Source organism: Xiphophorus maculatus, chromosome 23 (genome assembly GCF_002775205.1).
Source record: "Xiphophorus maculatus strain JP 163 A chromosome 23, X_maculatus-5.0-male, whole genome shotgun sequence".
NCBI classification, from domain to species: domain Eukaryota; kingdom Metazoa; phylum Chordata; class Actinopteri; order Cyprinodontiformes; family Poeciliidae; genus Xiphophorus; species Xiphophorus maculatus.
Genome location: NC_036465.1, coordinates 31,544,780 through 31,672,627, shown reverse-complemented (window position 1 = coordinate 31,672,627; position 127,848 = coordinate 31,544,780). Strand labels below are relative to the sequence as shown.

Genomic DNA, 127,848 nt, shown 5'->3' with positions numbered 1-127,848 from the left:
ATGTGGTTCCCATTTTTCACATGTGGTTCACATAGTCCACAAAAATAATCACATAAAAATCACATGTCTTCACATGTGATTTCTAACAACAATTCTAAAACAGCACAAAAAAATCTGTGTCAGTTCACAATTTCTCCTTCTTTTCTCTGATTATCCCAGTTGGAATTCAACTAGAGAATGAATTCAAATACTTTATTAATCCTAGAAGGGAAATTCACATGGACATGGTCTACTGGGACCTGTCTATGTGAATTGATTTCTCTTCTCATTGAAGTTGATTTCTGACATGGTGGCAGAAATCAACCTCAATGAGAGAAATCCCAGACAGAGCACTGAACAGAGATGAGAACTGAGTGGATTTAGAATAGAATAGAATTACTTTATTCATCCCAGCAGGGAAATTATTTCGCAGTTACAGCAGCATAGAGACAAGACACACACCAACCACCACTGAGTAGCAATTGTAGACAAGATAAAATAAAAATAAAATATGACATGCTGTCAATATAAAAAGCAGCTTAGAGCAGTCCTTGCAAAGATTAAAAAAATGCAGATACAGTATGTATATGTAAATATATGTACAGCAAGTGTGCCACAGTGTAGCTGTGCGAAATTGGACTGATTAGTGCAGAACAATGATTTAGCTTTTATTGTACAGTGAGATGGCATGTGGCAGGAAGGATTTCCTGTATCTGTCCCTATGACAGCGGAGCTGGAGCAGCCTATGTGAGAAGGTGCTCCGCTGTCTGTCCACTATGTTGTGGAGAGGGTCCTGATTATTGTCCATAATAGACAGAACCTTCTTCAGTGCCCTCCTCTCCACCACAGTTTCCAGGGACTCCAGCCTTAGTCCCAGTAGAGCCAGCTTTCCTGATGATTTTGTCCAGTCTATTAGCATCGCTGGCTCTGATGCTGCTTCCCCAACACACAGCAGCAAAGAAGATGGCACCGGCAACAACACTGTGATTTGCAAATGTAACTGGGTCTATATTGCTAGTTGTATATTTTCACAAAATGTTTTCTTTAATGTATTTGTCCTCTTATACTTCTCTGTCTTTGTGTTCCTCTGTGTCTGCTATGAGGGGTTTGGTCCTCCAGCTCCGCCCTACGTTCTTCTTCTTTTGTTTGGGGTCCTCCAGCACCATTACAAATGTTAAGTTGTGTGGCAACCTGGGGTGGATTTTCTTTATTATGAAACCCAAATGTAAGATGTTAAAGTTTACGATAGGGGAAACCGACAACGCCACCTGGAATAACTCCAGGAAGACAGAATGGTAATTAAAGCTGCAAGCAGCCTCGGGCGGCCCTCGCAGCAAGCGCCGCTCCGGCCTATTGGCCACCACGGGGGTTCCAGCCACCGCAGAAGCTCTCGCACGGTTTCCAGAGCCGCAGCCCGCTTGTCACCGCAGAAGCTCTGCCGCAGTTTCCAGCACCGCCGCCCGCCGCAGAAGCTGTCGCGCATTGTCCCCGTCCATCCACCGGGCGACACGCGTGAATGCGTTCGGCAGCGCTCCCTGACGACTGTCAAAAAATCTGGTGCAGATCGGTCGATGCATCGAGGAGATATAGCTGATGTATCAACTTAGGGGCCGCAGTGGATTCAAATTACATCTCAAACCCGTTGGGCTCTTTAGAGGTGAACAAAGGTCATACATATCCAGTTTGGCGCCAATCGGATGATCCATGTGTGAATTAGAGCCAAACGTATGAATATGGCGAGGGACTGATATTCGCCATTTGGCCACGCCCACACGGTTCAGCCAGCAGCGAGCATTGACAGAGCTCATCATCCGAATCATCTGCATTTGGTCAAGAGAGCCATAAACGGAGCTTTCCAAGGAAAAATATGGCACTTCCTGTTCTGAGGGGGCGGGGCTTAGATTACGTCATAATATGATGACATAGAATTTTCAGGCATCCCACCAGGATCACTCATGCCAAGTTTGGTGCAGAAGCTATCGACCGTTCACAGTAAAATATGAGACTTCCTGTTGTCAGGGGGTGTGGCCCAAGTGATGTCATCATTTGACCATTGGATATTATTGGACACCCGATGATGATCAATAACTGAAAGTTTGGTGTCTCTGTGAGTTTTTGTGTTAGAAATACAAATTTTTAATTTTTTCCTGTGTATTACAAAATTGAAGTATTTCATTTGCAGGGCAATGCTGCCCTCTGGTGTCAAATTACTAAAAACGTTTCATTATTTCAGTAATTCGACACCAGAGGGCAGCATTGCCCTACAAATGACGAACATGGACTGTTTATTCTGTTTAACAGAGAAGATCTCTCTCATTCGTTCTGAGGGGGCGGGGCTTAGATCACGTCATAATATGATGACATAGAATTTTCAGGCATCACACCAGGATCACTCAGGCCAAGTTTGGTGCAGCTCGGTCGAAACATGTGGAATCTAGAAGCAAACGTATGGCATCGGCGTTACAGGTCACTTCGCCATGCCGCCACACCCAGCTGCTTCATTGCAGCCGGTCAGGGCTTGAATCCACAACACACCAACATGTCTTCTGTCTCTGGACACAGTTTCATGTTGATTAGGTCAAAGGGCTACGATAGCGACCGTTCACAGTAAAACATGACACTTCCTGTTCTCAGGGGGCGTGGCCTAAGCGATGTCATAATTTCACCACAGGGTCTTTTAAGACACCTAATGATGATCAATAACTGAAGGTTTGGTGTCTCTGTGAGTTTCTGTGCAGGATATATAAGAGTTTCGTGTTTCATGGCGAGTAGGTGAACTTTGACCCCTGGTAATCCCCCTTCAGCAAGCTCATACAGTCACTGTTTTGATAGCTTTAAATCAAACATGCCTTATGATCAGACTGACCGAGTTTGAAGCCGATCAATCGAAATCCCTAGGAGGAGTTCGATCAAATACGAAGGCTGTAAACGTCAAAATCGCGGTCAAAATCAGAACTTCAATCTAAAATGGCCGACTTCCTGTTGGGTTTCGACCATGGCTCTAAGACACTTTTTTGTACGTCCTGACAAGATACACATGTGTACTAAGTTTGGTAATTCTAGGTTAAAGCATGGCTTGGGGTTGATAATTTAAAATCTCCTAGGGGGTGCTATAGAGAAATTAGGCCACGCCCACCAATTTTTGTTATGAATTCCTGTCGGTGGGTGGATAAGGATCCATCCTAGTGAGTTTGGAGCAGCTGGGCCCGAAATTGTGGAATTCAGAGCCAAATATATGGCAACGGCGTTACAGGTCACTTCGCCACGCCGCCACACCCACCTGCTATGTCAAAGCCGGTCGGGGTTGGAATCCTCAACGCACCAACATGTCTTCTGTCTCTGGACACAGTTTCATGTTGATTAGGTCAAAGGGCTAAGATAGCGACCGTTCACAGTAAAACATGACACTTCCTGTTCTCAGGGGGCGTGGCTTAAGTGATGACATCATTTCACCATAGGGTATTTTAGGACACCCGATGACGATCAATCACTGAAAGTTTGGTCCCTCTATGTGTTTTTGTATAGGAAATATAAGAGTTTCGTGTTTCATGGCGAGTAGGTGAACTTTGACCCCTTATAACCCCCCTTCAACATGCTCCAAAACTCACCAATATGATAACTTTAAATCAAACATGCCTTATGATCAGACTGACCAAGTTTGAAGCCGATCAATCAAAATCCCTAGGAGGAGTTCGATCAAATACGAAGGCTGTAAACGTCAAAATGGGACCTTCAATCCAAAATGGCCGACTTCCTGTGATAGTTGGCTTATAACATTAAATGTAAGTTCTGAGTCTTTTGGTGAGCTCTACAAGTGTACCAAATTTCATGTCTCTAAGATGAAGTACGTTCATACCATTGTGTCAACAGAAAATTGCTAGTTGACGCCGTTGAGCAATTTTTTTTGCGATTTTTGCGACAACCTTAAAATTCAAAATTTTTTAATTTTCTAGTCGCGACCGCCAAGCTTGGTGAGTTTTTGAATATGATAAAGCCCCCAAAAAGGCACACGAAGAGGGTGGAAGAATCGTAATAATAAACAGTACAGATACAATAGGCCTTCGCAGCGCTTTGCTGCTCGGGCCTAATAAGGACACAGGTACGTTCTACTGGAAATGAGACAAGATTCAGACAGTTCTACAAAAAATTTATTAAACTTCAATATGTTGTTTAAATTAACATGAAATTGAATAGTTAAAACAGTGAATGCCTTTTTAATGAAGTTGATTATAAAATGTTTAAATTTCAAAGGAAACTGAGGCTTACCGGTGGGGGGAAGTAGTGAGGAAAGGGGCAACATCCAGTGAAGAAAAAGGGATCACCCTAGACCAGTGTTGTATAAAGTACTGAAATCTCAGAGTCAAGTAAAAGTATAAGTACCTCTCCAAAATATGACTTTGGTAAAAGTCGAAGTCACTGACTGAAATGTTACTTGAGTTAAAGTCTTAAAGTATCTGAAACTTCTTGTACTCAAGTATGGAAATTACTTTAAAAATGGATGTACTCAAGTAATGTAATGAAAAGTACAAGTAAAACAAAGCAAATGCAGTTTGAATGACATTTTTTATATTTTGGTAAACTTGTCAAATACACTTAAAATAATGTACACAACCAAGTGCAGGCAAAATTAAACCTGCTAATAGATATACCTGCAGGCATCATTTAGTTAAGAAAATTAGGTGCTTTACCTATAGCACAAGGTTAACTTAACCTGCTTTACAACTGAACCAGCTTCTTAGTATACCCTCCAGGACAGAAAATACAAAGTTTTTGTAAGCCTTAAGTTTTCCCTTCAAGTAAGGTCAGTGCTGAAAATGAGAAAAATAAATAGTACAGAAAATGCGGCCAACATGAAGAAAAAGAGCTGTTACGATTACTCTACTTCACAAATCAGTGAATCAGTCAATGCTACAGTCAGTAGGTGGTGCACACAACTGGTCATTATGCAAAAGAAAAAAAGAATTGGGAGGGAAATGCAGCTTATTGGCATCTGTAAACCTGGTTTTGAACTTGCATGCCTTTCCTATATTTGTTAAATTGAGTCTAAATTGCTATCGCTATGGCTTCTGCCCCCCCTTGAACAGAGGAGTCTAGGTAGCCTGATACAGTCAACATTAAGCCTAAGCTAAAAACACCACGTGTGGAACTGAAACAATGCCAAACAAAGTTCATTTATACAGGTAACGTTATGGTCAAGATTTCTCAATAGTGCCTAGTGACCAAGCTATAGTTACTGAAACAGGAGGATTATAACCATTTCATAAGACGTTACCTCGATGTGTTTCTTCAAGTTGGACGGGGAGTTTTTGTAAGATAGAATTTCCACATCTTCGGGCAGGAATAACATAAACTGCATGCGGTACGACGAATCTTTAACACCCACGAAAGAGTATATTGTGTTTAAATAAGGCCATGGGCTCTCATCACCAGCTGGTGGTTCCCCTGGAGCCGTGTCTGACGTAGTTGCAGTCGTTGTGGTCTCCGTCTCCTCCTCCATGTGACTGCTGCTGATTGCAAGACTTGCTTTGTGTTTAATGGGAGAAGCGAAACAGGTGTATCCTATTGGTGGTGATGAACAAGCCCAGGCAAGCAGGCTACCAACTTTGTTGCAGTCAATCAGTAGGTGGGGTCAAAACACTTGCGTTTCTCTCTCTCGCTTTTTTGTAACGAGTAACTAAACCACACATTGAAAATGTATCGGAGTAAAAGTATGCAATTAAGTTCGGAAATATAGTGAAGTAAAAGTCATCAAAAATTTTCATACTCGAGGAAAGTATGAAGTACTCCAAAATATACTTAAGTAAAGTAGTGAAGTATTTTTACTTCGTTACTATACAACACTGCCCTAGACACTACAAAAAAAGGTGCTCCAACAAAACACACAAGACAAGACACCGCCACCTGGGATCACCACCGCCACCACAGAAGCCTCAGTCCCTAAAAGAAAGACAAAAAATGAAACAATATGAGTAAAACAGTGATATAATAGCACTACAACATTGCTCCTCATCCCGGTCGTAGTGCCATCAATGCTCCCGGCAGTGGGGGAAAGTTCATACAAGTCTTTTAAAATATTTCATCGTAGGCAAAACAGCAGCAAGTGTATATCCAAATATAATAGTCGTCAGGGATTCAGCAGGAGGCTAAAAAATAGAGTAGATTAATAATTCAACTGCTGATAAAAACTATAACTTACGGTAGCTGCTTACCTGTAAATTACCACACGGCCAGTTAAACAGATCCACAAGTTCGCCTATGCAGCGCAGCTGTAACAAAATGCTAAGTAAAGGCTTCGTTTACATGAGATGGATGTTACCTAGCCATGCTAGCGCTTACCTTCCCGGCAGCAAACAAACAACCGAACAAATTGGTCCAGGAGTTGGAGGCGCAGCAAGGGAGGCTAAACAGATCAGACCAGCTTGCATTAATTGCTATGATAAAAGCTGACAAACAAAGAAACAGCCACGCTTACCCAGCACAGCTCAGCAAACAAAGGAAGCAGAATGAGTTGACGTCATGACGCAAGTAGTCTTGTGACAGATAGAGACCTGCTTATATGCAGCAGCTGAAATTGGCCTTAAAGTGGCAGCGTACCATTTGTGCTGCTACAATCGTTAATTTCCTCTTCCCTTTTGTTACTCGTTCCACTGGGAAGAGGCAAGTTTTATAATCTATTGTAATCCTTTCATTTATATTGTCCAAATGTTTATTTTTTTTCTTCTGTATTAATGTTAGGTGTTTTAATATTTTCATTTGAGTTGCTATTACGCATTTATAAGATTTGATGCATGCTAGCATTATTATTTTGTATAGATCGGGTTGGAGAACTGGAGCACATGCTACGTGCTAATGCTAATATCTCCCGATTGACAGGCTGAATAAACGGACACCGCCTCCAAACCCAGACTCCGTGTTTTATGGTTTGTCCTATCAACACACAACGCAGAAGTCCACAGGTCACACAAAGGCAGGTGATGCCTAGGAGAAACAGTGTTTACAGCGACTTATCAGTTTTAGGGATTAGGCAGATGAGTGGATTTTGTCTTTGCAGCTTCTAGTATATGAACTCTTCTTCTTTTGTTTGAAAATGAAGAATGGCTATGCATAGTCAATATTTACTATCACCAGTGTGAACTAGTCATTGCAGCAGTATGGTTGGAGCATGATGTGCAGCTAACCTGCTTGTTTTCACAACCAGCCACAATACATGTAGGAGCTGTGCAGCCAAGGGAATTTCAATAACTTACTGGATAGCCAGAGACAACTGTATTGTAAATTCCATAAATTTTGTATTGTTTTAATGTATATTAAAATGGTATTACATAGGAAACACCATAGATGCTTGCTGTTCGTTTGATAATAAAGTAAATTCAATTCAGATAATAAATAGAGTTGCACTCTAGATCATTTGTATTCTTGTCTTCCTCCTTTTACTTTCCTGAGACCTTCAACCACAACTCCCTTCCCCACACTCCCAGTCTGCTCTGTCCCTCAGTCCATGTAAATTCTTGCTTTTCTCATCCTTCTCTTTTCTTACTTGCAAAGGGGAGAAAGGGTAACATTTGGACTAGTTCAAACTGTGTGTCTGAGAAAAGGCCAGCCTGACATTTTACACAGCTGCTACATTTTATTACAGACTATTTTCAATGTGTGTGTGTGGGCGTGTGTGTTAGATTTGAACGGAAAATAAAGCTTAGTGAAATATGATATGAAGGGGGAATAAAAAGGAAGAATTAAATTTATAAATTGGAGAATTCTAACACCCTCCATCTGCATTCTCTCATTCCTTCAATTTCTGTCTCTTCAGTCAGATTTCTTAGTGTAAGTCTTGATTCTTTGGCTTTATTGATCTTTTCATAGTCATATTTTCCTAATAAGTAATAATTCACATAAAAACATGCAGATTATTTGCAGTGAATGAAACAGAAACATCCACAGAAGTATGTAATGTTAAATATTACATACTTTGTTTTTATAAACAAACTTGAATATGTTTGGTTATAAAAACATATCTCAATACATGCTGCAGCCTGACAAACATCTGCTATGATCATGGAGAAGTATTTTTGTCTAATTTATAGAATTACTATGAATATTAACTTCTTTAAATATATTATTTGTCATGATTTCAGTTCTGCCTTGATGGTGCTGCTTACTTTCTCTCCCTCCTGTTGATTGCTCATTGTCTTCAGCTGTGCTGTGCTGCTTCTTATTAAACAGCTGCTCTTCTACTAAGGCCCCGTCCCAATAATTTCACCCTCGCTCCACCCTTTCGTCCTTCAAATGGGCCTTCATGTTGAAGGGTTTGAGTGCCGAGTGTATCCCACATTCTCTACATCCGGCCTTTGCTCTGTCCATTTTGGGTCCTATTTCCACCCTTATGCAAAGTCTGCATTGATGCTGACTTCAATGAAGTGTATTACTCACAATTCATTGCTGCGTGTGATGTTTTGAGTTAATAGGGGTATTATGGCAATGTTTTGTTATTTTTTTGTTGTCTTCATAGAAACTTCAAGTATGGCAAGGCACACATTATTAACAAAAAATCTTGATATGATAAACTGAGCAGAAAAAAGAAGAAATAAAAAAGAATAGTCATAAACTAACTGTGAGCAAAGTAAAACAAAATATTACAAATGCCAGACAAATTTCAAGTCATAAATTAAGCTATTAACATATTGGTAGAAAGATTGGGCTTTTGTGATGTTGCAACAATTAAGGTAAGGTAAGGTCATTTTATTTATATAACACATTTTCAGCAGCAAAGTAATTCTAAATGTTTTACATGATTTACATAAAAATACAAGCAAAACAACAAACCAAAACAAAGACAAGGTAAAAGTATAGAACTACATATTGGTTCCCCATGTTTTATAAGAATAAGTAGTCCATAATTTATAAACTAGTAGGGTTCTCCATGTTTGATTATATAACGTAGATGGTACTTTTTAAGTTTGTTCTAAATTTGTAATCTAACAGGAGTTTCTCTAGATGTTGCTCCAATATTAAAAGTGTAATCCTAAATGTTGATCTAAGGTAATGAGTAGTTCCTCTAATATTAATGAACATTCTTTGATGTAGAATCAAACCTTCTTATACTACTTCTCACTGTTCCTGAGTGTCTTCAACTCATCCTGTAGATGACACTTATTTCCATGCATGTTAACTCTTGTCCACTTCAGCTCTGCTCGCTGATGTCCTACATATCATCCATTTTGGAGCTGCAGCTGGTTTTCACACCAACCCAGGATGTATCAAGTCACTTCCTTTGTGAAAGATTGTGCCAAGATGATCACTAATGGAAGTCCACATGAACCTAAATTATAGTAGTCAATCACAGTCAAAGAAGATCCCACAACAGAAGAATGAGGAGGAAAGACCTTATTCTGAATTTGACAACTTTCTAACATTGGGAATTGAAGACACCATTAGGAAGAAGAAATGTAGTGATTTCTCTAGGCAGAAAAGGCATTGAGCAGATTTTCTTTGTGTGTGAATTGGGAAGTGGGGCAGTGCAGAATGAGAGTCTTCTGAGAAGTTTTTAATTACGAATAGATAATGAGGAAGACAGACCAGAGGGGAACTTAATCTATTTATTTAGTTTTCTCTTACGTGACAATAATGCAAGGACAAGATTTGATTAATGAATGAATTTACTATGGTACATTGATTCTAGGCTATGTGAGGAATCCACAGTGCCAGATAAAAACTGCACATGCTCCACATGCTCAGGGAGAACATGCAAACTCCATATAGGATGTCCCATATTTGGTAACAACCACACCTCCCTCCTAACCATGGAACACTTTGTAAAAAAAAAAAAGCTTTATGCCAGGCTGTAAATACAGAGAGCAAGCAGAGTGTTTGGGGCAAGGGAACTATGAAGAAACGTCAGAAAAAATAAGTCTGTTAGATATGAAGAACAACTGTAGTCATTCCATACGTTACAACTAACTTTGCTCTTCCAAAACAGATGTGATGGAGTGCAACATCATGCTTTAAAATTGTGCCTGTTACTCTGTCTTCCTAATTTGCTGTCATGTATGAGACAGAATGGAAAGTTGAAGGTAAAGAGAACGAATAAATAAGCAACAATGAACATCTTTCTATCTACAGCTCAACACAGCAAGAAGCTGATTCTAAAACAGGTAAAGGCATAGACATCTTTATTTTTGCTGATAGGATGCAGCTAATGTGAGGAAAGGGTTTCTGTCACCTTAAGATTGGCAAATATATAAGTGAAATATGATTTAATTCTACTGAAGTCAGGAAACCTCTTTCATTTTAGATTTTCTCTAAAAGGCAGGTCTTCTTTCTCCAGTGTCATATGGTGAGAGGCAGAGCTCACCTTCCATCACAGGCAATGGTTTGAGCTACTGGGAGGAATATATCGAGTACCTGGACAAAACTCATGTATGTGCATAAAGAACATGAATACTCCACACAGACTGGCTTTGTTTTCTTCTGTTTGTCTTCATGAACAAGAAATGCCTGCAAATAAATAAACTCAGTAATTCTAGTTTCGAGTTAACTAATTCCTGGGCTATAAAATGTTGATACCCACAGATGTGTTTGCAGCAAAAACCATATGTGCACAATAATGCTTTTGAGAGGAACATTATCGATTTTGGTCAATTTAATTTTAATTTGTACCATATTAAAATGAAAGTGGAAAAAAGAGAATACTTTGTGCTGTACATATAGTAACATTTTTCATTTAATAAGATGTAAAGCCTAACCCTAGAAAATATAAACACTGTTAACCTGCATTGGCTCCATATGTTGAGGGGCCAAATTTGTACCATTCCTGAACTGCAGTGTAAGAACTATTCCTTGACCTGTGGAGGTGGGAGGTCCAGTGGAGTTAGTGATCTGTGAGGGATGGGTCACTCTACTCCAGAGTCTGATCTAGTGATGTGACTTTCACAAGAGAACCGATTCTTTTGATTCTGCTCTTCACCGTAAATGACAGGTCTCAGTCAGTTCTTTTTTGTTTTTTACAACATTGCTTGTTTACAGAGCTCTGCAGTAACTGTTATTATTCTATTTAAGTTCAAACATATTCATTTAATTTGCGAATAAATAAAATAGATGGAAGGGCTACTTGTATGATCACAAATCTCATCCTCATTGCTCACCGTTTGTTTTCATCTCATCTCATGGCAGAGATGTGCTACACTGACTTCCTGCAGGAGCATAGAGGGTGAGGACCGTCATGATGCGCTTGCTTCTCTTTGGTTCTTCTTGCTTGTTTCTCTTTACTTAATGTTTATAGGTAAGCGTTGTTCATCATTAGTGTGTTGCCTTAATTGTAATGATTGTGCAGACGAGGATTTTTGTTACTGCCACAGCAACTCGAGTCTACTTCTTTCCTCTATTGCTTGTTAAATTTAGATTTATTTTGTTTCTATCTTACAAATAGCACTAAAATGTTATTAATACACATAACTCTTATGAAAAGTAAATTTGTATTTTTAAACGGGTGGAAATATATATATATATATATATATATATATATATATATATATATATATATATATATATATATATATATATATATATATATATATTTTTTTTTTTTTATCAGCCACTCAGACATTTCACCAGCCAGGTTTTTTCTTTTGATTATAAACCCCACCAGTACAAGCAAATTATATAAAATATATGATTTATTCTTAACTCTATGAAAACCAATTTACTGACAATACGTTATACCAACACGTTCTCACTCCAGACTAATTTAACATAACAAACGATGGATACCTTAACAGAGGTGTAATGCAATAAGTTCACTTGAAGTAATTACTAACAGCAAATTTAACTACACAACCCTAACATTCTTGCAATTATTTCTAATGTTGAATATTTCCATATTTTGGCTACAACTCCCCCAGATAGTATTTAGAGAAGACGTGTCTAGTGATTTTACAATTTTTTAAAAAAATGGAATCAATAGCTGTTTTCTAACTGTTCTATTTGTTTTCCCTTACATGTTAAGGTTTCTATTGAAATTAACAATTCTTTATTCTTATAAAGTGTTCTCTGCTCCCTACCGGGCAGCAGCTAAAATGAACTCTTCCTCAATCTGTCACTGGTCATCTCTCTCTCTCTCTCTCTTTCTCATCTCTCTCTCTCATTATCCTCCTCCGATAATAATAAATCCCCTGAATTACTAATTCCCCTTCCTTCTCCGCTACTGTTTGTGTCATAACATATCAGTTGGTTTGACACATTTTTCTGAATGGGCTTATGCGCTTTTTAGCTTTTGTTGTCGTCGTTTTTCTGACCCTCCCCGTCTCGTATCCGCTCACTTTTCTTGGCTGAAATGGCGCAATTTCTAACCTCGACGGGAAGGGCGTTCTAAGGAAGACTGAGGGACTTCATTGGATAAGCTCAATGTCCGGCAATAAAATCAACCAATGGGCTCTTGCGATCGATAAAGATTATATGTAATATACTGTTTTTGGTTAAATGTTGACAGCCTAGGGCCGCCAGATATGGACAATATGTGAATCAGTCTGGACTCCAGACGGTCAGTCCTCCCCTGGGCAGAAGTTCAAACTGGATGCAGCTTTTTTCCCCTTCATCTGTTCAAATTATCAAGCCGCCACAGTGGCGGTGCGTTGCTCCAATTTACACGACGATTCATACTTTTACCCACATTTGGCCACGGCGGATGATAATTAGCCTATTCTTAGAAAAATCTGCATTAAAAAAATGAATAATTTGAATGGCTCTTTGAAATCTTCATGATACGTTCACTTCAATGAGCCATAAGTCTGAGTCAATAGTCTGATGCTGCCGTGGTACACAAGATTCTAGCAGGCAAAATTCACTGATGGTGGCAGTCACACATAAACATGGTTATGTAAATTGCAGCGTGTGCGTGTAAGCAGATAGAAGAGGATAAAAGAGAGGCAAACACAGAATCCATAACAGCTTGGATTTGAATAGATTTGTTTTTCATCCAGTGAAAACAAGGATGTTGACCAATAAACTGGACAACATGCTGGCAATTTAGTGACATTTCCACAGTTACGGTCTTGAAATAAAATCCCAAGTCCTCAATGTCCGAGACAAGACCGAGATCCGACCCTCACGCCCTCTTGTGGAGGAAAACAGCGGGGCCTGCAGGAAAACGTTATCACGTCGTCGCGAACTCGGAGTCTGGGCTGGTCTGGGCTGGCTGAGTTAAAGCCCGTCACGCATGAACACATTCCTCTAGGGGGAGGAGAGGGTGTTTTTAAAACGCGATCCAAAACAGTGCAACGAACCCAGACCAGCCCAGACCCCGAGCTCAAGAGGGGTCCAGTCGCAGAATCGTCCCTTTATTCTGGAGAAGGACGTGGAGGGGAAATTTACCTTTATTAAGGGCTCAATCCATGGACAACATATAACTGCTCCTATACGCTCCTAATGATGATTCGTCTCAATTTATGTCACAAATGATTTTGTTGTTTAATCACCATTGCAAAAGAAATTGGCTTTTTGGCATGTGATTTTAATTGCACAACTAACACATAAATGTCCTCCTCTGCAAAATTGTCAAACCCAAAAGCTTCAGCTGCCCTTTATAATGTAAGTTCAGACACTGGTCTGATAGACATTTAAATCCTAAAGTAAGGGACTATACATTTTATCCACATCCCCATAACCTTCTGCAGGTTAGATTATTTTTTTCTCTCCAAGTAATTTTTGCATTTTGTTTGGCGCTGTAACACAGAGCTTATTGTTTTATCGGACCATACACCAGGGTTTTTAGGTGTAAATTCATTATTTTGTGTGTGTCAATGTGCTATTTACTCTGCTGTCCTTCGACAGTTTGACACTCTACCTTAAGTCATATGTGGGATTGTCTATATTTTGTGTATGCAGGCTGTGCAGACACTGCAGTCCTCTGTGTTGATTTGGGACAGGTTGTTTTTGTTTGCTTTTGTAATTTGTTTACATAAAGTTCTGGAAATCAATAAAATGAAATTGAAAAAAAAGAAAATTAACAAAACTGCTGGTGAGTGATATGATTTTAGAACAGAATTGAATTACTACATATGTGGTACTCCGGCTCTGAATTGGATAAAATTATTCTGACAGTTAAGGACTGCAAAGAAGACTTATAAAATAACAATAATTAAACAAATTGTGTTTTGACATAAGACTTTACTGTTAACAGAATTATCTGCCAGTGCAGTAAAAGGAATTTACTTAGAATTTTGTAAAAATAAAAGCAAATACAAAATAGAAATAAAAATGGAGTAACACTTGCAGTTTTGTGCTCCTAGAAATGTCACTTCATTGGTAAATGTTTAAAATTCTATCTTTCATAATGAAACTAAAAAACTACATTTTGATACACTTTTTCTTTTTATGGAGTTATTTGTTATAATGGGGATAAAAAATCTTATAAATGAATACAATTTTAAATTTGGAAGAAATAATTTTCAAAACTCAAAAAGTGGGAAGATAGCACTAGTGGGATGAACCTTTATTACAACTGTGGCTTGCTTTATTACCAGATATACTTAAAATTGGGACATATACGTGGAAAAATCAATATGGAATATTTGAGAAAATGTCAAAAGTCTAAAAAGGTTTTAGTAGATAAAATCCTAAACATGATGTGTCAAAATAAAATTCTTAATTCACATCTGTTTAACAAATACAGAGACTCTTATTTGGAATGTGTCTTCAAGTAAAATAAACTGGTTTTCTTTTAAAAGAAGAAAACACAGAGGGAGATATTATACAGATAAAACTTAAAATTTAAAACATTTAATATTCTGTATTGAACCTTGGACTGCTGATTTGGAAAACTTCTGAAACACCTCAAAATATATTTAGTCTTTCAACAATTATCCTATAAATAATAACATAGACTCTAGTGATTCCAAATTGATCATCTGACCATATCTTCAGGGGGAAAAGGAATATGTCCTCATGCCATGCCAAATTCTATACAAAAAATGGGTTACTGCATTTGACAAAGGAATTGGAATTAAAATTCTGGTATTTCCAGAAACTTGTTTGGAAAATGGAGAAACAAAATGATAAATGGAGTCATAAAAATCAAAGACCTGAGTCCACCACCAGAAGACCAGATGGATGTAAAACACACAATGTTATAACAACTAACTATTTGTGTGCAGGTGGCCTGGGAGGTGTCTGAGAAACGGTTTGGTGGATCCAACCTGGACCAACTGGGCCTGAGTTCTCCCCTAGAATACCAACTTCTTAGCACTGTTGATAGAGATTATGATTTCAATCTAGTAGTTTTGGGTCAGATCAACACACCTCACCAGGTTGATTGTCATGGATAAACGATTCTGTGTTTTTCCTCCATCTCTTTTAGATGCTTGTACACATGTGTGGTTAAGGAAATGACTTCATAAGAGAATAGCGTAGCTTTGAAGAGGCCTAGAAAATGAATCAGAAACTGTTGTTTGGGGACATTTTCTGAGTTTTCCATAAGTAAGCATGGCGATGTACCAGAGCGGTAACAGTAAACTATTTCTCTGTTGTCCTAAAACAATGCTATCACTTATTTGGGTTTAATAAACTAGACTGATGATTTTAACCCAGTTTTCATATTTATTCAAGACGATTCCTCCCCCAAAAAGAGTCCAGGGCAACAAAAAGGAAAACTCTCCTGTTACAGAAACTAACATTCAGAAAACCCAAATAAAAAAAAAACCAACAAAAAAAACAAAACAATAAATAGCAGTCGTCTAGTGAATCATGAAAGGTAAAAAAGTGAATGGCAGTTGTGTTTCTCTACTAGTAGTTTCTCTACTACTAGAAAAACTACTGTTTTTCATTCTTTCATTCTTCCTCTGTGTATAAATTTAAAATAAAAAAAAACAGCAGAGAAAGATAGCACATGTATATGTATAAAAGGGTAAATACCACATTTGATTAGTTTCCAAAATAATATAAAGTGACCTTTATCAGATGCTTGGATGGTGAAATAAATGTGAAAAGGTTAAAAGATAGCTGCTAGTAAATATTAAACTAGCACAGGTTTGGAATGCTAATAGAGCGATGCAGAGTTAGAGGTGACTACTTAAAATCTTTTAGGAACTCATTCCATTAGCTTGCTTTTTATTTTCACCGTACATTTTCTCTTGGAATGAGAGCCAGGTGGCTGAAACATGAAAACTATGTCACTCTAAAATAAATACATACAAAAGTCACAGTGCTGATTGGTGTTTTCCTTCTTTTTAACGATGGTGTCAGTTTTTAGTACTACACATATAAAGTATCAGTCTACGTGTTAAAATAACCAGAATCACAATAAACATAATTTGTCAGGTGGGTTTTTAAATCACTGCCTGGTTAAAGTGTTCGCCGCAAGGGGTCGCATGCGTTCCGCGAATAAGAGCGTCTGCTTGCCTCTCTGTGCTGCTGCTGTGTGGCTGGTTGAGAAATAATAACGTCAAGACTGCTGGGTGTAATTATAGAGCACAGCCTTGAGAGCAGCACATGAATGGCGAATGATTCACTGCATGCATATCACAACATTTGCATGCATTAACCCGGATCGCCCAGCATATCCTTGGGCTCACAAAGGCCCTGCCACCGTGTCAACAAGTGCTGAACTCACTCTGATCACACTCTGCTCCATTAGTAGTGTCAGGAGGAGGGCCTCAATTTGTCAACTTATCACTTGATTTCTGTAAATGTTAACTTCAGCTTCAAGATGTCTATTTTTTATGCGTCTTAAGGGAAACATTCCGAGGTAAAGAGAGACAGAGAAGCAGTGAGTGAGAGGCTGGCCAAACGGACTCTGACAGGCAGGCCCAGAGACCAATCAGGAGAGAGCCTTCAGTGTAAATTCCAGCCGCGGGGACGCGGGGGGAGGCGCGATGCGGAGGAAAAAGCAAATAGTTGAGTGAACAGCATCAGTACAGAGTGAAGAAGACTACACAGAGGCAGCGAGGCATCATCAGCAGAGACCGAGTAAAAACAGTGTGATTAGTTTTTCTGTCTGGGTCCATGGATGTGAAGAGGGCACACTCCTGTCTGCTCCGTGGATTACAGGCTGAGTGAAGATGCGCACAGCTTTGCTGGAAGCTTCAGGACGCCTATGAACAACCAGACAGTGGAGCTCCGAAATAACTGAGTTTATACAGCATTAGAACTTCTCCAAAAGACCCAAATGTCTCTTTTTTAAAGGGACTGCATATTCCAGACGCCTTCCTTGTTTTTGGACTTTGACGCGCTGTGGAGAGTTTCACTTGCTGGCTGAAGTGGCCGGAGAATGTTGAGATTTTTTGTCTTCATCAGAAGACAGTGAGATTAATGCTTTTTGCTGATGTATTTATTTCTTTTTTACCCAAGTGCACTTGTTTTTCCGGTCATGATTGTGGTTTTGATAGCGCTGTGTTTTACGGATGGAGCGCTCTCTCAGATCCGCTACTCTGTCCCGGAGGAGGCAGAGCATGGCACGCTGGTGGGGAACATCGCTGAAGACCTGGGGCTGGACCTTACCAAACTGGCCTCCCGGCGATTCCAGGTAGTGCCTAGTTCCAGAACGCCATATCTGGAAGTGAACCTCGAGAACGGCGTCCTGTTCGTTAATGAGAAAATCGATAGGGAGCAAATCTGCAAGCAGAGTGCCAGCTGCCAGCTCAACATGGAGGTGTTCTTGGAGAACCCACTGGAGCTGTTCAGAGTCGAAATTGAAGTGGTGGACATTAACGACAACCCACCGAGCTTCCCGGAGACAGACATCACGGTGGAAATCTCAGAGAGCGCAACCCCTGGCACCCGGTTCCCTTTGGAGAGTGCGTTCGACCCGGACGTGGGCTCCAACGCGTTGCGCACATATGATATCACAACCAACAATTACTTTTACCTGGACGTGCAGACCCAAACCGACGGAAATAAATTTGCAGAACTTGTCCTGGAGAAGCCTCTGGACAGGGAGCAGCAGGCAGCGCACAGGTACGTGCTCACTGCGGTGGACGGCGGACAGCCTCCTCGGACCGGCACCGCGCTGCTGGTAGTCAAAGTGTTGGACTCTAACGATAATGTGCCCGTGTTTGAGCAGCCCGTCTACACGGTGAGTCTCTCGGAGAACGTACCGGTGGGCACGCTGGTCATCCAGCTGAACGCCACCGACCTAGATGAGGGACTGAACGGGGAAATAGTTTACTCCTTCAGCAACCACATCTCCAGTCGCGTTAAGGAGCTGTTCGGCATAGACCCGCGGACCGGGCGCATCGAAGTCCGTGGGGAGGTGGATTTCGAAGAGAGCAGCCTCTATCAGATCTTTGTCCAGGCTAAGGACCTCGGGCCAAACGCCGTACCCGCGCATTGTAAAGTGTTGGTCAAAGTGGCGGACGTGAACGACAACGCACCGGAAATCACCTTCAGCACTGTCACGGAGTCCGTGAGTGAAAAAGCCGCTCCCGGTACCGTCATTGCCCTGTTAAGTGTGACGGACCGTGACGCAGAGGAGAACGGACAGATCCACGTGGAAATCCTGGGTGATGTACCGTTCAAATTAAAGTCCTCTTTCAGGAATTACTTCACCATAGTGACTGATGGGCTCCTGAACCGGGAGCAGGCAGACTCCTACTCCGTGACCGTGGTGGCGCGGGATAAAGGAACTCCTTCGCTGGCTTCTAGTAAGTCCATCCGCGTCCAGGTGTCAGATGAAAACGACAATGCGCCCACTTTCACTCAATCCGTTTATGATGTGTATGTGACAGAGAACAACGTACCAGGAGCGTACATTCACGCTGTAACGGCCCTGGACCCTGATATAGGGCAAAACGCTCTCATTACTTACTCCATCTTAGAGTGTGACATTCAGGGCATGTCAGTTAAAACCTATGTGTCTATCAACGAGGAGACAGGATACCTTTACGCACTCAGGTCTTTTGATTATGAGCAGCTAAAAGATTTCACCTTTATGGTCAAGGCCAAGGATTCTGGTGCCCCTGAGCTTTCCTCTAATGCAACTGTCAAAGTCATAATTGTTGATCAGAATGATAATGCGCCCCTGGTACTTGCGCCCCTGGGGAAAAATGGGACTGCGAAGGAGCCCCTTCCTCGCTCCGCTGAGCCAGGCTACCTGGTGACTCGTGTTGTGGCCATGGATGCAGATGATGGTGAGAATGCCCGCCTGTCCTACAGCATTCAGAGGGGTAACGACAACGGGATGTTTAGGATGGACTGGAGGACTGGTGAACTCAGGACCGCAAGGCGGGTGTCAGCTAAGCGAGACCCCCACCAGCAGTATGACCTGGTGATTGAGGTGAGAGACCATGGCCAGCCTCCATTGTCCTCCAGTGCCAGCATACTGGTGATGCTGGTAGACAGCATGGCTGAAGGCCGGGGTGTGGGAGACAAAGTGGGCACCAGCAAGGCCAAAGATGGTGCTTTGGACCTCACCCTCATCCTAATCATTGCCCTCGGTTCTGTGTCCTTCATCTTCCTCCTTGTGATGATTGTGCTGGCCGTGCGCTGCCAGAAGGACAAAAAGCTCAACATTTATACCTGCCTAACTAGTGACTGCTGTCTTGGATGCAGCTCCTGCTGCTCACGGCAGGGTAGATCCCGCAAGAAAAAGCTCAGCAAGGCGGACATCATGCTTGTGCAAAGCACTGTCAATGTCAGCGGGCCTGGAACGGCTCAAGTCCCTGTGGAGGAGTCTGGGAGCTTCGGTTCCCACCATCAAAACCAGAACTATTGCTATCAGGTATGTCTGACTCCAGAGTCTGCCAAAACTGACCTCATGTTCCTAAAGCCGTGTAGTCCATCTAGGAGCACAGACACCGATCACAACCCGTGTGGTGCCATAGGGTCAGGGTACACAGACCAGCAGCCTGACATCATATCAAACGGCAGCATTTTATCAAACGAGGTAAGAGTCCCTCTCATTCCTATGACTGAATTTCCCCTTCCATTAAGAGAGCATTAACATGCTGAAAACCCGTTGCAGAAACTGGACTTCTTGTTTTCGGATGTGATTCTTTATATTAATCACATGCAGGAGCCAGTAAGTTGCTGGAGTTACAGTTTGTTGATAAGGCGTAATACAGCAGTACATCATAGGATGGTGTCTTCTGGCAGATTTTAGGGCAGGACAGAAAAACAGTGTTTGTCTGTTGCAGGGGAGGTCTGCACCGAACATTTAATGTGTGCTTGTTTTTTACTCCTCATCTTTAAAACTATATTGTCCGTGCATGGGGGTCTCTTACATCCATAAAACATACAGCTCTGCAGAAAACTCTGAGGCCACTGCAAGCCGTCCCTAATCAGTACCTCTACACAGCTGATCCCAGTAATGATGTGAAAGACTGAAAATCAGGGTTATTCCACCAAGCATTATTTTATGAACACTTCCAAAGTTAGAACGTTAGTGCTATGTGATATAAAAATGAATTTGAATGTGTTTGTGTTATTTCAGGTCTGAAAGTGCAGCATTTTTATTATTGTTAATTTGTCCTTTGTAGACAAAAAAGTTCATAATGTTTATTTGGAGTTTGGGAGAAATGTCTGTAAAATAAAACAAGTTCATTTTATTCAAACACAGAGCTATAAGTAAAATAAAATCAAAGAAACAACATAATTTTGCTATTGCCTCCTATGTTTTCAGCTGTATTTGCTCAGAGGCTGCTGTTAACTGCATATAGAGCTGCGTGTGTGTGACACACATAACACACATGCTACTCTGCTACTTTGATGTAGAGTAGCATTTGCATTCTGCTAATATATCGGAATGTTGTTGAGTGGCAGCCTTGTTCTACGCTGAAGCATAGAGTCCGAACCGTGCACACACTCCACATCATATGTAAGAGAAAAGCTCTAGTTTTTACTGCCCTGATCAGTGTGACACAGTGTGTGTTGTATTGTTGCTGAAACGCATCCTTTTTTGCCTTTTTAAAACTTTTCTATATTTTTGGAGAGCTGGTGATTTCTATTTTTGATTGCTGCATTTTTCTTTAACTGTGTTACATGTAATGCTTGAGCAACAGACTGAACGCCATTCCTTCTTGTTTCAGACCAAACACCAGCGAACCGAACTCAGCTACCTGGTGGAGAGGCCGAGGCGTGTCAACAGGTAAATACAGAAAGGGCTTCCCGCTGCAGCCTGGTGCTGCTCAGGCCTTTTTCCACACCTGTTTCATCTACTAAATGCCTCATCATCATGAGACTGTACCAGAAAAGTCAGTGTTTAGATTTTGATTTGATGTTCTTTGATTTTAGCTCAGCATTCCAGGAGGCAGATCTGGTCAGCTCTAAAGACAGTGGCCATGGAGATAGCGAGCAAGGAGACAGTGACCACGATGCCACAAATCGAGGACATTCCTCTGGTAAGATCAGTGTGCCTCACCTTTTTCTTCAGCCATTTTATTTGAATGTTTTGTGCTGGAAGTTAAAGGAGCAAATGAGTTGCTCTCAGGTTTGAGTAAGACAGAGTAGGGTTTGCTGATTTGCATGTGGTTGCTATGCAGTGTGTCTCCAGAAGCAGACTGCTGCCTGCCTCTCCAGCCTGAAACTGAGCGAGGCTTGTCAAATTAAAACTTGTTTTAATTACATCTGCAATTATGTCAGAGTCAAAATCATCTGACATGATTTACTGTTTCTGTCAGTCAGTGTTTAAGAATCAAGTTATGTTAATTCTTTTCTAAAGTCTTATAAAAGTTTCTTAGAAGAGCTTGGCTTTCATCTATATGAATAGCACTTGTACTTATGTTTTTTGTCACATGATGATAAAATGTGAGTGGGTACTCTGTTGTTTGTAAATATATAGTAGCTTGCTCCTGGTGAGCGCGCTCAGTTCGTCTTGTGACTACTTGACAAGATGTGACGAGCTTTTTAATGAGGCTGTGCTCACACCAAAGAACTGGGAAGCCGACCAAATAGGTTGTGCCTGTGGTGAACAAAACAGGCAATTCATTTGTTCATAAGATGAATTAATGAATTCCTTCACGCTGTTACTGTCCAAAAACAGTCCTTTGCCACTTTCCTTTTTTCGGCTCCCTTCCTTGACTGCTTGGCTTTTTTTCTTTTTTCCGAAATGAGCCTACCAGAGCTCATATAATACAGGCCCACTGAGTTTCATATGCCACTGTCGTGTGTTTATTCAGAGCTGAGCTCTCGATAGTTGGACCTTCTGTGGACGGAGCTCCACAGCAGGGATCCTAGCAGTAGGCCTCAGTAAACAGAACTAAACTGTTATGCTAAGCTGGACAAATTTCCTCAAATAATATTATAGAATACAAGAGAAGGAATAGAACAGAAATCTCTCACTCATTACACTGAAGAAATTTAGGTGTACCTACAGCAAGGTGAAAGGCAAATAAAATTTTAATTTGAAGTGATGAAAGAAAACTGAAGTGTGTAATTACGGTTTAATGTAGTCAGCCCAATTAGTTTGTTCATTTACCAACTAGTTTTTATTTTGTTTGTTTACCTTGGTCATTATATTTATTGAATATTCTCATGGAACATTAGATCTTGTGGAAATATGTAGAACAGAAAAAGTTAAAGGTCAAAAACTTCTTAAAAGCACGCACACACACATGAATGCGTGCACACACATGCTCACCCCTACAGACCGCACACGCACGCACCCCCGCACACCTCCACACACACACAAAGAAAGAAGGAAAGAAAGAAAGTGAAAGTGCAATAAATCTTCTAAATTGAAGAAGATTAGACTATAGGGTTGTAAAATCCAAGAGGAAAAATAAACATGACATAACTGAACATTGAAATTCATATAATTTTTGTATTTTTGATCATTATCAGTCTTTTGATCAGACAGCTGCTCTTTGTCTCAGACAAGTGTATTAATGATAAATGTAGTGTATAAACTTTTACCTATCTATTGTTAGAGCAGGCTATGTCAGACTTCATGGCCCTTTAGCTTGAGTGTAATGTCAGTAAATGTGTATTTCTTCAACCATTAGTTTCTGCAGCAGATATAATTACAAAGCACCAGGACCTTTTTATTTATTAGAGAAACGGAGAGTTCACTGGCAGACCTTATTGTTCATTCTCTTCCACTTTCAGTAACAAGCATTTCATGTTGTACGCTGATGTCTTGGACTGTCAGGGAAGCAAAAAGGGCCCAGTGTTTTGCGTCAGAACTGGCAGCTAGTGGAATCATTTTAAACAGGTTATTTCCTGTGGATTATGTCATATACATACATTGTACAAAATACTGTGCAAATATTATAACATAAAAAGTCTGTACAGTTGTCATAAATAGCATACTCCAATCCAATAGCTGTGCATAAAAAACAAACTATTTAAAATTTTAATAAAAACGTGCAGAAAAACAGATGTTAAAAACCAGCCGCCTGACATTCTGACAACATTAGACTGAAATGATTAAATACTTCTGAATTTGAATTTACATGTTTGTCTTGTTATTTGCAACTTGATGCTATAAAAAACTGATCTGAACTAAATAGGTTTCCATAGAATACATATTATTGTTGTCCATTATATGCCACGCTAACTGAATCTCTTTATCTTTTGGACATATGGATTCCTTTAGATTTTTACTCACTAAATAAAGAACTGAATCATTCTTGAGAAAAAAATGAAACTCAAAGTCATACATTCTGGCAAATAGAACCTCCTCTTTGATTTGTTTGAAGTGGAGGTGGGGCTTGTTACCTTTATGAACATTTCATTTCTTCTGCAGTCTTTTTATTTTTTGTTGATGTGGCTTCTTTTATGCCTTTGGTCCTCTGACTGCGTGTTTTATGCGGTTAATATTTTTTGCTGCCTCAGGCAGTCTGTTGTGTTGCTCCCTAACCAATCATTACTTAGTTTTGTCTCACTGAAGAGGCAGTTAAGGAGTCCTAATGAGTCCAGAAGACACCTGTAACACACACAGAAACATCATGAACTTTGGTTTTGATGCCCCATAGCACTTTGGGTCACAGTGCTGCTGCTCAGATCAGAGCAGGTATTTTCTCAGGCTGCACCTTGCACAGTCACAGCACATTAAAATCATGGTAACAATGAGGTGATATTCTACAACTCGTGCTATTACTGACCGCAAAGACTGGATATGGCTAGAGTCCAGCCACATAATTTCCGTAAAAAAGTTCATAGTAATCTACTTTTGATCATACAGGTTCATCTTTTTCTGTACATTCCACATAATAATTTGGAACTTTGTCACTGGCAAGAATAGAGAAGTAGAGGAACATGTAACATAATGCATACAAAACAGAAAATATCCAGTGGAGATATTTATTGACCAGAAACAGGCATTTGATGCTATAGATTATAAAATGCTAATATATAAAATGGAAAGTGAGAGAGGTAACATATATCTGGTAAAAGTTATCTTGATAGTGGAAAACAATATGTACAAACACGTCAACCTAAATATTAATGTTTTATATTATTCTTGTGGTGTTCCAAGACGCAGTGCTGGTCCCAGTTTATTTATTTTGTATATTAACGATAGATGTAGCATGACAAATATATTGAAATTTGTTGTATTTGCAGATGATAGAACTATTTTTTGTTCTGTAGAGGATATAAAACAGTTTTTGAAGGTTGTTATAAAGGAAATTGATAGACTTAAATTTTAGTTTGATAGTACTAAATTATTTTTAAATCTTGCCATCTTAGTAACCAATCTTATCTTTAAGAAGAAATGCTGCAAACCACTCTTAAAAGTATGTGTATATCAGTTTGCAAAATAATTTTGCAAGCTTAGATGATGAAATAAAGCAAAGTCTAAACATTGCACAATTCCTGATTCCTGAAATGTTATTTCTAAGCTATGTGTATATGTGTAGTAAACCCCTATCTACAGGTGATGGAGTATATATCTATCTATCTATATATAGATATAGATCTATATATACAGTATATATATACAGTAAAAAAAAAAAATATATATATATATATATATTTGGACACACCTTCTAATTCAATGGGTTTTCTTTATTTTCATGACTATTTATAAGGCAAGAAATCCCACTTATTAACCTGACAGGGCACACCTATGAAGTGAAAACCATTTCAGGTGACTACCTCTTGAAGCTCATCAAGAAAATGCAGAGTGTGTGCAAAGCAGTAATCACAGCAAAAAGTTGCTACTTTGAAGAAACTAGAATATAAGGGGTATTTTCAGTTGTTTTACACATTTTTGTTTAGTGCATATTTCCACAAGTGTTATTCATAGTTTTGGTGCCTTCAGTGTGAATCTACAATGTCAATAGTCATGAAAATAAAGGAAACTCATTGAATTAAAAGGTGTGTCCAAACTTTTGGTCTGTACTGTATATATATATATAATTTTAACCACTCTTGTTAAGCCCAGTGGTTGGGGCTCCGAAGTGGTCCAATAATTTTTTTGTACTAAAAGATGTTAAGTTGAGAGGAAATGTAAAATATTGCTGGGTAATTATGTTACTGGAAGACATTGCCAACAATAGTTAAACACACAACCATGGCTTTAAAAATAACAAACAAAAAAATACTATTAAAATAAATATGCAATTTTTCTACTGCTGTTAAATCCAAAGTAAGTAATCGGCCAGTTGATCTTAAGACAGGATGTAATGTTGATCACATTCAGAGCCAAACCAAGGCATAAATGAACTTAGCAGCTGCTTAAGGCCCACAGGCCCTTAGGGGCCCAATAACTTCTAACATTTTAACCAACTGCAGATATAGAATTTTAGCATTTGTTTTTTGAGAATGTCAGTACTATAAAACATAATAGTTTCAGCATAGATAAATTAAAAGATTTAAAATTGCTTAACATTTAAATTAAAGACTTTAAGGAGCTGGTGAATGCCCTGTGGTGGACTGGTAGCCTGTCCAGCGTGACCCCGCCTCTCACCTGTTGACCACTGGAGGTAAGAACCAGCAACCCTGCTGACCCCACTAGGGATAAGAGTTTAAGATAATAGATGGGTAGAAGGATGGATGGAGCTGGCATGTTTACTAGGTAAAAGTGCAAATAACAATCTTCATAATTAGATTGCTTTGTAACCATAGCTAAAATCTGATACTATGAGTTGTTTTTAATCTATGTGTTTGAGCTTGTTTTGTTTACATATATATCTCAGCAAATTACAATGATAACTGATTGCTTTTAAACTCAGCCAATTAAATCAGAGCCCCTCTCCCAGATTTCACCAAGTCTATAGTGAAACACTATAGTGGTGCTAATGTTCTTAGCAGGAATAGGGCCCCTAAGTCAAATTCTGCTCAAGGTTCATACAAGCTTGTCTAGCCCAGCATGATGAGCTAGACCCGCTGCACTGTGCATCTCTCTGCTGGAAACAGAGGGACAAACGTGGAGATTTAATTTATGTCACACTAATAGGGACCAAGCTGTTCCATTTTGTATCTACTGAGTTTATAATCAGGGCCACAGAGACTGTTTTTTTTTGGATAGTCTAGGCATTAGGGAATGAATTTCTCTGGTGGCTGCGCGCAGCAACTCGGCCTGACTGGAGCCATAGTTGATGTGGTGCAGTTTGATGCATTGTGGCACAGCAAAAAACAAAAACAGAAAACAGCGTGCTGACTGTGAGAACTACAGCTCCGCCATGGGCTGAATCCCTGTTCCACTAATGCACTGTTCCACCGAGGAACACACACATACATTTTATCAGCTCAGTGGCTGGGCCAGCATTTGTGAAATGTAAACACACACACCACACATAATTCTTTGTTCACAAAGATGTGAACAAAGTATGCACAATCTGCACCTCTGAAACACGACTTTTGCTTTTATATTTATAAGAGCAAGCAGCTTAGTGGCTTTTAAACTTGGCTCCTTTCTTACTGAAGCATTTTCCAGAGAAACATGATTCCTTACATGTGGTTGATATAAATGCAGCTAAAGCCTCTCTAAAAGAACATATGCCAAATCATCTTGTTTGAGTGAAAGATGGAGCTTGCGCTCCATGACAAGGTGAACTGGAGAAATGCAGCGGCAGCGCGCTAGGCGGCCAACACTCAGAGGCTTCAGGGATGTGATTGGTGCGCTCCCGGCTGTGTGCTCTGTTCAATTCATCAACTATAAACCCGTCTTTAAATAGTGATTCTGCTCTGTCGGAGAAATGCTCAGTGCAGGAGTGCAAACTGACGCATGCAGTTTGGGGTCACTGGTATATACAAAAAATATTTTAAACAATTTAATAAAAAAAATAAATAAAAACAAGCAAGGCTTAGTCCGGTGAGGGGGCAAGTCAAGCCTGGGGCCTGCCAGGCTTATAATACACTCGGAGAAACGCTGTAGTTGAGATCTACAATCTGTTTTCTGAGAGGGACCTGGTAAGATTGCAGATCCAAATATCAACATTTACATGTACATCTCTGGAAAAAATTAAGAGACCACTTAAAATGATCATTTTCTCTGATTTTACTTTTTATAGATATATGTTTGAGTAAAATGAACATTGTTCTTTTTTTCTATGAACTATTGACAACATGTCTCCGAAGTACGAAGCAAAAATTTTGTATTTAATTTGCATTAAATGAGAAATGGTTAAAATAATGAAAAAGAAGCAGTGCATTCAGACCTCAAAGAAAACAAGTTCATATTAATTTCAACAACACTAATGTTTTTCACTCAGGAAGAATTCAGGAATCAATATTTGGTGGAATAACCATGAGGACATATATATACAGTATATATATATATATATATATATATACAGTATATACTGTGTTGTTGTGCAACACCCCCCCCCCCCCCCTCCTTTCTGTCTCTACTCTCTCACTCTCGTACTTCCTCTTCTGAGAGGGGAGATGTGCTACCAGCTCTCCTTCTAACGGGTTAATTGAGTTTCCTAAATCTGCTGGGATTTACCCTGTCCAGAACTGAAGTAAACTCTATTTAAGCTGGTTTCGAGAAACGATTCGCCTGGTTTTCTGACGGCCTACATCCAGGTGTCCCACCCTTCTTCCCCCTGTGAATTAGCCAGACTGAGCAGCCTACAGCCAACTAGTTTCACAGAGCACACCTGTTAACGGTCGCTCGTTCTCTATTTTACAACTTGCATTTGTTATTGAACCAGGTAGGTTTTAGTGACTCGGGCGAGTCCCAAGGATGACGTTTTACATTTGGGCTACCAGCAACCTAAAAACATTTTCCACTTCTTCCTCTTCAGAATCAAACATCATAGCTATTTTACAACCATCAAAGAACTTTAAGGTGACTCATTAACTGAATGTCCACAACATCTTTTAGATTTTCTTTATGCTAAATATTTTATTAGTAAGGCAATTTTGCAAGGGTCAGTACAGCTTAATTCAGTAGCAGAAATAATCAAATAAGTAAAATCAATCATCTAGTCTATCTTTCCCTACTGCTGATACTGAGAACTAAAAAAGGGAACCTTTGAGAGAGACGGACGGAGTTTGATGTTTCGAACCCCAGACCTGGCCTGATGATGAAGAAGGTGTTGCAGCAGGAGGAAGATGTTGATCGGCGAAGGCCGGGATCTCTGTAGGTCTGATGAGCTTCTTCTCCGCATGGATGGTGAGGTCACACAGGATTTGGTGCTGGCAGGAAAAAAGGCACCAGTTCTTCTTTGTCTTTGCCTTTGTCTTTGTCTTCATCTTTGTCTTTGGGGTCTGAACCCAGCCGATGAGAGAAGTGCGATTCGAAGCCACAGGTTGCGGGGCTGACGGGTTGGTCTCCATGAGCAGGACAGTCTTCAGCTCTGTGGCCCCGGCTCTTCTTCAGCTGCAGAGTTCTTTGTCCATCTTGATCTTGGCTCAAAGCTGCCCGGAGGATCCAACCAAAGGTTCCTCTTTTGCACCCACCTTTTATAGGGTTTATCCACCCATTTGGTGCGTTTGCATTGGCTGACTGCTCAGACAGATGATCTCATATCCATCACTGTCTTACAGACATTATGTCCTAATGTCTGTGCTAATGTCTCGGGGTTGCTCAACCTCCTGTGTCTGTTGCCTGCACGACATTTTCTCTGAAACATTTCACCTTTCACCTACCATCTACCTCCAACATATCAGTGATGTTTAATTGCAGTTACACCTTTTTACACCATTTCAAGTTCAATGTCAAAATCACATTTATATCACATTTATTTTCTTTAGCTTCTCTGATTTAGCATTCATTTATGATTTTATAACCATAACTTATTAATTATACTTATTATAATCCTAATGTGAGTTATTACATATGTTTTTCTGAAAAGAAACCAAGAATAATCCATGATTCTAATTATTTGATACCAAAGTTACAGTTACTTGTTTTTCTTGTAAGTGTTCCCACAAATATAAGTGTAAGTATTATTACAAGTAAACCAATATTAATATAAGTATTTTACTTTGAATCTTATCAAATTACTCAAATGTTTAGATTTCATTCTTTAAAACTTTCATGATTTAAAATAAGGAATAGTCTCAGCTATTTTTATAAATCTGCAGGCTGGAAACTTACTTCCTCTTTTTCCAGGAAACCTGCTTTTCCTGTTTAATGACTCTCTCTGACTGACTATGATTTCTTATGATTAGATAGAAAAAAGTAGAATTAAAGCAAAGTTTGCATGAGACAAAAACAACACACACAACCAGATTTATTTTATTGACACTTAAGTCTACTGTTGGGCCTTGATGTCACTTGAGTGATTCATTTTAAAGATAACTTTATTTATTATTACTATTAAATTAAAATCTCCAGCATGGGGAAGTGGGATGAGCTCGGATTTTCTTGACAACTGTATGTGTGTGTGTGTTGGGGTGTGTGTGGGCGTGTGCGTTTGTGTGTGTGCGTGTGCAGAGGCATATTATTTAATTCCCATGATTCAATATGATCCACGGTGTATGTAGAATACTAATTGACAGTATACACACACCTGTTTTGTGATTTGAGGTGAATTCAAGACATAAACCTAAATGGAGTTAATGCATTTAGTTACAAGTTATTTAGTCATTAATATTCCGTGTTCTTTATTGATTGATGTCAGACTAATTTCATTGTACTTGTCTATAAAAATCCCTTATAAATGAAGCACTCATCTGCTGACACTGCTGGTTTTTAAAAATGACACCTGGGCTGAGTTCATTCCTCACATAAATCTCACCTCATTTACTGCTCTTCCCACCTTAAGATGCCCCCCAGGGACCTGCTTCCCCTCCTGCCACATGTTTTAAAGAACATTTTATTAATATAGCCAGTGTGACATACTTGGAGTAGATTGAGTTGCGGTCCTTATCCACTTTTCAATCCCTCCTCTAGACTCTCTGCTTCTTTCTCTCCCTGCTGCATGATGAATTCCTTATTATGCCTGTGGTTCATATTGTCACTGCAGTAACAGCTCAGTGATCAGTAATTTATTTTTCAGACCTCTGCATAGCAATTACCAAATGAAGGTTATTATCAGAACTCTGTGTTTGCCCTGTGTGAGTTCCTTGCAGAATACTAAGCTGAGATGAGGTGTTCTGACACTGGAAAGGAACCCGTTTCCCCTGTACCTCTCAAAACCCTCTCCTTTAAGGGTAGTTTAGTGTGGGTGTTTGGGCAGCAGATTATAGCTGCATAGCTGCATTGCTTTGTTGCTCCTTACTGGCTGACAGAGAGAAGTTGAGGGAACATCTAATCTTGCTAAAACTAGCAAGACTTGGTCTGGCTTTGTGGCTTGATTTCTTTCTCAGTGTGTCTCAGCTCTTGCTCAGTCCATATACCACTGACTCTCCTGATTCCTTTCTGAAATGGAAATCGATCTTAATGTAACATTTCTCTGTGCATCTTTTTTTGCTTACATTTTTTAATGCAGCCCGTCTGTTGGCTGCCATGTATGCAATGTATCTGCCATGTATGGAAGTGTGTTTGATGGTGACATGGTACTGTATTTATGCCATGTGGGTTAATATTTAATATGAAACCCTCTCGTTAGGAGACAGGAAACTTTTCCAAGCTGTTAGCGACAGCAAGCCAAATTAATCCGCTTTGTAACAAAGCAAATTCCCCCATTGCTGACCCCTACAGACACACACACACTCGCACACACACACCATACATACACACACATTGGTTACTAAGATGGCAACAGTCTTACAGTCTTAGACTAATCACAGTCTGTATTCAAAGGGATTAGAGGCAGATAGCCCTAGCTGGACAGTGCAGATTTTAGCCCTTAGACACACATACACAACAAGAGGATTAAGGTTTTAAAAAACATGCATTTGCTGAATAGAGCCCTTACAACCATAAAAAAACACAAAACAAAACAAAAAAAAAACATATGGAGCTGAGAAAAAATAATGGGTTGAAAGCTTACATTGGGGCGGAGTAGCTGCACTGTACTCTAATGTTTCTGCTAACTGCGTTCTTCTTTTCTTCCTGACAAAAGGTAATTTTCACCAAGAATTCAGGGAGTAAAAAGCCTCACATATAATTACTTGACATGAAAGAGCCAAAATCAGGTTTCCAGTTCTCCCTATACCCAGCTTTTCACACAGCACAAAAGGCTTGAAGAATGGGTGAGAAGGCCCAGTGGCCGGGCAGGTTGGTAATCCAACACTGCTTGGTTTCTCGTTGAATTTAAAGGTTGAAGAGAGGGAGGTTTTCTTCAATAATGCCTGGAGCATCAGCTAACCTGAGGATAACCTGAGGTGATAGTTGAGTTCTCCTCGCTATACAAAGTCCCAGCAAAACCTAGATAATACCAGAAGTGATAGCGCTATAATCTGCAATCTGCAATCATGTCCGCTCTTATAGTTGCCTCACTTTGTTTTTAAAGAATCCAATCTTGGTTAGAATTACGTTACAATCGTTTGAGCTATTTTAAATGACCAGGGACCTCATGTGTCTACTAATGGTGCCTTTAAACAATTTATTAATATTATTTTTATTTTAATTATCTTCTTCTTATTATTAGTAGTAGCAAAGTTGGAAACAAAATTCAAGCAGGGGCCATTGGCTTGGTTATCTGGACATAAGATGATTTAAGTAACTAAAGCAAAATTTAGCTCCAAGATATAAAGCAAACTTCATTTGGATAAACATGAAGGTGATGTAACTTCAATCTGTGCAGCACCACAAGATAGGATAGATGAATGGATGAATGGATCGGTAGGTTGTTTCATTAGAACATTAGTTTGGGAAACAGTAATATGAAAATTCAGTCCTCAGGTAAATTTAAATTCTGACAGCCAGTTTATCTGAAATTAGGCCCATAGGCTCCTGTTAATTCCAAACTCAATGTCAGGTAATGTAAAGCTTTTTTTTCGTTGCTGACAATCCTTTTGGATTAAAAAAACCCTGTTCTGTATCTCACTAACACATTGCTTTAATTTAATGTTTATAAAGGTTAAGGTTTTAAAGTTTTTTTTCTTCCAACACAAAGAATTTGCACTGCTGTGCTGAACTAAATGGATGCTCCTTATGTGGCTGTTATGCATAAAACTACTGCATTGGTCTGTTAAATGAAATGTCTAGAAAGACTCAAATGACAATCTAAAAAGATGAACATAGAATTTTATATGTGGGATATTTTAGCACAATCAATGGCTTGTTCTCCGTGTCTGCATATCAGCTGAGTTTTTTTTAATCATTGTGTGGGACGTTTTGACCGTAACTTTTCTGAGATACAAACCTCTGACATGAGGAATCAAGCACAGCAAAAGAGATCAATTATGGTTACACATAGTATGCCTGTGTTTCATCTCTCTATTATATCCTAGTCTTAACTTTACACTCTTTTGTCCTCCTCTCCGTGCTTCAATCTGCAGGTGCTGATCTGTTTTCTAACTGCACAGAAGAGTGTAAGGCCCTGGGGCACTCTGATCGCTGCTGGATGCCCAGCTTTGTGCCCTCTGATGGGCGCCAGGGTCTAGACTACCGCAGCAACCTCCATGTTCCCGGCATGGACTCAGTCCCAGATACAGAGGTATTTGAAAGCCAGGAGCAAATGACAGATAGGTCATTCTCCACATTTGGTAAAGCGACGCCTGTCCATCACCAACACCTTCTCCATCCCCTAAATCACCACCACTTTCTCCAAAACCATCAACTCAGCCCCCACCAAGGCTCACTAGAGCGGGAAATGTTGGAAGTATTTCTGCCTAGCTCCAGACCTCCTTATTATGCAGCTTATTTAAGTAAGTATTCTGTTTTAAAAAAGAGCCATTCTCTGATCTTACAATCAAAGGGAAAAGCTCAAATTGAGTTTTAGACTGATGACAGAAATTCATTTCAGATCTGCACCCTGTCCTCTGAGTGTTCAGCTAACTCTTGCTTTTTTCTCAAGCATTTGCTCTACGTTTGACTGTGATGACCAACTACTTATGTTCTTTGTAATACAATCATGCAAATGATTGCTGTTGAGTGTGTAGATGCACGCTCACTGTTGAAAATGTCTGTTTTTTTGTGATATAAAAATAATTTCCAACATTTCCCCTCTTTAATGTGACTGGTCTCACTTGCAGTTCAAATAATAAACAATTAAATCTTTTAGAAGAGAAAATTAAGAAAAGGATCTGCAGCAATTTGCTTGAAAAATTGTGCAGTTTCATAATCCAATGCAGTATTTCAACACTACTTGATACCACTTTAGCATTCAGTCTTCTTGGGTTCATATGAGCCAGAAATTATAGAAAATCTCACAGAACAGCAGTAAAGGTCAGCTATACAGGTAGGATTTTCTTGACAGTTAATAATTTGCATTCTTTGCCAAATACTTGGTTTGCAAAGAGGTCAGAAAGGATCACAGAAAATCCCCAGAATTACATTTAGTTCAACCTGTAATTATTCATACCCTCAGTAAATGTATTTAACCACAAAGTTTATTTCTGCTTGGAAATGAGGCGATTCATGAGAGATATCATTTTAGAAAATTTATTATTTCCTTTACATTAAAACATGTACAATATTATTTATAGCCCTTCTTAACAATGAATGGAAAAATATTTTTCGGCATTAGTTCAGTTCAACTGCATACATACAGTATAATTTGTATGCAGTTTTTGTGTTTTCTCTCAGGACCCCCTGTTGTTAGGTTGTTTTCTAGTTTTGATACCAGTTTAATTATTATTTTGGTTAAATCTGCCTTATTCCTCTCTCTTTTATTTCAGTTCCTTCTTAGTGATTCTAGTTAGGTTTTTTCATGTGTCAAGTCCATTTTCAGTTATTCTAGTTTGAATACTCTGTGTTCCTCAGTCTTTATTAGATCAGTCTGGATTCTGTCTGTTTCTGTTCAGTTCTTTTTACTATTTATTTTTATGTCTATTTCCTTTTCTCTAGTATATCATGTTTCTTTAGTCTAGTTATTCTTTAGTTCTTTAGTTAATACATTTTTTCTTTAAAATTAATTTTTAATTTTTGTGAGGTGACCTCATGTACCCTGAAAGCACCTTTTAAATAAAATATATGTTATATGTTATAAATACTTATTCTGATAAAAGCAAAGAACCTTTCCATGGTTATTGCTTCACGTGGCGACAGCCTTTCGGGTATTTATATTAATTTACATCTGTAGTATGGGTGGCGACAGGGCGGACCAGTAGCTGCGCTCTACTTCCCGCAAATTGGGATTTATAAAGGAAAGGTAGGTATGTGCGTGCGCACGGCTTTATACATCAGAAGTTTTTTGTACACGGCACTTTTCTAAATTTGTCCATACGCCAAGTGTTAGTGTGAAAACTGCGCACTCCTTTATACATGAGGCCCAGGCCCTTTGTTCAGCTCACAGCCTCCCTTGTATTTAAGCTTCTCTTTCTCACTCAGTATTTGCCAGATCCTTTTGTTTACTCCAATCACTTCCTCATGCTGCCCCGTTTTCTCCTCGTGTCCCCCTTCCTGGTTTTCCTTCCATGGATTTTTGGTTTTTGTGTTTTTTCGTCGCTCCCTTTGATTTTTGTAAGTTTGTTTTTCCATATTCCTTATTAAATCTTCACTAGCCACCTCCGTCACTTGTATTTGGGTCCTAAAACAGCCATCTACACATCGGGACATTTTCCCCACTATTTTGCTAGTGTGAAAAACACTATCGGTGTTCTAGTGTGAAAAACAACACAGCACATCACCAAAAGAATCCCATTCTAACAGGGAAACAGTTGGTGACAGCAGCATCTTAATCTGGGCTTAATTTTCTTCAGATTGAAAAAGCTTCTTATAGATAACATTAGGCGAACAGAACTATCAAAGTTCTAAGAGCCTCAAACCTTCAGGTGAAGATGAAGATTGGTTTTATTTTTCAGGATCTCAATGAGTTGAAACATACATTTAAATTAACAAAAAAATAAGTGTAAAAAGAAAATAAAAATATAAATGAGACTTTGTTCAGAAAGAATAGCTAAGATGTAGGATGCAGATCAATTCCTATTGAAGAAGCCTGAATGCTGAAATAGAATCAAAAGGTGGTTAGAAAAGCATGAGTTTAAGGGTAATCAAACTTATGGAACTTGTTATTGTATTTGTATTTTTACAATGTGTCTATCTAAACCTACTCAAGTGTTTTCCCGTCAGAAGTCTCCCTAGTAATAGCCTCCTGCAGTCTGGCAAATGTCCAGGTCTGGATGGCCTCCCCTCATAATTTTTCACATAATTCTCAAACTTACTCTGTGTTCAGCTTGGTTCCACCCTTACAGATTGCTCTAAACAGAGATTCCCCTCTCAGTCATTTTACAAAGCCTGTATCACTCTTATTGCAAAAAGGGGAAAGATCCAATGGAATGCACCTCATACAGATTTCTTTCTTTTCTGAACACAGGAATATCAAAATTTTAGCCAAAATTCTTAGTGTTTTGGTATTTTTGCCATCACTCATGTTAAGTCCTGACTGGGTGACTATTGAATTACACAGTGACAACAATATATCCTTTCCGGCTGTGCTCTGCTCCCTACTTTCATTCTCTTCATCTAACTCCATTTTAAATCCTGTAGTGAAACATTCACTGAACATATGGGGCCAGTTTAGCGAATACTTTAAATTCCATGATTTTTCCTTAGTTAAGTCCGATTGCACTTAACTGTGTCTTTAAACCATCTGTTCAAGATGGGATGTTCCTCAGTTTGGACAGGAGGGGCTTACTCATTTGAAGGACTTTTTCAAAGAGAAAAAATTATCATCATTTAAACAACTTAGCAATAAATTCGGTTTACCACTTTTTAAATTTATTTTTATTTTTTTTCAGATATTTGCAAACCAAAACCTTTATTCAATCCCATCTTTCAGACTCATTTTCTTTGATACACTGTTGGAAAACATCTGAACCATCATATTATAAAGGACTGATTTAGTGGCTTTACAATAAAGTGTTAAATATGACAGAGATCTCCTCACCTAAAGGGAAAACTTCATGGGAAGACTACAACATGACTATACTAGATGAGACATGGACCTCTACACTTAATCTTATTAATACAACATCTCTGTGTGTGCAGCATTGTCTCATTCAGTTCAAAGTGCTACATAGAGCCCATTTCTCCAAAGCAAGCTGTCTCCTATCTATCTAGAAATCACCTCATACTGTGAAAATGCAAAACTGCTGAAGCCACATGGGTTCATATATACTGGTCCTGTCCCAGTCTTGACCGGTTCTGGACAGATTTTGTTCATACTCTGTCCAGGTTCGTCAGAGTGGCAGTAACACCTGGAACTCTCTTGGCCCTCTTTGGCTTCAGTGGTGAGGATTTGCCTTTACCAGCCTCTAAGACACAGGCGTTGTTTTGCTCTTCGTTAGCAAGGCCCGCAATTCTGACCAGATGGAAGGGTGCTGCTCCTCCTGGCTATATGACCTTATGTCATGTTTGAAATGAGATGTTCTCTTCAGCATAACTGGAAAATTGGTCTTTCTTGACACATTTGAAGATATTCAGTAATATTTCATATGAATTAATTTTTACTAAAACATGCTCTGTTCTTGTCAGGGGTAGGGATGCAGTGTGTAAAGGGCAGTGACCTGGGTAGAAGTGAATGGGATTATTTTGTAGGGAATTTTTTTCTGTATTATTTTACTATTTTTGCTCGGGTTGTTTAAATAGACCATATGTCTGATTCCTTTGTAACCATAGGCTCTCACCTTTATGTATAAAAGAAAAAACTTCAATAAAAAGACAGTGATTAATAAAAAATGTCTATCTGACATATGTGTTTACTTTTCAGTGGGATTGTAAAGTTGAACATAAATTAAAGATTAAAATGCTATATCAAGATACATTTTTAAGTAATATATATTTTATGAAATATCTGCAGCATACACAAACTGTGCTCATAAGCAAATTTGATACTGAGGAGGATGTTAACAATTAAAAAGCTTTGTCTGATTATGAAAAATAGCTTCTGCAGTTTAAAAGCTCTTGTAATTTCAAGAAAATATAAATTTTTAATCAGGGAAGAAAAAAGCAGCAGGCAGTGAGCTGAACATCTTATTCAGAGGATGTAATTGTATCGGAGCTGAGGATTAAAAAAACAACTTTATATAATTAAATAATCGAGAACAAAATGTAGAGAGAGAGAAAGAGCGAGTAAGAGAATGCTAAGAAGTGAGATTGTCTAAACGCAATTCAATGGCCGTGAAGAGATACATTCTCAATCACTGCAATTTGGTGATAATACTTAATAATAATTTTGTCAAGCAGCATCTGAAGAGGGCTTCTTCACTCATCAGCCAAACAACTTGATGGAATTATCATCCAGTCAGAACCCTGCTGCTTCCTGAGCACCATCATCTAACAGCAAAGCATGCTGCTAGGAACAGCGGGCAAACATTTCTCTTTATCTTATTCTTCTATTCTCCCTTTGTGCTGGATTAAAACATTGCGTTAATTAAAAACAGACTGCTCTGAACTTTTTTCCTGTTTCAGTTTTTATTACAGATTACAGATGAAGGGCTTGAAGGGTTTTTTGGACTCTAAAATGCTTTCATAACATTCATTTTGTAGCTTTTGTAGCTTACTTAACACTAATATAAATATTAGTGTTATAATTTACCAGTGAAAACATCTAAATAAAACAACATTCAACAGATGAAAAACTAGCCTCTTTGGCTAACTGGCATATTATGTGATGCACATTGTGTCTTTTGAACTAAATAACAACCATTTCTAAAGACTTTAGAGACGTTAACTGGCAGCTTGAGCTTTCCTGAGAGTTCCTGGTTTTATTTAACAGATGCAGGACATTGATTGACCACTTTTACACTAACAAAACTTCACAGCCACACAAAATGTTACAGAAATGATAAAAGAAAGTACACCCTATGACTCATTAGTGTGTAGAACTGCTTTCAGCAGTTTCAGCAGCAGCGATCATTTTCTGACTTGGTTAGCCGTTTCATTGTTAGGGAGAAATTCTGGCCCACTCTTGTTTCTACAACAAGCCTTATAGGTTGGATGACTTGGCTAAGCTTTAGTTGCCGTACTCCACGTGTACCTTGTTATTTGGAGAAGTTCCTCCCACACTGTGATTGGTTTGGCATGGGATGCTTGTGCTAACATGCTGCACTTAGTGCTTGCCAACTTTGTGAGCCATCCGTCCCCTGTTGTTGTCGAAAGAAGGGACGGCTCTGAACAAGTTCCTTTTTGACAGTCCCCAACATTTACCCTGGTGACTGTGGACTGTACAGTTTGAAACATGTCAGTTATCAGGTAACAGACCTGAGTCTGTTAGGACTTGGGCTGTAGCGATTCCTTGAATGATTCAAGTACCTGAGTGTTAAAATTCCTTGAGACAAATTATCTGCCTGGAAACTTTGTTAAATTATGTTTTATTATTTAGCGCACTGTGTTCTGGCTGGGTAATTGATTATGTTGTGCGACGCTCTCATTTCTGCCTCTGAGTTATTGCTAAGTGCTAGCAGCAAGAGTTCCAAGTTTTAAGTTAATTGAATAATTATAATGTCCCAGTTTTTACCATTTTTCGGGAGATCAATATGCATCCTTGGAGTACGACATGTTGATATCCAATACTGCTATTATTTACCAATATTCTACTTTATCAATTTTTTTATTCAATTACTCGATTAATTATAAGAATAATTGATAAAATACTCGATTTCTAAAATAATCGTTCACAACAGCCGTAGTTAAGACAGATAGGTTCTTGTCTCTCTAAAGGAGCTTTTCCTCTATCCTGCCTCTAACCAGTGCGGTCTCTCTCCGCCTCAGCCAGATTTGCTTTTCGTTAGCAAAGCTGAAGTCGCTCAGCCCGGCTGTACTCAGACTTTAGTACCTACTTCAGGGGAAGTACTAGCAGGACCGATCAGGATACATCACTGAAACCAATTTATTGACAGCTGACCGCATTCATTGATTGGCTTGTGATTTACATCACAACTCCAAAACATACGTTCAGAATTTAACTTTAAATGTGGACCACGGACATGCCCTCTGCTATCAGAGAGCTGTATGGAGGAGTTTAATTATGAGACTAATGGGGAGCAGCGGCAGGAACAGATGCGGTAACTTTTGCAGCAGAATGACCGTGAATTAGCATCGCTGCTAGCAGCTCGCTTCTCTGAAATACGGACAATACTGAAGAAGAGAGAAACAGTGCAGCTGGAGTCAGCTTTCTGACAGAGCTGCTCTTTTGAATCCACAATGTGAAACACCGGAACTACATAATATTAACTTGTGATGTGTATTTTAGTTTTCATTTGGTTTAAAAATAATGATAATAAAGTTTATGCATGGCTATTGGTTTACATCTTTTGACTGCATTGCCTAAATCCAAAAGGTTGTAATTATGTTCATATGCATAGCAAAATAATCAACCGATCTGAGTCTTTATCATTATGTTTGAGCCAGCAATGAATTTCTATAAGACAAAATTAAATATCTGGGCTTACTTTAGTCCATTAGAACCAGAACCTCAAGGTTCTCCAATAGTGGAGAGTCAGCAGGCTCAAATTGTGGTAGCGGCAGTCACCGGCACTTCCGGTGACTGCTGCCATAAGATGCCACAACCTACCAGTGAACTGCCACAACCTAGCACATGCTGCAGGTCGTGGCAACCGTGCCCTGCCACAGCTTGATAACGGCATTTTCTAGCTTCTGTGACGTATGCCACGGCTCTTGTGTCAAACGGAATATGAATTATTTTATTTTGAACAAAAAAAATGAGAAAGAAATACCTATATCCATCACTGATTCTGTGACATATACTGCAGCTTCTGTGTCAGGTTGAATATGAATGTTAAAGAAAACAACAAACAACAACAAAAAAAGTGGATGTGACACAGCCTATTACGGAGCCCCCAAGAGAACATGGAGAAAATTTTTCTTTTGCGTTTCCTCGCAAAAGCATTGCATTTCTTCTTAATAAGTGTTGCGTTCCCTTGTGAATGTGCGCCAAACTTACGGTGGTAGAGGGTCACCTGGGTTAAACTCGGGGAATCTCATCTGTCTGACGCGTGTTTCAATAAACTCAAGGCCACTTCTTTGTTTGGTCAATTATCAGTTTATTCTATTCTAGACTGTCATGCTTCAAACTTTGTAAGGACTGAGACACAGACTGGTCTGGCCAAACAATGCACAAGTGCCAACGATCAACGGCCCCATAACACGGTCAACAGAAATTACGACCTGCACCCAGTGACAGGTTGTGGCAGGTCACTGGCAGGTCGTGGCAGCCATGGCAGCTGTCACCAGAAGTGATGCTATAGCTGCCACTGCCACAATTTGAGCTCGGCCCTGCTGCAATACTGAATGTTTCTGCAAACATCAGCAGAGAGTTGACCACAGCTGCTGCTCTCACGTCCCGCCCACAATAGCGAGGAACAGAGCGTGTAATGGAGAAGCTGACTACCTGGGGTAGAACCGAACCGCACATTAACCGGTTAGTGCGTAAATTATCAGTGGAAAAGCACCGTAAAGCACTGTTTCTCAGACTTTTTCAGTATTTGTTAACCTATTTAACAAACACAGAGCACCTAACTTAAAACTGCCCTGCAACAGCACATCTCACAACCTGAAATTAAAATATCAATCTCTTAATATACTAACTATTGTTTTCTTCGTTCATCCTAGTGACATCAAACACATGGAAATAAAAAAACCCTGTTTTTTACTACCAAGTGTAGTGTGCATTAATAACATTTGGGGCTATTTGTAATAACTGATGTCCTAAGGAACGCTACAGCAAGTCTTTTCTGCCCGAGGCTATCAGACTTTATAATACATACATAGTATCTAGAACTGTGCGTTTTAAATTTTCAATATATATCTAGCAATATATTGAGCAATCTGTGTGTGTCCTTAAGACTATCGCTGCTCATTGTTATTTATTGTTGTATGCTTATTATTATTACTTTATTTATTTCTTATTTATTTACTTATTTGAATTTATATTGTGTGCTTTGTCTGGACAAACAAAATTCAGAATAAAATTCAGAATAAAATAATTATAGACTTGAGTTGCTTTGGCAGATACAAAAATCATCTTCTGTACAGTTAAATATAAAAATTATAAAAAATTTTTGAAGATGCATTCAAAAGAATCACATTGCTCGTGAACGTCACATCAACACTCTCAGCAACAGATATGGCTTGGCTTCCTCTGATCATATAATTAATCCTGTCGTTTTCTTTCCACCGATATCTTCAGTTTTTCTTTTGAGTGACCTGGTTTTAATTCATTTATCCATTATTATTTCTAAACATAATCCTCTGGGAAGCTAGCTATTTGCATCACAGATGAGCTGACATCACTGTAAAAAAGAACCAGTTATTTTCATGCAGTACCGTATTGACTATTAGAAGGCGCCTTCGGACCAACCAGTGCTCTGGGTGCCACTGTGTGAGAAAGACTGCTCTAAGGTTATTGTTGACCTGATTGTCGATTTTCTCATCCTGTCATTTGTAAGCACTCTCTTGTATTTTCCAGAGCAGCAAACTGCTTAAATTCCTTCTGTTTAACAGATTTGTTTTTACTGGTAGTGAGTCATCAGTTGCATTTGACTAGCAGTGCCTGGTTTCTTTGCCTGGCCATTGCCTTCCTATGTAACTTGGCTTGATTCTAATCTGATCTTCACAGCTCAGTCTGGGTGTTCTCTCATTGCCTTTGACCCCTCTGGTAGATTTTCTATCAGGTCAATCAGCGAACAGAAGGAGAGGTTGTGAACTATGACGTTTATTTTCTTTGCTGTTTTAGAATTGTAGTCTGTAGTTCAGAAAAAGTGAACGAAGCCGTTCAGTCCGCTTCCAAATATTGAATTAACATTAACAGCCACCTCGTTCAATTCAGCACTTCTCTCTTCACAGTTGAAGGTTGATTGTTTACAGTGCAGTAAGCTTTTTAGTGTTGTACTGGCGCATTGCATATGCCATGAGAAAACATTTAGCTATTGGGTAAAATGTAAAACCTCAACACAGTCCACGCCTCCAAGAAGCTGTAATTTCTGAATAACCAAGGGTCAATGCTTAGCACAAGGGGTTGGTTTTTACTAGGCTGCAGATTTCTACTTCTCTTCTTGAATTTTGTGGAGGCTACAAGAGTGTAATTCAATTTTTCATCACTAATTACAAAGATGTAACTAGGTTTCCTATCACTGCAGATGCTTAGTGCAGCATCTGCAGTGATGAAGGCCTGCAGATGCCCCCATCAATGCAGGCCCCTCTGCAGCTCTGGTGAAGACAACCAAACTGTTGTCTTCACCAGACAACAGCTCTGGACAACACCTTTGTGGTGGTGAAGACACAGCTGAGCCAAAAGGTGAAGCTCTGAATTTATCAGTCGTTATCTATGTTCCTACCCTCGTCTATGGCCAGGCTAGGAGCTTTGGGTAGTGACGGAAAGAACAAGATGAGGAAATGAATTTCCTCTTCAGGGTGTCTGGGCTCTTTCTTCAAAACTTGGTCACCTGGGAGGGACTCAGAGTAGACCTTCTGCTTCTCCACATCAAGAGGAACTGGTTGAGGTGAGTTGGGCATCTGGTTAGGACGCCTCCCTGGTGAGGTGTTCTGGGCATGTCCAACTGGGAGGAGACCCAGAGGAAGACCAAGGATATGCTTCTTGGCTAGCCTGGGAACGCCTTGGGAGTCCCCTGGAGAAGTTGGTCCAAGTGCTTGGGGAGAGAGAAGTCACGGATCTGGGTCTTCCTGCTTAGGCTGCTGTCTGTGCGAAATGACCCTGGATAAGCAGAAGATAATTATATCACAATCTCTCCATCTTAGCTTAGTTTTAGTAGAATCTGTCATGTGTTTTTGAGAGAGGGATCTGCTTTCTTTTAGCAGACTGGACAAACTGACCAGGCGTGCCGGCTCTGTGGTCGGCATGAAGCTGGACTCTCTGGTGACGGTGGCAGAGGCGAGGACACTGAACAAACTGCTGGACATCATGAACGATAGCAGCCACCCTCTACACGCCGTCATCAGCAGCCAGAGGAGCCTGTTCAGTGACAGACTGCTGCTTCCCAAGTGCCGGACCAATAGATTTAAGAACTCTTTTGTCCCCCATGCCTTCAGACTGTACAATTCCTCATTGGGGAGGGGGAGGTGACACAGGACAGAGGGTGGAAGGAGTAGTGATAGTGTATTTTTCTCCATACTTATCAGGTCAAACCACATAGTGCAATACGATATCACTGGTCAATCTATCCGCCAAATTCTTATATATATATTTTTTTGTGTTGTATTTATATTTACTTATTTTCTTATATTCTTATTCCTTGTTTCTTAAATAATTTAAGGTTTTTCTTGCATAATTTAAGGTTTTGGTTACTCACATTTGGTGTGTACCTTAGTATTTAATTTGTATTTTGTATTTTTTTGCACTTTAAGTACTGTGTGTTATCTTTGTTTTTTGCCTGGGAGCTGCTGGTAACTTCAATTTCCTGAGGGAGTCTTCCCAAAGGATCAATAAAGTACAAGTCTAAGTCTAAGTCTAAGTCTATACTAAATGGGTTAGATATACTGTAGATCAAAGACAATTTTGCTAAAGCATATCCCTGGACAGCTAGCCTGGCAGAGACAATCAGACATACAAGATAAACATTCTAAAGTATTCCAGCCCCTCCTGTGCTAGTTCCTGCTAGAGTCTACAGCTCCATTCTGGTAACAAATTTCACATTATTGTCATTTCCTTTCTCCTCCCTTGTGGTAGTCTGCTTTTATATGATGCCTGCTGCACTTGCTACCTGTCGCTGTGGCTCTAGTTACCATAGATCTGCTTATTATGTACTTGTGATGTACCTCTCCAAGTTAAGAGGTTCCACCATTGGTACGTTTCCCACGGGCATCACCGCTCACTTCTCTCTCAAACTGCATTAGCATTGCTCACATGATAATGAGTGAAGGGTTGGCTGTGCAGAGTGGGAGCGAGCGGCTGGCAGGAGAAAAAACAGTTAGGGAGATAATAGATTTGGAAGGGATGGGGTTTGGGGGCTGATTTGGTATGGAGCAGGATAAAGAGAAGCTACTAAGAGTCTGAAACCCTAATCTGTTTAAGTCAGCCAATGACACAGACGTAGCCTTTTGTCTTTTTAGGCCTGAGTTTGGAAAGAAGTTGGGGTGGGGTAATGAGGAAATCGGATGGGGTGATAGATCACAGGTGGGGAACAGATAAGTGACAGCAATAAGTGTTTAGGTTCTTTGCTGTTGGGCTCAGTGTCCTGTAACTATTGTTCTCTCTTAAACAAAGCACAATTTTCAATAGTTCATTTTTCCAATGCCACTATTGTCTACTGTGGCTCTCCCATATAATCTGTGCTGTTCCACAGGAGTAATGTCAGGATTGTGACACTTCCCACCCCTGTTTGTGTGTGTGATAAACCTCTAATTCTGTGAGAATGAGGCCATTTCATTGCTGTTTTGTTTTGTTTGGCCCATCATCTCACCCCTTTGCATACACCCTCTGAATGTGTGCGCACCCCCCCCCCCCACGCACACACACACTTTCTTGAATATTCATGTCTCACCAGGCCTTTTGTTTTTCTGTCTATACAGCGAGGAAGAGGGTTTGCTAGCTCCTTCCGTGTGGACATACCAGAGACTGCATGACTTTGCACAATCTCTCCCTGACAACTGGCTATACAAATGCATCAAGACTGAACGCATTTTGTCCTCCCCTGCTCTTCTCCTTTGTTACCCAGTGAAAAGGAAGCTTACATTTGCCTGCGACTGCACACAGGGTGAGGAACAAAAAGTTTAATATTTGCTCTCTTCTGGAGCTGCTTTCCCAGGTTTTGGAAGCTTCCAGAATCTTGGTATTTAGTGCCAGTCGGACATGGAGGAGGAGGAAGAAGAGAAGGAGGCGAAATGGGTGCAGGGACACTAATAAATGTATAGCCTTACTGGGTGGACTTATTTTCTCAGCCGGACTGAGAAATCTCCTAAAAAACTAAACACAACAAAAAAAACATGAAAATCACAGAAGACTTGCAGTGATGTAGAGGAAAACTGGATTTTTATTCTTCAAGCTGTGTGCCTGTTTACAGCACTGATGTATACGTTGATGTGGAAAATCACACCAGATGCGGACTCATATAAACAACGTAAATGACAGCCAATGAGAGAAACAGCCCTTTAGGCGTGCTCACACAGTGAAGCACCAAACTGTACAGGAAAATCGTTGTGCATTTCTAAATGCAATACCACTGTTTGAGATTTTCTATTCTGTTGTGTGGTCAGGTGTCTCTGGTACAATCTACTTTTAACTTGGTAAGAAAAGATGTGTGCAGGATATTGGATTTTCTGTTATTTTTATTTCACTTCTTTTACATTTATTTGATATTTGATTTTGATTTTCCTATGGCTTACATATTTCTGATTCTGAGCCATCGGGTACTTTCTATCATGTCTGAGAAGTGTTTATTGTACTCTTTTAAAAACTTTGAAGCTTAATATAAAACTATATAAATTGATCTATATCTACTTGTTCTGAAGGCGTGCTGTTTGTTGCTGAGTTTTTATTTTCAGAGGTGTGACTCTAGTTTAAGTGCCCATGTAGAAAACTTATTTTCTTCCACTGGACACATAAGACACATTCCAGCCTTAGCAGATGGAAAATTTAGCTTCTCATTTTATATTTTTTCCCACTTTGAATAATGATAAAGATCATTTCTATAAATAAAAAGAGTTAATAATTTAGACTGAAAGTTGTGGTAATTTTGTGTCACAGTAACCAACACTTTAAGGATGAGTTCCTAAACGAATGAAATGATCAGATGCAACGTGTTGTACACAATGCTGTTGAAATCTGGCATACATATTTGTTTCTCACACATTACGAACACCAGTAAGCCAACAATAAATGGAACATAATGAAAAGTTATGTCTTGTCTTTATTTATAACAAAGTTTTAAAAACGGATGTTATTCTTTTTACGCTTTGCTGCATAACAAATTCTTTTTTTCTGGTTTTTAAAATAGGTCATGCACTCTTGTGTTAGAGGGGCTGCTGGCCTCTAGAGCTAGTAGTCAGTTGTATTTTGTTTATCATTATGAGTAATATATTTGATTTTGTTACATATTCTCATTGAATAATTGATTGATTGATTTGTATTGTTTATTTAGTATTCTACGGTATTCACAGCTATACAGCACATATCATTCATAGCTTGATGAATGATGATGCCGAAATGTTTTCTCTGCATTTCTTTGGCTTCTGTTTAACGTGAGCATGAAAAAGCCAAAAAATAATAATAATTAAAAAAAACAACTTAAAATGAAATACTTTTATAAACATGAGCAAAGATAAAGGTTTATTTCCATATGTAGAAACTTTCTTCTAGATGTGTGCATTTAAATAATTTATTATTGTAGGATTTTTTAAATCATAAATGAATCTGCCTGGTTTTGTGATAGAAAACCTTTTTAACTATTCTAAATGATAAACTGATCTGGATTAGATGTTTTTATTTATCTGGAAAGATGTGTTCCTGCGGTGAACAAACAAAAAAATTATTTAAGTTTAATATTAAAATATTTGTTCTCTTAAGTGTAGCTTGTATTTTACATACTTCATGTTACTCAGATGTCATCATGCATTCACTTCTTATTAAGATCAGTGCAGCCAAATGAACAGAGTGGCAGGTTTTCTAAATGACAGCTTCGTCCTGCAGCAGTTGTTCTTCAACACATGACCGATGCAGGAGCAGACTTATTTGGTTATTTGGGAGAGGCTCTGAATGTCATTAACCTTATAAACTTGACTGATCATAAAATGGATATAGCTTCGTTACTTCCCCAAACACCTGATAAGATAGTACCATAATGTTGAGGAAGTGAAATTAACCAGTCAAGAGAAAAGTGTTTATCTTCCTGTGTATCCTCTGCTGTGGTGACCTGACACACATTCTGTAATCCGCTCTTTTCTTTTTATGTCGATGAGATTTTATCTATCTGAAGTCGATGTTTCAGTTATAATCCTAAATAGATTATAGCTTTTACAAACTGTTTCACCAAAACTGACGCAGAATTCAGAAATACACACACACATCCTTGTACTTCTGAGAACTTTTATTGACTTCCATTCATTTTAGTGACTGCCTAACCCAGACATTTTCCCTAAACTATCGCTATTATATTCCTAGCCTAACCTTAACCTAAACTCAATTCACACCACAGTCCTAAACTTAAACCCTAGCAGCTAAACACTTGCAAGCTTTGGGGCTCGCAGTCGGTCCCTACAATGTGGCATGTGTTATGGAAAATGGTTCTTACACTGTATTAAATACAAGGCACATGTACACACAAATACACACAATAATCCTCTCTCCTGGTACATAGTTGAAAATCTTTAATCATTTTAAAGCTATTTTAGATACAAAACTGAAAGGTTACATTTAACAGGCAGGAATGCTAAATACCAACAAGATCATTTCTTAGTCTTCATAATTTCTTCAATGTGGATTTAGAATGAAACTCAGAATTTATATAGAGGTCTACAAATAACATGAGGTGGTGGTGCAAAGAGGAGTGCTGGTTCTTTTGTTGCTGTGTAATGAGGGCAGAGCTATCAAAGCTGCACCATTTAGATTGAGGACAAATGTTACACCAAGAGCAAGTGTAGTTTAATCATATCTATTTTCCGTTAAATTGAAGCTATTGTGTTTGACCTCCATTCAATACTAATCTCACACAAACCAAAAACTTTCATTTCCATGTGCATTTATGCACCCAAGCTCCTAATGGGAAAAACCATTAGAGTATAATGAAAGATAAATTAAAAAGGAAAAAAAAGACACTTGTAATTCCCCCAGTGAGTATGTTGGGAAAGAGGCAGATGCTGAAATAAAGAATGTCTTTGCTCTTTCTATTTTCAGTGAGTTGCAGATTGAGAAATGAGGAAGTAATTGTGATAGCAACTTTCAAAGTCATTCATTTTCCAAAGGCAGAGAGGATTATAACAGCAGGCTAAACTTTTTCATGCTAATCCACTCTTCTTCTTCTTTTCTTTTTCTTTTTTTACAGATGACTGGACACATAAGCCAGTGAAGGGGTCAGTAAATGATGTGCTTTGTAGTACTAGAAGTTTATGATGTTTTATATGAAGACTTACCTGTCAAGTTTTGGACTTGAGAATAGGGTAAATAGTTATCCGCCACTGCTGTCATCAGAGTGGGGAGGGAGGAGGCTGGGGTTGTAGGTCTGAAGAAAACTACAGTAAGAGACTTGACAGGTATGTAGAAGGTTGGACATGTTCTCATGTGAGGTGAGCAAAGGTAGATATCTGACAAATCACTGATACAACAAGCAGATTTATGCAGTAAAACAGTTCAAAAGTTGAGCTCCTCATATTTTTATATCGAATAAACATAAACAAGGCTGGGGCTAAACTAAAGGCTAAGCTTGCCAATAACCAGAGGTGTTTTAAATAATCTCTTCCTGCCATGATCTTTGGGAACGTCAGTTCACTTCCCAATAAGACGGACGAGTTGTTCATGTTGGAGAATCAGCTGACTTATTGTAAGTGTTCATCCTGATGAAGACATGGCTAACTGACAGCATGCGGGACGCTATTGTTGCTCTGCGCGGATTTACAACAGTCAGAGCCGATAGGGATGCAAAGATGTGGAAAAAGCTGAGGTGGTAGTTTGGTCATCTACCTTAAGAACTGTTGGTATAACCCTAGCCATGTCAAACAGTTTGTGTTCTGGGTGGATGGGATCAGTGGCAATACAACTGGCCTTCTTTTGCAGTCTGCCATTATATATTAGGTCCAGGTACGGTAACTGACTCCAAACGATCCACTGGACAGATGTCATCCCCTGGGGAAAGTCCTTTTTGTCCTGGACTGTGCAGTTGCTGTACCACACAGTCATACTGAAGAGGATGCTCTCTGTCACGGCTTTATAGATCTTCTTGAGCAGCTGACCAGGGAGTCCAGCCCTTTTTAGTTTCCTGAGGAAGAAAATACTTTGTTGGGCCTTCCTTCATTAGTAAGGAGGTGGTCAGTGACTAGGTTAGGTCAGAGGTGAAGTGGATGCCCAGGCATTTGATGTTGTCCATGCACTCCACCACCTCCCCTTGAGTCGTAATAGGTGGGTGCACTGTCCTTCTGGACCTCCTGTAGTCCAATATGACCTGTTTGGTCATAGTGAACATCAGCAGTACAACCTTGGATCTCTGACCCCAAAGCATACCCAGCACAAAAAATATTTTCTTCCACAAATGCAACTTTTTAAAAATATATATATATATTTGCAAGGTTATAGGAGAAGCAGTTCTGAACATGTAAAAAAATAATTAAATCAATGTCAGTAATGTCCAGGTGTCTCACATGTTTTCACATTTACTGCATCTTCTCAATGTAGACCATCGCTTCCAATTCATTACAATTCTGACAGTAAATGCAGATATTGTTGGTAATGTAATGAATAGAATAGAATTACTTTATTCATCCCAGCAGGGAAATTATTTTGTAATTAATTAATTAATTAATTAATGTGAGACAGCAGCGTTAGCTTGTGCTAAATGACAAATGATGTTCATGCCAATAATGCAGAACACACAATACATTGTTTTGTATGCCATCATCTGCAGAATTGTGATGAACAGCAGGAACAGAACCTTCCTTCAGTCCAAGTCTTCTGGTAAATCCTGCCATGTTGGTAGTTTTCAGAGGACTCTGTCATGAAGTGGTGGTGGAAGATGGTGAGGGAAACGCAGCAGACCCAGGATGAGACGAGTAAGATGGTTTTAATAATGAATATCCAGAAATACACAGTCCAATAATGTCCAGAATACCGGGCAGCACGGCCGTGCGGAAGCCAGGGCTCGACGCTGGTAGCAACCGGTTACATAAAGGATGAGACGGCGGACTGAGGAACATCAGACGACAGAGACTAGACGCCAAATGAGACGAGGACCAACAAAGACACAGGTGATCAGGGAACAAGACACACCTGGAACTAATCAATGGGAGACAGGACAACACAGAGACTCAGAGACACAGGAACTCAAAATAAACACACAGAGAAACTCAAATCACGACAGTATCCCCCCTCAAGGGCGGCTACCCGATGCCCAAAAATAAGTCTGAAAAGAAAAACACAACAAGGGTGGGCGGAGGGGTGCTGGACGGGGGGCCAGAGTCCAAAATACAACAAAAAACAACCCAACAGGGTGGGCGGAGGCACAGGATGGGGCCAAGAGTCCAAAAACAATGAAAAACACCAGCCCAACCAGGGTGGGTGGAGACACAGGAGGCGGAACCGGTGGGGAAGGTCTGGAGGACGTCCGCGGCGCTGAAGGCAGGAACCATGGAGGAGGTCCAGCGGCTGTCTGCGGCGCTGAAGGCGGGAACCATGGAGGAGGTCCGGCGGCTGTCCACGGCGCTGAAGGCGGGAACCACGGGGTCCGGCGGCCGTCCGGCGGCCATCCGTGGCGATGAAGGTGGGTCCGGCAGGCAATGTCAGCGCAGGAGCCAGGCCCGTGGAGGCTGGTCTAGAGGTTGACGTCAGCACAGGGGCCGGGCTGCGGGAGGCGGGTCCGGCAGGCGATGTCGGCGCAGAGGCCGGGCCACAAGAGGCGGCGACAAGGAGTCTCTGGGGGCCTTGGGAGGGACACTAGGAGGCTGGGACTCGGGAGGAACACTAGGGGGTGACGAGGAAACACTAGGAGGAGACAATGAGGAGGGGGCACTAGGAGACTTGGAGGCACTGGGTTACTCAGGAAGAACACTGGGGAAAGGAAACTCGAGGGAGGCACTAAGGCACTAAAAACACAGGGGAAACGCTAGGGAATGACGAGGAAGAGACACTGGAACCACTAGGTTGAGACTTGGGAGGAACACTATGAGAGAACTCGGGAGGAACGCTAGAGGGAGACTCAGGGAGAACACTGGAATTACTAGGTCATGACGGGAACTCACCCAAAGCACCAGGGGAAGAAAACTCAGGAGAAACATGGAACTTCAATAATGTCCAGAATATCGGGCAGCACGGCCGAGCGGAAGCCAGGGCTTGATGCCGGTAGCAACCGGTTACACAAAGGATGAGACTAGACGCCAAATGAGAGGAGAATCTGACAAAGACACAGAGACACAGGTGACACTAAATACACAGGAGGTAATCAGGGAACGAGACACACCTGGGAACTAATCAAGGGGAGACAGGACAACACGGAGACTCAGAGACACAGGAACTCAAAACAAACACACAGAGAAACTCAAATCACGACAGACTCCTTCCTAAACTGATCTGTGCAAATTGCAACTTATATTCCATGGACATTGCAAGCAAAATAAGGTAACGCATCTCTGTTCTCCATTCGTAGGAGTAGATGCATGGACACATGCAGCTGATAACAAAACATTTTCTTTTTCCAGCAGCTATTATGCAGCACAGGGACGCCTGCAGGATACTATTGGAGGGGACGCACAATATTATCACTGCACCTGACCCACAAGAGCACAACCACATCTCTTAACACATCATCACGTATGTATTGCACAAAACAGAACAAATCTAAACCACATAAACACAGGCCATATGCACCTAATGTGCATGGTCAATTTTTACCAAATGTAGAATTTCTTGTATAAGTAAAGGCCATTTACTATTTCGTCCTGCAGATCAGGGTAGAACGTCTTCTCCATCTAGGTCCAGCCCTGAGTCAGAAAACTCTTCTCCTCTAAACCAGATCTCAACTTCCTGATTTCTTCCTGCTTCCACAAAGATTCTTTGTCACTGTTTCAATCCTCATCTTGACACCATCTTTTGACCGCCAGTGAAACATCTTCTAGTTGTGGAATAATCAAAATTTCGTTGGTTCCCATTTGATGAAAACAGCTTCAGAAATCCTTAGCGACAGTTCAATTCAGTGACATTTCCTCTAAGAAGGAAAGAAAAAAATAGATCACCTAGCTTCAGGAAACTTTAGCTGTGATGCTCATAGGCTCAATAGACACAGTCTTTTATCAGCTCTAAGTTAATCATTTTTGCAGCAGAGAATGCTGTCTGGCATCTGTAGCATTTGTGCTGCAGGCGCTGCAACCCTGCAGGCCGTCTGTGATGCATGAACGTCCCAGACTGCAGAGCCAGAGGTAAATTTAGAGAAAGGAGCCAAATTCTCTCCTCTCTGTAACTGAATTACAGTTACACTCAGTTTTTTCCTGAAGTAAGACTGAAGAACATCCAGTAGATGGATTTTAGTTGGGAAGAAACACTGAAGGACCCTCAATGCTGCTACTGTTAAATACATCAGCAGTGTCTGTCTGTGAAATGTGACTGGCCATGACAAAACCATCAACAAGTCGAGGGCGTTTTGAGTTTATAATTTGTGGAATGTAGATTGGAATGCATGGAATTTAAAAAATAAGTTGTTTTTCACTACAAGTGTTGTGTGACATGACATCATTTTAGGGTTATTTGTAATTTAGAAGCACAATAAAAGAAAAAAATAGGTGAGAATGGCTTTTGACAGAAACAAAAATACTCTTCTGCATCATTAAATCTAAAACTTATATGTTTATTTATGTATATCAAACATGATAACAGTATAAAATGACACACATGAACAAGGAATGCAAAAAGACATACTTTTTTGTACCACAAGAATTTTAACATACTCAAAAAGGAGTAGGAAGAAATAAGAAACTTATGAACTCATACAATACTTTCAGACGGACCCTCATTAAATCAAATTAAAAAATAAAATATAAACATAGGTTAATTAATTCATATTAATTACATGTGTCTAAATATACACATCCGTACATCCATACCCACACACATTCAAATGCGTTAGCCTCAATTTACATATACACATTAGTGCTAACTCTCACCCATATTTCTCAGGTAGCAGTTTATTTGATTCCTTTAACATAATTTGAGCAATTTTAAATTCCACCAGATCTTCAAATTTAATCTATCCAAAAACAAATATTTTTTAACTAAATAAAAATTATATCTGTTGATGTGTGAGCAGAGCATTATATAAAAAAACGAACATTTTTTTCGTTTGGAACTTGCCTTGAACAAGTTCCTTGTTCAAGGAACTTGTTCAAGGCATTAAGCCTTGAACAAGGAACTTGGCTTCCTCCTATCATATAAGTAATCCTAATGTTGTTTTCTTTTGAGCAACCTAGTTTTAAACCACTTATCCATTATTATTTTTCACCACAATCCTTTGGTAAGCTAACTGTCCAAAAAAAAAACTGTTGCTTACAGGCAGTACCTTATGGACCATTAGGGGGCGCCCGCGGACACCAGTTTGAGAAAGACAGCCATAATCAATGCATATAAATTTGTTGGTATTGCTTAATCTCTGCTCGCCACTATCTCTAAAACTGTGGGTATGTTTTAGACATCCACAGTTGTGTCTGGCAAGTTTTCTGTCAGGCTTAACAGAAATATGAAACCAGTTGTTAACTATTAAACATCTCTGCCAGTAGCATTTCAGTAGAGATTCAACAGAGCAGATGGTTTGAATAAAGTAGTGCATCTTTGTAGCTGTTCTTTATTTAGTTTTCTTATTAAAAGTTAATGAAGCAGCCTACATTCTAAAGTCATGTCAGATGCCATATGAAAAAGGCATACAGTGTAGTTATGGTGCCTCCAAAAACATGAAATTCACTAACTGACTAGCTTTGCGTTAATAAAAATTCAGCAATGTAAAATCAGAGTCAATAGTACAGTTGAAACCAGAAGTTTACATACATCAACTATAAAGACAAATACATCTATTTGATCACTGTCTGAAATTAAATCTCATATAATTTACATGGAAATTGATCTCTTGTGTTAGGTGAATTAGACTAACAAGAATATTTTTATTTGTCATAATAATGAGAGAAAGAATATGTCAGAAATGTATTTATTAATGTGTTGAAAATTAGAAGTTCACGTACATTTTCTTGGTATTTGGTTGAATTGCCTTTGAAATATTTGACTTGACTGAATGTTTTGGGTTTCCTTCCACAAGCTTCTCACAATAGTTTGCTGGATTTCTGGTCCATTCCTCATATCTACTCCCAAATTCGCAATAGGATTGAAGTCAGGACTTTGTGATGGTCACAACAAACGGTAAATGGTAAATGGCATTGTACTTGCATAGCGCCTTATCAAGTCCAGAGGACCTCACCCTACACTACACTCATTCACCCATTCACATGCTGATGCTGGTATCTTACTGGATAGTAGCCACAGCTGCCCTGGGGCAGTTTGACAATAGCAAGGCTGTCATACACCAGCACCACCGGGCCCTCTGACCCCACAAGCAGGCAAGGTGGGTGAAGTATCTTGTCCAAGGTTGCAGCGACATAGCCAGGTGGAGCGGGGATCGAACCAGCAATTTGCCTTTTGTAAGGCAAACTCCTACCACCACCAACTCCGTCACCATCACCCAAACAAAACATTGACTTTGTTGTCCACAAGTCACTTTGTAACAACTTTAAATGTATGCTGAGGGTTATTGTCCATTTGGAAGATCCATTTGCAACTGAGGTTTTACTCACTGGCTGATGTCCTTAGTTGCTTCAATATTTCCACAAAAGGTTCTTTCTTCATGATGCTATCTATTTAATGAAGTGTACTGGTTCCCCCTGGAGCAAAATAGCCCTACAACATGATGCTGTACAGATGTAATGATGGTTCCACTACTTTCATCAGAATACTGGATATGTCCTCAAAATATAGATCTTTGTCAATGTGTGCAATCTGGCTTTTTCATGTTTCTTGTAGAAACATGAATGACTTCCTCCTCTCTGAGAGTCCTTTCAGCCTACATCAATACAAGACATGTTTTACTGTGGATAATGACCTTCTTAACAGTTTCAGCCAGCATAATCAATGAAGATGTTTTCATGCTGAAACACACTGTATGTTTCAATGGGATTGATTTTCTTGTAGAAAACGTGCTCTATTACTATGGCTTTGCAATGAAACATTTCCAACTGGACAACATAGGCCTGTTCAGAAACATTTGATCTTACCTGACCAGTGATCTCACCTATATGTTTCAACTGTTTTAGGACTTTGAGCAGTTGATAAATGATAATGTTAATAAAAAATAAAATAAAAAATAATTTAGAAAACAAAGAAAACCTCGTATGACAAGCAGAAGACAGAAAACAAAAAGTATTAAAATGGATAATGTTCCTCTTTTAAGCCCATGAAGCAAATATCACAATTTTACAATGTTATAAACAATATCCATCCATCTATCATCATCCTGAAATCTTACAATACTACTGCATTATTCTGTTCTTGAACAATGCTGAAAGATAACTGTCAGAACTGCTTTCCTAACACCGGCTCTAATCCATGCTCAAGCTTTAAAAAACAGTTGGCTTTTTTTTAAAGGAGGCTTAGAAAAAGTGCAAAAATGTAATAGCTTCAAGTAGTGAAATGAAATATGGTAAGAATATGAATGCAGACAATGGTCTTACTCATCACCTATATGCCTTTATTGATTCAGGGGCAGACACTGAATTAATGCCCTGTGAACTCGCCAAGTCTCCTGGCATCCAACTCTTCCCCACCTCTAAGTGTCTTGAAGTTTTGGCAATTATTGGCCACATATTTCACCAGGCCACCCATGAAACAGGTCATATAAAGTTCAGTGTTTCAGGGAATAACCATGAACTTATTTTCTTCTTGATCATAAATCTAAATGGGCCCCCTGTCATTTTGGAAGCCAATTGGCTGAGCAGACACAATCCCTACATTGATTGGGTTAGTAGTGAGGTGATGGGATGGTCACCAACTTGCTATTCCTCTTGCCTCTTAGCATCTTTGGTCCCCTGTTCTGTCCCTACCAGTGGTCAGGAGACCTACCCTGACTTATCCAAGGTACCCGCTGTTTATTATAACCTAAGGGAGGTGTTTAACAAGCATCGAGCCCCTTCACTTCCACCTCATTAGCCCTATGATTGTGCCATCCATCTGGTTCCTGGTACTTTTTCTCCCAGGGGTTGTCTGTTCCCTTTTTCTGGCCCAGAACCTCTGGCCCAGAGGACAAGGGATTATATAAGTGATGCACTCAAGGAAGGTACCATCCGCCATTCTTCCTCCCCAGTGGGAGCAGGCTTCTTCTTTGTGGGCAAAAAGATGGTTCCTTAAGACCCTGTATTGACTACAGAGAGATGAATGGAATTACAGTCAAAAATTGTTACCCACTTGCCTTAATCAACACTGTCTTTGACCTGATGCAGGGATCCACAATTTTTACCAAGCTCGATCTTAGAAATGCCTACTAGTCTGTATCAAGGTGGGGGATGAGTGGAAGATGGTGTTTTACACTCCAACAGGTCATTACGAATACCTCGTAAAGCCTTTGGACCTGACCAATGCTTCAGCGGTGTTCCAGGCACTCGTCAATGATGTCCTCAGGGACATGGTTAGATGTTTTGCTTGTGTTTACCTGGATGACATTTTGATTTTCTCTAAGGATCTCATGGCCCAGCAAGCTCATGTTTGTTCCGTCATTTTCTGTTTGCTGCAGAACAACCTGTTTATTTCTGCAGAGAAGTGTGAGTTTCACAAACCTTATACTTCAGTCTTGGCTTTCATCATCTCTAACAAGATCTCCATGGACCTCAGCAAGATGGACGCTGTCAAGAACTAGCCCCTCCCACAAGACCGTAGACAACTATAAAGATTTCTAGGATTTCCAAACTTTCATTGCCGGATCATCCAAAAAATCAGGTCTGTGGCCTCTCCACTTCATGGCCTTACCTCATCCAAGTACCAGTTCATTTGGGGTAAGACTGATGAGTCCTTTGACTGCCTCAAGAGGGCATTCACCTCAGCTCCTGTCCTCCACTCACCAAACCCTTCCTACGAATTCATCATAGACATTGATGCTTCTGATTCAGCAGTGGGAGCCATACTCAGTCAGAGGTGCACTGATGGAAAGACACACCCATGTGCTTTCTTTTCCAGGAAGTTGTCTTCTGCAGAGAGTAACTATAATGTTGGTGACTGTGAACTGTGGCGGATAAACTGGCACTAGAGAAGTGGAGGCACTGGCTGGAGGGAGCCAGTGCCTCCCATGAAACCATGAAAGGAACCTTTCATGGTTTGGACTGATCATAAAAATCTGCAGTACCTCAAGTCAGTAAGAAGACTCAACCCCAGGCAACCCAAAGAACACAAAGCGTGACACACTTTCCAGGCTTCATGAAACTACACAGGAGATGCAGGAGGCAAGGCAGGTGGACTATGTGCTTCCCAGATTGGTACAGCTAGCAGTTACCAAGCTTGAGCTGGAGCAAAAAATAAGCGAGGCCCATCAGCAAAATCCCATCCCAGAGAGTTGTCCATAAGATCGACTATTTGTCGCTGATCATCTCATACCAGAGGAACTCTCATTTTGTCACGAATCTTGACTTTTTTGTCATCCTGGAGTCACTAAGACCCTATCGGTGATCAAAAGTTGTTTCTGGTGGGGAACTATGCTTGAAGATGTCACAGAGTTCATCAGAGCTTGCCAAGTTTGCAGTCAGGCTAAACCATCCCATCAGAGAACCGCAAGCTAGCTCCGCGTTATCAACACAGTGGTTGTTTGGCTCTGCCTCCCTAGAACCATCAAAGTCTGTCCCACCTTTCACGTGTCCCAAATCACATGGGACATATGAAAGGTGTCCCATATTGGGGTCGTGTCATCCATTACCTGGTGGACTGGGAGAGACGCGGACCAGAGGAGAGCTCCTGGGTGCCAGCCTTTATAAGGGACTTTCTTCACTGTAATCCTGACCAGCCAGGTGGTCCTTCTGTTGTCGGACAATGAGGTGGGGATACTGTCATGATTCATGTTCTGTGTCATGTCCATGCTGTGTTTAGCCGTTCATTCAGCTCACCTGTCATGCCTGATTGCTTACCTGTGTCACCTGGGTCCCGCTCAACTTAAACACCTCTTAGTCTCTGCCTCCTTTCCAGATTATCGACCGTCTTGAACCAGTAGAAATCCAGCGTTTTCTTCCAAGCCTTCAGCATATTAACAACCTTTTCTATCCACGGATTTATCCCTCCTGACAGTCTGGTTACTTGCAGCAAAGAAGAGTATTCTTTGCTGTAACTGTTATTTCAAACATATTTCTATTTTTATTTGCAACAATATTTAACTTTGCTATCATCAATACATTTAAAAATGCAAAATGGGATTAAAACATAAACAACTCCCTGAAAATTTTTTTTTTCACCCCATCTCCCCCTCCCGCAATGGCACTGTGCACCTTCCACACTTTGGGAGCCACTGGTTTAGATGTTGAGGGGGAATTAGCTCAAATGGTAGAGCGTTCGCTGTGCAAAGGCCAAAGCTGACATATGACCGATCCTTGCATTTCCCAAAATGGATCTTGCAGTGGGGTAGAACCAAGAACTGGTCAGCAGCATCCCCTCCATTCTGCTTAACAAATGCTGAGGTTTTGGCCAGGTCCTCCCTGCCACAGCACTTTAATACTTACCTACTGACCTCCTCAGTTGGCCCCATGAGGAGTCGACTCTGAGGGGTTTTATGGAACAAGGCATACGGATACATAATGTGACAGGGAAAAAGCATAAACATAGTGATACATATAAATATTGTATAAATTAATAACACAATCATTACACTGAATTTCTGTTACTTTTATTCACTCAGCATTCAAAGAACTTACAAATGAGCAACATTCACTATTCACTGCTGCGCTGAAGCAATGTCACGTAACAGTATTCATTATCAAATATTTTAAAATCTTATCATTTTTACCTCTGTTATGCTGCCCGCACTGTCTTAACAGCAGAACACACTCAAAACAACGCATTGTTATAGATATAAAATCCACTGTTTTTGATATTAAAAACGCAGCAATTTTATTAACCACAAAAAATAACTGTCAGGATCTGTGTTTTCTGTGTTCATTTAGAGTTTTTTGTGTCCTTGAGTCTCTTCGTTGTCCTGTCCTCCCCTTGATTGTTCCCAGGTGTCTCTCGTTCTGTCATTACCCTCCCATGTATTTAACTCCACCTGTGTTCCTTGTTCCTCGTCGGGTCCTTGTCAATGTCTTGTTGATGCATCTCTGTGCAAGCTGCCTGTTGTTTTGGACTGTGTTTTCACCATTGAATTCCGTTATTCATCTTACCTGGGTCCGCTGCGTCTGCCTCACCAACCCTCACCACACCGTTCCATGACAGAAGGACCCGACCATACCGATCGGTGAGGCTGCTATTATGGACCCAGCTGGAGTGAGGTTCCCTCCTAAAAAGCAGAGCGGACCGAGGCGGAGATCCGGCAGGGAGGAGAGGGAGCTGGCTGAAGCCCTCGCCGACTTGCAGCGGGAGCTTTTCCGGGGGACAAGACTGGTGTTGGCACCCCCCGGATACGGCCCCCGTCGATTCCTCCGTCCGGGAAGTCAGCGACATGAGCCGCCGGTGGACCCGGCCCCTCGTCGCTTTCTGGAGCCGCCACCTCCACGGTCAGCCCGGAGACAGCGACGTGAGCCGCCGGTGGACCCGGCCCCTCGTCGCTTTCCGGAGCCGCCACCTCCTCTGTCTGCCCGGAGACAGCGACGTGAGCCGCCGGTGGACCCGGCCCCTTGTCGCTTTCGGGAAACATCACCTCCGCTGCCGGTCCCAAGGCTTCGCTCCGGCATCCCTCCGCAGCCGGCCCCGAGGCTTCGCTCCGGCATCCCTCCGCAGCCGGCCCCGAGGCTTCACTCCGGCTCACCTCCGCAGCCGGCCCCGAGGCTTCGCTCCGGCTCACCTCCGCAGCCGGCCCTGAGGCTGCGCTCTGGACTTCCTCCCGAGACCCAGACTCCCAGTGTTCCTCCTGAGAACCTGACCCTCTGCGTTCCTCCTGAGACCCTGACCCTCTGTGTTCCTCCTGAGGCCGAGACCCTCTGCGTTCCTCCTGAGACCCTCTCTGTTCCTCCCGAGACCCCGACTCTCTCCGTTCCTCCCAAGACCGAGAACCTCTGCGTTCCACCCAAGACCCTCTGCGCTCCGACCGAGACCCTCTGTGCTCCGACCGAGACCCCGACTCTCTGTGCTCCGACTGAGACTGAGACCCCCTGCGCTCCTCCCGAGACCAAGACCCCCTGCGCTCCACCCGAGACCCTGCCTCTGGGTGCTCGTCCTCGCTGTCTGTGGGCGCCCCACGGGACTCCTCGTCGCCACCTCCAGCGCCGCGGACGGCCGCCGGACTGCCTCCGTGGTTCCCGCTGCCGCGGATGACCGCCAGATCACCTCCGTGGTTCCCGCCTCCAGCGCTGCGCACGGCCGCCGGACCACCTCCGGGGTTCCCGCCTCCGGCGCTGCGGACGGCCGCCAGACCACCTCCGTGGTGCCCACCTCTTTTGCCTCCGCCCACCCTGTGGGTAGTTTTTTGTTTATTTTTGGACTCTTGGCCCTTCCTGTGTTTCCGCCCCACGTTGGTGGGTTGTTTTATGTTTTTCTGGACTCTGGCCCCCCGTCCAGCGCCCCTCTGCCCACCCTTGTTGTGTTTTTTTTTTTGTGGGTGTCTGGTAGCCGCCCTTGAGGGGGGGGTACTGTCAATATCTGTGTTTTCTGTGTTCATTTAGAATTTTTTGTGTCCTTGAGTCTCTTCGTTGTCCTGTCCTCCCCTTGATTGTTCCCAGGTGTGTCTCGTTCTGTCATTACCCTCCCATGTATTTAACTCCACCTGTGTTCCTTGTTCCTCGTCGGGTCCTTGTCAATGTCTTGTTGATGCGTCTCTGTGCGAGCTGCCTGTTGTTTTGGACTGTGTTTTCGCCATTAAATTCCGTTATTCATCTTACCTGGGTCCGCTGCGTCTGCCTCACCAACCCTCACCACACCGTTCCATGACAATAACACATATAGGTGTCATCTTGTTACAATACTAAGTGTAATTATTTTTTTCTTCTTTCATATTGGCAAAGGGTAGACAAAATCAACAAGATAGATCCATTTTTGTAAAATGGAACTAGGTAAATATTACACAACAACCTTTTTTCCTCTTTTTTTATTCCAGCTTTCAGTCGAACCTCTACACAAAACTATAATTCTTGGTCTGACACACTTAGCTGTTGAAAAGGAAAATATATGTAAACTCACCAATTGCCAAAGGACTCCAGAAAGTTATTGATGAAACAATGCTAACACTTTGTCGTTAACAGAGTTTAGAAAGGATCCAGAAGATGGAACATGATTGGTCACTGGCTCCGGATGTGATTGGCCCACTGGGACTTTGGAGTGTGTACTTTAGTCTAAGATTTACTTTATTTTATAGTAAAGGGCTTACTTTAGTCTAAGATTAGTATGCTTCAGGCGAAAGTGAGAGTTAGCAGGATTGATAACAGGATCCAAATAACCTAGCTTTGATCATTACTTGATAGCCAAAGAGTTTGTACAGCATACTTCCAATCATTTAAACAAGCCAGAAGAATGAGGAGTATAAAAATGTGGAAATGTTTTTTACATTGTTTTATTATAAAGCTCAACATCAGAATGTGTCTTTGACCTGTCTCACCCCTAACAAGATGTGCTTGGTAAAATATCCTACATCCTGAACCAGAGGGGCTGATCAAGCCCAGAGAGAACCCAAAATGCCAGTGTTTGCGTATCGGCTCTTGTCAATCATTTTTTGATGCACTTGGATTTCAAATGAATAAAAGGACCAAGAGCAACTTTGAAATGTATTCTGCACCGAAAGATTTAGGGTGACATACACTATCGAGCAGTAAATTCAATACCTGGAAAATCATGAGGGGTATCATGTTTTACAATCTATTTTGAGCAGTCAGTGTAGACCAGACTATTATTCATTCTCCTTTAAAAATCAGCTCCTTTTGTTGTCTTTGGTAGTGTGGGTGAGTGGACTAAGGTGCTGGATTTAGGGTCCAGTCTCTGTGGAGGCATTGGTTCTACTTCCACCACCAGAGTGAGGTCTTTTACCAATCGGTTTCTTTCTGAAGAATTCAAAAAATCAAGAAGCAAAGGTGTAACTCTTGATATTGGGAACTGCGGTGTTCAACTGTTTTTCTGTGCTAGAAAGTGAGTTTTTATCTTTTGAATGAACATTGACTGTGTTCAATTAAACCACTTTTCTGGGGATATGTAAACACATAAGCCTAGAAATTATATGGACATTTTTAATAATAAATGGAACATTTATGTAGTGTCCATATATTTTCATAATTGTACACAAACTTTATTCTTTCAAAGCTATTATTATTCAATGTTAGACACTCCATTAAAAACCCTTTTGATTGTTCAGTAACACCAATGTCAGCCAAATCCCATCAGATTCTTATTATCAACTACTTTTGCATATGTAAATTTTATGAGTGCAAACTACTAACCACAAGGCCCCTCACAAAGCTTAGATTGATTTGCTTCAGAGGAGACTATTATGGAAAGAACAATTGACATGTCAGTTCCTGAGGAGCGCTTCATCCATCACTGTCCAACGGCCTTATTAGTTCTTCACTACAAAGAAATTCCTAATTCACCCCTGAGGTTATTAAGCTCCTGCTAACACCTCTCTTTTATGGAAATTTCTATCAATGCCCTCGTTATTAATTTCTCTCATTCATGCAGGAGATAAATGCAGTGAATCCACATAAATTGATGCAACCACAGAAACACACCTGATTAGAACAACTTTCACAACATCTCTAATAATCATGCGAACTGATGGAAACGTTTAATCAACAGCTTCCTCAGCTGCTCATTACGTGTACATTGTAGAACGAAAACGAATACAAAACACTTTGTGTGTGAGAGAGCTTTTCCATTTCTTCTCACAAACACATTCATGAAAATAAATGGTGGCTGATGGACAGCTATTAAAGCTCAGCTCCTCTCCATCAACAAACCTTCTGTCAACTGCAAAATGCAACTGTTAAAACAAGGTGTGTCCACTAATTAGCATTACAGGTGTCTACAATCTTGTAATCAGTCAGTGGGCCTATAGATGAGGCTACAGGTAGACACTGTGCTGTTTGTTGACATGATGTGTGCCACACTCAACATGGACCAGAGGAAGCGAAGGAAAGAGTTGTCTCAGGAGATTAGTAAGAAAACTATAGACAAGCATGTTAAAGGTAAAGGTTATAAGACCATCTCCAAGCAGCTTGATGTTCCTCTGACTACATTTGCACATATTCAAAAATTTAAGATCCATAGGACTGTAGCCAACCTCCCTGGATGTGGCTGCAGGAGGAAAATTGATGACAAAACAAAGAGACAGATAAGGTCATGGGTCTTGCAACAGGATGATAGCCTAAAACACACAGCTAAAAACAATCAAGAATGGCTAAGAGGAAAATATTGGACTATTCTGAAGTGGCCTTCTATGAGCCCTGATCTGAATCCTATTCAGCATCTTTGGAAGGAGCTGAAACATGCCATCTGGAAAAGACTTCGAACCTGAGACAACTGAAGCAGTTTGCTCATGAGGAGTGGGCCAAAATACCTGCTGAGAGGTGCAGAAGTCTCATGGACAGTTAAAGGAACCATTTGATTGCAGTGATTGACTCAATGGTTGTGTAACAAAATATTAAGTTAAAGGTACCATCACTTTTCCTTTGTCTTTTCCTTTTTCATTAGTTTATTTTTTAAAATAATTCTGTTGAATAATTTTTTCCCCATCATACACTGATTTACGGATAAAAACGTATGTCTGATGTTGAAGTTAGAAGTACCGTTTCTGGATTTTATGTTCTACAATGCACCTTTTATAATGGTGTGATGGACTGAGCAGTCAAAGGAAAGTCAAGCACAGTTTAAATTAAAAAAGAATTGTTTTTTATTTAACCCAAAACAGAAACTTGGGTAAATAATGAAAAGGTGACAAAGTTGTGCCCATAAGAGGCCAAAGTAACAAATTTCAACTCAGACTAACTCAAACAAACAGCCCTACCTAAATGAGACAAAGAGGAAACTTAAATACTGGCTGATCAGGCCACATAAAAGACATGAAGGAAGAACACACAAAAACCTAACTGTAGCTAACATAGGAACATCCCATCCCCCCCTCTTGATGATGAGTAGTGGTATAAACCAATTTGCAGTCTCAGCAGGCTTGTTCCACCCCTTGTCCACCTCTTTGTTCCCCTGAAGGACTGGAGTCTGGCATTGAGGTAACTCAAAAAACAAAGGCTCAATCAAGCAAAACATAACTGTAAACTAAAACGTGTGCACCTATTCTAGAATACAGTGTTATAATGTATTGCCTTCTAAACAAACTATCCATTCTCTAAATTAAATCCTAGACTTAAAGAAACCTAAACATAAGTGTGGTGAGACTGACTAAACTATTGTATGTGGTGTGATTGAATGTTGCCACATTTGTGTGGCTGCAACTGCAGCCATCACAATGGACAGGTACAAAAATTATTAGATTTTCTTTCATTAAAGAAAAATTATACAATCATTCTTTTTAAAACCTTGTTTTAATTGGCTTTGGTTTGTTTTCTTTCCTTTGTAGAAACAAAAGACATAAATCAAGACAGTTTCAATTATGTAGCAAAATGTTTTTACATCAGGCTACAGTTTAGCTACTCTAAGCTGTAGTTGGCGATATGTTGTTTGCTGCTGAGCATGGTTATTTATGTGGCTAAAACAAACATATTACTTTTACATCAACTTCTAAATTATGTGAAACTTCTGTTAAAATTGTTTGGAGGCACAGAATCAGTCCAGTACCGGTCCACATTCTCAGGGGAGAGACTCACCTGGTACAAATGAAATGTTTAGTTATTGGAGTTACGCTTGAGACAAATTAATTTAATCAAAGTATATCATGAATATGTGTGTATGTATTCCATCTTAAATAGAGGTACACTGATTGGGTCCCGGGGCTTTAAAAGATCAGGCTTTCAAAAAGTAAGGCAGACAAGACCTGCCTGGCCAAAAATGATGCATTACTGGCAGTGGTAAATAATAGTTAACAAAAACACTACATTTGCGTGTTTTAAAGCCAAGATTTTTACAGTGTGTAATGCCTTCATTGTATTAGTGTGAAACACTAACCAGGTTAAGTAAAAGTTGGTTATTACTGTTTAAGCTGAAAAGGCCTACAATGAATTGTATTTAAGGAAATGTTATGGTGTGTAGGAGAACGGGGTTATATATGACTTAGGGGTTTACAAAATCTTTAAAGCAATATTTAAAGGTTGTTGAAGGTGGGCACTTGTTTCTCTGCTCTCTCCCTACCCACTGTGTGCCCGCCTTTTGCTCTATGTCCTGTTCTGTCTTTTTTGGAGTCTGTATTTTATAACAATTAATTTGATTTATAAAGCCCTTATTATCTCCAATTGAAATCTCAAAGGGCTCATTTACACGCTGATAATAAAGCTACTGGATTGTAGCTACAGCCTCCCTGGGGCAGGCTGACAGAAACAAGGCTACAAATTTTGCACCATCGGTGCTTCTGACCAACACAACAGGCAAGGCGGGTGAAGCGTCTTGCCCAAGAACACAAATGACAAGAGCGGAAGTGTCCTCCGACTTGCAAATTATGGATCTGGTCAGCTGGTCTCTCAATTCAATTGATCAATTTTTCTCAACGAGAAGACTGGCAAAGGAGAGCCCTCTTGCCCTGACCACACATATGATGGCTACATTATGGATTCCTGGGGGAAGTGGAAGATAATGTGCCTGTCCATATTGTCAGTCAAAGACATGTATGTAATTGGATTTTTTAAAAAGGTTTTATTGGCTCTAGTGGCCTTTATTTGAAAGTGATCAGATAGGAAAGTGAGAGAGGAGGAAGACATGCGGCAATAGTCAACAGGCCAGGACTTGAACCTGTGACAGTCACGTCGGCATCCATACTTGGGTTGTGCTTTACCTCTCGGTGCCACTAAAACAATCCTTTTAATTGGATTTTTGATAATAGGATTTCTGCTGCATCCTCAGGCTCCTGTCTTCCCATATTTCTGTTTGTCTTTCTTTGGACTTGCTGTACTCAAATGAAATTTTGTTGTGCATCTGTACAATGACAATAAAGGTCATTATGTTTTCTTCTCTTCTGTCCAAGTTCCAGAGAGGTGAAATATAACAGCTTTGCCTGTTTGGTTCCTTATCACAACCAATACCAAAAGATTCTGCTAAGAGAACCTTGAACCCAATTTTGAAAGAGTTAAAACCATTTTGATGATTTTTCCAAGGAATTTGACAGTCATTTTAAAGAGTAGGATGTAACTGAAGGTTAGAAAGTTTTAAAGTGAAGACATGACAGTGGACCAGCTGGTCAGCAGTTATCTACAAAACCAAACTAATTCCAATAGCAGTTAGTACATGAAGAAATGTTAATCCAAACCATTCCACTTCATAAATCAAATTTTGAGAAAACATGAAGTTGCCAAAATTTCTCCTTCAATCTATTGTTTGCATCTATTTAGAAGGATAAACCAAATCTTATGTTTCTCCTTGGAGGTTGTTATTCCCTCTTGAGACTTCATGTTAAAAGTGCAAGGAGTAAAGTACATATGGCATGAAACGTAAAACCTTCAGTCTTATGTTTATCACTGAATTTGTTAATGTATAAAATTATATCTTCAAGACATGTTGGATAGTTTTCATAAATGTAATCTAAGAAGCCTAAGGAACAAATATTAACTGTGCATGCATTGCTTGTAATTTGAATTAAGATCAATATTTTAATGTAAAATTGTTTGATTGCATTAAAATCCCACAAACCTTGCTGGTCTGCCAGACCCACGAACATTAACCAAATGATAAAAACATAAAGGTGTTGACTCAGAAGGTGAAGAAAAGGCTGCCACTGTTTGTTGTTACCATGAAAGAAAGGAAGCTCAGGGTTATGATTTCAGCACATGGTCTTTCTGCATTGAGTTTGCATGTTCTCACATGCATGCATGAGTTCTACCTGTCCTTGTGATTGATTAGCAACCTGGCCAGGATGTTCCCCTTTGACCTCTGGAAATAGGCATCCACCTTCCTGTGAACATGCATCAGGTAGATGGTTAAGAAAACTCTCTTTCAGACTGCCTACATGTTTCAACTGCCAACCCTCACTTTGCAATCATAGGATGTTGTTTAGTGCACACACATGCCCTCGTTACCATGAAAACTGTGACATAAGCTGCGGGGGGGAGCGGGGAGGAGGGGACTCACTAAAAGTAATCACTTCTAATACCTGAGTGATGTTTTTCTTTCTTTCACTTCCAGAACTTTTATTACTGTATTAAACACACCAATAACCTATCTTCATTCAAAACAAGTAGCTTTTCAAAGATTCATAAATAGTTGTTTGAAATCTGTGTTGATCCTATCTGGCATTAGAACACAAGTGTGCATCATCTTTTGCAGCATGTTGCATCAGGGCACTTTAACACACACCAAAGCAGGCAGAGAGAAAAGTTGGGCATTGCTGCTTGTCACAAACACGTCTCATGGCCCTGGGAGTCCTTCATCCCTTGGGTTGGGGTTACCTAGACCTGATCGTCATCACACCTGATGCTTGAAACTGCTGCCACTCCCTCAGAGCCTGTTTTCTATTCTCAGACTGTAGCGTTTGACTCAGATGTCAGAGCCAGAAGGAAATCTTGTAGGGATTCTTGAAACAAGATAAGACTTTACTGAGACCAACTAAACAGAGATGAATTAATGCACTTACAGTAAAAAGAAAGCACACAATTTCTCTGGATAAACATTTTATTACACCTGTGTCTAAGAAGCCTAAGGAACAAATATTAACTATGCATGCATTGCTTGTAATTTGAATTAAGATCAATATTTTAATGTAAAATTGTTTGATTGCATTAAAATCCCAAATTATGCAAATTCATATTTTGGAGGTTTTTGTACTCTCAGTTAGGTTTCTACTGATTCTAACAACAACCCAATGGCTTAAAAAAAACAAACTGTTGGATTTTAGAAAAATTTTATGTTTTTTGGTGTATAGAAAACAAGCCATTTCAAAAACCTGTGGAATGCAACGTTATAAATCAGCAGGCACTGCCCCTCACCTACCAACCCCAGCAAAGTCAAGCCCATCACCCAGCAACTCAAGCTCAGCTGGTTTTCCCACTGTCTGCTCTGTACAATGGCCCCTGGAAAAGACATGTTTTGTTATTGACTTATGCTATCCAGAAACCACTTGCAGTCTTCTCTTGTTGGTTGTGCAGGAGGCTCTACTTCTGCTTTTCAAAGATGTACAATTGTATAATTGCATTTCTGTTTGCAGCCAATTTCATGTGTGGGTGTAAACATTGAGTTGGGTGATGTGAATGAACATTGTTATACGATTTTATTCCTCAAATTGACCAGAGTCTTACATTTATTTTTAAAATAGTGGTACTAAGACAGATAGACAAGCCATTCAAGTAGGGCTGGAGACCCACAGTATTAAATTATTATCTGGTGGCCTTTGTTAAGGCTGTAAATGAACAGCCTTAAAAAAGGCTGTTAATTTACATTACTTTGTAATAATCCCATCCCCCAGCATTGATGATGGGACTTATGGCTCTTAGAAGGGAACAGAATCTCATTTTACTTCTAAGAGCCATTAAAAATATCAATTTCTGAACATTTACATTTTAAAGGCATAAAATGACTTAAAAATGTAAACGTTCAGAAATTGAAAATGTAATGTCTTAGAAGGGAACCGAATCCCATCCCCCAGCATTAGTATGCTGGGGGATGGGATTATTACAAAGTAATGTATATGAACAGCCTTTGTTAACACCCCCAGGTTTCTCAGCAGGTTTGGGACAGTTCTTGGGAAGAAACTTTAAGAGATATTTTCTCCAAAATGTAGTTTTCTGAATGGAAACATTCAAATGGCCATATCTTCTTAATTTCTTTTATGATTTCCATGTGTTTGACATCAGTGGAAAGTGTAGAATCCACACTTTCAGTATGTGTAGATAACTGGAAAAGCCCCTCAGGAGTCTTGGTTATTTGTTGGCCAGATGCATATTATTCAAAAGCTTAATGTCCACAGGAATATTGCCAACTTCCCTGACCACAGGAGGAAATTTGATGACAAACTATAGAATGATAATACAAATGGTAAGCAAAAAGCCCCAAAAAATTAAAGATTAACTCTAAAGACAAGGTACATCAATGTCAGATTGCACCATCCATCATCGTTTAAGACAAAGAGGACTTTATGAAAGACGAACAAGGAGGAAAGCAAAATGTAAAAAGCAAGATTGAATTTTGCCACAGTGCATAGTTATGAGCCACAAAGCTATCTGAATGTCCTTTGAAGAGATGAGACAAAATTGGAGCTTTTTCCAACAAAAGAACACTGGTCTTACTGTGAAACATGGAAGAGGCAAAGCTATTCTCTGGGTACCCCCAGAGAATGTGTCCTCTTGCTCTGGGTACCCCCAGAGAATAGCTTTGCTGCATGATTCAAGGCCCCCTGTGCCAGATGCAGTCTGGCACCTGCAGGGTACGACAAAATCTCAAGACTTTCAGAGAAATGTGCTACTTAGTGTAAGAAAGCTTGGTTTCTGTTGCTGGTCAGGGGTCTTCCAACAGGATAACCAGGCCTGTTTTATTAGTTTGTTTTTTAAAATGATTCTGTGAGCCACAATTCAAAAGCAATTTTAATGGTTGATTTTAAGTTATTTTTATTGCTTTAGTCATTTTCAAGATTTTTCAGTGAACATTGTGGGCTGTTTGGTTACTTCCAGAGGGGTACCAACAATTATGTACAGATGTTTATTATCAGGAATTAATATATTTTGTCTTATAAGGACTTTGAGTGAAATAGTCTTAGCTTTTTGGTTTTTAAGCTGATCTAAGCTAAAGAAACAACCTGCCAGCTGGGACATCTGAAGCCAGACTTTGAGGCCTGTACCAAGTGTCAGGTGAAGTCCCTCTTTGATGCTTGTGTCCTCTTGCTGAAAACCACGTGACTGACAACAAACGATGCTTCGCATTACTTGGGACACGTGACTGCTTCATTTTGCTTCTCGGTTTTCAAAACCGAGAAGCTGCTTCCTGGGTTTCTGTAGGTAATTTGGTCGCATCAGATCATCTGATGAGAGTATTTGTCTTCACCAGTGGTCAAAATAAAAGGAACATTGACAAACTTATTGAATAAGTATTGATGATGGCACTCATCAAAATGTAATGTTTGTTACTGGTTTTCTCAATCGTTGATTATGGTGTTTTTTCTGACTTTATATTTTTGTGTAAATTTTATCTGCCATTATTTATCTATAATCCATTCCCTAACATTCTTGTATAATCTGTATAATCTGTGCATATAGCTCCCATATTTATATTTATACACAATATCTATATCTCTTGCTACAACCCCTTATAGTCCATACATACATAGTCTTGTACATCTGTAAATAAATATTTATATCTCGTAGAGCACTTCTGGATAGATGCAAACTACAGTACATCTCGTTGCTTGTACTTGTGACAGTGCAATGACAATAAAGTTGAATTCTATTCTATTCTATTCTATTCTATTTTGATGAAGTGCTACACAAAAGAACTCGGTAGATCGACTGAAATGAAGCCAGCAAGAGGAAAATCTCTGGCATCTGGGAATACTTTGAGATGATTGCTCACAATAAGATTCTCCTTAGATAAAAATAATTAACCCCTCCACCTCCCAAATTCTCACCTTCTGGAAATTTCCACAATTATTTGTAGTTTGATCAGCAAAGATATATCAGTCTTGCACAGCAGAAACAGACTTAAAGCTACTGCAAGAGTAAAATTCTGTGTGTAGCTAAATACAAAGGATCAGAGCCAACTAGAAATCTAAGAAAAATAACTTAGAAAAAGTTTAGGTTTTCAGGAAGCGAGTCAAAACAAAGAATACTGTCAGCAAGTACTGCATTCCCAAGACACTAAAACATCAAATAATTTTATTGTCAAATCAGTCTGTGACCTAAAAGAAAACACAACACAACTACTGGCAGTCAACCACGATTAGTTTGGCTATAAATCATTTTAATGACGGGAAAATATGACAGTTAAATAGGATGTAACTGACTCTCCTGTTACTAAATGCGAGTTTGACAAAAACTTTGTGACAATAATTCATTTGCTAATTTTTTGAAGTATGATCAATATGAGTGACGAGGTTGTTGTAGTTTCAGCAGCAGATGTCACTAATGAGGAATGAATGAACCACAGAGTAATGAACCTTTGGGCAAAGCAAAGGGCTGGGAAGCTTCAGTGCTTCATGAGGCTTCATTTGCCCATCTCAGCAGCTTTAGATGTTTCAGCACAATGGAGTGAGAGTCTGGTATCAAGTGAATTGTCTCCCAGCACAAGCAGTAATTCTGTCCTACTATTCACATAATTGGTTCTGGTCACTGAGGTTTTCAAGCATTTGCTTATGGAAAATTTCCATAACCACATCATGTCAATAGAGTTGAGGTTCAGACATTTGACTGTCAATGTCAGCATCAGGGTCAGCCTATGAAGCCCAAAACTATGTTGAATTAGAAATAAATAATAATCCTAAAATACATTTGTCTGAAGAACAAACTGAAACCCAATATGTTCTTCAGGCAAATGTATTTGACACAACAACAACCTTAAAATGCCACAGCTGAGTGCGCAGCTCTATACATTGATGGTATGGGGCAGAAAGGGCCATTTGAAATTAACTGTACATGTTTGTTTTAAATGACAAAAATTCAACAGTTAGAGACGATCAATTCCACCTATTTTGAAAAAGTAGAAAAAAAACCCACATTACATTTGAACATTTACAGGTGTAAAAAATATCCTCCCCTCCATCTCCCTCTGGCAATTCTGGTGTAAAATGTCACATTGTGGATTCCTTTTACAACAACTGTATGCAACCTTCTTCTGCTGGTTCAACTAACATGTGAGGAGTGCAAATTGTGAGCAGTCCTTTCAAATATAACATACTGGCCGGAGACTTCAGTTTTTCTATGATATTCTTGACCTTTCAGCTACACACAGAGACCTTTTCTAACTGTAAAGCCTCTCTGCAGAGTATAAGAGCTGGATGAAGTGAAAACATCACAGGACATTGAATCACAAATAGTCCTTGGAGACTGTTCTTTGTTTAAATCACAAAGCCTGTAGAGTGTGTTCAGTATGAAGGAACACACATCTCGAAATCTGTCATTACGAGAAATCAGCTACGGTATATGTAATTGAATTTAATTATTGGTAAACTTTGTGAAAAAATGCCTCTAAATATATTATTGGAACAATTCAGTTGAATTCAAATGCAGCAATACTTTATTAATCATAAAGGGAAATTAAATAATTTTGTAATTCATGTTTATTCGGTATTATTCCAAGAGGTACTACAGATGGTGATGGCTGTGGGCAGGATAACACAGAAATGCTGGTACTGCTCTGAAAACTTCAGTCAAAAAATCACCAGTGAGGCCTGTGAATGCCTGGCTGCTCATGTCGAAGCAGCTTTTGGCTGACTTAGTGACACATATGAACCACCCACACAGAAGGTTTGGGTCTAATGCAAATGTGTGCATATTCTGTAGGACATGCTGTCTAAACCCATTGGTTCTGTCCTGCTTTGTGGGAGCTTAGCTCAACATATAACCTACCTAGCAGCTGGTGGTACATCTGTTGCACTTAGTTACATCACATTTTGTGTGTTTATGTCAGAAAAGCAGCAGTGAGCATTGCTTTTACAGTTTAAACAAGTGTCTAGGTTTCTGTGAAAATGTTTTGTTTGGAACATTTAGTCTAATCCACTGGACTGAACAGCACATGCATTAATAAAATACATGTTTACATTTATAAGATTATCATTTATGCATTTAATAATACTCTGATCCACAGAGAGAAAAACAAACTGCCAAACTACCATGTGTTTGTAAAGTGAAATGAACAAACTTACAGAAGAGACAAAAAGGAACAAACCATCAGTGAATGAATAAATGAATAAATGAATGAGTGAATTAATTGCAGAATTAAATTCACAAAATTAACAAGATTTTTTGGAATGAGTTGCAGGCATCAAATCCAAATAAATGAATATTTGTAAAAAAAAAGAAAAAAAAAGAAGTTTATATATAAATATAGATAGTATAGTATCTATTTGAACATGAAATATCTTGTCAGTGCAAGTCCACAAATGTTCTGGAAGTTTCCTGCACAACTTTACTGCACATGCGCTCTGCTGAGCTGAAGCATTCACTCCAGTAACAAAAATATTCAAGTCCAGTTTACTCAAAATAACTTAGTCTTATACTTCTCTGAGGCCAAACATGCATGGAGAGCTATTTCAGCCAAAATTAATTAAATAAATAAATAGGAAAATAAAAAAAAAAAAAGTAATTGGCTTCTTTAGTCCTATTTATATTTATTCATTTATACACTTATTTTATTTATCCATGCATTTATTTCTGACTATCCTTTTTTCATTTCCTTATTTTCCTTCATTTATTTATTTTTCCCTTTTCCTTATTCATTTGCCCTTTTTTAATTTTCCATTTTCCTTATTTGTTTCTGCTTCATTATGATAATGAGGAGGGGCGGTGATATCAGGCTACAACTTCTCCAAATTGGTTGGTTAGCATCACACTGTATTTTGCTTCAAGAGGATGGCGACCTACTACCAACTTATCAGTGAGCTGTAACTTGGCAACTTTATTAGAAAATAATGTTATAACTCCTGACTTTATTATTTTTCGTGTTTCAGTTAGTAGCTCTCATGGACTCAGAGGTTCACCATCGGGTTTTCTATAGATTTTACGAAGCGGCTGCTGAAGTTGGCTTCCGATTGAAGCTTCCTTACAAAAACACAACAAAGGTTTCATAGTAGTCATATTTAATGAATTAGAATGAGTTCCAAAGAGGCTTGTATGTTAGATTAAAAGTACATTTTGAAAGTAACATTTAAACAGGTAATAAACATATTTTTCACTCCTGATGTAATATTCTAATCTTAAATGCCATGTTTTCATTTACTGTAACCAAGAAATCATCATTAAAATAAATAAAAGCTTTAAAATATATGTGTAATTAATATATAATGGGTTTATTTGTGAGCTGACTGTGAATCTTTGAGTCCATAAGAGTCGCTAACTGAAACACGTTCTGTCTGAGAGTCCACACGTAAAATAATCGCTGATAAGCTGGTAGTAGGTCGCCATCCTCTTGAAGCAAAATACAGTGTGATGCTAACCAACCAGTTTGGAGAAGTTGTAGCCTGAAGACTCCGCCCATCCTCATTATCATAATAAAACAGAAACAAATAAGGAAAATGGAAAATTAAAAAGGGCAAATGAATAAGAAAAAGGAAAAAAGGAATAAATGAAGGAAAATAAGGAAATTAAAAAAGGACAGGCAGAAATAAATGTGGGAATAAATAAATAAATAAATAAATGTATAAATGTAAATGGGAATAAAGAAGTCAATTACTTATTTATTTCCCTATTTATTTATTTAGTTTTGGCTGAAATAGCTTTCCACAGGGCAGGGGGATTTAAAATCCTGTATTTAATGTTATCTTGGTAATTTTCTTAGTTTCCTGTTGTCAAGCTGATACATTTGTCATGATTCATGGTTGTCTGTGCTTTGGCTTTTTATTTATGTCTGTTTTCTGATAATTTCTTAGCTTTAAATTTTTTTAATTTGGGTTTTTTTGTTTCAGTTAATTCCTATGTGTTCTTTATTATGGTTAGGTCAAGTATTTTCTTTATTCACGCCCTTGTGTTTAGCTTCTTATTCTTTTTTATGGCAGTAGAGGACTTTAGTTTGATAGTAATCTGACAAGAAGGGGGCAGAGAGAAGTGGGAAAGACAAGGCTACAGAGGATGGGATTCAAACTCAAGACAGTTCCTTCATCCCCAGTTCTATAGCCTCAATGTACAGGGTGCCCACTCTAGGCACTATGCCATGTGTTGCCCATGCTTCTGTGTTCTGATTGTATATCTTAGTTTTTTCTCTGGTGTTATGCTTGTTCCTCTTTGTGCTTAGTTTAGCAGCCATTGTATTTTCAGTCAGAGGTAGTTACCACAGTCCTCCCGTGTCACAGCTGGTGAACATTCCCCTGATCAGACGTAACTGTTTTCCATGTTATTGAGAACATCTCTTTAAACTCCGTGGTTTCCATAGTTCACTCGTTCTTTCTATTGGTTCTTGTCTAGTTCCACATCCTGCTGTCTCTGAGCCTATAGCAATAAGAGTTTGCCATGGTTTCATTATTAAAGCTATGCTTCTGTGTTTGGGACTTGCTTCAAACTCACAAGGAACTCACAATGAACTAAGGCAATCTCTGAAAACTTAGTTTAAATAAACCTTAAGATAAATTTTGGTGTTGCAAGAATTTTCTACAAGGCAGTTGGAATCTAAAGATATGTTAAAGGTGTGAGAACAGACTGGCTAAAACACACATTTCACATCCAGTCTGTGCTGTGATGTCTCTGCTCCCAAGACAACACTCATGAACTGACTCAGTGCCTTAAAGCAACATCATCACTGCAGTTCTGTTTCACACCAATACCCATTTTGTGCTTCACATGCACACACACAGTAATAAAATATTTAATCTGTGTATGTTACACAGACAAAACCTGCAATTCTATACTATGCTGCAACAAAGACAGGAGAGCAGCCACTGTCCTTATTACTCGCAAACTGTTACTATGCTCCTCCTCCCTGCATTATTGCCATAGTTTTGGGAAGCTGTTTAACCCACAAGCAGAACCAAACCAAGATCACAGGATAAAGGTAAAGATTTTATTACTGAATGTACAAGGAAGGGAAATGTGCGATTCAGGAGATTTGAACGGGAGCTGTATTAGAAACTTCGAGAAGAAAGAGTGTTGGATATGAAAGGTCCTCAGGTAAGTTCTTAAATGTAGGTCTGGGTGATCAATCTTACAATTTGCTGATGAAGTACGAGCTTTGGGAGGAGACTTTGGGTTCTGCTGCTAGATTGGATTAATTGTTCGATGAGGTGAGCATGGATCAGACACCGGGGAGGTAATCCAGGAATTAACCACAAAGTAGTAAAATTTTGGAGATCAGGCAGGCAGGTGGGTATGAAGACATAAACAGCTTAGAGCTAATGCTGAGGACATCCACAGAACAAGTTACTGACAGAGTAAGAGGAGCAAGTCAGACCACTTGGATCAAACCCAATGGGTTTTCACAATTTCAATCTTTTATTGTTAAAACTTAAATGATGAAACTGAACCACATCTATCCTCAGACAATAACATAAAACACATACAAAATAAATTCAATAAAAATAAAAGGAAAACATCACTCCAATGCAAATAGTAAATTTTCTCAGTTTTTGTCAGATACAGATTTAACGGCGCATCGGTCTGTGTGACAAAACGCATGAAATGTATGTTATCTGTGGGACACTTTCATTCTCACTGAAACCAGAGTCAGAGCCACAGTTTAACTCCAAATAGACCAGCTTTGATTATTTTAATGTGATCAAGGTGTGTAGACATTTACACATGTATAAGTAGCTGTACAAAGGTGTGCCGCGTAATTGTGGAATGCTTTGGAACCGATTGAGAACATCGCCAATAGAAGTATTCAAAGGAAGCATGTAGAGGCCACATAGATCTACTGGAGCATGTTGATAGTTTATTATCCTTCACATTGCCAGAAGGAGCTGTGCATTACCAGTGCCGGTCTGTGACTATGACTATCTGTGCTACCAATCAACAGGGCCGAACCAAGCCTCTGTGGCCACTAGGGGACCCCCAAGAGAAATTTATTTTTTTCTTTTTGCCTATATAAACAATGATTTCTACATGATGAAATCTGTATTATTGTAAAAGAAAATCACAACTTTGCAATGAAATTGTGTGTTTTTGTTCATATAATCACACAGAGATCATTATTTAAAAAAACTCAGCCCCCTAATGGCCCTGGGGCCCTAAACAGCTACTTACTTTGCTTATGCATTGGCCCTGCCCACCAATCCGATAGAAAAAGCTATATAGATACGCTATGGTAGGAAAATCTGACACAGTAGTACAGATTGTTAAAACATCAGTGCAGCCGGAGCTGCTGACAGGTCAATTCTTCAACTGAGCTTTGTGAATGCGCCTTCATGAAAAGAAAGCATCTCCATATATGAACAAAAGTGCCTAATAAATACAGTGACACGTTGGTTGGTTAAACACACAATTCCTCTATTTAGAATAAACTTCCACATTCCCCACTCACTGCAAAGGACTCTGGCAAGGTATTTCCTTTACCTGATTAGCACTGTCTCACTACTTGTTAGCAGTATCTTAGGACAAATGTTGTTGACAAAGTTCACAGATTTTGTAGTTGCAAATGAAAGTATATAAGCCTTCAGCCATTGGAAACAGAGGGACTTATAGTAGATCTTTCATGAGAAAGCATAACCATGTTGTCTGCCATTTTGACCAAGATTTGTCATTTTTATGGGTTTTTTTTATGAAAGAAAGTCTTTGTGACACCAACAAGGAAAATGCAAGGAAATGGCCATGAATGAACTCTCCTGCTTAAGGCTTCTGTTGTTTACCACCAGGCTGCTCAGCTCCTCTCTCTCACATTAACCTCGGGGTCTAGCTAACGAGCTTCTGCAGCTTTGGTCTCCACCATCATTAAGGGAACACTAACCACAGCGGGACGGCACCGAAGACTGATAATCAGCTCTGCCTGCCTACCTACTGCCATGCATACAGACAGCTTATACACACACGCCATCTCACACACTCAGACATGGAATTTTTTCCAGTTTTTTTCACTTAAGACAGTGTCCAAAGGTAAAAAGCACCTTTGCTGAAGCAGTCTGCTCAGGCACAGTTTTTACATGCCCAGCAGAGCTTGTGATTTGGTAGGCTACCTGGTTAATGCTGTTGTGTTCCACACTGTTATACTCCTAATGAAGCCAGAACATTTCAGAGCCAACAACCTTTTTTTACCTTCAGCTCAAGCAGCTAACTTTTTATATCCTCCTCTTGTTGAGTCTATAGTTTTGATAGCCACACCCATCAACATCTACAACAGCATTTGATGTACTGCTGCAATTAAAAGGGACTTCCGTATTTTCACTAGATTCCTGCTAACAACACTCTTGAGATAAGCTAAGCTATATTGGCTGACCATTAACACTGTGTGCTATGTTAATTCTTCGAGCCTTTTTAACAGACAGAATCAAAGTAAGTGGCCTTGGAGATGTTAAAAATGAGCCTGGTGCTCCTAATGGCATATACTTCAGAGGTAATGTGTTTGGTAGTTAAGTCAGCGACAGTGACTTATTCCCCCTCTGTCTTCAATGAGCTAAGGCATCTTTCCACATAGCAAATGGACCATCTGGACTGCCTTTTATAGCTCCCAAGCAATACAGTCTGACTTTCATGTTGTAGGGCTTATATATTTCTAAATGCAGAGAAAGGAAATTGCTCATTAGGACTGGCTGACACAAATTAAGAAAGAGGATATAAGCAGACATAATGGGCAGATTGTAATGAATCTCGGATTTCAAAAAGATAGAAAACCTATGGCCAGGAAGGTTCAGGAGGACAAGCAATGAAGTGTGCCAGAACGTTGTATCACCCTGTCTAGGGAAATCACACAGAAGTTAGATGTCATATAAATTCTGACAGCCTAGTTGAAAAATATAGATTAGGTAGTTTGGGTCTCTCTCTTTTCTAATATTTCTCTTGACATTTCTTAGTACTGCAGAGAGATATGTGTTCTCCTGCTGCCTGGTTCCAGTTTTGTGCCATCTAAAATTAGTATTTGTATTAATTATCTTAAATTAGCTGTCAGAGTGGTTAATTAGCATTAATAATGTTGTGTGACAAAAGCGTTTAATGGTAGCTGAAAAATGAGACAAAACAGTGTATATTTATTATCTTCCAAATGAAATAATTACACTAATTAATAAAGCTTTGTGGTAAAAACTAATTTAGGATAGATAAAGGGGAAGGCATGAGATTGGGGCTACTATCTAAAATATCTTGCATGTTGGACTGAAAAGATGTCTAATTAGTAATGTTGTTAATTCAAACTTGGATGTAGAGAGGTAGGAACCATCCTGTGACCAACTGCTGTGTAAATGGGGACTGTTACGGTCCGACCAGTAAGGCACAAGGACAAAGGCATATATGAAAAAACATTTTCTAGTTATTTTTCAAAAAAAGACTTAACAAAAGCCTTTCAACAGCAAATCTAAAAAAATATAACAAAATGGGCCCAACAGAAATCAACTAAGGCATACCTAACTCAGGATAACAAACCAAAAACTGACCTCACACAATGAACACACAGGGGAATTTATACACAAAGGCTAGCCTACACAAATGAGGAGGGGTGGGAAATGAGACAAAGACAGACAATGCATAAACATAAATAAGTAATTCAAACCAACATATTTTGACTACAAAACAACTATAAAAACAAAACAACCTCACACCAAAATTGTTTAAGGATTTATGATATTAATAGAGAGAGAGGCAGGTCCTTTAACATCAAGTCCCCTGTCTCCAGCAGCCTGATGGTTTGTTCCACTTCCTGGTTTGCCTTTCAACCAGTCCTCTCAAGTCCTCTCACTCAGCAAGTCCTTCAAACTCAGCAAAACAAAATAGTTAATAATTCAAGTAAACAAAAGGAGTTTACTAAATGTGTGCACCCATAATAGTAAACAACCTAATACAATAAACACAAAAAGAGTGAAATTATAAATGTAGTGTGTGAAAACATTGAAATAAATACTAACACTGGGAAAACTAGGGAGGAACCTCCACAGGGACCATGGAGATGATGCACAACTCTTGAGGTATGAAAGACCCTGTTCCAGTACTCACACTGTATCCTATGCCTCTCTCTGAAATGTGAACTCAAAGTAAACATAAAGGTTTGAGTGTGCCAGACACAAGCATTCAAATATTTGCGTTGTAACTTTGACATCCAGAATTGCAGACCAGCCCCTGTTTAGGCATTTATGCTGCTAAAAAGTACAAATACAACAATCATCCATCCATCCATCCATCCATCCATCCATCCATCCATCCATCCATCCATCCATCCATCCATCCATCCATCCATCCATCCATCCATTTACTTCTGCTTCTCTGGGGTCAGGTTGGGGTAGTAGCAGCCTAAGATGGGAAGCCCAGACTTCCCTCTCCCCAGCTACTTGTTGACTGGGGAGAGGGCTCCTCTGGGGGGACCCACAGGCGTTCCCAGGCCAGCCGAGAAACATTGTCCCTCCAGCGTGTCCTGGGTCTTGCCCCAGGCATCCTCCTGGTGGAATGTGCCCGGAACACCTCACCAGGGAGGCGTCCAGGAGGCATCCTAACTAGATGCCCGAGCCACCTCAACTGGCTTTTGTGGACATGAAGGAGTAGCGGCTTTACTTTGAGCCATTCCTCCCAACCGTCCTCCTCCAGGTCTCACTGTCCTCCTCCAGGTCTCACTGTTTGCTGAAGTCCCCCAGCATAACAAGGGAGTCTCCAGGACCCCTTCCAAAGACTCCAAAAAGGATGGGTAATTTGAACTGTTGTTCGGTGCGTAAACACAGTCAGAACTCATCCTCCCACTCGTAAGCAGAGGGAGGCTACCCTCTCATTCACCGGGGTAAACCCCAAAGTACAGGCACCAAGATGGGGGGCAACAAGTATGCCAACTCCTGCCTGGTTGCAGAAGCAGAACTTATTTTAATAAACTGAATTACATTGAATTACTGCAGTAATTCAGAGTAGATTAATTATGATAGCAACCAAACACTGAGGAGAGCAGAGCTAAAAGTTAAAATTATCAAGATGCCATTTTGGCAGGACACTTACAGGCAAGATGGCAGAAGTCCAAAGGAAGTAAGTTCCCTGTGATGGCCAAGTCCATGGCCACACTCCTATGTCGGTAACTCTTTTTATGCACAATTTATTTTTTCATACAAACACAACAACACTTTAGTTTCAATAAAAACATTTATTAGTTGATTTGGATACATCTGTTCTATTTGTTAGCGTGAACATTTAGTGAGCATATGTATTTATATCAACTTAAAGTTAATTTTGTTTGCTTAAGATTAACTCTGTTTGTTTCCCTGCCAGTACTTACCTGCCTTGAAGTTGCCAGACAAAAGATTGGGGATGAGGCTCAGCAGGCTTAAATGCTGATTGGACTGCACCACTAGTTCCTGTTGGCAGGGGGAATTGGTAGTTTCTTTGTTTAGATAAGTTTTGTATTTAAGTAAATAGTAGTATTTAAAGTTTAATATTTTTTGATTTTCATTTTTCGGTCTTTAGTTTAGCCAAACTTAGCTGTACTGTTATTTGTTTTGTGTTATTTGTAATTGTATTCTGTTTAGTTACCCTATTGTGTCTTAATTGATCAGTCAGTATATAAACCCCTGTGTGTCATTTCTTTGTGAGGTCAGTTATGTTTGTGCAGCCAGTTTGTTTACATTTTTTTGCCTGAGTTCAGATTTGTTTCTTTGACCTCTTTTATGAGCTCAGTTTATCTTCTGTCAATTATAATCTTTGGGTTAAAATAAACAAACCCTATTTTTCTAATATGTCCTGTGACTTCTCCTGTTTTTAACTCGGTCCATCACATTCCCTATGACTCATGAGACTTGATGTCCCAACAATCTAAAACTCACAAAAACCTGGTTACACAAAAGTAAAACAAATTAAAACATATGCACAAGTTTAAAACAAATTACAAAACAGTTTAAAAGCCATGACACTGATAGAATCCCATTGCATATTTTTAAGAACCACCCAAAAATGACAAATGACTGTCAGTATGTCTGTGTTAGTGAAAGTGCTATTGATAACGCACATTCTACTGGTAGTGTTAACATGTTAGTTGTTCTATGTACTAGTGATAGCCCTCATGCTAACATTAGCCTTATAGCTAAAATAAGACTTTTAACTCATTGTTTCATAGATTAGTCACATTGAGCATATACTGAAGAAGTATCTATATACTTCTTCAGTATATAGCTACCCTCACTAGTATTGGATATCATATGCTAGTGATACCCAATACTTCTGAAACATTTTCGCTAACCTCAACAATATTGCTAATTTTCAGCATCAGAAGATAAGATAAGAGATAAGATAAATCTTTATTGTCATTGTCACAAGGACAACGAAATTCAAAGGGGGCCATCAGTCGGTGCACATGCCCAAAAACAAAAAATAACTGTCTCGCAATTCACACACAACGCAAGAATCATCAAACAACTGGCAAAAAAAAAAGTAAGAACAGCCACATTCTCACATACATAATTTATGATGATTAATGGTTGTTTTTGATTGCATTTAGTTTTGTTATTGCTATCGGGTAGAAACTGTCTCTGAGACGGTTGGTTCTTGTTCTGGTTGCTCTGTATCTTCTGCCTGAAGGCAGCAGTGTGAACAGAGAATGTCCAGGGTGAGAAGTGTCCTTTGTGATGTGTTGTGCTTTTCTTAGACAGTGGTGGCTGTGCAGGTCCTCCAGTGAGGGGAGAGGGCAGCCAATGATTTTTTGGGCTGTATTCACAACCCTTTGGAGAGCTTTCCTTTGAGCCGTAGTGCTGCTGTTATACCAGACGCAGATACAGTAGGTCAGTATGCTCTCTATGGAGCACTTGTAGAAGGACACCAGCAGCTTCTCCTTGATGTTGTTCCTCCTGAGAATCCTCAGGAAGTACAGTCTTTGCTGGGCCTTTTTTATCAGCTCGAAGGTGTTCATGTTCCATGTGAGGCCCTGCTCAATGTGGACCCCCAGGAAACGGAAATCAGCTACCCTCTCCACACATTTTCCCCCAATGGTTAGTGGTGTAATGTCCGTTTTATTCCTCCTGTAATCTATTATGAGTTCTTTTGTCTTTGAGTTGTTGAGGAGCAGATTGTTCTCCCTGCACCACTGCAACAGCCGTTCCACCTCACCCCTGTAGGCGCACTCGTCGCCTCCTGAGATGAGCCCCACCACTGTGGTGGGTTCATCTCAGCCAATTTGTCCACCAGTCTGTGAGGGAGGATGGTATTAAAAGCAGAGCTGTAGTCTACATAGCTCCCCTGCTGCTCCAGATGTGACAGAGCAGTATGGAGGGCCGTGATCACAGCGTCCTCTGTGGATCTGTTGGCTCTGTAGGCGAACTGGTGGTGGTCAAAGCCAGGAGGGAGAAGTGCTGTGATGTGACCCTGGACCAGTTTTTCAAAACACTTCGCCACCACAGGGGTTAGTTCCACTGGCCGGTAGTCGTTGAGGCAGGAGATGTGAGGTTTCTTGGGTATGGGGACTATGGTGGAAGATTTCAGGCAGGATGGGACTGTAGACAGGGCTAGGGACTGGTTGAAGATCCTGGTGAAGACTCCAGCCAGCTGATCGGCGCAGTCTTTCAGGACACGTCCAGGGACGCCATCAGGTCCAGCAGCCTTCTTTGGGTTGACAGCCCGAACACTGGATTCCAACTTACACACACACTTTGGCAGGCCCCTTTTTAAATTTCTTAAAAAAAACACAAATTATATGGAAGTACAACATAGAGAAGGATATCGCTGCCTATGTTAAAAAGGAGTTTGACAAGAAATACAATCTGACATGGCACTGCATCGTTGGCAGAAACTGTGGCATTTATGTGACACATGAAACTAAAATTATATATATATATATATATATATATGTATATATATATATATATATATATGTGTGTGTGGGCATGTGTGTGTGTGTTATTAATTATTAATATTCCAACTGAAAGTTGGATTTCTCTCCAAGTTTCAGTGTGACATTATTCTGCAACCAAAAATTTTCAAGCTTTAAGCATGTTTACCAAAAGTGCCAACAACTGTACAGGGTGCTTTATCTGTCTGCAGATCGAGTCAGTGTTTGTTTTTCTTTTGTTTTGTGGATTGAATTGATAAGTAAGTAAGGGTAATATATGTAAAGCACCCTGTTTAACTACTGCACACAATGTGGTATTTTTGAATCAGATCAGAATAATAGGCTTACAAGCTTTAAGCCCATGTCAAATAGATTTAGGTCTACACCCTTTGGGGCAGCTGATGCTTTAACAAACAGTCCCAACTCGTCTAATTCCGGATTGCATAAGCTTTTTATAGCACAGCTAAATGAAAAATAAATTTCTGTTACCCACTCTGTGTAAACACCTTTCTGCATTGTGATATCAGTACACAATGCAAAAATGTTAAATGTTCAACTGATATTTTGAAAAAGTAATGGAGTGATCACTTTAAACCCAAATCTTTGTATAGCTTTGGACTTTGTCAAACAATTTGCTAGTACATTCCTCCCATTTCCCTCTACTCCAAAGCAAGTTTTTCAAGAGTGCAGCCAAAAATGTTCCATTTGCTGTTGAGCGTAATGACATTATTGATGTATTTTTTTTAGAGTGCCTTAAGGGGACAGTATTATGTAAAATTGGCTATTTTGAGATTCACATCATCTTATAATGGTAATCCCTCCTCAAAAACATACCTGGAGTATTGCCTTTACTCTTCACGCATGTTTGAGAAATCCTTGAGTCTGCCGTGGCAATCATGCAAAACTCATGGTTGGACCTTGCACCGTCTTTGAGATGCAGCTTTTCCTCGGGATTGCATTTTCCAAGCTTCTGTCTCAGAGCAGTGCTTTACCACGACTCCCACTCAGCTCCTTCAGACTAGCCATCAGCAATTAATAAATACCTGGTGGAACTGCACATATTCTGAGCTCATTACACAAGTAATTTCTCAGCTGGTAGAAGCATTGTTAAAAGGTTAATAAAGGAACGATGTTGTGATGACGTCTTGAAGGTGGAGTTTCAGAAAGAGCAGGAGTTTTTAAAGAGAAGCCCAATTTCAAGGCCTTAAATTTAACTTTATTAAATTAAATTTCTTTTGAGTTATTTAGTTATTTGATACATACGCATAGTATTTTTATAACAATTGAAAGTAAGACAGTTTCTTAATTGCGTTATAAAATGACACTGTGTATCTGGAAAATGCATAATACAGCCCCTTTAACAAACAACAACTCCAATAAACTATATAAGTTTGGTCAGAATACATGTAGAGAAGCTACAAAGACTGTTTCTGTATCCTAACATTCACACACACACCAATACACCCAGACAGAGAATCCCAGACACATCTACATACATAGAAACACACAGCTGAAGGCTTCTTATGTGTTCGTGAATATTCAGCAGAGGGCTTAAAGGACCAGAACCTATTTGCAAGGTAAATACAGTCTCATTACATGGAGAAGCATGAAAAGAAAAGTCTCTGCTGCACATAACATGAAAAGACTATTGTTCCGCGAATACATGAAGATGTTCTTTCTTTCCATTGTGAAAATAATAATGCGTAGACCCCTTGTTCTGTGAGCCTTTCATTTCAACAAAAGACTGTGTGTGATTCTCTGTCTTATTTATCTGAGCCTAGCACCCACTGTGGTGAAGAAGAAGGAGAGAAAACCATCACTGGTTGAAATATCAGCTGCAGCTTTGAACTGATCAGGTGTAAGGAATCTGTAGGATTTTAATTTTTTTCTCTTGCAATGAGCTTTTCTCGCAGAATCTTTCCAATAAGTGAGACAAATTCAGACAGCAGATAAATACATTGAATATAATAATGATGGGATGTCAATATTATTTTAATATTTTGTTATCACTGCTCAGGTAATTACTTACAAAATTCAGTTGGTTTCTGTTTCTGTGTCACAAATGCTTGCTCTGCCTTTACAAAATGTGTCATTAATATCAAGCAGCCACCTTTTGCCAGTTCAGAAAGTTGAGCTTAAAAAAATGTGTTGTCAGCACAAGTTTTCTCTTTTGTAGTGTTTTGGATCCGTGTATAACATGTCTAATCAAAATATTCTTGGACTAGCTGGCATGCAGAAATGAAAGCCAAAAAAACAACAACCGTGAAACCTCCTGAAATGTTGTATCCTATAGGATTTATGCAATACTTATGATGACACCAGAATCTAATTCTGATAGGATATTGAGTTGTTTTTCAGTTAGTGGTTGTCTGTTTGATTGCTCTTGTTATTCCTAATTTGTAATTCAGTTTGTGAATTGGGCTTATGGTAACCAGTGATTCTTGAGAAGAGGGACAAAATGGGTTTAAATTTTCCCCAATTGTTTTTTTATATTATTCCTCAAGCTTATGTATACAAATATGACAAATAATGTTTTGGAACTGTAATGATGCTAAGGGGCAGGCTCCCAGGTGCAACATTTTTTGAAAATTACATTTTTAATGGACCTGACCCAGAACTTTGTCAACACCATCTGACAGAAATGAATATAAAAGTATTTTAATGACCTTATTCGTGATCTTTTTACTCAGTTTTACAGACAAATGCTTCTCAATAAACAAAATAAATATTTAAAACAAAAAACAACATAAGGTCCATCTGACGGAGTTGAAGCAGAACTGAAGGTGGTGACAAACTAGTGAGTAAAAAGAAATACTTGATGCATGTGAAGTAATGCCATTTATGTAAAATGCATTAAAATGAATTAACTGCACACTTAGGTGAGATTTGTCAACACTTTCACTGAAAGAGTCACAGTGTCAGTTAAAAACTCTAATGGTGTTGACAAAATGCCAAACTACCTCAATTTATACAATGTTATTCTGAAGGAGGCCATATTGTAGCTCATCAGGTCCATGAAATCTTTACAGTATACCAAAACTAAGCATTTATTTCACAAAATGTAATCAAAGTTTTGTAAATTGTCAGTTACGGTGTTGACACATCATGGTTGTGATGAGCAACTTAAGAATACAATGGAAGAAAAAACTCAGAATAACATAAGCTAACTAGAGCTGCTTAGCCTTCTTAGCAAACGAAGAGAAAGGAAGAGGTCATGGGGTTCTCTTCCCAATAATGCCTGATTTTTTTTTTTACATTCTTTCATGTCTGACAGTGTTGACAAAAACTTGGGACAAATTTCAATTTTGTTGGAAAATATAGAAAAATAATTTTTAATTCAATTTATTGATACTTTTATAATTCTTTATTTGAATGCTTATACTTAATTATGCATAATATATTAAGATAATATATTATTACCATAATATATTATCTTAGTATTCCTTTAATTTGTTTTAAACTATTATAATGTATTGTGTTCTACTCCAGGACAAGGGATTTTACAGACACCCTCTGCCTACGACAATGTTTAAAATAAAAAATATTCAGCAAACACCAGGAAAACATACATTATTGTGCTCACATGGCCCTTAGTTTAGTCAGATATTTGAAAAAATTATATTTTGTGTATATTTTATTCAAATTTTATGCTTTATCCATGGGACCTGTTTTGTCCCTCTTTTCAAGAATCACTGGTAGCCTGGCCATAGTCTTCCTCTGCTATTCCATTCTATTCAAATCTCACTTCCAGCACTGAGGAAGACATTTTGGACATAAACCTAACAACTGAGGATGTTCTATAGCGATGCTAACAGATGATAAGTGGCTGGTGGACATTTATGTCATGTCTCACAAAGTGCAGTTTAGAATAGACTGAAGCATAAGCATTCAAAACTGCAGCATTCTTTATGCCTCTGCAGGTGATAATCATATTTATACATAAGAACCTTTCAAAGAAAAAACTGCTACTTAAACCTCAAATCAAAGTCATCATAACATTTCATCAGCTTTTTTTCACCATCACATTCCCCCAATGATTACCAGCCTCCCCCGACAGTCCAAAAACATGACTGTCAGGTTAATTGGTTTCTCTAAACTCTCCTTTGGTGTGTGGGTGTGTGAGTGTGTGTTGCCCTGTAATGGACTGGCGACCTGTCCAGGACGTAACCCCGCCTCTGGTCGATTGGCTGCTGAAGATTGGCACCAGCCCCCCTCATGATCCCTCTGGGTATAGGCATGGAAGATAATGGATGGATGGATGGATGTGAATGTGTCATGGGCAGAACCTTGTATACAAACATTGAGGTGCAGCTGTGATTTATAAAGAGGAGATACTGTAGCTGGCTGATGTGTAAGCACATGGTTTTATAAATCTGGATTTTTTATGCTGTACACCATTTTCAGGCAGGCAGGCAGGCAGGCAGGCAGGCAGGCAGGCAGGCAGGCAGGCAGGCAGGCAGGCAGGAGGCAGGCAGGAGGCAGGCAGGCAGAAGTACTGCAGAACAGATGCTGGCCGATCTTTTCTTGTCCCTAGGGCAATGGACAGATTGGTCACCATGGTTACAAGATTAAGTCAGCATAAGACCATCAGAGCTATAAGAGGATGCTTATGTATTTACAAAATGATGCTATGATTATGATGTGTGTGTATTTATCAGACAGCGTCACAGTAACATTTGGCCGTGGTCAATATGGCAGGAGATGATAGTGAGAATTGACCTGAGGAAAGTTAGAGATTAGTAGGTCAGGGGAAAATATTCTAGATTAGTAATGAAATTCTACTCATCCTCCAAAATATAAAAACACACTGATGGGAAAGAAATAATTTCTCTTATGCTGGGCAGACCCAGTGTTCTTTATATGAGGATTTAAAGCCTCTTTCTCACATATTTTGCAACAATATTAAGCTTGGCAGCATGGTACTGTGTTTTAACTAAGCAAAGATAAATTCAGTAAGGAATCTTGTCTGCCTATTCTAAGGATCCATATCTGTATTTTAGGAGAAGTGTAGAGAGAGCTGATGGGCCTGTCTGGTACGGTCATGTCATCTAAGTGTAAACACATCAAAAATGATCATGATTGTTTTCATAAAACGAAAAGCATTACATGAAACCCTGAGCCTGATCTTCATGTGACAGTAATACAACTCTTCAGTTTGGCTGAATTGTGCAGCATGCAATGGAATGGAGAGAGTATGGAGTATGGGTACCAGACTATTTAGACACAAATGGGTCTGCTTGTCAGACCCACTTACTCTTTGTGAGTGAGCTTAATTCTATATAAAGTAATGCTCACTCAGAAACAAAAAGTACTTTGTAAGCAATTACTTCATAAATGTGAGCCATAAGTACATTTTGTTGGTATTTTAGTAAGCTTAACTACTTTTTGTAAGTCAGGTAGCCATTGGATTCTACAGTGAACCTCTACAGATGAGCATTCTCAAAATAAGAGATATAAATCTGATATAAATCAGAATCAAAATGCAGTCAGCGTAGCGTAGGTTTTGTTCTGTGGTGTGATTGAGTGCGATGATGGTTCTGTTCCAAACATTTTTGCAGCAGTGGATGTGGTGTTGAACTGGAGTCACAGAGATCTCTTTTTCATCTGAGGGAAATAGTGGTGGTTGATACCCCAGGGAAACTTCAAAGGGAGAAAAACCAGAAGCTGCAGAGACGAGAGAATTATGAGCATATTCGGCCCAGGGGAGGTACTGACTCCAATCTGATGGATTGGTGAAAGTGAAACATCTGAGGTTGGATTTGAGTTCTTAGTTCATGCGTTCTGATTATCCATTTAACTGGGGGTGATAACTGGATGGGAGGGTGACCTTAGCTTCTAAAGTTGAACAGTAATGTTTCCAGCTGGAAGGTGAATTGTTGACCATGGTCGGAGAGGATTTCTTGAGGAAAACCATGTAAATGAAATACATGTTTATCCAGGAGTAGTGCAGTCTGGAAGGCTGTAGAAAGTTTTCTGAGTGGAATGAGATTACATGATTTAGAAAAATGGTCAACACTGGTTAGGATGGTGGTCATACCTTTTAAAACTGGGAGTCCAGTGACAAAGTTGATGGAAATATGTGACCAGGCGTGCTTATGGATGGATAGAGGCTATAGGAAACCAGATGGAGGTTGATGGGATGGTTTGTTTCTTGCACAGACGGGACAGGCGAGGATGATTCTTTGACATCTCTGTGGATAAATGGCTACCAGAATGGTTGATGAGAGTGATGGTGCGACTGCTACCTGGGTGAGCTGAGAATTTATCATAGTGGATCCAATGCATTAGATGGGTTCAGATGGAGGTGGGGAAGTAGACCTTGTCATGAGGGACGAAGTCAGAAGCAGGTTCACATTGCTGGGCTTGGTGGATGAGATCTTCAATTTCCCAGTGATGAAGCTACTAAACAACTGGGTGGAAGAATGGTGGCAGGAAATGTTTGAGAGTCATCAGGAGAATAAAATAGAGAGTGCATCAGGTTTGATGTTTCTAGACACGGGATGATAGGAAATGGTCAAGTTAAACCGGGAGAAGAACAATGACCAGCTGTATTGACAGGGTTTGAGTCTTTTGGATGATTGGAGTTAAGCGAGGTTCCTATGATCAGTCCAGAAAAGCATGGAATGTTCTGGGCCCTCCAACCAGTGCTGCCACTCCTCCAAAGCAAGCTTAATAGAAAGCAGTTCTTTGTCGCCCATATCATAGTTGCGTTCAACCAGGGATAATCTGCAGGAGAAAAAAGAACATGAATGGGTTTTATTATCAGAGTCAGACGACAGCTCCTACTACTGTTTAAGAAGCGTTGACTTCAACAATGAACTGTTTACTGGGGTCAGGTTGAATGAGCATTAGAAAAGAGTGATTTTAGCTGACTGAAAACGGTGTCGGCTTTGAGTGTCCAAATGAATGGTATCTTGATGGAGGTAAAAGCTGTGAGTGGTAGTGCGGGTTGACTGTAGTTTCGGGTGAATTGACAGTAGAAGTTGACAAATCCGAGGAACCTTTGGAGCTGTTTGCGTGTTTCAGGAACGGGCCTGTCCAAAACAGATCAAGGCTGTTTTGGACAAAATGTTATCTAAATAAAAAAACACAAAAATGTTCAAAAAGTCTTGAAAAAAAACGTAGAAGCATTGGATAAACCAAAAGGCATGATTAGATACTCAAAGTGTCCTAAGGGTGTCTTGAATGCTGTCTTCCATTTGTCCCCATGGCGGATGCGGAGCAGGTGATATGTGTTCCTGAGGTCGAGCTTGGTGAAGACTGTGACGCCGTGAACGGGTTCTAAAGCTGAGGAAAGAAGTGGCAGAGGGTATTTGTTTTTGACAGTAATTTGATTCAAACCTATGTAATCACTGCATGGCCTTAATGAGCCATCTTTCTTCCTAATAAATAAAGAATCCAGCACCAAGGGAAGATGAAGAAGGGTGAATTATGCCTGCAGAAAGACAGTCTTATGTATTTTTCCATAGTTTCATGTTCTGGTCGGGAGAAGTTATACAAACGGCTGGTGGGAGAAGGTCTATTGCACAGTCATATGGGTGATTAGGTGGAAGAGACAGAGCTCTTGATTTACTGAATAATGTTGTGATAATCCTCTGGAACGATCGAGAGATCAGGTGGGTCTGCTTCTTGTTCAACTGCTGGAGATGGACCTGGTGGAACTGCTGAGCAGAGACAGGTGGAATGACAATTAAGTGACCAGGATTCAATATGCATTTCTTTCCAGTTAACATTGGGTTTATGTTTTTGTAACCAATCAAAGCCTAAAATTATGGATGAGTTTGCTGTAGGAAATATGAAAAAAGGAATTTGTTCACTGCCATTACCGGAAATAACCAACTGCAAAGGCTTAGTCTTGTGTGTGATCTGGGGTAATGCTTTGCCGTCCAAGACGGAGACACAGAGAGGCACGGAGAGTGGCACTGTTTTTATGGACATGTATTGAATGAAAGCGGAGCCAATGAGGTTCTGTTCGCAACCAGAATCAATCATAATGTTCAGAGCAAGAGAATGTCTATTGTGGAACAGTGTAGCAGTTAGCAATAGGCAAGATTTCTTTTCACATAGATGATCCACCAGTCTCCTTGCATCTACTGGCTTTTGGTTGAACTGGACAGATGGAAATGAAATGACCGGGGGATCCACAATAGAGACACAGTTGGGAGGTCATTCTGCTCTGCCTGTCTGCAATCTGACAGATGTGGTGTTTTATTTCTTTCCTTGGTTCTATCATGTATCCTGTTATCTAGCCGAATAGTTAAACTAATTAATACTTCCAGTATTGCGGGTTCACCCAAAAGTTGCTGGTTCATCTTTTAAAAGTTCATTGAGTGCGTGAAAATACGCACTCTTTAAAGCAGATGCATTCCAGCCTGAAACTGCCACTTTAATTCTAAACTCTATGGCAAAATCTGCCACCGATCTCTGCCGATTGTCCATAATACATAGGAATTGGACGTTTTGTCGGGTTCATGGTTAAAAATCTGCTTAAACTCCTTCAAAAATGATCAAAAGTGCAACTGAAATTAGGGAGTAGGAAATCTTGCTTCTGCCCAATCTAAAGTTCTGCCAGAAATTACATATGCAGTCTTAGCGCCATCATGAGAGAAGCTTCTCGGGGGAATGATTGAATATTAGAGGGCATTGAAGAAGAAAACCACCACATTGATTAATATCACCTGAGAACTTTTCTGGAGTAGGTGGATGGATATCTGAAGACATGGAGTGGACCAGTGGCTCTGGAGTGGAAGCGGGAGCTGAAGCTGGAGTGGAGATCTGTTGGAGAGATATTTGTAAAATAAAATAGTCAGTTCCTCAAGACATTGGTTTGTTTTGGTTTGGTCGTCAGACAGGGCTCATAAAGCAGAATCATAGGATTGGATTAGTGAGTGCTGTTCTGCCATAGTCCTCCTGAGGGAGTCTGTGGGGTCTGACTGTTGGCCTGAGTATTCTGTTATGGATATGTTGGGTTCATGTCTTTTGACCCACATACAGAACACAAACAGGAGACTTGGAAATCAGATAAATAAAATTTATTTTGAACAAAGAAGAAAATGTGAGATGTGTGGTTCTTGTCCTGTGGGTGGGAAGCCAGGGTCGCCAGAACACTGAGGGTAGTTGGAGAGAAAAGGTGAGTTGATGGAAAACTGAACAGATTGATTTCTGAGAAATGGAATGACCCTACTTGGTTAGGAGATGAATTTCTGCCGCGGATTTGGTCTCTTTGCAGGGAGTTCTTGAGATGATCCGGGTTCCAGTGATTGGTCTTGACGGAGTGTTCTTTGAAGGTGGATGGAAGAGGAAGAAAAGAAACTGTTCTTGTAGTGGGAAGTTCTGGTCTGGATGGACCAGTGGTTTTCTGCCTGAGGGGAGGAGCTTAAGTGGGCTGTGTCCGGGGTGAGAAAGGTCAGCCGCAATCTGACCTACACAATGGAGGAGTACAGGTCTTGTAAAAGTTGAAGGTAGGAGCTGATCACCTTCTCAGCAGTGTGCACAATGTGCTGTGATCTATATAAATAAAGAAATATTTATAATGATATTGTATTAAAATATATGAAACACTTGCTACAAGTTGTGAAACAATCAGAGCCAAGAAGGCATTTTTCTCACGTCTGAAACAAAATTAAACAACTATTTTATAACTGCACACAAATTATTCACTCAATCATTATTCAAAGCTGTCATTTATTAGTGTGCATGGATGGCTGACCAGTTGTAAGATTATAATCACACTTTCAAATTGTTTCTCTGTCAGAGAATCACACAAATGCAGCAACACACACGTTAATGTACTCCTGTGGTGTCATAGATCAATAATGTTTAAAGCAGTGCTGTGCAGCCACAGGAGGTTGAAGTGAGTGCTCTGAGAGTGTGCTATAAAATGCCACTGGCCTAATTAAGGATTACTCTGGATGAAGTACTTTGGTTTAAAAAGGCAGAGAAATTGGCCCCATGAGGTCTCTCTGACAAAGTGGTTTCATACTGGATATCTAGTTGACTTAAAAAAAAAGAAAAAGAAAGAAATGCAACTAATATCACATGGTTAACATACAACAGTTGACAGTAGAAACTATCAAATACCTTTTAGAAGCTTCATTGTATATTTCATCATTTGCAAATCAATTCCCATAACAATTGCGCTTTATTTTATCCTGAAGAAGACTAAACAAGCATAACTATGGAACCCAACTCAAACATGAGTTACAGTGAAAAAAGTAACTATGTATCTGATTGCAGTCATATTTCCCACCTGACAGCAAAGTTTCCGGTGAGCTTTTAGAGCATGGAGTTGTTCTACAGCGAAAATGGATTAATTGATCCAGAAACTGACATTTCATGCAGAGATATGAAGATGTAGATATTTGATGCTGTTGATGAAGCTGTCAGGTTGTATGTTGTATGAAATACTAAATGGAGTTTTCCCAACTGTTTTTAGTTTTAGGTGGTGTCTCTCAGTATGACCTTTCTGCTGACAGTGGTGGTGGGGTTGGCCTTCCCAAGTGTGAGTAAATCAGTCATGTCCAGATTAAACTACCAGGCAGTCAGATACCAAAGCAAACTTTAAGACACCATAATTAGTTCTAGTAATGTATGGAAGCCATTAGTAAAATTTCCATATTGTTCACCATCTCCTGGTCTCTTCCTTCAGTAACAGAAAATCCGTATGAGTAATATCTTGAAGCTCCAAGCTCTTTTCTGAACTTTGGTTATCTATAAAATAGTACAGTGCTCCCTTCAGACTATTGTATCCAACAAGCCTTGGTGGAACAGAATGCACTATGGGAACTGTTTGTCCCTCTGGACAGTCTGCTCACTCACATAAATCCCACACAGCTGTACCAACTGCATACTGTTTCTTTGCTAGATTTTTCATGAAACTGTGATTCTCAAACTTAGTATTATAAGTACCCCCTCAGCAAATTCTATGCTCTGTATGTACCACAAAAACTGCAATGGCATAAAAAACATCAGTATAAGCCAAGTTGTCTCATCTGACTGGATGGAAAAGTGCAATTGTGTGTGTGTTTTTTAAAGCTTCATTGGCTCTAGTGGCCTTTATTTGATAGTGATTTAACAGGAAAGTGGGCATTGAAAGAAGGGGGAAGACATGCGGTAAAGTTCACCAGGCTGGGAATTGAACCTGCAACAGCCATGTCAAGGATTAAGGCCTCCATTTGTGGGTTATGCTTAACCCCTGTGCCACCACAGCAACCCCAACTGTGTGTGCTTTCAGTGTCATAAAGTCTCTTTAAAAAATCTTGTCATGGCAAAGGAACCTGTGTCATGTGCACATAGCAGGTTGATCTTTAATTACTATTGTTACATTTCCAAGACAGTGTAGGATCACAATATCAGAACACATGACTGAATGTAGCCTAAATAAGAGCTTAAAATTAAAATGAATAAAGATAAATTGAAAGCAGGAGGAAAATGTGGGAGAAATATTTCTTCTATTTCATCAGGTATGAATGCGAAATGTAAAACATCAAGCAGGAGAGAACAGCAGCAACTGTTTTAACTGTTGTGTGAATCATACTTGTGTTTGCGCTGCACAATGTTGCCATTGATGCCATAACAAATAAAAAGAATACAACCAGGTGACAAGCAAATGACCTATTCCTTACAGGATTATATGATGGCTTATGCTAGCTAGAGGTAATGATGAGTGGGAGGTTTATTTTTAACCAAAGTATCACATGAGTTATACGATCCCTAAATTAGGGACAACCTGTCAAAATAATAATTCTTGAGGTGGGAATAACTGGCCACAATATTTCCGGTCCATCAACAGGTGCTCTTTTTCTACGAACTGAAAAGACTGAAAACAGTCAGGGAAAAAAATACAGACCAAGGTGGCAGTAATGCACCAATTTTGGTGTTTGCCAACTGCCAGAAAACATCAAAGAAGAAGAAGAAGAAGACATACATTTGGAACAGAACCATTCAAGGCCACTTTCTTTGGCTGCCCGATTTTTGAAAACAGGAACGTTTTTTACAACAGGATGACAGAGATATTCAAGGAGAAGGATTGGAGGTAAGGATTGAAGATATTCAAAGAGAAGTCATCCATACAAATCTTTTAAATAATTAAAACGGTTACCATTATAAATATATTTTTCTATTTTTTGATATTATATTGTTAGAAGCTTTAAATAGTTATGATGAAAATTAAAATATACGTAGTTTCTATATTGGATTTTGGATGTGTACATCCGACTCTGGTGGAGTCTGCGTCACCAGTCGTGAACCTCACCGCATCATCCACATCACTTCTGTTAGTTCTGTTGAACAGTTGTATGGAGCTTTGCAGGGGAGAACTGGCACTTCTTTTCCTATTCAGTTTTCTTTTGTTTATTTAGTTAAAGAAATAAGTTTGTGTCATTGGGTTTATTTATTTTTCGTAAGATTAAATGGGTTCAAAGTTAATAGTTTCCTTTTGTTTGTTGTTTTAACATAAAATTCATACTAAAGACACTCTTCAGCTCACCTGGTGATGATTTGTAATTTCACATGATTTTCTTTACAATAAATTACTGGATACAATTTAATTGATTGTCTCTTGTGGCTGCTTGAGGTCTGATGAGGTTGAATATATCATGTTCAAAATCCAATTAAAACTAGAAAGTGTGCATTTCCTATGAAAATGCAAGTGTGAATGCTGAATGCTCAATGCTGAATGCTTTTGGTGAAAATGGCAAAAACGTTTGAAGTCAACTGCTGAAGACTTGCAGAAAGGCAAGAAATAGCCTATGCAGTGTAAAAAACCCAGGTAAAAGCCAAAATTAGCCAAAAAGCTAAAACTAGCTAAAATACTAATGATAGCATCTAGGATACCACTAGCATGCTGGGTTAGAGTAATATATTCTATGCAATGTAAAGAAAAAAAAAAAACTCATCTAAAACCTAAAATTTGAGAAGGACAGAAACATTCCCCTATTGCTTCTGATAAAAACGGTGGGTGATTGAAATCCATACCTTTTATGGTTCCTGAAATATCGACATTTGTTTGGAGGATCGTTTAGCTATAAACACAGCTAAACGATGCCTGACTATAAAAAATATGTCACATGCAGTACAAAAAAAAGCAACATCAAAAGCTCAAATTACTCCAGCATAAAAGCTGTTAAACTGCCCAACTTCAAAATGGCCACTGCCTTGTTTCCTCCTGAAACTGGATGATTGATTGCCATTAATAGGCAGGACCTAAAACATCCACTGTGAAACACAACGGACATTTTATATTGTAATTCTCAATTCTGTCATAGGATGGAACGATTTCTCCCATGGGGTGAAAAATTAATAAAAAGCTGAATATTATAAAAAGTATGAAGGTTATGAATGCCAAGAGATATAGCCGGCATTAGGAGAGCAAGCTGAATAGTATAAAAGTTGAATGGTGAAAATGGAGAAGTGTGAATGCCTACAGCTATCACACTAAAAATTCAAAAATACTTTACTGATCCCAAAGGAAAATCAAATGTTTAAAATGTTGTTGTAACTCATTAATTCAGATTCTTCAAAGAGTTGTTGTAGTTAATGATGGTTGTTGGCAGGAAAGATCTCTTGTCTGTATTACAGTGAAAATTCTCAATGAATGGACCTGGATCCAAATTTCGTTTACAGACATGACAGAAAGCTTTAAAGATAACCCAGTAATCACATAGGGCTTTGCAAGACCAAAATATGTGACTGGTGGTGGCTGGTGATTGATGGCACCAATGGCAGTTATCATCCACATTATTGTATGTAAATGTTGAAGACAGACAGCTTCAGGTTCTGTTCTTCCTCTTAGATTAGATCAGATAATAATCAGATAAAATATATTTTCACTCAAGCTTTCAGGGATGACATGTTCTCAGATGAATATAAGTCACAGTGCTATAAAAATTTAACTCGAAGGAATTTAAAATTGTACATGTTACTTCATTATTGATTGTTCAATAATGAAGTAAAATAATTTATCTATGGCTGGTATATAAATTGTTCAATTAAAGGTAAAATACATAAGATTGATCTACTTAATTATTATATTGAAATATAATTAATTTAATTAATGTTTTTCATCATTTTTAACAATATTAACTTGAGCTACAGCTCATTGTTTTTTAAAAATGATTTATCCTTGCAATAGGTTCTGCTTCCTCTACCCTTAATCTTGCTGTCGATAGCAGGGACAAAATGTTTTACTGAACATTTATAGACTACAGTTCTACAAGTCACTACCATATTATCCTTGCTGTGGGGTCCTTAAAGATTCTGACTTATTGTCTCTGGTCAGCCTTGCTATTTTACTTGCCACAGTAACAGCTTTTTTCTCTGGGGACCAATCAGCCAGACTCTTGGTCCATAAACGAATCGGTACTTTCCAGGATGCCTTAACTGACCCACTGCAATTGCTGCTTGACCTGTGTCACAGTGAAGACAAGAAAATAGACATCACTGCAGAAAAGAGCTGCAGTTTGTTGACTGAGCTAGCATGAAGTGAGTTCAGATGCCAGATGTCAGGAGGAGGAAAATAGAAGCAAAATTGGTTCTGATGTTTTAACCTTCTTTTATCCAGGTTTGAGTCAGGTTTGTACTTTTCCAAAGCAGGCAGCAGCTCCATATTGATTAGTGGTTGTACAAAAGGGTTCTTATGCGGCTCTATCTGCAGGATTTATTCTGAGAGGGATGAGCTGGCGCCTGTCTCCAACCATCAATGAACAAGAACATGGCGAGGTCTACAAGCCATCAATCACAGTGTAATGCAGAGAAACACACACATTCAACACATTCAAGCCTAATCACAGTTTAGAGAAATCAGTTAATCTAAAATGTATCTTTTGTAGAACTTGCACGAGGACCTTCTGACTGGCTATGACGAGACGTGGTCCAAAGCTGATGGGTTGCAGCTGAGGCACATGACCAGGTGATGGGATGATGCAGGTGAGGTTGAAGAGTCATCCAGTTTGAATTGGATGGTAGCCACAGCTACCATGGGGAAGTATAACAGAAGCAAGGCTGTCATGCACCGGTGCCATCAGGACCTCTGACCCCCATCAGCAGGCAAGTGAGAAGTGTCTTACCCATGGTTACAGCAACAGAGGTGAGTGGAGCAGGGATCGTCCCATTTGATGCTGATGGCATTTTATTTTATGCAGATAACATAAATGCAACTTTCTCTGACTACAAAAATCATCTTGCATGAGATAGCTAAAACATTTTCGTTCTAAGTGTACAGTTGTATGCTTTTACACCTTAGCTTTATTATCATTAATTAGGTTACTGTTATTTTATGTTATCATGTAGTGTTTGTAGTCTAGTTTATTAGGCCTGAGCATCAAAAGGACTGTTAAGGCCTTTTATAACTAGAAGGTTTTTTCTTGTTATTCTGACACTTTTCTTATATTCCTTTATTTAATCAGGTAAACTCCGTTGAGATCTAGATCTCATTTTCAAGAGATTTTCTTTTTTTGGCTTTTTGGAGGCCTTAACATATTCAAAAACTTCTCATACTTCATTGAACATTGTCCCCCATAAGAAATGTTTTAATTTCCATAGAATCAAAAGTCTGCAGGGCCGAACTGCTTAATGTGAAATAGGTCAAATAGGTGAAATAGGCCAAACCCTACATCATAGAAATCTGAAACTTGGTATGTAGGTAAATCCAGTTGGGAGAAAACGTTAACATTAATGCATCTTTCATGAGCTTGGCTTCTTGGCCTTGAAAGATCTGCTGGACTGACTGGCCAGCAAAGCTGGTTAGTCTGTTCCCTGTGGAATCTGGATTGGCCCCACTGTTACCCTATACTGCACATCTGGGAACTGTGAGAGTGTTGGTGTTCAAGAAATTCACATTGCCCTACCAGCCTGGTAACCTAATCAGTCTGCACTGAACAAAAAGAGTTGTGTGTTGTTTATGGGTCTGGAGACACTCTTCTATTAATCAGTCTCCTTACACAGAGACTAAACATATTTGAATTGCTCGGTGTCATATGATGCAGCATCGACGTCACCCAATGCAGATGGAGGGCAAGAAGTAAATGCAGCCTGTTTACTTCTTTTGCTCCAGCGTCAAAATGCCTAAAGTCTGAGTCGTGTACAGTTGTTCCAACAGAGAGAAAGATAAACGTTATTTTCGTGTTTTGAAGGTAATTGGTCACAAGGGAGTTAATTTTTAAAAAACTTAACAAAAAAGGTTGAGAAAAGTGAATCAACAATCTACTGCTAAAAACAGGATGTGCAGAAACTAACAATGCCAGAGTGTACAGCGCCCACTTTCTAACAAGTAACCTTAGTATCGTGTAACAGAGTTACAAATGTGTTTCTTTGTTAAATTATTATTTCTTATTCATTTTATATTGAGAATTTGTGAATTTTATCTTATTCAGTTATTTTTATTTATTTTGTTGTTTTTGCCTGCGGGGGTCGCCCTTCTGCTCTCCGCCTCGTTTGTGTTTCCTGGGCTTCCGTAGTTTACTCCAGCCCTCATAGCTCCTCTGCCCCCCCTTTTTCCCTCAGAGCGTTGTTCTGTGCTGCTGTGGGTAAGTCAGAGGAAAGTTAGCTGCTGAGATATGTTTGTTTTTCTGTATGGATGTTGTTCATGTTGATGTCTTTACCATATGTTGTTTATTATTGTTTGTTAGTGTGTTATTTTGCAGTTTTGACCGTCATTGTGGTTTTTTTTATAAACAGTTTTATTATAATTTCCTTTTTTATTTTGGCGCGAACGACCGGTGCTAGTCCAGTACAGCCCGGTTGAACATTGTTTTTATTTTCACATTTTTAGAGCTGGAGTGCAGGGAGAAGGAGTTGAGGAGGTTGTTCATTTGTTTTCCCTTCTTCCCCCAGGTATGTGTTTTTATTTTTAATTTATACTTTTTATCTCTGTTTATTTAACTCTGTCCCACTGTATTGTGTTGTTGTGGCCACCAGGTGGCGTTTTTCTCCTCTTGTTTTTAGTTTACGATTTTTGTGAGAAGATTTCTTTTTTTGTTAACTTTTGTTAAGTCTGAGAGAGAGAAAAAATGTTAGGAGAGCGTTGTTCTGTGCTGCTGTGGAGCTGGAGTGCAGGGAGAAGGAGTTGAGGAGGTTGTTCATTTGTTTTCCCTTCTTCCCCCAGAATAAAAAAAGAAATAAAATATCTGGTTGAGACCCACCTGAACGACTTCCGAGACTCATTGATACCATCTGTTACAATCGCTTAAAATGTATTTTTAGATATTTTATTGGACAGCTACTTAAAAGGACAACCAATCATATAGCTTGATAGTCCCAAGACTGCTAATGTTGTTAGCAGCTATCTCAGTGCCGAGTCCCAGACAGAAAATATGTTGATATAACCTACCCAGCTATACAGTCACAGTGAGCTGCGACTATTCCCCCACATGGTTCATGTCTGGAAACAAACATGGGGTTTCTGTAGAAACAATCTACTGCTAAAACCTACATTGATCTATATTGATTGTCAAGATGGCGCCGGCGCAGCTGGCTGCCTGCAGACGCAGCTCCCGTCGTGTGTGTTTGTCTGTGTATATTTGCTGTAACCGATTAAGGATCCGTGCTTGAAGAACCCATGGATCATCAGTTGGGCTTTCTACAATGGCTGGATGTGGTTCTGTCGATGTTCTCCGCGTTCTTCTGCTACTTTTTATACTCTTGGTTGCGGAGAACCTCGCCGAGTGGAGTAGCGGCATTGTTTTCTCGCGTCAACGGCTGATTGCACTGTGTGGGCCTCTGCTGCTGCCAGAGATGGGCCTGTGGTCCCGGAGGAGTTACGGAGGAGACGACGGGGCTGCGGGTCTGGAGTTAAACGGAGGTAGAAGAGGAGACGGCGCTGGCCAGCGATACCGGCGATTATCGTGGGGAACGTGAGGTCTTTGGGAAATAGGACAGACGAACTCATGGCGCTGGTTAGGACCCAGAAGGAGTACTGGGAGTGCAGTATCTCTGCTTCACGGAAACCTGGCTGCACTCGCTTATTCCGGAATACAGCGTGGAGGTCCCTGGATTTTCCTTGGTTCGCGGGGACAGGGACTATTCCAAGAGTCGGAAGAAGAGGGGCGGTGGGATTGCACTTTATGTGAGTGAGAGGTGGTGTAATCCCGGTCATGTTAACGTGAAGGAACAGATTTGTAGCCCGGACATTGAACTTCTGGCTGTGGGAATGCGGCCGTGTTATTTACCGAGGGAGTTTACGTCCGCCATTTTGATAGCTGTTTACATTCCCCCATCAGCTGATGCAGCGGTGGCCTGTGACGTCATCAGCTCTGCCACAGCCAAACTCCAGACTCAACACCCGGACGTTGTTATTGTGTCTTGTCTTGTCTCTATGCTGTAACTGCGAAGTAATTTCCCTGCTGGGATGAATAAAGTACTTCTATTCTATTCTATTCTATTCTATTCTATTCTATTCTATTCTATTCTATTCATTGGAGCTGAATCCAGTGTCTTACAAGGACTCAACATTAACAACATTAGCGTACAACTCCAGCATGAATTTGGGTTTACAGAAGCTAAATAAATTATTTACCAGGAGACCCAATCACATAGAAATAACATGGGTTAGTTTGTTGTTAGCAATAGCATTGTTATTGTAGACTAATTACTTAAAATAGCACAACTCACTACTGAGTGTGACAAGTCGACAGTCATTTAATGCTTCTTTTGATCCCAAATGGTTGACCCAACCTGAAACTAAATAATTGTATGCTTCAGGCTTTTGAAAACCTTCGTCTGGCTCATCGTATAATATGAACTCTGCAGCTGCAGATAGTCATGTGGATCGCCTCGACACCTGGTAAATCCTCAAGATTAGAAGAGAAGTCTTTTATACCGATATAATACAGATTATATCCTAAATATATACGTATTTTTTTCCCGAGATACCTCATCTGTTCCAGCCCATTTAGGGCATTAGTGTACTCAGTGTGATCCATTTTGCTCTGTTTTGAACCGTAGAAATCTACTTCCGGACCACCATCTGAATTTTGCGGGTCACATGTCTGATTCCCAGCAATATTTAACCAAGACTTCTCACGTTCAGAAAGTCATTCAAAAAGAGTAATGTAAGTATATGAAAGAAGTGGTAACTCAAGGAAGCTAAAAATGTAACTGTAAAGATCTAAGTCTAACTCCTGAAAAACAGCCCAACGTCATTATTCCCCTCCCACAAACTCTCCCGCTCTCTGTTAGCCGAGAAATTTAAAAGCTGAACACAATGCCCACATCGTATCACAGTCTCACTTGGAATTCAGTGAGCACCTTACAGTCACCTGTTCTGTCAGAAAGTTTACTGTAGAGATAATCTTGTGTCTATAGGTCCAAATGGTCTGTTGGCGCTTTATTTTTAAACAGTATAGAATTGATTAAAGCATTGTGACAAGAAATAAAGATTTCAAAAGGTCAAAATGGAAATGTAAGCTTCTATGGATAAGGGCTTCATTTTATTGTACATCCAAGTTCAGAGGAATTCAAGGGAACAGCACTAGGCTGGTTTAAATCCTATCTGTCTGGCAAATTCCAGTTTCTTCATGTGAACACTAATATTTTTTCACAATCCAAGGTTACTTGTGGAGTAAACCCTGGACCAATTTTCTTTGCTATATTTATGCTTCCAGATGGAATCATCATCACACAGACAGCATGAGATACATTTTTACTGTTAAGCTACCACTACTACTTTATTTTTATGGCACTGCAAAACAACAATAGCTGCGCCAAAGTTTTGCACAGATAATAATCAATAAACATTCAAAATGTGGAAAGGACAAAAGACAACAATAGAAATGTGATGACAGAAGTGAGACCAGAAGTCTCAACATGTATTAAAACTTAAAGACAAAAATGTGTTTAAAACAAGTTTTAAAAGTGTACGATAAAGGGCCATCTTTATGTATGTAACAACAAATCGTTCCATAATTTGGGAGTGCCAATGCTAAAAGCTCTGTCTCCTCTGAGCTTCAGTTTTGATCTTCAGTACTTCCAGGAGCAGTTCATCAACTGACCTCAGGCAGCGAGCTGGAGAGGTACGATGGGACAAGTCCATGCAAACTCTTAAAAATAAATAAAAGAATGTTAAAATGAACTCTAAAATTCACAGGCAGCCAATGTAGGGGCGATGTGCTTCCTTTTCCCAAGTCCGCTCACAAAATGTAAATTTAAAGACAATAAATGTGGTTTCTCTAATACAACCACCTGTTTGGAAGCAGAAGCAACTTTTATTATAACTTCAGCAAAGACTTCATGGACTGCTCTCCATCTCAGTGCATTTAGCTCCAACCAGAGCCAATACCTGCAAATGTCGGGTTCTGGGGGTCTTGGTCCTTTTTTCCTTTTTGTTTTTCTTTTCCCCTCTGGTGTGAGTCTGTAGCATCACTGTGGTCCACTAGATGGAGCCAGAGGCTGTCTACCTGGGAGGTGCGCCCATGGGTTTTACGCACCTGGCGGTCATCATCTCATCATCCTCTGGAGGTTAAAGAAGCTGACTGCCAGCACTTCGACACCGGAGTGTTTTACCTGCTTGGTAAACTGAGCCCCTCGGAGCTAGTCCTCTGAGCTTTTTCCCTCTAAGTAACTCTTCATTGTCCTCTGTGCTCTTCAGGAATTGTTTACTCCTTGAGACGATTTGGATTCTCCAGAGTGACTTCCATCCTGGCCTTTTGGTTAAAGCCCTCCTCGTGACGCCGTGTACTGTACCCACTGGTTGCCCGAGTCCCGTTTTCACCTCTCCCGTTAGATCTCAAGATTCTCAGTTGTCATCGGCTGGCAGTCGGACCTCACCTCCACCTCCGTCAAGTCATCACTTACCTGCCTGCCCTCCACCGCAGCCTCCTTGCCTAGGATCCCGCTCGTTTATGGAAGCCGGATCCGTTGACTTCAGCCTGGAACCCACAGACTACTTCCCTGATTGTGATCATTCTTTCCCAACTTTCCGCTGTCTTCCAGACTCCACCGCAGGATCCCCACCATATCACATTACTTTTCTTCAATAAAAAAATCTTTAACTGATTTCCATTCCCTGTGGTGTTCTGCATGTGGGCAAAAGCTTTAACGCCAATATGACAGCAAATTTCAACATTACTGTTTCCCAAGGGCGTAGGTTTGGTCTAAGTCTTGGTGGGACCTTACAACTTACTGACCCCCCCGACCATTTTTGACCGGGGGGGGCACCACATTGGCTTATAGCCCCCTCCCCCCAACCATAACCAGATCATACATCTTGTGTATACAACCAGATACAGTCATACTCAGCAGATCAGTTCAAGAACACTTTACTTTTTCCTTTTCAAAATTCAGCAAACATTACAAGTAAGATCAAAAGAAATATCCTCTGGATCTACTGATTATACAACAAACATAATTGCAGATAAGAACAAAAAATGACTTCTTACACTTCAGGAAAAAGATCCAATTGTTGAGATATTATGCATTTAAGAGGAAAAAAGATTCATAAAATTGCTTGCTCTGTCGTCTGAGCATCCTATGTGAAAAAGTATTACATAATTAACAGACCTATTCTACCTCACATTCAGTGCTGACCTTACTAAACACCGGACTTTACAACAATGCGTTGCGTGATAGATATCTAACTTATGGGTCCCCTCACTGTACTTACAGCCGAGGTAGCGAAATAACTTCTAATGTCTGTCGTCCTTTTCTTTTTGGTGGCGACATGGTCTCGGAGACTCATAATAAATGTCAAACTTAGAAGGAGACGCGTTCACTTTCAGCACCATGGACCAAGCTTCCGTTCCGCCTGTTGCAGCTAATCAAAGAACGAAGATCCACATCCTGTGAGCCAATAGCGGGTCGTCATAGTTCAGAACAGCGAATTTTAAAATGAATGCTACCACTGCATAGTATATTGAAATATTAAACTAATCAATGTAGATTTTCGTTTATTTATTTTGTTTTTGTTATAAAATACATGTTTTTTTTTATTAATATGGCAAAAATTGGTCGGGACTATTTTATATCCCTTGAATATTGGTCGTTACAAGTCACGACCGTCCATACCCAAACCTACGCCCATGCTGTTTCCTCATACTAGCACCTCAACCTACGTTGAGGTGCAGGTAGCGCTAGCATCACTGTTTTCTGGTTTGAAGTTTAAAAAAAAAAAGATTAATAGAAAAGAACAACATTTTTTTTTGCAGGCTGAAGTTTTTTTGCTTCAGCCTGCAAAAAACCTGAAGAGTACTATAATATTGTTATTGCACTGATTTATTGTGCTCCAGACATTAGCTTGTTTGGGTGAAAGTGCCCACATAAGTGTTGCACATTTTCCAACATTGCATACATCTTTATGTTGGTTTTCACCACTTTGCCTAGCAACAACACTAGAGGAGCACAGCAATTGTCTCGTTGCATAATAGAAACATTTAGGTTGCATTTGTATTTAGTTTGTATTGTCTAACTCCTCAGTCTAAAGCATATATGATGTGTGGCCCACACTATGTTGTGGAATCAAAATTTAGTTGCTTAGCATAATAGTTTGGAGGGCGAGCTAAGTCTTAAGAGACAACATTGGTATTTGTGTATGAAATTGAGCTAGTCTGCCATGCTTATCATTTCAAAGTTCTAACATTATTTTTTAACTCTGAGTTAAAAAATACAAATATTTTCTGTCTTAGGGTTCAGTGACACAGAACAGCTGACATGACAAAAGACTGGACAAGACTGAAGAAGCTGAATCACAGAACTTAGTTGCACTAATGTGAGGATGACAACTTCTAACCCAGGCTACAATACTTAACACCAGCTGTAAGAGAAGGAAAGTCTTATTCTTGGTGTCACACATATATACTGTACATGTGGGTACACACGCACACAGAGGAAGTGGACCATTAAAACCAACTAAATGTCAGCTGGGAAAATGGAAACTGAAGGCCTCTCACAGGGTTCATCTATGCACAACCACAGTGACAGTGATGCAAAAGATGTCCCTGTGTTCCTTTAAAAAACACAAAAAAGTAAACACACTTTACATCTGAAAGAATAAAATATGCACACATCATTAAGCACAAACCCCATGTGTACTGTCTAATTAACTATCCCTGTGTATGAATGTGTCTGCATGTATCAGGGAACAGTAAGTGTCAAGTTGAATGTGTGTTACAGCAATTTGTAAGACTTAACTCACCTTCTTTGCCAATGTAAGTGAATAGCATTACATTTATAAACTGACGCCCCTCCTGTAATATAAAAAACACACATGGAATATAGCATCTCTGCCTTACTTACATTTTTTAGTGTTGCCTACATGCTAAAATAAACTGTTTTTGCAGAATTAGTGAAACAGCAGGCCAGATCAGCTTTAGACATAGAACATATCAAAACGTTTATATTCCACACATGGAAGCTTAATTTAACACAGGTATAAGCTCAATAGCAATGGCAGTAGGTATGTTAAGCTGCTTTTAATCATAAAAGAGTCTAATGAAAAGAAACAGCATGGAGACGTCCACAGGCTCTGAGAAAACAAGAAGAGGTAGATGAATAGAAAAAAGAAGACTTGTCACAGAGAAACATTCAGTAAAAAGAAGAGAATAAACTTCAGCCTGTATGTGTATCAGTAATAGAGGTGTGCCATATTATCTTGTGTACATACACGAGATAATATGGCAATATTGGTGGATATTTTGGGGTAGGTGGGAGGTTCAGCACATACCTGGACCGGGCCCAGGTGGGAGGCAGAATAGAACTTCAGGGATCCAAGCCTCTATCACATTTGAGGAGACCTAGAGAAGGCGGGCCCTGTCCTTTTAATATCCAGATTATGTGGGGTTTGTATAGGCTGTCCAGTCAAGATTGAGTCATGGTTGCTAAAAACTTTACAAAGACGACTGATTTTAGTAATGTAGTCGGTGTAAAATATTGAATGAAATGTTGTCCTGCATGACTGGCTTTATTTTCACTCTTTCAATCAATTAATCTAATTTCATTTGTATAGCACATTTCAGCAGCAAGGCATTTCAAATTGCTTTATATCATAAACACATAAACACAATGTCATGCAACATAGAATCAACAATCAAAACATTACATTAAGTCAAGTGCCATCATTAAATTTGTAATTGATTACGTTTCAAATACAATTCTAAACAGGTGGGTTTTTAGTCAAGATTTAAAGGAAGTCAGTGTTTCAGTGGTTTCACAGTTTTCTGAAAGTTTGTTCCAGATCTGTGGTACATAGAAACTGAATGCTGCTTCTCTGTTTGGTTCTGATTCAGGTCTTCAGAGCAGACCAGAGCCAGAAGACCTGAAGAGTCTGGAAGGTTGATACAACAACGATCTTTAATGTATTGTGGTGCTAAGTGTTTCAGTAATTTATAAACTAACAACAGTATTTTAAAGTCTATTCTCTGAATTATAGGGAGCCAGTGTAGGGACTGTAGAGCTGGTGTTATGTGCTCTATCTTCCTGGTTTTAGTGAGAACGCGAGCAGCAGCATTCTGGATCAGCTCCAGCTGTTTGATTGATTTGTTGGACAGACCTGTGAAGACGCTGTTGCAGTGATCAATGAGACTAAAGATAAACACATGGATGAGTTTTAGTTATAACTGAAGCTGTACATTGACTCTATATCTATATCTATAACTCTAGATTGTTCCTCTTTAGGTCCAAAAATAATAACTTCAGTTTTGTTTCTTTCAGCTGGAGAAAGTTTTGGCACATCCACACATTTATCTGTTCTAAGCAACTGTTCAGTGATTGGATGGGTTCAGAGTCACCTGGTGACATCGTAATGTAGAGCTGTGTGTCATCTGCATAGTTATGGTAGCTAATCTTACATTTAACTTTATGACACTCAAATTTACAAGTGCATCACCAATATTATCTCCAAGTATATTTTTGGTAAAACCCGTCACCAACCGTCCACCATCATCATAATCAGTCACTTGTCAACAGATTGCAAACTAGTTGAAGCAGTTTTACAGACTAAGTTAACATGAGCAGCTCTACATGTTAATAAAAGTGTCGATCCACTTTTATTTGCATAAAAGGTGACAAAGCTGAAAGAAATAAAGAGAGCAAGAAGAAGAATTACTTTATTCATCCCAGCAGGGAAATTATTTCGCAGTTACACAGATTAACACACACACGACGGGAGCTGTGTCTGCAGGCAGCCAGCTGTGCCGGCGCCATTTTTGAAGGAGGACATGCGGCAAAGGTTGTTGGGACCGGGAGTCGAACCCGCGACATCCGCGGGTCTAAGTCCTCCAAATGTGGGGCGTGCTAACCCCCTGCGCCACCACAGCACGCAAGGAAGAGGTAAGTTACAAAAACTGGACATCATTTTGTTTGTCTCTGGAGATGAACCTGACTTGTTGGCAACGATTCAAGTCCGCCAAAACTGCCAACACAGCCAGGGAGTCAAGTTAATTACTGATAGCAATTCTAGCAATGGTTATTCACAATGTGTGAGTTAGTTGTAAACTGCTGGTGACTGTAAATTCCAGTAGCTTATGTCCTATTTCTTCTCCCTTGGCGTTACAGCCGTGATGTCAGGGACTGAAGTCCGAGTTATAGTTGCACTTATGAAGTTTGCGTTGAGTGTGTGCAAACCCAGAGAGCTGTATGGTGTTCATAGTTAAGGCTTATGTTGGTTGGAACCACCTGCAAGAACATCTTCCAAATCGTCCACTTTTGTGAAAGGTGATGATCAGCTACGAGCTACAAAGGTCCAGAGGTGCATGAGGCTGGGTCAAACTGGGTACGCCGTGGGGTCGGCGTGCCCTGGTTCAACGCATCAACTATAAACATAGCTTCAGTAGTTGCTAGCTGCTCCAGCCTCTGAGTTGAAATAGATAAAATGGGTGTCGAAATGATCCATTCGCTATCTGCTATTGCAAAAGTGGTGCTTGATGACAAGTAGGGATCAGGTGACCTCAGGTCTCCAAAAAGGAAGATCCACCCATAACAGTTGTTCTTTGCTCACATCAGTCCGTTCATGTCATGAACTCCAGTATCCTCTGATCGTCATTCTTTCCTCACTTTATGTGCAATAAGTGCTCCCTGTCTTTTCTCTGTCCCATCCAAGTTACTTCTCCCATCAGTCTGTAACACTGATTCTTTTCCGAATCTGCTGTTAGCACTCCAGGTGTTCCTGGAGCAAACGGCATTCTTCTTTCTAGACATTGCCAGCTCATTACTGCATTTGTGTCTAGACAGGTTGCAACATGAACTTGTCTCTGTCAGTAATATGTGCGTGTCACCCTGCACTGGCACATGGAATATAATGGTTGCTTTTCAAAATAGAAAGATAAACTCTGGTTGTATTTTGACCATGTTGATCTGTTTATTAAAAGTGTTTATGGATGCTCAATTTTCATCTACATTTAGAGATAGAGATGGTCATTGTTCAAATCAGTTCAATTCAATTCAGTTTTATTTATTTATTGTAGTACTGAATCATAACTCAAGGAACATTGCAAAAAAAAAAAGAAGTAAATTCAGGCCGATCATAGAGAGAGATTCAAAGTGAAACGCATTCTGACTGATCTTATCTGGTGTTGTTCAAATGATTTTTGATCACTGTGTTGACTATGAACTAGTGTATTTTACTTGTGCAACAATAATTTGATTTGGTTATCAACAACCATTAATAAGAGCCAAGTGTAACTGTTAATAGAGTTTGTAATTTTAATCAAAATTAACATGTTGGAGGTCCACCAGGATTTTATAGTTAAACAGCTCTCAAGCTGTCAATTATTTTATGAATACCAGCCTGGTGAGGTGTGGAATTGTTCAACAACAGACTGAACAAGTTCACACACTAGCATCCTCAAACAGAAAGCAGTACACACATAGACAAAGAAAATGCAAACAAGTTCTTATTTCTACAACAGAATTTATTAAGTAATCTCTTCAACTTCCAGTTGAAATACTTGTGAATAAACTCCTTAACTCGGCCAGTAATATTCATGTAAGATATAAAGTAAAAGTGAAAAAGATGAATGAGAAAAATGTATAAATTATGACATAATTATAGTAAAAGAAGAATGCTTAATAAAAATGAATGAAATAAAACTGCAGTCATATCACAGTTAAGCTTGGATATGGATCTGTCAGAATCAGTGTGTTTTATGGATTTGAGAATGTGGAGAAATTAGCCCTAAAACAAAAAAGAACAGTTGATATTAGGTCAAATCAGTTGACAATGTTAACCAGCTGGGAAAATAAAATATTAGGAGACAATGTATTTCTAATATTCTGTTAACCAGCTATCACAGTGACAGGTAGAAGGGAGTCAAGTGCTACTACTATGGCAGCAAAAGACATACATTCACAAGTTGGTGGATGAATGGAAGGCGCCATTATGTCTCACATGAACTATTGCTCAGTGAACACAGCAAAGCCAATAGTGGCTGCGGCTACAAGTACCTTCTCTTAACTCCAAGAGCTAATCATCAAATTTTGTAATATTGAAAGCCATGAGTCCAACTTGCTCTGGTGCCTGCTAAGGCAAAGCAAAACACAATGAAATGAAAAATAAAATAATGATCCTTAACTAATTATCTCTGCCCAAACACTGCCTCTTGATGCCCTTTTACACTGAATCTACATCATGTCATCACACTGCAATGACAAAATCCACTGACTGTGACCCCAGTAATTACATACAATAGAAACAATGAAATTAAAAGATTGCATTTAAATATGAGCTTTTTCTTGGTCTACAAGGACCTTAACTGCGCACTGGAGTGTGAATTAGAGTAATTCTGCAATATCTGTAAAAATCCTGTCTGATTATCTGCATGGTTTCTCCCTGCAACTCAATAAATTGCAGGGAATAAGTTCAAGCTTACTTTGATACACAGACATGGATTAATTAGTAATTATCTGCATGCAGCAGCATTTTTCAACTTACTTGGGTTGTTTGGAAGAAAACATTTTTCCTTTCGGCTCTGGCTAGTTGCTGAACATGACAAGGTCGTTCAGCTCAGCAGGCAGCAGGTCTTTTTCGTTAATCAGATAAGAAGGTGCAACCAGCATTAGAATTCAGTGTGATGTCCCATAGCATGGAATCAGCTCCAGTCAGAACTCAAGATGTCAGATCTTATTTCACTGGAATTTTTTAGAGTGGGTTTTTAAAACATCCAACGTGTTTCTATCAATCAGGTCGGCACCTGAGTCAGGTCCACCTTTGGGAATCCCTCCTCATCATGCCGTGGTCTGATCGCTAGGATTTATATTTTAACATTCTCGTTTATTTTCAGTTCTGTATAAACTCTGTCATAGTTAGTATCTTATTATGACAAATATAAATAATTTAATGATTTTCTGTTTGCTTTATAAGTCGGTAGAAATAGTACAAGAACACATTAAAACCTTCAGAATTACCAATAAGCTTAATGCGAAGGTTTTTTGAGTACAGCAAGAGGCCGGAGATTTCTGAAATAGTTCCATGCAAGCACAGGGAGAACGTGCACAGTCCAAATGGATAGGTCCCCTCAAGGTTTGGACACACAACCTTCTCTAACTGTTGCAGCTGTACCAGCCCTAATCCTAGATTCACAAATGTCTCATTAGAGCTAACTTGTAATTTCTAGAAGGCCCAGTGGTCCCAACAAGCACACCTGCCTACACATTGACACATAACACACCTGTCACCATTAAGTACTCACAGAGAATATGTTGTAAGTTGCACAGAATTAAACAAAGTAACATGACTTGTGTTTCTGACATGTTGTTAATATTAACTGATAAAAATATTTGATAAGAATGTCACTTGCTTATAAAATCTAACTGCTAACTGGAGAACACTGAAGAACTCTAAACAGAAATATTTTCTATATCCAATGTTTTCTTTGTCGTTATGAGAAAGATGGACGACTTGGTGTTGTGAATAATAATCTTACTCTATAGATGTAACCTCCTGAGTTCTCAAGAATAAATATATAGTTGTTGTTTTGGAAAATAACAAATTTAATGTATGGGAATTGTCGTGAAAACTGGCATAGGGGTGTGAGATCTTTCCAGGTACACGCAGAAAACAGAGCATAAAGGCCTGAGAGAAATAAAGTAATCTTGTAGTTTGATTTAAGTATAATTAAAGATAAATAAATATGTATGGGCGCACTTAAACACTGAATGATTTTCTGTAATGTATTTTTGTATCTTGATCTGTAATGACTATAAAAACATGTTGAGTATGGTTGACAATTATGTATGTGATTTACAATCATGGTTGATTATGGAATTAATAATGGATTATGGGAACATGTTGATTTAAAAACATACTCAAAGTTATTTTGAATGTAAATGATAAAATGATTGTGTTAATGATTTATAATGAATTAACAGAAATGTAATGATTTGAAATGATAGAATTAATGTAATGGGTGAGGTCCTGTTCTCAGGCTGTGTCGCAATAGGCAAGCTGAGTGGAGCGGGGGAGCGGGAGAATTTTAAGGAAGTACGCCAGATGGCCTTGCAAAAAGGGGAAGTTCAACATGATGTTTAGCGCTGTGAGTCACGCAAGGGCTGATGGTTGGGAAAGGTTGGGACTTTCCATAGACTCATCGAACGTTCAAGAAGTCACGTACACCATCTCCCCCATACACAACAATGGGCTGAGATAGTATAAAAGACGGCAGAAAGAGGAACAAACTGTTCTTAGTCCCAAGATCCTTTCCTTGACTGTGGAGGGTGTGCATTCTCTCCCTCTGCATCATGAGCATCTTTGTTCAGGACATTGTTCTTGTTGAGGAATACTGGAGCTACCACCATATGAAACTTGAGAAATATCATGATCGCCTTTCATGGGGTGTCATTTTCCAAGTTGTGTTGGCAATACAGCAGTCAAATATCAATAAGAGCAAGATCAGTGAAATGCCTAAGTGTGCATTGTCCACATCTAGACTGGACACTCATTCAGTTGTAGCTTATTCTTTCTGACAGGTTAACCCACCCATCTTGGTGGTGGACTTATGGTGGTGGACTTATACCTTTGACCATTGCCAAAAGACACATTGGAAGGTGTTGTTAGACTGGTAAGATTTGAATTGATTACAATACACTGTTGTACCAGATAACAAAGTTTCAAACAAATGTTTCAAACAGGAATGAACTTTGTTTGGGAGATCAGTGTACCAAGTAATTTGGTAGGCTTCAATTTCCAGTACAATTCATTCCAATGTAAAAAAAAACAAAGTAATGTAAAAACAAAGACCTTTATTCCAACTGGATTGTGTGGTATAAACTGTTGGGATGGGCAGGTACCAGTGAATGGGATCGTTTACTTATCTATTAAGAGACATTCTAGTGGAGCCTGAAGATGGCAGTCATTGAGTACAAAATTCATTCAATATTTTACTTTCCACAACTTGTCAGTTTGTCTTGTATGTCTCTTCAATTTGTCTAGCCAGAATCTGTTCAGGTTCTCCATGTTTAAGTGCTTCCCTGGATTTGGGTTTCTGGAATGCTTACTATATAATTATTTGGTTGGAGAATTTACCACTTGCAACAATTATTTATTCTTGTAAACTGCTTAAAATTATCCCAGATTATCTAATAAAAATGTGTGATCAAATACCATTTATAATAAACATTTACATTTGTAAAAACTTGTAAATATTTTCAGGTTTATCCAATGTCATGGCACAATTAATAGGGAAATATAGTCCCAATGTCCCCAAATGAGTACTTCACCTTTACTGACTTTGAACTTTTCTGCAATTGCAAAAATGTGTCAAATTTGCATGCCTTATGAAACTAAAGACAAGACTGTACACTAGTTTCAAGTGTGAAATATGATTTGGCTTTTAATAGTTGCCATTTTCTGCAAGAGTTGTTGTAGAATCTTTTCAGTGGGATCACCACCATCTTGTTTTCACTAAAATGCATGTTATATTGTTATAGTACCACTAGAGGATGCTGGTAGTGTCTACTAATGAGGCCAACGGGTCCGACTTTAAAAAAGGTGAAGTATCATGGTCTGAGGACGCATGGCCTCAGGAGCTGTACATGAAGATGTTTTTATTTCAGCGTCTGTCAAATAAGATAAGATAAGATTTATTTGTCATTGTCATCAGCAGATTACAACGAGATTGAGATTTGCTCGACTCGAGTTAAAATGCAGGTTATGTGTATATACATAATATACAATATACATATACAGTACATACATACATACATAAAAAAGATAAAGAAATGAATAGTACAAAATGAGAAATAAATAGACATCAGAAGATGGTTGCAGCGCCTGGAGGTGTCGCAACAGGATTTACATTTTTTAACAAAGTGGTGTGCAGAAGTTCTTATGCCTTTGAATTTAGTGCCATGATTGCCATCGGGTAAAAACTGTTTTTTAGGCAATTTGTCCTGGTTTTTATTGCTCTGTATCTCTTGCCTGATGGCAGCAGCTGGAGGAGATCATGGCCAGGGTGTGAAGAGTCATTTAAAATGTCCAAAACTTTCTTGTGGAGCCTGGAAGTGTAAATCCGTTCCATAGTGGGGAGGGGGCAGCCTATGGTTCTCTCTGCTGCCCTAACAACCCTCTGGAGCGCCTTCTTGTCCACGGATGTGCTGCTGCCGTACCAGACACACAGACTGTACATGAGCACACTCTCTATGGAGCAGTGATAGAAGGCCTGCAGCAGGTCTGAGGGGAGACGGTTCTTCTTGAGTATTCTCAGAAAGTACAGTCTCTGCTGTGCCTTCTTCAACAGCTCCTTGGTGTTGGTGCTCCAGGTTAGCTTGTCCTCCAACTCCATGCCCAGAAACCTGAACACTGAGACCCTCTCCACACAGGCCCCACTGATGGTGAGAGGCTGGATGTCCATTTTGTTCTTCCTGAAGTCGATCACCAGCTCCTTTGTTTTGGAGGTGTTGAGGAGCAGGTTATTGACTTTGCACCACTCTGACAGCCGCTTCACCTCATCCCTGTACTCCAGCTCCCCCTTCCTGCCTGAGATGAGACCAACAACAGTCGTGTCATCTGCAAACTTTATGATCTTGTTGCTGAGGTGGTTGGAGACACAGTCATGAGTGTAGAGGGTGTAGAGAAGTGGGCTGAGCACGCAACCCTTTGGCGATCCGGTGTTCAGGCTCAGAGCAGTGGAGGTGTGGGGGCCCAGTCTGACCCTCTGGGAGCGACCTGTTAGGAAGTCCAGGATCCAACTGCAGGTGGCCGATGGGAGCCCAAGGTTTGCTAGCTTGGACACCAGACGTTGGGGAAGCATGGTATTAAATGCTGAGCTGAAGTCCACAAAGTTCAAGTATATATACAAAATGACAAAAGAATGGCTTTGTGAAGAAAAGTAACATTTTTAAATGGCAGAGTTAATTATTTTAAAATATAGAAAATAGAAAAAGTATTGGTAATTATAAGTGACCTAAAAGAGGAAATGTTTAGTCAAACATCAGACATTGAGGAAAACAGTGGTCTTAGGTCTGTTTAAGTAGCTTACGTATCTGATATAATCTAGTTTCAGAGATGATGATTTGCAGCTGATTGTGGAAGCCACTCTGGCCAAGTGACAAAGAGCTTTTCTATATTATTCTTTTAATTATTCACATTGATTCCCCCTAGCAGCAGTTGCCTTGTTTCGTTCCTGACTGTAATGCATTTGTGTCTGCTGCATTGATAAATGTGTCGTAATTTTAATCTATGCAAGGCAACAGCCATCTGACTAATGCAGGACTCTGAGATAAATCACTACAGTTCTGCCCTGAGAGCTACCAGCCATCTCTCTCTCCCTTTCTCTGGCACTGTCAGTACTTGGTCTATTGAGTACATTCTTCTTTATCCACTTTGCTTTCCTTCATTTTCTACAAGGCTTCACTCAAGCTTTGACCCTTCTCATTTGATTTGGTGTGTTGTAGCTCTCCCCTGTGTGATGTTTTTCCTGTTCAATTGAATTGTGTGTTAAAAGAATAAAATATTTTCCAGGAGAACGACATCCTGATTTTAGTAGTATTTTTGGTGCCTTCTGTAGTCTTACATCTTGGCCAAACATTTCTAAAAACTGTAAGAATTCTTTAAAGCAAAAACTGCAGTTAACTCCCCGATCACAAAGTTTCCTCCACATATTAATGCCTTGTGCCAGAACAGTGTACTCCTCTCACGAGCCTGGTTTGGCTTTTCCAGTGTATGCTCCCCATGTAGCTGTTAGATGTTCGCTGCTTCTCCTGTGCCTGGCACGTAGAGCAACAGATGATAAAGATACTCACTTCTATAGTCATCAGGGGAATGTGCAATGTTTGAATAAAAGTTTCTTTGTGCAGCATCATCCAAACAAAACTCTTTAAAGTAAAAGTGCCTTCCAATGCAATTCCACTCGAATAAATTCTCATTTACAGCTCAGTCTGGGGTTTCTCCCCTTGCCTTGGATTGTCTCCAGTACATTTTTTTTAACCGGATCAATCTGCGCACAAAAGGAGAGGTTGTGAACTGTTCTGTGCTGATTTAGAATTGTAGTCTGCTTGTAGTTTTAACAATGGCAGCAGAGGAAGTGAAGGAAGCTGTTCAGTCAGTGTTGGTCACGCTTACAAATATTGAATATAAACATCTGCCTCATTCAGATCAGCAGGACAAAGAGAAGTGAAGTACGTTGGCTGCCAGCTGTAAATTATTTCATTAGCCTAATTTTAAATAGTTTAAATAGTTAGAATGACGTATTCTTGCCTGCATTCGGAAGTCGACATGCGAACTAGAGTGGCTGCTGACAGAATGTGAAATCGACTGATAATCCAACAGTTGTGTCTGAATTCAGGGACTGCATCCTTCTAAGGCCGGATTTGTAGACCGCTTATGTCATAGCCTGTCCTCCAACTTCGGCCAACATGTGCGCACTTCTTTCCCCCAGATTTGAAGGATGGGTCTGGTGTATCCTTCAAGTCCCACCATATCCCATAATTCATTGCGGGTCTAAACTGGGTGTTCAGGCAAAGCGGCAATGGCGGTGAAGAGCAGCAAATTATTTAGCAACATTTAGAGACACAAAATGACTTTTTACAATGTTTTGTGGTGAGAGTGTAGCTGTGTTGATCTCAAATATCTGCTCAGCTCATCAATAAATCACCTAATTTCATTATTGCTCCAACATTTTCGGATGCATTAACAGCCAGCTCTGCTCACCAGCTGTCACCTGGTTAATGCTCCAGGTTTGGGTTACTGGGAGAGAGATGGCTGGTAGCCTGACTCCTGACATATTGTTTTAAAAATTCCCTCTAGCTTTCCCCAATGAGTTGAGGTTAAACACTGATATTATTTAGTCAGTCTAGCAGCTGGTTTACCAAAGTATTTAATTTCTTTCTGAGCAAATCAGTTTTTGACTGAGCAAAAAGTTTGAAAAGGTTAACGTTCAAACTTTTATGTTTGAAAGTTAAGCCTTCAAACATAATAGCTTTATGTTGAACAGTATTATATTTGAAAATTAATAATTTGTTTATATTTATTCCTTGTGGAAATGTGCTATACATGTTTGAACATTTTAGCATCCTTCGAAGTACCCGGTCTATGTAAGGCGGTCCTTCAAAGGCGACAGGAAGAGAGAAGGTGTGATTTCAGACAGGTCTAGAATCCAGCTAGCTATCTTGCCTCCACCCCTGTGTAACTTATGTTGCCTAGCAACTGATACAGCGTGAAGCACAGATTGGCGCAAAGGGAAAAAAATGGAGCATAGGTATTTTTTATAATCAGGGAATGACTTTATTGCTGGGTTTTAGACACGTGACCAGGATGACGCATGAAATTCAGATGGTGGTCCGGAAGTAGATTTCTCCGATTCAAAACAGATCAAAATGGATCACAACGAGTAGCTAACATCTTAAAAAGGCTGGAACAGATGAGGCATTTTGAAAAAATACGCATCTAGGATATGATCCGCATTATCTTGGTATAAAAGACTTCTCTTCTAATCTTGAGGATTTACCTGGTGTCGAGGCGTTCCACATAGGGTGATCCCTTTTTCTTCACTGGATGTTGCCCCTCTCCTCACTACTTCCCCCCACTGGTAAGCTTCAGTTTCCTTTGAAATTTAAACATTTTATAATCAACTTCATTAAAAAGGCATTCACTGTTTTAACCATTCAATTTCAGGTTGTTGTTAATTTAAACAACATATTGAAGTTTAATAAATTTTTTGTAGAACTGTCTGAATCTTGTCTCATTTCCAGTAGAACGTACCTGTGTCCTTATTACCATTCTATTTTCCTGGAGTTATTCCAGGTGGCGTTGTCAGTTTCCCCTATCGTAAACTTTAACATCTTACATTTGGGTTTCATAATAAAGATAATCCGCCCCAGGTTGCCACATAACGTTTATCTTTCTCTCTGTTGGAACAACCATACACGACTCAGACTTTAAGCATTTTGATGCTGAATCCACAGAAGTAAACAGGCTGCATTTAATTCTTGCCCTCCATCTGCATTGGGTGACGTCGATCTGAAACCCAGCAATAGCATAATGTAAAGCTCAAAAAAGTTGATTATACACGATACTTCCCCTTTAAGGCAGACAAGGTTTGTAGACAATCACACATGTACATTAATAGCTGCACAACGGTGTGCGTAATTATTATTAAACGATGTCAGCTTTGGCCCTGCTGGAGGACAATAAAATGATTCAGAGTGAGCGTGTTTAGAGATCAGTCTGGTCTGCTGGCGCATGATGACAGGTTTGTCAGCCACTTCAGATTGCCATGGACCTTCATGCTGGAGCTCTGCACAGACCTGGCTATACTTTACCAGTGGAAATTTTCCCAATGCTGGGATCCCTTGCATTGGATCACTTTAGTGGGAAATGGATAACAAGTTGGGATGTTGCTCATATACACAAGGTTCATCCATTCTGCAGCTGAACAGGAAGAAAGGTGCAGTTGGCAGCAATGAGCGGACTTCCTAACATGATCAGAGCCATCGACTCCATTGATATTAATGTAAGAACACAATCTGGAAGTGAGTGTGTCTTTATGAATAGAAACCATTTCCATTCTTTAAATCTGCAACTTATATTTGATGCGGAAGTGTGCCTGACAAATAGTGATACGTTGGCCTGGTTCAACATGATTCCTTCATGGTGTGTAATAATTGATCTCCCCTCTCAGACAGGTGGTTTTTCAGCACCTAGTGGGAGTTTTTACAATTTTGATGATCAAGCCAAGATCATCAAAATCACAAAGCGTAAAGGCTTAAAATATTTGAGTCTTTACATTAAATTATATAAAATATCTAAAATTAAATTATATATATACTATATATATATATATATTTGCCACTATGGTGTAATTTCTTTGTACCTCTAATCATTTTTAGAGCACATGCAAGCATTTCTTTCATTGTGGGGTGGTAATATAATGGTTGATGTTCCTGTTTCAGTCTGTAATCCTCATTTACCTGGTTCAGTTTAATATTTTGCTGATGTTTGAAATTTGCATCTGTTTGCAGTCTGCTAGACTAAATCAATGATATTTAAAAATAATCATAAAACTGGAGGAAACCTTTTATTTCTTCAATTTGTCTGGAATTGAAGAACTGATTGTTGAGACCAGAATGTTGGGAAACAGAAAAGCTTGAGCAATGCCTTTGTCTTGCGCAAAAATTATTGCACTTAGCCATGACAGTAAAGTACAATATTTACAGAGACTCTTCAGTACGGTCTCTGTAGTTAACGTTTAGTAAATTTGATTATTCTTCACACTCTGTATGGCCCTTGAGTTTTTTTGCCTGACTGGTGACTAGTGTTATATCATTTTACAAGCCTCGGACAATGCTGGACATTGTACATTAGCAGCCTGTCTATAGACCTCATGCACTTCTCATTCGACTGAAGAATCAGAATTCCTTTCTCTTTTCCTGAATATTTAAATCGTCAAGTTTCTACTAAAGAAACTTGAACAGTATTTTCACTAGACCTCTTTTTTCTTCTAGGAAGATTCAGCAGAGACTTCAGTTAGATTTTAGTGAGTAGTGTAACATCAATTTGTCTGGCTGCATTTTCCCTAGAGGACCTATTTCATTATGGCTTTAGCTGCCTTATTTCCGCTTAAAACCACCTCTCTCACAACAATCATCTCTGAATTTCTCAGAGGAACACACCATGATCTGTGTGTATATATCCTCTCTGTTAGTGTGTGTGGTAAAGGGAATTCCCAAGAAAGTGGTATTTCTCCACTTCACTGAACAAGAATAATGAGTTACTGGTCCATTGAGGGTGGGACGATTCCTTGCTTCTCTACTCTCTCCTTCCGTTATTGCCAATTACTGGCAAGGAAAATGAATTTAATGTATCCTTTAAAGCAACAATACTCATAATAACTTTGTAATTAGCTTATTCAGTTCAGGATTTCCCCCAGAAAACTTGCTAAGCCCGGTGGTCAGGGTGCCACCGGGCTTAGCAAGCCAACATTTAGAATTTCAGCTGAAAGTACTAGACCGCAAGCAAACAGTCATTCAAAGAGCATTTGTTAATCAGCTGTGTGTTTCCCCTCCCCAAAGCATCAAGGAGTAACTACATCAAATTACTCTGTAAACAAGCTGTTGTGCAGATCTGCTCATTAGTTCAGATGTGGGTGCATGAAGAGACATTTGTGTGTGCACACACATACACACATTAGTGTGCCACTCTGCAGCACTTCTCAGCAGGTGAAAGAAATCTGGCCCAATCAGCAGCACCCTCAACTCAGGTATATAAGGAATCCACTAACCACTTTACTGGTTTTGCAACAGAGCTGAGGAAGGCAAACACAGCCTCCAAAGCAGCATTTCATGGAAAAGGACTTATAAGGACTACCGGTAAGCCACTAACTGGGCTTAATTGAATGTAATTTGACTGTAGTTTTGCATTTGAGAAATGAAATGAAGAATTTATTGAAGTAACAGTTTGCATTGCTAGTTTTATAGTTTGGTTCCACTAAATGTATGTTAAACTCACAGCAACTAATATTTAATGGAAAAACCTCATGTCCTAAGGAAAAGAAAAAAAATGTAATTCTAAAATGTGTGGATTTGTTTGATTCAAATTCAACCAGACATGAAATTTAATAATTTAATACTGTGAATTTATGGTTAAAATTGTAAGAGAAATGTATGTTTAAGGTTAAAAATGGAATTAGTCATTAAGATAAATTATTAACTTTGACCCAAATGTCTAAAAATGTATGTTAAAATATTTTGTATGTGTTTTGTAGGTTTTTCACCTGTTCTGTTCATTGGTTCTCACTCATTGGTGAAAATAAAAAAGATTGAGTGAATTCCTGAAGTCTTCAAGTCCTCCTTTTCAAGTGTAGGAAGCCATGAAATTATAGGACACTTGACACAAGCTGAATTCAAACACAAGGTTTGTTATTTTAAAACCTCTAAAACTGCTATTTAGAGCATGGGATGACCTCTTTATAACTTCAATTTACTATTTTCTCAGAAGTTTATGATTTTTTTTTCTGCCGACATGTTAGTAATACTAATATTAATTGTATCTAATTACGTCTTAGTATCTAAACAAATTACCCCAACTATACAAAATATGATTTTTTAATAGTTTATTCCAGCTTAACTTTTATAAATCATGCAGAGAAACATACATTAATAACATCTTAACCAGAGTTGTACTGAGCATCAGTGCATAATGTGATAACCTCAAAGCAACACATGATAGTTAACCATGATGTGCATGTATCATGGAAAGATACTTTTTTATCTTTCTTAGCAAGAAATATAAAAAAAACTTTCTTGTTATAGGTCCTTTCTACAAACCATGAACTTTTCTACAGTGAGAAGTTATGTCTTTGGAGCTGATTAACTGCCCCTAGTGGTCATGAGATGCACACTCACCCCAAGACAAGGGGAGAGTCTTGACTTGGGACTCAACTCTTGTTAATCACAAATTTGATAATTTGTGATTATTTCTCACAAATTTGATAATTTATGAGAAATTTTATTATTTCAGTAATATGTTGCGCATAAACAATCCTATATTAGTTTCACTGATTCATCTATTGATATAAGTATGTGTTAAACATTTCATCTAAACTAAACTGACTGCTGTCATGTTCCGTGTTTTTCTGTGTGTTTATTTTGAGTTTCCTGTGTATCTGTGTCTCAGTGTTGTCCTGTCTTCCCCTTGATTGTTCCCAGGTGTGTCTCGTTCTGTGATTACCCCCTGTGTATTTAACTCCACCTGTGTTCCTTGTTCCTCGTCGGGTCCTTGTCTTGCAATCGTCTAATGTGCGTTCGTGTTGTTTCCATTTTCCATTCCTTTTTACGGTTGCTACCGGCGTTGAGCCCTGGTTTCCGCTCGGCCGTGCTGCCCGTTATTTTGGACTGTGTTTTGCTGGACATTCCCCATTAAAATCATTCATTTATCACATCCTGGGTCTACAGCGTCTGCCTCACCATCTCAACACACCGCTTCATGACAACAGCAGTCTAAAACCTTTTTATAATAAGGAGAAAGAGAAATGAGTGAAGACATGCCAAGAGCAGTTGGTTACCTTTTCTTGACGGTGACTTGTTGTGAGTGCATCAGCGCTCGATTGAACACATTTACTAGTCTGTTGACTTTTCAGCCAAACAATCAGTCATCCATAATAGACAATCCATTGTGGTTACATCTCAGTCTCTCTGTTTGAATCACTTTCTCCACCACTTCAGGTTGCAATGTTCTCAACTATGTATGAGAGCGGTATTTCTGTGTGTGCGGGCGGGGGTAGGGTGTGTGTGTGTGAGTGAGATATATATATATATATATATACATATATATATATATATATATATAGTGAGACAGTATTTGTGAAACTTTAACTAGATCCCCTTATCAAGCTGAATAGATTAATTGCATGTTCAAGCCCAGAGAATGGCATTTGGAGAGGCCACTGCTGGATGAAAAGAGAGCCATTAGGAATTCACTCTCACGTTCAATGACTCACTAACATACACACTCTCACAGGACTCAACATGCACCAAGGCTCCTTCCACAGCCACCAATTCAGATTCAATACAAGAGGAAAATCACGGCTAAAGCACAGGCACATACATAAACACTCACTCACTCACAAAGTGTAATGTCTGGCAACTGCAGAACTGAGAGCTTTGGAGAGGGAGAATAAAAGGAGCCACCTGCCTCAATTAGCTAGAGGGTGGAAGGGGTAGAGGACAGAGGGAGGCTGAGAGAGAGACGAAAAAGGAGTGAGTGGGTGAAGAGAAGTTGAAACTGTGAGCTGGAGTTTCAGTGAAACAGAGCATGCTGTGTAGGATTTGGACATTACCCCTAGACCCGACATGTTCCTGAGGTTTCAATAATGTCTCCTTAGATCTTTTCAGACTGACATTTCTACTAACTCTCAGTACAGCTGACTCCTTGCAGTGGTTTACAAGAAATACAGTTCAAAAACTGACTGCCTCACAGTCCACTGACCGACAGTATGGCTGCATCACTGCTAAGTTCAACATCAGCCAAAAATGGCAGAGTATGCCAATTCTACCTTCCTGTTTTTAGTGGATCCAGAGTGGTATGACTATAGAAGATGTGTTATGAAGTTTGAATGGTCTTCTAGTGTCAGTTCCAGTGGTAGTACCAAAACACCTACACATCTTGCTGAAGTGGTCCATGATTCCTGATGCCTTACTTCGACCTTTCCTTCTGAGATTTCCTTGAGAATTTGTGTGAATCGGCAGCTCTGGTCAGTCACCCAACATGCTTCTGGACCAGGCCACTGCCCCTTGAACCACGCTCAATGCTTACAGTACTTACCTTGCCTGAAGGATATGCAATATTGGCCTCCTCTTGGCCTATGAACCAATAAGCCTCTCCTCAGATTTTCACCTCCAAAAAGCAACAATTGTAGTTTATTACTCTGAAAAGTAATTTTTGTAAATTTGTCTTCTGTGTTTTCAGAATTTTCAGTATCTAAAAAACATTTAAAAACTACAATATATCTCAATTTAGTACAAGCTTCTTTGACTTGCTATATCCCTAAAATAATGCAAAACAATGAAATCTTTTTCATTCATCACTCAGTAGCTCAAGAACTTCAACCAAAATGCACAAAGTAAGCAGACGCATTTGCATGGTTTGACTGGATGTAAGAGATCTGTCTGTGATTGGCTGGTGGTGTGGGTCACGACCCAATCACTGACCTGTCTTTATCATCAGCTGTAAATAGATAGGGAACTGAGCATGAGCACAGAGTACAAGAAGGAGGACTTTGTCTGAGTTAAACACATGCTAAATAGTATTGAGCGAGTATGAGTACGATTTAAACACACATACAGGTTTGACAATCTGGGCAGATTTAGGGTTCCCTGATTTGTTTAAACTGTGATTCAGTTCTTACACATATCATTTCTCTTATGTAAATGGCAGCAAAACTTAAAAGGAACAAGGTAAAGTAAGTATATATTCTTTAGTGATGGGGTTATGTTGTTTACCAACGTGGGTTTTTGATTAGAGTAGTCACTTCTTGAGTGTGAAGAGTCACAGCATACGAGAACGTATGAAATGTATCAGTATCACAAATACTGGCTGAATTTAGGATCTTAAAATGTTCAGTCAATTTACTGTTAAATAAAAATTAACAGTAAAATGAGGACAATATTTATGAGGAAAAGCAAATGACCAGAAAAGTCCACCTACAGTCAAAGTGCGTGTGTGGGGAGTTGTTTTTGTTACCATGAAGGGTCTGAACTAAGGAAGCCCATCAACAAAGAGTGGCCCTGTGTTTTCGCAGGCCCCAAAATTCTGGACCCCACATGGGAAACCACAGAAGCAGTTTGGGATGCCCTTCTAATATGCCTCATGCTTTTTTTTCACTTGGCCTACTTGGTAGCAATAATTGGAAATGGGGGGTGTAAAACAACGGAGGTTCCCAGGCTTTACTGGCCAGCTGCTGTGCAGAAGAGAACAGGAGGCCTGTGTTAAACTTTGGCCCGTAAACCCCTCTGGTCCATTAAGAGGATGGACACCTGAAACCTGAAGTCAAAACACACACACATGCACACAAAGAGCACTCTGGTAACAAGCTGAACTCACACAGGGGATGTAGACTCTCCACCTTTTTTTAAATTGAGATATATTGCCTTGTATTCCAAAATTTAGAGTTGCCAGAGGACACACACCCACTAACTTGATTGGCCTTAGTAGATCCCTGAAAGTGTAGGAGCGTCCAGGATACCAACAAAAAGTAGCTCCAGTGATTATTAGGTTAAAACATCATAAATGTTATTCTCCCAGGTTTTATTGGTAGGCTACGGAAAGTATTCAGACCCCTTTAAATGTTTTACTCTTTGTTTCATTGCAGCCATTTGGTAAAATTAAAAAAGTCAATGAATGTAAACTCAGCATTCCACCTTTTAAAATACATATATGTAGATTTTTTTTTTTTTTTACAAATTTATGAAAACAGAAAAACTGAAATATCACATGGTCATTAGTATTCAAACCCTTTGCAGTGACACTCATATTTAACTCACATGCTGTCCATTTCTTCTCATCCCCATTTAGATTTTTCTATTACTTGATTGGAGTCCAGCTGTGTTTAATTAATCTGATTGGACTTGATTAAGAAAGGCACACAACTGTCTATATAAGAGCTCATAGTGCAGGTCAGAGTAAATGAGAATCACGAGGTGGAAAGAACTGCCCCAGGAGCTCAGAAACAGAACTGTGCCAAGGCACAGATCAGGCCAAGGTTACAAAATAATTTCTGAAGCACTCAAGGTTCCAGTGGCCTCCAGAATCTGTAAATGGAAGAAGTTTGGGATGACCAGAACTCTTCCTAGACCTGGCTGTCCAGCCAAAAGGAGCAATTGTGGGAGAAGAGCCTTGGTGAGAGAGGTAAAGAAGAACCCAAAGATCACTGTGGCTGAGCTCCAGAGATGCAGTAGGGAGATAGGAGAAAGTCCCACAAAGTCAACGATCACTGCAGCCCAATAGTCAGGGCTTTATAGCAGAATGGCCCGACAGAAGCCTCTCCTCAGTACAAGACTTATGAAAGACATGGAATTTACCAAAAAACACAAAGTCTCCCAGACTATGAGGAATAAGATTCTCTGCCTAGAACAGGGGTGGGCACTCCCGGTCCTCGAGGGCCGGTGTCCTGCAACTCTTAGATGTCTCCCTGGTCCAACACACCTGAATCCAACAGCTGAATCTCCTCCTAAGTGCAGTCAAGTTCTCCAGAGTCCTGTTAACGACCTCATTATTTGACTCAGGTGTGTTGAAGTAGAGATGCATCTAAAAGTTGCAGGACACCGGCCCTCGAGGACCAGGAGTGCCCACCCCTGGCCTAGAACAAGCCCATCAGTGAGACATGGTGGTGGCAGCATCATGCTAAGGGGGTGTTTTCAGCTGCAGGGACAAGATGACTGGTTGCGATTGAAGGAAAGATGAATATGGCTAAGTACAGAGAAATGTTGGAAGAAAACCTTATCCAGAGTGCTTAGGACCTCAGATTGGGCCGAAGGTTCAACTTCCAACGACACGATGACCCGAAGGACACAGTAAGAATTACAGAGGAGTGGCTTCGTAACAACTCTGTGACCATTCTCAACTGGTCCAGCCAGAGCCCTGACCTAACCCAATTGAGCATCTGTGGAGAGACATGAAATTAGCTTCATCAATGCTCACCATCCAACCTGATGGACCTGGAGAGGATCTGCAAGGAAGAATGGCAGAGGATCCCCAAATCCAGGTGTGGAAAAGTTGTTGCACCATTCTGAAGAAAACTCCTGGCTGTACTAGCTCAAAAGAGTGCTTTTCAATACTCAATACTTATAGACAAAAACAGTGACACAGCAGCATTTATAGTCTGTGAGAAATATTTATTCTCAAAGGGATCCATGATTAGTTGTAACAATAGATTTTTTTTGGAGAAATTTTTAATTTAGATGTAAAAACAATACAGTAATAATACTGTAGGTTGTTTAGTTTTTATAAATTTTAATAAAATATTGTCACACAAAAGTCACCATGTTGTTCGCGCTGCAATGCTTTCTGGGTAAATGGCGACTAAAGGTCCAGCTATGCTGGCTCTGTCTAGCCAAAACAGCAATGAGCAAACTTAAGCATTTTTAATTTGAGCCAGAGCATGTTTTAATCGATAGGGATGTAGAAATCACAAGAGGT

The 127,848-nt window shown here is 39.6% G+C and overlaps 1 protein-coding gene across 5 annotated transcripts; it reads left to right on the top strand.

Annotated features, from left to right (window-relative positions):
- Positions 1-16,414: 16,414 nt before the first annotated feature.
- On the top strand, positions 16,415-104,704 carry LOC102236215 (protocadherin-10-like). 5 transcript variants are annotated; one of them, XR_002752257.1, is made up of 9 exons: positions 16,417-19,846; positions 20,988-21,046; positions 21,193-21,299; positions 32,686-32,843; positions 98,455-98,542; positions 98,630-100,631; positions 104,171-104,304; positions 104,383-104,443; positions 104,518-104,704. XR_002752257.1 is itself a non-coding variant. In XM_023328176.1 (5 exons), the coding sequence occupies exons 1-5, from the start codon at positions 17,288-17,290 to the stop codon at positions 44,888-44,890; spliced, it is 2,772 nt and encodes a 923-aa protein (XP_023183944.1). In that variant the 5' UTR covers positions 16,418-17,287; the 3' UTR covers positions 44,891-46,159. The 5 variants fall into 5 exon arrangements, 3 of the variants coding, with proteins under 3 accessions (XP_023183945.1, XP_023183944.1, XP_023183943.1); XR_002752256.1 differs by having other exon boundaries at positions 104,383-104,704; XM_023328176.1 differs by lacking the exons at positions 98,455-98,542; positions 98,630-100,631; positions 104,171-104,304; positions 104,383-104,443; positions 104,518-104,704 and adding an exon at positions 44,837-46,159 and having other exon boundaries at positions 16,418-19,681.
- Positions 104,705-127,848: the final 23,144 nt, after the last annotated feature.

Coding starts and splice junctions, on each gene's coding strand:
- LOC102236215 (XM_023328175.1), top strand. CDS start 17,288: ATGTATTTATTTCTTTTTTACCCAAGTGCACTTGTTTTTCCGGTCATG. Junction 21,300..32,685: donor AAATCGAGGACATTCCTCTG/GTAAGATCAGTG, acceptor TTCAATCTGCAG/GTGCTGATCTGTTTTCTAAC. Junction 32,844..44,836: donor ACTCAGTCCCAGATACAGAG/GTATTTGAAAGC, acceptor CTGTCTATACAG/CGAGGAAGAGGGTTTGCTAG.